This window comes from Haliotis asinina, chromosome 4, assembly GCF_037392515.1.
Source record: "Haliotis asinina isolate JCU_RB_2024 chromosome 4, JCU_Hal_asi_v2, whole genome shotgun sequence".
NCBI classification, from domain to species: domain Eukaryota; kingdom Metazoa; phylum Mollusca; class Gastropoda; order Lepetellida; family Haliotidae; genus Haliotis; species Haliotis asinina.
The window spans coordinates 68,596,816-68,739,011 of record NC_090283.1 but is presented as its reverse complement, the minus strand read 5'-3'; the positions used below and the strand labels follow the sequence as shown (position 1 = coordinate 68,739,011).

The 142,196-nt window shown below is 39.5% G+C and overlaps 6 protein-coding genes and 1 long non-coding RNA gene across 11 annotated transcripts in view; all 7 read left to right on the top strand.

The window, feature by feature from the left end:
- LOC137282100 (uncharacterized) overlaps window positions 1–1,219 on the top strand; it is a 10,956-nt gene extending 9,737 nt beyond the window's left edge. The window contains exon 4 of the mRNA XM_067813832.1: window positions 1,104–1,219. Within this exon, the coding sequence (XP_067669933.1) occupies window positions 1,104–1,219 (116 nt within the window). The remainder of the gene's footprint in view (window positions 1–1,103) is intronic.
- A 14,815-nt stretch (window positions 1,220–16,034) lies between these two features.
- LOC137282674 (sulfotransferase 1C2-like) lies at window positions 16,035–31,809 on the top strand. The gene is made up of 6 exons (XM_067814461.1): window positions 16,035–16,197; window positions 17,922–18,078; window positions 18,947–19,128; window positions 19,642–19,745; window positions 28,407–28,587; window positions 31,712–31,809. The coding sequence occupies exons 1-6, from the start codon at window positions 16,035–16,037 to the stop codon at window positions 31,807–31,809; spliced, it is 885 nt and encodes a 294-aa protein (XP_067670562.1).
- Window positions 31,810–51,100: 19,291 nt separating this feature from the next.
- Window positions 51,101–85,213, top strand: LOC137282673 (uncharacterized). 5 transcript variants are annotated; one of them, XR_010956831.1, is made up of 13 exons: window positions 51,101–51,213; window positions 52,610–53,725; window positions 62,309–62,494; window positions 63,721–63,837; window positions 64,484–64,567; window positions 64,812–64,931; window positions 65,983–66,158; window positions 66,790–66,862; window positions 67,073–67,278; window positions 68,368–68,495; window positions 68,914–69,116; window positions 70,221–70,359; window positions 70,847–73,515. XR_010956831.1 is itself a non-coding variant. In XM_067814459.1 (13 exons), exons 2-13 carry the CDS (start codon window positions 52,675–52,677, stop codon window positions 70,858–70,860), a joined length of 2,424 nt encoding a protein of 807 aa, XP_067670560.1. In that variant the 5' UTR covers window positions 51,101–51,213; window positions 52,610–52,674; the 3' UTR covers window positions 70,861–73,515. The 5 variants fall into 5 exon arrangements, 2 of the variants coding, with proteins under 2 accessions (XP_067670560.1, XP_067670559.1); XR_010956832.1 differs by having other exon boundaries at window positions 70,221–70,430; XM_067814459.1 differs by having other exon boundaries at window positions 68,987–69,116.
- A 2,327-nt stretch (window positions 85,214–87,540) lies between these two features.
- On the top strand, window positions 87,541–96,741 carry LOC137281121 (ran-specific GTPase-activating protein-like). Its single transcript, XM_067812250.1, has 7 exons — window positions 87,541–87,574; window positions 87,892–88,059; window positions 88,359–88,475; window positions 88,571–88,746; window positions 89,211–89,283; window positions 95,823–95,971; window positions 96,610–96,741. The coding sequence occupies exons 1-7, from the start codon at window positions 87,541–87,543 to the stop codon at window positions 96,739–96,741; spliced, it is 849 nt and encodes a 282-aa protein (XP_067668351.1).
- A 960-nt stretch (window positions 96,742–97,701) lies between these two features.
- LOC137282672 (uncharacterized) lies at window positions 97,702–102,595 on the top strand. The gene is made up of 3 exons (XR_010956830.1): window positions 97,702–97,814; window positions 100,835–100,928; window positions 102,389–102,595. It is a non-coding gene; the product is annotated as an uncharacterized lncRNA (long non-coding RNA).
- Window positions 102,596–108,923: 6,328 nt separating this feature from the next.
- On the top strand, window positions 108,924–113,952 carry LOC137282671 (E3 ubiquitin-protein ligase TRIM45-like). Its single transcript, XM_067814457.1, has 4 exons — window positions 108,924–109,242; window positions 110,579–111,694; window positions 112,454–112,498; window positions 112,746–113,952. The coding sequence occupies exons 2-4, from the start codon at window positions 110,644–110,646 to the stop codon at window positions 113,396–113,398; spliced, it is 1,749 nt and encodes a 582-aa protein (XP_067670558.1). The 5' UTR covers window positions 108,924–109,242; window positions 110,579–110,643; the 3' UTR covers window positions 113,399–113,952.
- A 6,623-nt stretch (window positions 113,953–120,575) lies between these two features.
- On the top strand, window positions 120,576–141,848 carry LOC137281815 (uncharacterized). The gene is made up of 8 exons (XM_067813436.1): window positions 120,576–121,501; window positions 129,653–130,027; window positions 131,707–131,871; window positions 132,719–133,144; window positions 135,406–135,438; window positions 136,120–136,527; window positions 139,045–139,869; window positions 140,849–141,848. The coding sequence occupies exons 1-8, from the start codon at window positions 120,995–120,997 to the stop codon at window positions 141,761–141,763; spliced, it is 3,654 nt and encodes a 1,217-aa protein (XP_067669537.1). The 5' UTR covers window positions 120,576–120,994; the 3' UTR covers window positions 141,764–141,848.
- The last annotated feature ends 348 nt before the right edge of the window (window positions 141,849–142,196 follow it).

Here is a 142,196-nt window from a genome sequence, read left to right as displayed (position 1 = left end):
TGGTTGTATTACTGGTATTACTCTTTAAAGCCACAGGTAAGGTTGTTTGTAGGTTTAACGTCACACGTAGCAGTATTCCAGCAATATGGCGGCAGTCTGTAAATAATAAATAAACTGTATATGCCTTTATATTTCCATAGAAAGGGCCTATAAGGAGAAGGTGTGAGACGGACTCTACACTCAAAGAGAAATGGTCTTTAAACGCTGGTATCAGTTCCACAAAGGGTGCCGATGTGAAAAGGTATTCCAGACGCAGGTACAGCTGTTTATTCATCACTGTTACTTATTCACTATGAATGACACTGTCATCCACACACCCCATACGTAACATATTACTTCGCATACATTTGTGGGTTACCTAATCCGTTGAATTTTGATCCGTCGAATCATGCTTGAGTGGTTATGTGTTAATCGTTTGAAGTTTAGACCACATTAACCCACTGGGAGAGTCTAAATTAAGTAATTAAGGGTTTGGCTTGTACTGGATAAGACTACATGTTAACGGGTTCTCAGGTGAGGAATCGGATGTTGCAAAGAAGTCTCATCTGTTTGTTTGATTAATTATGAAACTGTGAGTAAAGGTTGTAGTACAACGTGAAATTAATCTTGATGGGGATGAATGGACAAGAACAGATTCCGGTGAAGATTTTCTGATTGCTGACATCGAAAACTAGGGACATAAAACTCTTATGTTCTCCACCGCTGCCAACCTGGAGCTCCTCAGTGATGGATAAGTCATCTACGACAACGGCACAATCTACTCGGCTTCATATCTCTTCTACCAGCTATATACTCTCCATGCAGATTTTCAAGGGTGCATGCATCCCTTAGTGTATTGCATTCTTCCTGACACGACCAAGGTCATGTAAGTCACCATGTTCCGCTTCAGCTTCAGTTATAGCTATAACTTGTAACCCATTGTCATCCAGATCGACTTTGAACATGCAGTTGGCTAACGCAGCAATTGAAGTTTTCCCTTCAGTCCAGATCGGTGGATGCTTCTTCATTTTGTCCAGACCTTGGCAAAGACGATCCAGTCACTAGGACTCACTTTGACCTGCACAGAAGATTCTGAGTTCAGGCTCTAGCTCTTATCCCTCTAGGTGAAGAAGATGCAGAAGATACGTGGCTGCTAGCCCTGGTTGTGAACAGGTTATGGGCTATATCACGACATAGTGGATTGAAGGCTCATGGCGAATATCCAGACCTGCAACCGTAACACCAACGACACTCACAGAAGTAACAACAATCGTCAAGCATGGCATCACAAGCTGAACCACCAGGCATCATCCCATCCGAATATTTACACTTTCATCACCATGATGCAAAGTGAACAGTCAGCACTGAAGTGAAGATGGCACAGCTTTAGGGCCATCTACAAGATTCGAAACGCCGCCGACGCTATGTTTAAGGTGACCAGCGCGTCCGCCCGGGCGAAGGAACGACTACAGAGGGGCGACATCAGATTACGAGAGAGAGAGAGAGAGAGAGAGAGAGAGAGAGGGAGAGAGAGAGAGAGAGAGAGAGAGAGAGAGAGAGAGGAGGATGGTTCATCTTACATGACAATGAGCCACATGTATGCTTGCTGGTCGTATGCGTGGTGCGTATGTGGGGTGTGTGCCCGTGGTTCATCTTACTTGACTTATTTGACTTCAGTCATATATGCTGGCTGGTCGTATGCGTGGTGCGTATGTGGGGTGTGTGCCCGTGGTTCATCTTACTTGACTTATTTGACTTCAGTCATATATGCTGGTTGGTCGTATGCGGCGTGCGTACTTAGTTGGTGTATGTGCGTGCGTGCTTGTAACAGGTGCTGAAGGTCCGTTGAAATGGGTTTGAACGCGATGCCTAAGGTGATTCTTCTTACTTATTTTCAGTTTGCGTGTGTGTCGGACGTGTCGCGTGTGTGAATGGGTGCGTGCGTGTGCGCGCGCGTGCTTGTACCAGTTCACACATATGTTGGGCTCCTTTCACGAAGCAACCTTTACTGAGGTTAACGTTAACTCCCATTCTTTAACATTGCACTGAGGTTACCTTGGTGACTTACGATCACCATAGTGCTTTGTGAAAGAAGGCCCTGGTCGTTTAGAGCGCACCGGCTGACATATTTCAGTGGCACCTAGTACTCCAACCCTTGTTTTTTGTCCCTTAAATTACTAATCGAACGGACAAGCTTTCGACGTGGCTATCTTGATACCTTTTTTCACATGTTTCATGTGTTTGGAATCCCGTACTGTTGCAGCCGAACCTAGCGCGATTCACCAAAAATGACATTTTATTGACTTTGAGAACACATTGCACATTGTCGAACAAGATTTGAAAATCTGAACTACTGGCGTCTTGCCACAACAAAAGGGAGGTAACCCTGTCGGGTTGCTAACTGTGGAAAGGGTCTGTAAAGTGACTACAGCTTTATCCTTTTGTTCTCATTCCGTAGCTTTACTTCACATTGTTGCTGTCATAAGGTTAATTGTTAACACAGTCAGCGTAGCCACAAATCAAAGCCCTATGAAATTATCACATGCAAATCGCAATGTTTTGACGTACTAAGGAAGGTACACACCTCCTTATATTTCACGTCAGTTAAGAAACAAAAGATTTACAGATGCTAGCTTCTTTAGTGTGAATAACACGACATTGATGATGTTCATTCACCCGATGAAGGGGCAAGCATAAGCTCCGAAACGTCATGTTATTCACAACAAAGAAGTTGATAAATCTTGCTTTTCTTATGCATTCCACTCCTAAAGGCCCTTCAAAGATTTCACGTCATTAAGATTAGTCACTAAGATCAAATAGGTTATTACACTAGGGAAGATTCGTTATGTACAATATTTGTTCCTAATTCAGAATATTAACCATCCCAATCAATATCACCTATTTTTGGTAAACATGTATAATGCTTTAAAGTCTTCATGCTGTATCAATAATTGTGAAAACTGATAAATACCCTTTATCCCTGCTTGACCCACAGAGCATCTTGACAATGGTTTGTAACTCTTCTGTTGTCTGCGTGTTTGAGAATGCAATTGTCTTTGGCGCTGTCTTTGGTCACATGCATCTGATGAAATTTGTCAATAACAAGACATCTAATATTTGCAGGTCCAAGACTAGGCCCGGACACAGACAAGTACCAGGTCGCTGTACCTTATTAGGACGAAGTTATACAGTGCAGAGGACATCACGGTGACTGAAGCAAAACGTGATCTCATTTACGAGTTCCTGATGTGGGGGGCATATTATTTAAATGAGAGACGTAAAAGCATAGAACAACTAACAACTGCTGCAGTTACAGGTGCAAACCCGTTCTGATTAGAACACGTAACACATGTGCTCACATCTTAGGCAAAATGCCTCTGTTCACCCAGCAGAAAATGGGTACCCGGTTCGATACGTCTTATTACTAACAACCACTTTACGGTTCACTTACAGCTTGGATTTTGCAGTGTAATTAATGTCCGTCATGTTGTATGCGCATGGGCCATGTCCCAACCATGTCCAATTCAGCTCTATTTAAGTGGACTTATTATTATTACCTTGTAATAATGTTAATTAGATATTTCATGACCATTTTTTCCCAACATCCAATTGACTTAATTTTTATTTTGCTTTATTTTAGCTTTATTTTTTGTGTAGAGGTACTCTGGCACTATTTTCGTTTTCTCATATCATACAAGTGCGTTACCATACACAACAACCAAACATCATGTTTTCAAAATCGGATGACTTTGATTAGAACGCTCATTAGTAATCAGCTCCTGTAAACCATCCCACTGTGTCTCTTTATTGTGAGTTGTCAATTTCATCTAAATTCACAGCGACATTCGGGACGGTGGTGTAGCCTAGTGGTTAAGGCGTTCGCTCGTGACGCCGAGGACCCTGGTTCGATTCCCCTCATGGGTACTATATGTCAAGCCGATTTCTGGTGTCCTCCGCCTTGATATATTGTTGGACCGTTGCTAAAGCGGTTTACAACCATACTCACTCACTTAGTCACTCACTAACCCACTGGGACACACCATGTCAAAAGTCTAATATTCCTCAATCGGATCAACAATTTCATTTCCCCTTACATTTACTATCTATAAAAACAGATATATTTAAGAAAACCAAGATTACATGTTTCAACAGTGGTATATAAAGATACATTGTACGGGGTAACATGTTCATTCATATTTGCAAGGTATTTTTCAACATTCATTATGTCCTTAACTGTAGTTACGACTGAGTTAAAGCAAAGCCTTTGGGTGGGGGTGGGGGTGGGGGTGGGGGGTTAATACTGTTAGTGTGAATCAGAATCAAGTGATTTTGTAAAACAAAGTATCTGGGTAGTCAAAATAAGACAACTTCATTTGATGCATCTGTTAGTGCATCTCCGTTCATAAATTATTCTACCTGCTTCCAAAAACTGTTAACATGTGTACATTCATCACGAACAAGATCGGTATCTTCATCTTTTTTGTCTGTTGATTTCATTTTTGAGAGTTCTTCTCTTGTATATATTTTTCTTGGTACAAATGTGTATTGGAAATCACAAAATATGCTGTCTTTGGTACAGATCCTTGTTTACGTAAATATATGTTTCCTGTTCGTGACAGTATTAAACTCATTGTTCACGTTTAGTCAAGAACGAGGTGGATCGACGTTCTTGCGAAAGTTGTATTATATTCTGCATCCTTTCCATGCAGAAAGCAAGTCCATTAACGGCTTGGGTAATAGACTTTACGTTAAAGCTTAGGTTATAGAGTAGTCTGTTGTTATTTTGGTTATTTTTCATTTCCCCTCTCCATTTTGCAGGATTATTATTGATTATTATCATTGAAAGTGAACGAAAACGTGTCTTTAAAGTTGTAGACCTTTTTAATATCAAATGAAAGAAAGCCCTTTATTACCACATGCAACCTTTATAGCTGTGATTCATTCTTTACATCAGCATTTTATTAAAATAGCTCAGTTTTTGTTATGATTGTTAAACCACGGGGGTTCATCGAGAACATCCTAGATATCATATGGGGTTTTATGACTGTGAAAGAGACGTATCATTCCAGAAAGAAGTGTCAGTTGGAATTTTCTTCTCGATCTTATTATCTGCTGAGAATTAATTTGAGAACGGAAAGTTCAGGAGTCTTTTCTCTTTTTCAGATATTGCCTGAGAAATTATAGTTTTGTTTTAGTGTTTGGATAAAATTGTTAATGAGCACCAACCTTAATCCTCCATCCTCATAGCCTCTTATTAAAGCAGGTGTCTTGATTTTATTCTACTTACCGTCCTAGATAACGATAATTTTGCCTATTAAGGCCAGGTTCTTCTTCACAAGTTTGCCAGTAGTTAATGTATAGTTTCTAGTCTTTTCCTAGTATTTATGAGCAAGAGAGTGTTCAACTGTGAATGTAAAGTAATTTCCATTACTTCGAAGTCAGAGGTTATCCAATTTAATTGTCTACCTTCTCATAATGTTACATTAGAGTCTGCCTTGTACCCTGGCCATATTGCTTTGGTCTTCTCAATATTCAAAAGTCAAGAAATTTTGTGAAAAGTGTCCACTCAAGCACTTTTCAATTCAAGCTATTCTCAGATCAATGGAGGAAGATTTTGTGTCGTCAGCGTGTTGATCTAATTTATGTTCTCTATGATTGATTTCTATTTCTTTTTTGTGGATATTATCCATTTTGGAAAACAAAACGAGGACAGGTGACCATTTTGATTTACGCGTGAGTTAGCGTTGTAAGTCAGGATTCTGATCCATCTTATAATCTTTGGCCCCAAACCGAAACTTTGAAACTTAGACACTATATACTTTCTTTTGAAACAATATCAAACGCTTTTTCAAAATTAAAATTAACAGGCCCGGTCTTTCCTCATTTTCCAGTCCGTATATCATGTCATACAGGTTTCTAATATTATCAATAATACAACGTCCGGGTGTGAATCCTGTTTGAGTTTCATCAGTGAGATCCTGTACTGTTTTGATTTTTTAATAATCTGTTTGTGATACATGTACTTAAGATATCGTAGACAGTGTTTCAAAGCGAAGGGGGCGCACAGTTATAATTACTTTCTATCTTTATTAGCTTTTGGTAAGCGAGTATAAGCACCTGTGTTTACAATATGCGAGAGCTCTTTTCTTCAAAAGCTTCTGCAATAAACCTGCGAAGCCTTTCCCCTGTATCTTTCGAACAGAAATTAAAGAAAAAACTCTACTGGAAATCCAGTTCAATTCCTGTCCATCAGTTATTATTTTTTCATGCTTTTTATGAATGTTACGGTTTTTTAGGTCTATGAAATAGATCTTCTTTCAATTCCGGAGTATGTATTGTTTTGTCTGTAATATGTTTTCAGCTATCTCGTGGTCAGTTTCAGTTTGTTCTGGATGTAGTGTCTCCGGAAACGTTTTAGCCCATTTCACATAGTTGCCATCGGTTATTTAGTCCATTGTATTATGTATTTTCGTTCAAACAAATTGCAGATTAGCAAAATTATGCATATTCATAAACCACTTACTACACTTAATGTGAATATCAATGTTTCCAAATTTCAAAATGGCTGCCAAATTCAGTAATGCGCCACCTTTTTTTCACTTCTAACTGCTATTGTGCATCTATTTTCACTATATATTTGAAATGTTTATGCTGTTAACGGTTACTTGTGTACACCCAAGTATCAAGGCTACTATTACTGTGTATACATGATTGGGAAATGTGTTATTATATTCAACATTTGAACATTATATATTTCATATCAACTATTTATGATATATATCTATACACTGAACTCACAGATACTTGTATATACTTGTATATTGTAATACTTATTTATCTCTGTATTAAACAAGAATATTATGAATGTTATGATAACCAATTAAATTACTAACTTGATCAGTGGTGCAATCGTCGCAACGGGTTGAAGATCAGAACATGAATGTCCACAGTGTCACAGTATTGATAGGTTAATGTCTATCCTCAGATGTTGTAGACAGTGTCAGCACCAAATACACAACACTGTTTACAGCTAGTCATCAATGTCATCATGATTTCCATTTCAGACATGTCATCATATCTCCAATCGAAAAGTTGTCATTAATCATGTAATTATATATCCACAATGTCCCCAAATAAGAGATCATTCAGAAACACTCATCATAATACATATTTACAGCAGTTCATCAAAGTTATCATCAGGAATTGTTTCCTCAACTTGAGACTCTTCATTCTCACACTGATTACTGCATTGACAAAGTTCAGTACATGGTAAGTCCTTTGATTTGCATGTGCACTGCTGAGTTGAACAGTCTTGCACTGGCATCGAACCATCTCGAGAATAGCCTGTGGAGCTGGAAGAACATCCGTGGTGACTGGTATGAGCTGAGCATCCTTATCCCTGTAATACCCATATCTCACTGGGTCCAAGAAGACTTGTTTGGCAACATGAGCTTGAGCCCATACCCATGCCTGCATCTGAACTCTGTGAATGTGCTGTCTCAAGGCATCAGTTGTTGGAGGGAGCCTATCACTTTCAACCATGTGTTTGCAAAAGAGATACCACCTGAGTTCAGGAATTTCATTCAGGGTGATTGATTTTGGACAATACACAGCACATAAAAATCTAGCTAATGTTGAAAATGTTTCTTCAGCAAGATCTTCCCTACAAGATAGCTGCTGTAAAGCTTCAAAGGTGTCTCTGGTGGCTGTTACAAATGTCTTGAACCAAGCTGTCTTCCCAACGCGAGAAAATCTACCTGTATTATCAGCTCCAGAAAAAGCATGGAAGGCTGGTAGAGCCTTGGCTTTTTCAGCCCCAAGTGATTTCCATATAGGCTCTGTTTGTACTTCACCCGATGCCATGCAGACACATGTCTTTACTGGCAGGTGATCATAATTTGCTATAATTAGCACGAGGACGTCAGTATCAAGAGAGAAGAAAACAAGTTCAGAGTCACATGGGTTTCGCTGAGATGAACAGATGGCTTGGTAGATCATGAGTGTGTCAGCCTCTTCATGGTTGTTTGACTCAAAGTTGATGCTGCGGTTACTTCTTGTGTTACCCGATGCTGCAGTGATGAAGACCTTTGATGAATCCTTGTTGTACTCAATGGTCTTTGTTGCAAGGTACTCTGCAAGATCATCCTTAGTTTGGTCATGAGATAAGAATCGTTTGAATGTGATGTGCTTGATTCTTGTTCCATCAGTTATTTGGACTGGACTGGATCCTTGCCATGACGTCTTTTTTCTCTTGTTGCCCAAGTGAATCAGGTCTGTAGGTATCAAACACAAGAATACCTTCATCAAATTTTCTTGTATGGCTCATCAGTCGGTTATTGAAGCACCAGCTTAAATCCCCTACCGTCATATCAACCCAAATGTTTTAATTATTCTAAATTAATCATCTTGCAAACATCTTTACAAAAACCTCATAATTCATGACCAGATATGAGGCAATTATAGTCAAATAATTACATTATCATTTGCAAGTCAAAATCTTACAGGGAAAGAATAGTAGAAATCTTTAACCAAAAATCACAATTAATAACAAAAATAAAAACTTCATATACTGTAATCACTAAAGGATACAAATACAACACCTAAGTGTATAAACTATCTTGCAAAATTTAGATATTTTATAATTTGTTCACCACAGGACCCGATATTAAACATTGTTCTTGTTTGTTGTAATGAAATTATCATCTGGTAACTGCATCATAACATAATAGGGGCCCTTTTAGGGAGGATGTCTTAAAGGCAATGTTGTGGTGATCCAAACCATGTTTACTTGTTTAAATAAACATCTTCTATATTGTCAGAAATGTGGACTTAGTAATATACTTGATATATAACACCGAAAGAATAGCTTTAAGCACATATACCGTGCAAAACAAGTATAGATTACCCCCAAAAGGGCCCCCTATGTTGCATACCAGCACAAAGACCAAACACTTGCTTATCACTTATTTAAGCAAATATGTAACACTCTATCTGTATGATAGCATGCCAGATACTATGAACATGTCAATCAATGAATAACTAAATGGCTCAGAAAATATTAAATACATCTAAGAAGTCAAACAATGCTAAGGAGGCAAGTGGTCTCATGTGATAGATTTAAATGATGTCACATTTTGTTAAGTATTTTCAATCAAAATATATAGATATGTTAGCACTTGAAATGATATTTATACTCACCTTGAAGTCATGCTTGACATCCACTGGGTACCATCCTTAAGACACAAAATTGCCTACAAATTCGTCATGTTTTGCAAGTCATCTCTGCCATTTTGACTTCATAGGACAGGATCACAAAGGGAGAAAACTCATATGGCAGTAATCTCCTATAACTAATTATGCTTCCACTACTGGGAAGGGACTTTGTGGTGCCAATTATAAAGAAGATTTATTCACTTTAAGAGAAAGTGAAACATTTGAAACATTGTTTTTTGTAGAATGTAAACCCAAAAGAGTGTAAAAACACACAGAGAAACAAATCTCCAAATTTTTTGAACGAAAAATTAAAAGTGAACATTATGCAATGGACTAATTATGCAGTTATTATACTATTCATCACTTCATTGATTAGTTTATTTGCATAATCTCTGTTCTCCAAAATAATTTAAAAATGTTTTCCTTCATACCATCTAAGTCGTATTGTTTTACAAGGTTTTGCTTCTTTCAATTTTTAAAATTCTTTTAAGTTTTGAGAGGTTTGGTAATCTTTTCTGACGTCATCCTCAATTTCAGTTGTTTTGTTTCCTGGGTTCTGCAGTTTGTTACATCTATCTTTTTTATTATGATGAAAATGATACACAGTGGCCTCGTTTTGTATAAGAACTGAGACTTTTAACTTAAGATCCAAGTCATTAATGTCCTCAGCTGTTTTCATCAATTCGGTCACTCAGGTTTTTACTTTGTCATATCTGATGGCTGGGTGCTTTGTATAAAGGAATGATATTAAACTTCCAAGTCAAACTGAAGAGATTTTCTGACGCTAAGAAAGCAATCAAGAGAAGCCAGTTGCCTACGGTTCTTCCTCCACCGTTTATGTGTTCTTGTATTGCCATTCATTCGCCGCCAAGCGTCAGTTAGTTTATATTTTTTTTCTGAGACATACTTCCGTACTTTGGGGTTATTGATTTTCTTATAGTTTTCCACCGGTCCAGGTTAGGATCAAATGTGAGGTTAATGAGTAGTTTTCAATGTTATCTATGTCAGCAAACAAGCTTTCATAAAAGTTTACGTACAGGACCATACATATTAGCAATTGTTGTCCTTACGTATAACGTTTCCATGTTCATCAACTTTATCAAGGTGAGTTTCTATTTCTACTCCAAGAAAAAAGCAACTCTGCGCACATTTGATAAATGATAATATTTTTGTTTGCCCCATTCATTCCTCATGGAATTTACATCATTCTTAGATATATGGAGGTCTTGGAGATATATTATTGAGAAACGTATTTTTTCTGTACAGTCTCATCACTTCCTCACGTTTCATTTTGCCATCTAGGCATCTGCAGTTACCATATACTACATCAGTTCTGGATTCCATTTTGCAGCTTTGAGAGACTTTGTATTGTAGTTTAACATTTTACGATAAATATTTTTTTTCCAAGTACTCTGGGTTGTTTTTGTATAGTTGTAAAAAGGTGTTACAAAAAACAAAAAAAAAACAAAACAAAAAAACAAACAAAAAAAAACCAAACAAAAAACAAAAACAAACAAAAAACAAAAACAAAACAAAACAAAACAAAAAAAACAACAAAACAACAAAACAAAACAAAACAAAAAAAACTGGAAAATGTGCTGGGCGATGTCCTCCATGTTGAGATTATACTCGTACGCCTACATTCAATTTTCAAAGACATTTTACAGCAGTCTATCAACCCATGTGCAACAGCCTTACATAAAAAATACACATTGCTTAATTCATGATACATTACAAACTGAATCATGAATCAAGAAAAGTGATAACACTTCGTAACTACACCATTTGTTTGAGGATGTAAATACTGCACAGTATGAGACACCCTGACACACTGTTTGTATCATACAATATTACAAACTAGATCATGGACCAAGAAATAATTATACTTCCTCACGGCACCATTCGTTTGATGACGTACATACAAAGGAGTGTAAATGCTGAGAAGCGTGACTAAATATTCGTAGTAAATGTGTGGTAGAAAGTTAAGTATGAAAAAAGTAGTTCCACATTCCAGTGGGATCATGAGGGTCATGGTCGGATAACTGACCAATGAATTTCGTTTTGAGGTTTAGTTCACGTGTGCAGTATACGCGTTTTACGTACTGGGTTATGTTTCACTGTAAGGATAATAAATAGCGTTATACATTATAGCCTAAAAGTGTTAGAAATATACCGACTGGGCAAGTCTTACATAGTTAGACATAGTTTTCGTGATTTACAAGAAAGTAGAAAGTTGGAATGTGTACCGATTGCACAAAAACGCTTCCATGGAGTTATTAAGTGTTGAGTGCTTAGATACGAATCCACAATACAAACACAAGTACGTGTTGTATATTATATTGTTCATGTCACATTATTTCCAGTTTGACTCCCGGCCTACGTTAGTCACATTTCCTAGTTTCAGAGCCATTCTGGAATCTTCGACTACTGTTTCCAATAATGATCTGTACTCACAAGAAAAGAGAAAAAGATCAAAGCATCGACTGCGCAGCAAAATGTTTCTCTACCAGTTGCACACCGAATCTGTCCGTCTGAAGTCTCCTATGCTTCCTGGCCTGGCCGTCGTAAGTCTTCCACGGGTGGTCAGATGATTTTCTTGTATTTGGTGTTATTTCCGCCAATTTCTCTACAATTCCTGTTGGAAGTTGTTCGTTTGTTCGGCGTTCGTATTTTTGTTTCGAATACGTTCAGATTGATATCTTCACTGAGGGCAGTGGATGTATACGACGCTTCTAACACTCTCTGTCGGTCGTCTTGCATCAAACATTTTCTTTGGTTAATTTGTTCTTTTGGTAGTCGACTAATTGCCACGAATGTCATAGTGTGGGTGTTTTCAATGCCCACCTTATCCAACACTCTGCTCGCGGCCCTCTCTACATTTTCATCCTCGTCAGTTCCATAAGTCTACGATTTTCGCATGTAGACTTTTTGCAAAACCACAAAACCAATCGTTTTACGAGCTTGTCGACATAACACTTGGTTTCTTTACTAACTTTGTCAGTCTGTCAGTTAGCCTCAATGCCGGTTGAGTTATAGTTCACTGTTTCCAATAATTCGCAAAACTTTTCCTGAACAGTTTCAATTTCGACCTTTAGCTGCGTCGTTATTTCTTGAGAGTTGACTTTTTGGTGAAATTATTTCATTTCGTGGAACGCGATTCAGTTTCATCACCATATGGTTTTACAGTCGTCCAGTACCTTTTCAAAAACCCATGCAGTTTATTTGTTTACATGAGCAACTACCATCGGCGCGTACACTTATTGTTTTTGTATCATTCTTTCCTGTTTTGGTTTTTTTAAATAGGTTTATTTATTATTCCATACACGCATACAAATATACACACATTAAAATAAATACATTAACATCTGGACAAATAGGTGTAAGAACTTACATGGCCAAAAAAACCCCACTCCAATCTGATTTTTTACAGCCACTTACTTCAAAGTCCTCGTAGGTTGTCATAGCAAGTAGATCGCTTGTAAGTTAACAACGCTCAATTAGTGTACCAGCTGAGGAGTTATTTCATTTGACTCAATTGGTGCAGTTACTATCAAACAGTAACACTCACGGGTAGAGCAGGTGAGGATTGATTACTACAGAATGCTATATGTTGCGAACATTCGTTGGAGTTATCAAGTACGTTCCATGGCCTCGGACCACAGTTTTACTTGGAGTTAAGCGATATTTGGAGTTATGCATGTTGGAGGTAGACGGAGTTAAATAATGATACATAAAGAAGAGATGAGTTGGGACCAGGCTGTTACTTGGAGTTAAGCGATATTTCTAGTTATATCATGTTGGCGTTAAACTGAGTTAAATAATGATACATAAAGAAGAGGGGAGGTGAGACCAGGCTGTTACTTGGAGTTAAGCGATATTTGGAGTTATGCATTCTGGCGTTAAACTGACTTAAATAATGATAAATAAAGAAGAGATGAATTGGGACCAGGCTGTTACTTGGAGTTAAGCGATATTTGGATTTATGCATGTTGGTGTTAAACGGCGTTAAATAATGATAAATAAAGAAGAGGTGAGTTGAGAGCAGGATGTTACTTGGAGCGAGTTACTTTAAGCGAGTTGGAGTTAACGAGGTTTCGCTGTATGTATGACTTATGTGACTTATGGGCGTCATACATACAAGGAATCAAACCGGGGTCGCCGGTGTAACGAGCGAGCGTTTTAACCACTAGGCTACCCTGCTGTTTATTGAGCATAGTGATAGCTATACCCAAGACACGTCTAGCAGTTGATGCTACTGTTTCCGAGGGACCCCGGGTAGCTCCTTTAGTAAGACAGGTGTGAAAGGTATGTAATCGATATTTATGATGTTTTATACATATGGAATTTTATATATATTTGGTATGGATATTCAACTGTCACCTGTCTGTCTGACGACATCAACATTTCCTTATGTTCATCGTTCTCATCACTATGGAATCCTAGGAAGGACTGTCGCGTTGTCACCCACACAAGAGTGTCAAAATTAATAAAAGTGCGACAATGCAACATCGCGAAATTTTGACCATTAGTCACTATATCGCAGACTCACGCTTTGGAATGCAAAATATTACTCAAAGCGCCAAAACGCGATAATGTCCTTTCTTGAATTCCATACATTACATGAAGCTAAATAGCTCTTTAAACACCCAAGTAAACCTGAGCATGCTACAAGACCAAAGTAATTCGTGCACTATGACCGTGGCATGTCAAAACATTGATTACAGAACAGTCTCGTTTCCTGTTTACTTGGTTCTGTCCTATTGCGCAGCTTAATGCGATAACCAGTCCAGTATTTTTAGACTATGTCATTTAACTGGATGCATAAATATTAATCAGTGTGATTTGATACGTCTACGCAGTTGTATATTGCAACACTAAGCTCCTTCTAATCCTAGTAAATACGTCGTACAGCGAACTCTGATAAACAGAAACCAGGGAATCGTGGAAATATCAAAACGAGGCTCTGCCGCTAGAAAAGTTTAGCGGTCTCTGACGGAACTGATATTACATCAACATCATTGTTCGTTACAGAACTACGCTCAATAAGCGCAAAACAACACATAACTGGTTTAACCAGGGCGCCAGATGCATTGTAAATCGTTTTACGACCTCATCAGACAGGGGCAATCTGTGATTCCATAGTTAAGGTATGCTGCCTCAACCTCGACATGAAGTAGAGAATGACGGTACAATTAAAGTTTAAAATTGAAATTCATTTGTAAATACCATTTTCTTATGAAACAAGAAATTGGAATTCAGTTTAACCAGAGTTGTTTGTGGTGTCAATTTACACTTTCACACGAGAAAATTCGGATCATCTGAAAAGTAGGTCATTGTCTGAATAGGTTAATGAGACTTATGTTTCGGTATGAATTTGGGTTAAATATCCAGGGGCCGGTTTGGGTTAAACATCCGCTGGTCGGTTCGACTTGGGGCCGGTTCGGGTGTATTCGTGACCGTGTCTAACTAGGAAAGAAAGTTTGCATTAGATCAGTGACGTAAAGTGACCTGATATGTCCTGCACTATGCTCCCTTTATCTGAAGAAGGCACTGTTAAACAATGAAGCAACGTACGATTGGATTTGTTCAATTATTTCAATTTATCAATAAAGTATCTATCCATTTCAATAATATCGGAAATACTGTTACATCAGACGTTATTCGAAACTTCGTTGTTAAATTCATCAACATCACTAAATGTGGAGTGTATGTCCCCAGTCACCAGTCCTCAGTCCTCAGTCGAACAACATTATTGTCACTGCGTGTCCCCTACATGCAAATCATTTATGTAAATTTAGTAGCGGGCACTGTTTCAGCAAAGGTTGGAGTCTGAGTTAAAGTTGCCCTAAGGTTGTTTTGTGCAACGGGCGTATCTGAACAACGGAACATTGGTCACGACTGATCAACATTCGTATTACAATGACTTGTATGTACGTGTGAGGACTGTTCAACATTCGTGTTACTGTGACACATGTACGTGTGTGTGAAAGGTTGTACAAACTGCAGGGGAATGGTTGACTTAATAATTTGCATCTCACGACGAAATATTTATTCGGGTACATATATGTAATACTGGCATCACAAATGACACTGCATGTCATAATGGATGTTCACCTTAAAGGAGTGTACCAATTTCCTGGTGACTATTGTTCCTATTATCCCCTCAATGCTGAGTAGAGTTTAGTCTTACCACTGGTGACCAGTGACCTTTGTCTTCAGACGACCAGACTAAACTCGCCGAGTTCAAATAAACATGTCATCCATGCGCAGATATGTGCGTTCGTGCCTCGTCATCATAACTGAACTCCACTTTCAACCTCAAACACAGAGCCTGGCAACTCGAACGAGAACTTCATCTACAAGGCTACGCAATTGATCCCATTTCGTGAAAACAATCTGTTCCATGTCATTTCTTTATTGTTCCATAATTTGAAAGGGTACATACATGCATCTACCGAACCAACGTGAATCTGACGATATGGTATTCAAATCGTGCTGTTATAAAAACCAGAAGATGCAAACTATCACATACAATGTAATTAAGTACGCTTTTACGCCGCTTTTAGCACTTTTTCAACAATATCACGGCGGGGGACACCAGAAAAGGCCTTCACTTATTGTACCAGTGTCTGGAATCGAAACCGGGTTTTCGGCGTGACGAGCGAACGTTTTAACCACTAAACTACTCCACCGCCCGTATCTAAAGGCAAGCAGAGATCTTGCTTATTCATGCACACGTACCTAGTCATTTGACCCGGGCCCCACACAAGGAACAGTTTAGAGTTGCAATCGTTCAGTCCAGTATTTTTTACAGCGCAGGTTACACGTTTTAAATAAACATCATGCCTAGTCGAGCTTTGCAAGGAATGGAATATGGTTTCAGACTGCAGCTGGAAATGTTCGAAGATCTCGTGATACCATCTGGAATTGTTCATCATCTGGCTGACATGAAGAGTCGGACTGTGCGAGACGATGACATATTTCTGTGCACATACCCTAAATCCGGTAAGCTAGTTTAGATTAGAATCGATGATTTTCAAACTAGAAATTCTAGCAAACTAGAAATGGTTGTCTCGAAGTATGAAAGAACATAAATTTGTCAAACTAAATTAGGAAAATATTTTACATATTGAAGCTATTCCAGTAAGCTCTGATTGGATAATTGACACTAACGATTAAAGAAAAGTATTCTATTTATATACAAGGGATGCCGTGAGAAGAATAAAGCCCAAAGTGATGCAGTTGAGAATAGGTATAGGGAGTAAGTGCGTTTAGTTTTACGACGCAATATTCCAGCAATGTCACAGCGGGGGATAACAGAAACTGGCTTCACGTGTGGGAGATCGAACCCAGGTCTTCGGCGTGACGAGCGAAAGAATGAACCACTTGGCTACCCCACCGCACAGAATGGGTATAGGTAACAATGTAGGTATATTATTATAGATTCAACTATTCCTAACTTGCCACTGTATTTTGGAACCCATACCTGAAGCCTGTGTCACCTGCGTACATGTTAGGACGTTAGCCCGGTTGAATCCTCAAAGCTAGTAGAAGTAGGGCTGAGCTCCAGTCTTTGGCAGTGGTATTCAAATAAGGCTTGAGTTTACTCTCCCAAAACTCTCAATCTACAACGACCCAGACGTTTTTAGTAGCGAGTGAGTGGGTATGGTTTTACGCCGCTTTTGGCAATATCACTGCGGGGAACAAAAGAAATGGGCATCACACATTGTACCCGTGTGGGGGATCGAACCCGGGTCGTCAGCGTGACGAGCAAACGCTTTAACCACTTGGCTCCCCCCCCCACCCCACCCCAAAAACATTTCTAAATCTGACCACACGTGGGTTTATCTCTTACAGTCCGTCTTAAACAAAATGACCATTTGTGAATCAACAGTAAATAATTTTCACATAAAAAAATATAACTAAAATTTGCATTATAACTGGCGTTACGTCATTTCCCGCAAAATTAAAAACTCTGCCTTTCTTGGACATGTTCCCTCTCTGCACATGGAGATCGAAGAGTTTGGCGATACCCTTATCCTCATTCTGAAACATTTATTGTGTTTGGGAAGCTTAGTAGTTGAAGCGTTCGCTCGCCACAGCAAAGTTCCGGGTTCGATACTAAAAATGGGTACAATGAGAGAACGGTTCCCCACATGGGCACAGTGTGTGAAAAGATTCCCTGCACCCCCCGTCGTGAATATTGCCAAAAGCGGCGTAAAACTACACGCACTCACTTACATTTCTTCAACCAGACCAAGTACACCTGTCGACAAACCGCACTATAACTAGACACATTTTGTTCGTTATTTTAAATAAGGCAGCTATACGTTTATCCTAGTTTCACTTTGCTCTTGTTATTTCAATTATTGTCTTGTTATTTCAATAATTATCTTGTTATTTCAATTATTGTCTTGTTATTTCAATTAATCTCGCGAAGCTTTTGAAAGAATCCACAGAGCATATACAGAGAAATACTCAAAGTAACGATCAATAATCGAACCAGTGAAGAAATTCTCCAAGAAACGAGACTTTCGGCTGAACAATAGTTTGTTGTACCTGTATGAAGATAACACGGCGTGGAAATAGCTTTGCACAGAATAAATGAGAATAAATGGATAAGGCAAGGTACAAGCATGGATGATATAAATCGTGGTAAATTTGATATATTTTTTAAAGATTCAAATGATTTTTATATCTTTTAATTCGACTCGATTTGAATTTCAAAGGCACACATTGGACGTGGGAGATCCTTAGTATGGTCGTGGCTGGGCGACCAGAATATGCCAGACACTGGCAGAACTCTGCACATCTTGATTCCAGGACGGAGGTGGAACTGGACTCTCTTCCTTCTCCTCGGATACTATTTACTCATCTTCCCCCACGGCAAGTATCTTGTGGGGTAACTTTACGGGGCGGTGGGGCAGCTTAGCTTCGTTCTCCACGTGGATACACTGTGAGGAGCTTATTTCTGGTGTTCCCCTCCGTGATATTGGTGGGGTATTGCCAAAATAGACTCATTCACGAGCAGTTTGTGTGTAATGAGTCGGCAGAAAACGATCATCGCTTAATTGTGTAGTTTTAGTCCAGCTATTTAGGTAACAGACTCTGTTTTTGTAAAGTATGTGAGTGGAAGGTGATAGCATTAGAGCAGGACATGGCTTCCCTTTTCTCAAACATCGGGTGTCCTCACTGCTTCAAGTGAACAGCATTACCTCGGGAAGCGGTCTGTGAGGCCCTAGAAGGTTAATAGTCTTATGATTTATACCACCGGGTACCCATTGTCTCCTGGGTGAACAGAGTTTTGAACAAACTCAGTTGTCTAGATGCTTCAATGTGCACAGGGTAGAAGTCCTGGAAACTCTCATGATTCAAGCTGGTAAACACTATCATCCGCCCAAGGACTCTCCGTGACTAACGTTATTAAACTTCATCTGGTTTGTGACCTGCGCTCTATGCACAAGGCTACTCACTGTTATTTGCTTTCTACGTCTAGGGGAATCTGATTCCGTTGATGCTTGATTTTTCTCTGTTGTTGAGGTTGAATTAATTATACATGTTCAAGCATCGATATAACCAACAATTGGCCAGTGTGATCCAATTAACCAGACGCCACCCTATCCAGACAATTTCCGAGTGTAACTAAAATGTCCACATAAACGGGTTTCGGCTCAATGTGTAAGAATATTCATAAGAAAAGAATAGAATTCAAGTGTAAGTGTATAGTTTCCATTTCGTTTGTTGCAATACACAGACTGCTGCCACGAGAACTATGGAACCGGAAGTGTCATGTTATCAATGTTCAGAGAAATCCAAAGGATGCTGTGGTGTCCTACTTTGTCCAACACACCAATCAGAATTGGGTGGACAAGTCACGTGATGCAGCCTTCACAGGAACATGGGCTAACTACGTAGATGCCCATATTAAAGGAAATGGTAAGACACCGTACTTGAGTGAGTGAGTGAGAGCGTTAGATGACAGGGTGAAAGAGTGCTTGGTTTAGTCAAGGTGTGGGGATAGGTGAGTCAGTGTTTGTGTGAGTGACGGCACCGGGTTCGAGACATCAAAGACCTACATCACAGACTCTCCCTCTGCTAAAACGTTATACATCGTGAATTAACTGGAATAACGTTAAACTCGGCCTTAGACCATACCGACACATTCTACACTACTTTTTATCATTACATGAAACTGACAATGTGTAAGAACATATATTTGGCATTACACAATGAGGCCATTGTAGTTCTTATAGTCATTTACTATAACATATATCGTTGGCTATGTGGAACTGTTATCACACGTGCTGATGTTGATTATGCCTATGTTACAATCGCTGAACAAGTGACATATAATTAATAGTCAAGTGAGATTTACGGAGCGGAGCTATTTCCATTATTATCCCAGTCCGTGATATGCGGGTCATTATATGTGTGTATATCATCTTTCAGTACCATATGACTCGGTGCTGAACCACAGTCTGTGCTGGAACAGATTTCCACAAGACCATCCAGATATACCTTTTCTTCAGGTTCATTTTGAAGATCTAAAGAAAGTAAGTACCTGCAAATAAATGGCATGTATATCCACACGACGGATAATGTACACACAGATAATTCGATTCTAATTTTCACAAGTGGACTTTGGGTAGAAGGTTTTTTATGCTGACTGGAGGGAATAAAATACGATGAATTCAACGTTAATCTTTCGTAGAAAGTTAAAAAAATATCATTCATACTCATAGGTTTTTCCCAATGAATTTCTTTTATGAGATCCGACTTTACTTCCTCCGAATATCTTCTAACTTGAAAACGGGACTGATGCCCTGACTGGCTGTCAATTTTGATACATTTCCTACCGACCTTTCTTCTAATTGATGTCACGGCAGTTGTCCGGTTTTGGTATTCCCCATTTTCATTGTTACCCTGTGGTCTGCTAGTGATGCACACATACCGAACAGGCAGTGAATAATTATAACCAGGACATTTAGAGTTGAAAATTTTATAAAACATTGATAAATATATGAGGAAAAATTGAAGTCAAGTTAGGCAGGGTCAATGTACTGGGAAAGTGCATTGACCAAGTAATCAGATTTTATGGCTTGGGGGACATGGCAATTTCTCTGAAGTAACATAAACTAGGACTTTATAATTCTACATGATTAGGCGGATGGACATTCGGATACTAATGGTCAGTTTGTCAATAAAAGGGACACGCAGATGATTGGAAATAATTTGTTTAAGAATCTTCTGGTGCCTACCAGTCGGAAATATTATTTGATATTCTGTCAGATATGTCAGTGTTTGGTTGATGGATGGCTAAAAGTTGATTAACGAAGATATTTTATACTGGAAGAATTTGATGGTACTGATAAAGTCTCGGAAAGGGACTAATGAAAGTAACTAATTATTAAGATTGGGTATGAGTCATTTTTGTATGACGTAGGACATTATTTCGGGGGGAGGAACCTAAATTGTCACGACTTCTATTTTGTTAGTTGTCCGGTGAGTGGTGCGCGATTCTGGGCCCCACCGTTGACTTGAGAGGTTCTCTCCGTATATTGAGAGAATGGCTCAGATGAACTTATAGTATCAGAAGTTGTGCAAGAGACCAACAAGTTCTTCCGGGACATTGTAACTAATGTTGTGTTTAGACCAGAGTCTAGGAAATATTTGAGGACCTTTGTTTGTGAAAAACTATACACAAAAATAAAAGGACTTGAACGCCAAACTGGACTTTTCCTTGAGTATACCGTCTGACTACATCATCCCCAGACAAAGAGTGGAGGAAATACAGATTGCCTAGGGAGAAGGGTATAACACCCCGACACCCTCAGGTAACAGATGGTGGAGATGCTTCAAGTTCTCTGTACCATGCTCAGGTTTTTTTCCTGTTGTGTGAAATGTTATGATTTTGTTGGACTAACAACTCCAAGATGAAAGGTATGTGAACTGTTTCTCCTGCTATGGGTATGTGCTATGTGGATCTGGAAGAAACTGTTGCCATTCATGGGAGGTTATGTACTGAAAAGGGTGAATTTCACCTTCATCAGTGTGAACATATCTCCACATGCCTGATAGTGAACAGTAACTCTATGGGCATCGGGACTTATTGATTTCCTGGACAGTGTGGTCACTACCAGAACAGTGTTATTGATTTCCTGCTGTTGGACAGTTTCAGCGGGACATACCCCACCCAAGCAGACTACTTGTGTGATTAGTAACTTTCTTCTGTGTTAACTGAATGTTTAGTATGTGTTCTGTGAAACTCTGAATCTGACTTTTATCTAACTTTGTGACTATTGTTTGTACCTATTATGTATATTTCATGTCATCTGATGATAAGGGTACAGTAGTTGAGTGTTCTACTCCCATTAACCATACTGATGCCTCAATTGATCTGCCAGCATTCTCACCAAGTTTCACTGCTTTAACTGGTCATGTTGATAGCTCATGTTAGGTTGTAGATCTAAATCTTTGGCCCTTAGTCACATCAATCTAGAGACATTTTATCTAAGTGAATCAGGGAAGACCAGTGCTTGGTTGAAACATAATGAAACGTTTATATCTCTGAACAATTATTCAGATGAGGGCAAGAAGGGAACTTTCAATTTGCAGGAAGATGGTAAAGCATTCAAATCGTTCAAGGCAAAAGACTTTGACAATGATTCATGGGAGTAAGTAAAAGCTGCTTTTCTTGCTAGGTACATGCAGAATTTTGTGAAAATGTATGATAGCTCAGATAGATTGTACAGTAGGAATCAGAAGGACTCTGAGAACTTTGAGGATTTCATAAAAGATCTAGAACATGAGGCCAGAAGTCTTAATCGGCTTGACGATAACTTTGTCCAGGATGCTGTGATCGGGAACTCCAAGCATCAGATAAAGCAGTTTATCTTGACAAGGCCTCACAGGTAAACTTGTGGAGCTTACTGAGGACCTTGAGGGAGAGATACTGTTCTTGACTTTGAGGGAGAACTCAAGGGATCAGAGGAACAATTCATATGGACAGCATAGTGCTACTCCTTGCCGAGTAGCATTGCTGAGTGACATTCAGGATTTCAGCCTCAAGAGCCTAGTGGAACACAGAACTTTTATTGCTCTCAGGGACAGAAACCAACGGCTCTGTATCAGATGTTTCAGTCCATAGACAGAACTTGGTGCCGTGGTACATGTGGAGGGTACACAGATGCCAAATCCTAAGAGGATATTCAGAGGTTGCGGTAGGACACATTTTAGTATGTCTGAGTGCATTGCTGAATTATTACGGTTATTATATTAAGTTATTGATATGGTAGGAAATTAAGACTACATTAGGTGATTCTCAGTCAAACTTCCACCAAAGTCACAGTGTGATACTAAATGCTGACAAATTAGCACAAATTAACAAATAATGGTGTTTACAGCAGTAGGCACAAATCTACAACTGAAGATAATCCAGAGCCAGATCCCAGTAAGATTAAGATGGTGATTTGAGTGATGATGTTTTCACATGTAGTGGTTAAGATTCAGGGTAATACAATGTGCTATGTGACTCAGGTGCTAGTTTGAGCTGCATGAAATAAGATGTTTTCTTATCCAAAAAGAGTGAGAACACATTTCCTATTACAAAACAAGTTGCCAGGACATTGGTTGGAGCAGATAAAAATCAGTTAGATGTAGTAGGTATATCTTAAGAATTGGTCAGGAATTTCATGGCCACTCAACATTAACTACAGGTATTGTTAAGTTTACATTTTTTTTCGAAGAAACAAAATTGCCATTGACATAAGTCGCAATAGACTGACTCAGAAACTTATACTTATGGATTTGGAATGGCAGAGTTCATTGCTTGTTCTTTTAGCAAATAGTGTGTCCAGTACAGACACACTATTACATGTTTATGTGGATGACCTGAATATAGAATTAAGGGTTTGTGAACCAACTGAGTCCATTACAGAATCTTTACATGTGTATGGTACTAGATGTATTACTTCACCTGAACATCAAGTTGAATCATTCAGATTGATGAATGCTACCAGTCATTAAGTCATTAAAATACTCACTTAGGCAGTTATATAGGTAAAAGAGAAAGTTGTCTTGGATAATATGTACAGTGAGACCAGTACAGCAAACACACTCTACAAGTCGACGCAGGTAACAGTTCTTTACCTACTAGTCATTGTGTAAGAAACTATGTGATATGTCCCAACATGGTTTTGGCTATGCACCCAGGTGCACTAGGTACTTGCCTCCATGTCGGATACACAAAGTGGCCTGTCTTTACAGGTTGGTTCACCAGGTGACGACTCATCCTTCTGAGTAGCCAGTTGGTGATGCAGGTGGCAATGTCATATTGTTTAATAATGAACACATAAACACCATACATGTCAGTGATGACATATGCATGTCAACAGGTATGACTACAGGTAAGAGTTATCTTACTTGAATCTCAATTTGACAATATAATAGTTAAGGCAGGTGAATAACACTTTTCGTAGCTGACGCTGACATGACTGACAAACTATAGAGTGAGTCTCAGGTTTTGTAGATGTGAGAAGGGGTTAAGGGAAACTCTATCAAACTCACAGGGACTGTGGTATGAAACCAGTCATGCAGTGGATCAAAGCAGACAAATCAAAGCAGTAGACAATGTATGTTGTATCACAGGGGTAAAATGCACAAGGTCAGGTATCTAGATGTCTTAAAAAGTGAAATGATCCTATGGAATTTCTTCCAGCAGAAATAGTGGAGGATTTCCACATCAGAAAGACAATGAAGGGAAAAACAAAACGGAAGCACAAGTCCAAATGATAGAATTCCTGATCAACATGTTCCTAAACTCCGTGTATGAGATAGTTATGTTTATTTTTTTGAAGTCCCAATATTATTATGACACGTGTCAGCTTATATGGGTACCCAAAGTTATGAGAAGTGATATGGAAAAGTCGCGGAAGGACGTGCCCGCGCACACGAGTATTGATGTATATGAAGCAGAGGGACATGCCTGCATTTATGAGAATTGATGTATATGAAGCAGAGGGACATGCCTGCATATATGAGAATTGATGTATATGAAGCAGAGGGACATTCCTGCATTTATGAGAATTGATGAATACGAAGCAGAGGGACATGCCTGCATTCGTGGTATATATAAAAGCTCAAAAGAGTCTAGAGATGACTGACACTCTCTAGTGTGGGGTAGATGAACATCTACCTCAGGTTTCTGAACGATGAGGACAGTCGAAAGACTAACGATGAATTCATTCGGGACGAAGGACGGAGTGTCGATCTGTCTCGTAGCCTGGGTGAAGACCTATAAATCGGTCGTGGAGTGAAAGCGGAGGCCAATTACATCGATGGGTGACAATTTTTTTCTAGCCTGGTCAGAGGCAGTTGTATATGAGAGGTACAGGACGTACAGAGGATTCAGCTGAATATAAGTAGAATAAAGTGGTTGGTAGACCAAGACAAAGGACTAACATAGGAAAGATTACTTATGACCGGGACTAAGTGAGAGAGTGAACAAATAAGCTTGATATAAGAAATTTCAGGAGGCCTCTATTATGAAATGTTTGACAGACTCACGAGTACCACATGTTATTTTCTCATGAACTAAGACTGTGTGAACGGTGTAACGGTTCTTCGATTAATTGAATGTTCCAAACATTACTCATGGGATGGTAATATGTTGTATAGGACATTGGTGACGACCAATTGGGATTGTTGAATATTCCCTTATTTGTAAGAGACATTTGCATATTAATGAGGAGTGGAACAAAGTATTTGAAACAGGAGCTTACTCAGATGTTTGTGTTCTACAGGACCCTTCGGCTTCACGTTTAAAGTGATGATGATACTACTGACGATGTGGAACTCAATACCACTGACAACTTGTGTACCGGATACCTATCGATTTCACTGGGGTACTATCTTTAGTCAAAGGGGAGTGAGTTATCTTTATGCACCAAACTCCACAGTATCTTACATTGGTAACAGAATTTCATGAAACTATAAACTTCCAAAGGATAAGAATACTTAAACACTACACAATTTCGAAGGTATATTTCATCAGTCAGGACAGTACTGTTTATGTCACAATGATGCTCACTGCAACATCCAGTGACAAGACCACTTAACCATATCAAGTAAAGTCATTCCTGTGAGTATTTTCTTTTAGTCTTTGAGAGTTGTAAAATTAGTGAAAGACAAAATAATAATTTACCTACACTCAACTGGTCATCTCTCTACGGATAACTAGACTCTGATAGGGGACATGCTATGGCTATTATGAACTTCATATCTTTTATACAGACACTTAATTGGACACATTCTTTCATTCATGTTCGTTTCACTGATACAAGGACATGAACCGTACCCAGTACTAATTGAGTCAGGTAGACTTTCAGCTCCATCACCTTGTGTAACAGTAAAGAAAGAATACATAAAGTTAAATTCTTGTTAAGTTTCTTTAAAACAGGAGAACATTGTAATGATTTCAGCACATGTGACTTAGAAAAGAAACTCACTCATGATAACATAAGTGAACTCAGACATACTAGTGTCCTCATGTATTAATTATTCCATATTGTATTTAAATGTTGCATGCTTTGTGAATTTATAATTAGAATGTGTAAAGTAATGTTGTAAAACTATTGCAGTCTGTGTGAAAAGAAAAATGAGAAAATGTTCAAGAGTCCAAACAAGAATTTTTACCTGCTATTCGATTTATACTGCCCTTACAACACATCTGCATTAGCTATGTTCATTGGGTTAATGTTTCAAGGTTATTAATTATTAAATGAATGTTTCGCTTCTCAGATAGGTACAACCAAAGACAGATCCTATCTGAGACATTTACTTGTATTTTGGCATTTTGAGTTTTCGGGTCCTCAGATATATAGGTACTCTGTTAATATTGTATAATTTATGTATATCTCAATCTTTGCTATTGCTATGGATATGATGTTTATATGTGTATGATGAAACTTTAGCCATTTATCAGTCGCATGGGACATGCTCTCCAACAGGAGGGGCATGTATAACCAGGACATTTAGAGTTGAAAATTTTATAAAACATTGATAAATATATGAGGAAAAATTGAAGTCAAGTTAGGCAGGGTCAATGTACTGGGAAAGTGCATTGACCAAGTAATCAGATTTTATGGCTTGGGGGAAATGGCAATTTCTCTGAAGTAACATAAACTAGGACTTTATAATTCTACATGATTAGGCGGATGGACATTCGGATACTAATGGTCAGTTTGTCAATAAAAGGGACACGCAGATGATTGGAAATAATTTGTTTAAGAATCTTCTGGTGCCTACCAGTCGGAAATATTATTTGATATTCTGTCAGATATGTCAGTGTTTGGTTGATGGATGGCTAAAAGTTGATTAACGAAGATATTTTATACTGGAAGAATTTGATGGTACTGATAAAGTCTCGGAAAGGGACTAATGAAAGTAACTAATTATTAAGATTGGGTATGAGTCATTTTTGTATGACGTAGGACATTATTTCGGGGGGAGGAACCTAAATTGTCACGACTTCTATTTTGTTAGTTGTCCGGTGAGTGGTGCGCGATTCTGGGCCCCACCGTTGACTTGAGAGGTTCTCTCCGTATATTGAGAGAATGGCTCAGATGAACTTATAGTATCAGAAGTTGTGCAAGAGACCAACAAGTTCTTCCGGGACATTGTAACTAATGTTGTGTTTAGACCAGAGTCTAGGAAATATTTGAGGACCTTTGTTTGTGAAAAACTATACACAAAAATAAAAGGACTTGAACGCCAAACTGGACTTTTCCTTGAGTATACCGTCTGACTACATCATCCCCAGACAAAGAGTGGAGGAAATACAGATTGCCTAGGGAGAAGGGTATAACACCCCGACACCCTCAGGTAACATAATAATATTTCGAAAGAACCCATTATGTACCACACGGTAGTAGTGGCGAATAGCGAGTCTTACGTGAACCTGTCCAATATTAATTTTTTTGCTGAAAAATGCAGCTAACTCGCCTCGTAATTTAGTAGAAGTGAAAATCCATAACCACTGTGATTGGTTTTAGAGTGAAAACTTCAATGTTTGTAAAAAGAATATTCTCCTACGCTGCAGCATCCATGTTTTTTATAAATGAATTATACTGGACAAAGATAGGGTCTTTGAATGTCATTTAGAAGTGAAAATACATAAGAATGAAGATTTTTATGGATATCAACTTCTTTATGAGAGAACACAACGTTTCGGAGTTAATGCTTACTCCTTCATCAGGTGATTGAGAAAGGGATACAGAGGTGTATTTATATGTACAGGTAAAACAATAACAAAGTAACAAGTGGAATGAGTTAACGAAAGCTAGTATAAACAAGCACTGATAGGAAGCCGATAGTTAAGATAACAATGATGGAAGCCAATGGTGATACATTACGCATGATAGGATGATGTACATAACACGGATCTCGATGGCCTCTTGCAGTTTCCTTTGGCGCCAGTTGTTGTTGTTGGTAGATAGTATCCTAGTGTCCTCCCATCGAATTGAGTGAATCTACCAACAACAACAACTGGCGCCAAAGGAAACTGCAAGAGGCCATCGAGATCCGGAGACAGAAACCAGCCATCAACCGCGACCAAGGAGTGTACCTACCAAGTGCCTGGGACTTATTGAAAAATTAATCTCATCTACCTGTGTACATTCTATCTATGTAATTCATGTATAGCCTATCTACCCAGTACATACTTGTGTTTGTACATCACCAACCCTCATGTAACATGCTCACCCCCTATCGTGTGTTATGTACATCATCCTATCATGCGTAATGTATCACCATTGGCTTCCATCATTGTTATCTTAACTATCGGCTTCCTATCAGTGCTTGTTTATACTAGCTTTCGTTAACTCATTCCACTTGTTACTTTGTTATTGTTTTACCTGTACATATAAATACACCTCTGTATCCCTTTCTCAATCACCTGATGAAGGAGTAAGCATTAACTCCGAAACGTTGTGTTCTCTCATAAAGAAGTTGATATCCATAAAAATCTTCATTCTTATGGACAAAGATAGTTAGGGATATATTTGTAAATTTTGAAGTTATGAATAATGATGTATTTATTCATTGACATACTGATAGAATATCAGTCATAACAATACCAGCATCCCTAACTTATTTTGTCCAGTATATAATAATTATTATTATTTGAAATCATCACTGATTTGTGCAAGTATTTACAGGATGACGTGAAGGAGGTGAAACGCTTAGCTGAATTCATCAATCGTCCTCTTCCACACAAGGTTTACGAACAAATAGCCGAAGCCTGCAGTTTTTCAAAGCTGAAGCACGCTCACGAACACACGAAGGACCAGACGTTTCACAACAAGTGGCGGGAAGGTTCTAGCGGCTATTTCAGGAAAGGTACAGTATCTGGATCTTCTCGTCTGCCCGGATCCAGCAGAAACTTACGATTGTCGCAAGCAACATCGCTTGTTACCTGACGCCACGCAGCCATATTCATGCTGTACATAACAGCTATTTGTTAAACACTGAGTCTTAACCAGACAGGGACGCTGGGGTAGCTTGGTGGTTTAAGCGTTCGCTCGCTACGCCAAAGATTCGGGTTCGATTTCCCACCAGAGCATAATGTCTGAAGGGCACTTCTGGTGTCCTCCGCAGTGATGTAAATGTAATATTGCATAAAGGTTTGGAAAACTATACTCACTCACTTATCTAGACATCCCAGGGACGGAGAGGCTGGACCCAACAGTCCTTCTCTTGTGGGGCGCCTTAACTGTTTTGATTGAAACTGTTTACATCCGCTGAGGTTATGTTGCTTTACCATCTTTGAAAACATAGGAAATATTCCTTAGAAGATGTTCGTCAGTTTGTTCTGTAGAAGTCTGGAGCATGCCATGAACCCCAAATGATTTAATATCAATTATCTCACAGTTTAGCGGTTTTTGACTTAAGGTGTAAAGGTGCAATAGTTCGACGAACCACTCACAATAAATAACAAAATATTAAATAACAAAAACATTATGACTTATAACTTATTATCCCTGTCCATCCACCCGCCCGTAAACTCCATTACTGCCTGCAGGGGCCGTGTATTGATCATAAAATCATGCTCCGTTGCTGGTACCATTATTGGATTACATAGTGAGTACAAAAGTGTTTAACGGCCATGTGCAACCAAAAAATCAAACATAATTTAAACTCAATTATCACTTATTCATGACGTACAATCGCAAATCAAAAGTGCAATATTTGTACTTGGGTCTACCACACTCAAAACGAAAGACCCGGGATGCCGAACCAAGTCAGAACCGTTTGGTGTGCACTCAAGAGTAGTGAAATCTTTTCACTGGCCACTGGTTCATTTGCCGATACGCTGAGCCGGCTGTCTGTTTATGGCGTATATGCCCGATAGGTGTTAATTTCAAATTGCATGAGGTCAAAGATTGTAGTTCTGCATTGCATATTGTCCTTAGCAGACAGGCAGGCAGACATAAAGGTGTCAATAAACCAGACATTGAGTTATTTCCGTGACACAGGCTGGGTAACTGAGTAGATTATCTACTTGTTTGTGTACACACCATTAGACTACTGCTCACGACCTCATACTCCGAGCATGTATACCGTTTCAAATTCCGCGAACCTATTCACTGCGCATGCACTATACAGATAAACAAAAAACTTATTTTTTATCCAATATATCGGTTCTCAGTAAGTGTATTGCAATAAATATAATTGAAGAGCATAAAGCGATGATATCGTGCACCTGTGATCCGGGTTAGAAGATTGGCCTTCATTAACCCATGCTTATCTTTTGAGGTCACGAACGAGATTGGTTGGTCAGGCTCGCTGACTTGGTAGAAACACATCATCGATTACCCAGTTGTGCAGATAGACGCTCATGGTATTGATGTCGATCACTGGATTGTTTGTTCCAGGCTCGATTATTTACAGACCATATGGCTGGAGTATTGCTGAGTGTGGGGTAAAACTAAACTCACTCACTCACTCACTCCTACTATCGACATAGTTCCCTCTGCAACATGTGTCATATTTGGTATATTTGGGATTAATGTGTAATCATTACTTCCTTCTGCAACATATGTCATATTTGGTATATTTAGGATTAATGTGTAATCATTACTTCCTTCTGCAACATATGTCATATTTGGTATATTTAGGATTAATGTGTAATCATTACTTCCCTCTGCAACATATGTCATATTTGGTATATTTAGGATTAATGTGTAATCATTACTTCCCTCTGCAACATATGTCATATTTGGTATATTTCGGATTAATGTGTAATAATTACTTCCTTCTGCAACATATGTCATATTTGGTATATTTAGGATTAATGTGTAATCATTACTTCCTTCTGCAACATATGTCATATTTGGTATATTTGGGATTAATGTGTAATCATTACTTTCTTTTGCAACATATGTCATATTTGGTATATTTAGGATTAATGTGTAATCATTACTTCCCCCTGCAACATATGTCATATTTGGTATATTTGGGATTAATGTGTAATCATTACTTCCTTCTGCAACATATGTCATATTTGGTATATTTAGGATTAATGTGTAATCATTACTTCCCTCTGCAACATATGTCATATTTGGTATATTTAGGATTAATGTGTAATCATTACTTCCCTCTGCAACATATGTCATATTTGGTATATTTAGGATTAATGTGTAATCATTACTTCCCTCTGCAACATATGTCATATTTGGTATATTTGGGATTAATGTGTAATCATTACTTCCTTCTGCAACATATGTCATATTTGGTATATTTGGGATTAATGTGTAATCATTACTTCCTTCTGCAACATATGTCATATTTGGTATTTTTGGGATTAATGTGTAATCATTACTTCCTTCTGCAACATATGTGATATTTGGTATATTTAGGATTAATGTGTAATCATTACTTCCTTCTGCAACATATGTCATATTTGGGATATTTAGGATTAATGTGTAATCATTACTTCCTTCTGCAACATATGTCATATTTGGGATATTTAGGCTTAATGTGTAATCATTACTTCCCTCTGCAACATATGTCATATTTGGTATATTTGGGATTAATGTGTAATCATTACTTCCCTCTGCAACATATGTCATATTTGGTATATTTAGGATTAATGTGTAATCATTACTTCCTTCTGCAACATATGTCATATTTGGGATATTTAGGATTAATGTGTAATCATTACTTCCTTCTGCAACATATGTCATATTTGGTATATTTGGGATTAATGTGTAATCATTACTTCCCTCTGCAACATATGTCATATTTGGTATATTTGGGATTAATGTGTAATCATTACTTCCTTCTGCAACATATGTCATATTTGGTATATTTGGGATTAATGTGTAATCATTACTTCCCTCTGCAACATATGTCATATTTGGTATATTTGGGATTAATGTGTAATCATTACTTCCTTCTGCAACATATGTCATATTTGGTATATTTGGGATTAATGTGTAATCATTACTTCCTTCTGCTTCAGGTGAAGCTGGGGACTGGAAGAACTGGTTCACTGTTGAGCAGAGTGAGAGGTTTGACAGGGTGTATCAAGAAACATTTAACCGCCCATTTCCGTATTAGAACACCTGAATAGAACACACAGCCAACACTGGTTGTCAGGGAAGATGTATCATTGTTTCTTGACACTGTTATAGTGGTCCTGTTATCCGCAATCAGATAGTAAGTCTTGAGTCAGTGTTGTATATCATAGAGATCTAAACTTAGTTCGTTATAAAAATAGTTCCCTATTCTCTTTCCAACTGAAATATCGTCTGAAAGGGTCGGGATCAACAAAACAGTACGATATATACGTCAGTTAGTTATAGTCGTTAACTGTGTGTACCGAGTGATATCAATATTCGGTCTGATATCAATATCTGGTCTGATATCAAAATCTAGACTGATCTCAATATCCAGACTGATATCAAAATCCAGGTTGATCTCAATATACAGAGTGATATCAATGTCTGGACTCATATCAATATCCAGACTGATATCAATATCTGATCTGATATCAATATCCGTACTGATATCAATATCTAAGTTGATCTCAGTATCCTTTGTGCTATCAATATTGGGTTGATGTCAGTGATTCATGTCACGTGACATTTCCAGACCTCAAGATACGCTGATGTGCCATCACCCCAATGAAGAAGCCTGACCATCCATCGGTGGTCATTACGTCAGATGGAAAGCAGTTGCTTCCCTGGCAGCGAAAAATAAGTCTCTAAGTAAAACAGTTGGCTCTTGCCTCCCTGATGCGAGTAAGAATGAGTAGGGTTTTACGCCGCTTTTAGCAATATTCCAGCAATATCACGACGGGGGACACCAGAAAAGGGTTTCACACATTGTACCCATGTGGGAATCGAACCCGTGTCTCGGCGTAACGAGCGAACGCTTTAACCACTCGGCTACCCCACCGCCCCGATACAAGGAAAAGAGTGAATGAGTGAGTGAGCGGTGTTTTTATCATTCTCGTCAGACCCCTCGAATATTATTCAGTGTATTCATTTGCTTATTTTGAGACGCCAAGGAAAGTGGACGAGACGTCACATTCAGAACAAAACATCAGAGAATTCAGCAATATCACGGCGGGGACACCAGGCATGGGTTATACACAATGTGTCAACGAGGGTAATCAATGTCACAAAGTTAACGCATCTCACAAAACCTGAATACAACAGCTCCCGCCTTCTTCGTGGCAAACCACCTGAAATTAAACCTTCAGCTTAAGCCACAAATTGAGTAAAAAATATGCAGCAAGGAGCCGGGGATGCCAAAACAGCCTACGTCCAGAATACAGCAAAATGTACTTTATGTACAAGTCAGCGAGCCTGACCACCCGACTTGGTTGACACATGCCATCGGTTCCGAATTGCGCAATCTGATGGTCATGCTGTTGTTCACTAGATTGTCTGGTCCAGAATTTACAGACCGATGCCGTGTAGCTGGAATATTGCTGAGTGCGGTGTGCGTAAAACTCAACTCAGCCACTCACGCCACGGGAGACAATTTTGTAACCTTCCTTTCTTGGCGACGCATTCTTACTGTAGCTAATCATCGGAGCCGCCCTAACAGTCGAGCTCGAACATGCCAGTGTCAACAAAGACAGCGGTTGCTGCGGCCGAAACTTATGCAACAATATATGCAACAACTCCTACTACTTCTTTAAAACAACCTCTGCATGGTCTGTGTTGCCACGTTTTATCGGTTAGATAATTTTGAGAGAGAGAGTTAGTTGTGATTGGTTCGCTCAACTTTCCAGAGAAGACACCTGAATGCATAAAAAGCCAGCCAAGGGAGGTAATATTTATTGCACAGAGACGCATCCAGGGCATAGTGGAGACTTATCGAGTTCATCAACACCGTACTTAAATAACAGTTTAAGGAAAATGACCGATTGACGACAATGAACTCGTCGACCTTTCTGTTTGCAAACAAACGTCTGACCTCGGACACTCCTTCAGCAGCATCTTTGATGTCTTTGAACTGAAAAGCAAATGGTTTGGCGAAGAATTTCTGGAGCCTAACTCAAACGAAGAAACTTCGAAGCTGGAAAATTCTAAAGGTAGCGATAATTCGTTTCACGTTTCTAAAATTGAAAAGTCAGTAGGGGTCAACTCGAACTCTAGGCCTATGTCTATTCATATAAATAGGAAAGAAAAAAATGGACTGACAATATTCCTCAATTTATCTCATGTATTGTACGAAACGTTTCCTTGCATATTAATAATCACTCATTACGAAATGTAACGGCGGTTTAATTCATTCATAAGTAAATATTTCACGCACATCTAGCATTTTACTGTTTTAGACATACAAACTTAACCTGCTACCAAGCGTTTCAAAACAGTGACTGACAATGATCTGGAACATATTGTCTGATTCGAGGAGCAAAACCACCCTTCAAACAACTGCGTGGGGAGTAGAAATCGTGGAGCCTACGAGCAAAGACAATCATTTGAAATCAACAAAATTATTAAGATTTGGCCTAACATATCCTACAATAAACGCGGGTGATGTAAATCATATTAACATGTTAAATATATAGTTGTTAATTACTTTTTAACAATGATAGTCCGAACTTCCGACGGGAATTATTATGCCAAGTCATCGTATGTGGGAATCCGAGCAGCGTTCTGGTGTTCTGGTGAATGGGAATGACTTTGACAAACACGTATCTGGCTTTGGTAATAAGCACTCTTTTGTTTTGTTTTGATATTCATACAGCTGATGAGTTGCTAGAATGATGAAACATCTTGTGAGGAAATCAAGCTGGCAATTCAAGATTTGAAAAGTTCCTGGCGCTGACTTTTGTAAAATAAAATAGTGAACGCTGACATATTTCCTGACGCTTGGAATCTTGGTATGATTACACCTTTTTATAACAGTTACTCATCAGTTTAAGACGAAGAACACCGTAGTATGATTGATCTAATTTCCAACCGTCAAGGGTCAAGGCCGTATCTCCCAGTTCAAACACCGAATTCAAGTACAGTGTCACAGTCGCCCTATCATAATCCACTGCCTTGCACTTCACAGTCCATGACAAGTGTCAGTGCCTCATCAACTTTGGAAATTGTTCATTCTCTCTTTTCTGGGACTATACATGGAGGTGTATTTAACATTGTAAACCAAAAGTTACTGTGTTCTGTAATCTGATTGGTTGAAAAACACGATTAAATGGTATTAGATTCCCGGAAACTGAAAGACTATTCACCGCGTATTGACACGTAAACAATTGTTTTGTGTGTCATCAACAGTGGTGATGTCATTCAAATCATATTGTGACGTAAAGTTAGAATGACGTCACAAATGAGCAACTCCAGATGCAACCATGAGAACCAGCTGAAACGGCCAGCTGATGACACTTCACTGCTGTGTCCGTATTCGATGTAAACGAGTGCAGACGCTAAAACCCCTTTGGTTTACTTTTGTGTTTACAATGTCGATAAACATCATGTGTTGGCCAATTTCCGGGTGTTATTGAGTATTTGAAGCTGACGCCGTCGGTTCCAAATGCATTCCCGTGCTTCAAATACTGAATAACACCCGGAAATTGGCCAACACATGATGTTTATCTCCTAATTAACTCTAACTGTGTGAGGCTGAACAACTGGTCTGTAAACATATGTGACGTTAACCAGACCACGCCGTCAGTTGGAAACTCAGCTGCGTCAGTTCCAAATTCTCAATAAAGTTGACACACCAACAATCATTAGGTACATTCAAGTCACTCATTGAGAATGTGTTTCTTCTTCGTCTTGACACTGTTCTTTAAGACATTGTCCTTGACATTAATAGGTGCTCATAAGACTCACTTCTTCACATTCACTACCCTTGTTCTATTGCATATTCGGCACGCCTGGCAGGCTAACCAGAAGCTCAAAAAAAACAACTCAAACGTTGTCAATTATATTTACGACTGGAATATATTTCTCTGTTGTTTTCTCAAGGTTGACGAATAACTGTTAATGAAATACGCACTTGCTTCATATGCGCGTAGGTACCTGGCTGTGAGTGGTGCCGTGGCCTCGGCCTGATTTCGTTGATATTTTCTCCCGTCGCTATTACAGGTGATGCAGCCTTCCATACAAGTCACTTCGTTCCGTGTTTAAGTGATACAGCTTCAGCTTCAGACTCTTGTTTAAAGGTCGCACGGTATATTTACTTATGAAGGGGCTGACATTTGTTGCAGGGAATCATAGTCTGGTTGTTAGGAAAGTGACGTATTGTCTATGCCATACAATGACGAAATCTAGTCACCCACTGGAATGTAACATTACATCCCACTAACACCTCGTTGCCAGGGGCAATCATTCATGAAAGTGTCCTGTTAATTATCGATATCAGGACACTTTCTTGAAAAGTGTCCTGATATCAGATACAAGGACACTTTTGAAAATCTTCAATAAGCTATATCGTGACGTCATCAAGATGTTGAAACGATTGTTTTATTTTCACATTGCCATATATATCTGTACAAACTGAATTGAAAACATCTTGAATCAGTCTCTAACAAACAGAAAAGTCAGGACGGTTTATTCGTTTATTCAGTGCTATTTAGACTACGATTTCAAAGGATGTCCCGTCTGGTTTTTCACATTTGATAAAAACACTTTTAGAATCTGTCTTCTGGTTGCCGTGGTCGGCATCGGCATCGTCGACAGGGACACCAGCTTGTTTTCCTTCTGGCTTCTTAGTGGAGGTGGTTGGAGTTTGTCAGATATTTCCTTGCTGATTTCCTCAGAGGTGCGCTTGTAAACCCCCACAGCATTGCTTCTGTGTCCTCTTCTCGCCATGATGAGCTGCTCGTCCAACTTGGCGTTGAAAAGGGTGTCGCTATAGTGACCTGACGAAAGAAATTACCATTTGGCTCTATAAAACATACATGTTTTATTGGCACACCAAAAACACTTTCAGTTTGCGGAGTTCGCTGAATGGTTTCATGTTTGTATACTACGAGAAAAAACGATTAATGACCATCCCAGTTTTCAATATCAAAAACTTTAAATTCATATTATGATCTACTTAACACTTCAGACCTGGATTTGGGGGATGTGTCTTAACTTTTTTTCTCGAATACAAGAGTTTAATGAACTAAATAGTCATGAATCTAATGAATTATACCTTTCCGGAATGGCTAGTAAATCTTCCATGTAGACCTGCCTCCTCGCACATGGTCTTGAACATTTTCTGCAATGTGTGTATCCCAACTTTCTGTTGTGAATAACGCAGTTTTCCGTCCTTAGCTGCCAGAAGGTACATTCGGCCGGTATTGCTGCTAAGTAGGTCTTGAGCAGTCCCACAAAACATTATGGGTTGTCAGGTTGGGCGTATTGCTTGATATCCCTGAAACAAGCACTTGATATATTTACTCCTGGCGACTAAAATCGTTTAATGGGGGTTTAGAAGTTTGGGGGTAATATTAAAAAAGTGGGGGGGGGGGGGGGGGGGGGGGGGGCGGTGATAAAAAATAAAACGCCTTATTGTCCTCCTACTTTGTGTCCGTGTTTCTTCCCCCGACATCGCTCCGCCCGTCTCTTCTCGTCACCGGCAACTTCCTGTGAATTATCATACTAATTTCATACGTCTAATGTTAGTTGTGTAAGCATTCAAGTGAACAACATAACTAACTAAACTAACTTCATTAAGAATCTAACTAAGTCTGAAAGAACCTACGTCGCTTCTGGGAAACGAACCCGGGTCGTCTGGTCGAGAGTCCTCCGTCTTACCACAGTGCTACTGAGATTGGTGACCGACAGAGCGGAACTTATTGTATTTAGACGCTAGTTTGTAGGCTTCCGCGTGGGTTGTATTGTATTAATTGACAAGATATTTCAGAGGTTATTTTCAGGCTATACGCAATAAACAAAATAAATTGATTTATGACTCATGCACCCGAGTCCTGCCACATTATGTAATTAAGCGGGTGTGATACTTGTACATATGACATGTTTTTATGTCTATGGGTTGCAAAGAAACTACATCGGTTTTTCTCGGATGACTGGATCTCACGGAAACTGGTGCAAATGCTTGTCAGTTTCCAGTCCTGCTTTGTACTTGGACCAATGACAGTTTCCAGTAGTTCACCATCTCTGCTGAGATGATTTGTGATTGGATCGAACGCAAATTCAGAGATGGATTTACAAAACCCAACTCTACATACATTCTTTATGGATAACAACATAGTGTATATGATTTTGTTTGACAACGGTATATCAATCCATACTGAGACGACGCATCAAATACAATACAAAAAATTGTTATCCATAGAGAATCTTACTTTCTTGTGACTCGCCATACTTCTAAAATGCCCATCAAACACATCATCTTTCTGAACACACTATGGGCCCCACACTATGAGCCCTCGGCGTATCAGCAAATGAGGCAGACAATCACTAGCCGTCGTTACACTTGCGTGCACATCCACCAGCTATGACTGGATTTGGTCTCCCACCGGCTTCGTTTCGAGGTACGCAAGTCCAAGTACAACATATTGCACTTCTGAATCGCGATTGTACGCTTGTAATTTTATTTATTTGTTTTCCTACAAACAGCAGAACTGATATAATGGAACATTTCACCTTCGAATCCACCTTGTGCTTGTAAAAAACACAGAATGCCCCTCGTTCGACTTTGTGCATTGCCATTTTACTCACATAGCATAGGAACCATATTTGAGATGTGGCGAGTCACACTGCTTCCATTTCCCTCGCTATAGTTAGTACTCTGCTGCATCTTTATTGGATTAAAAAAACATTTTGAAGTTGTTTCTGCTGAGTTTCTGCTGGTTTGACATCTTGCAGTGTCATCATCGCGATAATGCGCCAGGAGTGGGTTGTTTAGGTGGTGAAAGTCGCAATGTGCTGAATTTGGTTTATGACGTGAGAACAAGGAATTTAGCATATCATAACATTGAAATAAAGTTGATGTTTGCTTGATAGTGCTCCATGGTCAATACTGCAATGATGAAGGAAGTGGTATTCTATAATGCGGAATACTCCCGTCTTTCATGCGAATTAAATTATTCCAAAACAAATGGACAGTGTCAAGCTTACACTAGATGTTTATTTACCTTCTGGAAGGAATTATCAGATTACAACAAGAAAGAGGAAGATTAAATTTCATATAAAAACATACCATTTACAAATTTACAGAAAATATGTTATACATTATTATCAAATATACAATCAAAAACAATGGGGTAGCATTGTAGTTGTGCATTCTTTAATACTTGTTCATATTTTGCTTTCTTATGGCTGGGGAGGTCTGTCTGTCGCATCCCTTCGACTCGATTTCTGAAGAAAACAATCAAAATGATTATACACTAAGTGAATGGTAAACCAATGTGAAAATAGAATCAATACTTATTCTCATAATCTCATAGCAAGCACTATTGATACTTGTGTATTTAGTGCATTAGAACACAGGTGTTGTATGGTACAATCTTTTTTCTCCTTTGAAAGATCGCACGCGCGGTACGGATTAATACTGTGGGGTGATCTCCCAGCCTTGAACAAAGCCTCAACACATAACAAGGCCTAATCCCTTGTTCATTGATGACCAAGTCATGTTAGTAAAGGCCTAATGCCTTGTACATTGATATCATCTCAGTTAAGATTCATCAATTAACATGCCTTCTTCCTTGTTAATTGATGGTAAGCCAAGTTACGTAGTGCATCTTCTTAAAACAGTTTCATCTAATTCTTGATTCCCGAAAGCTAGTTAAATTGGTTTTCATGTTTACTTACTGTAGTGTTTCTGGAATATTTTCTCATGACATCATTGTGTTTGTTTTGGTTGTTTTTCTTTCTTGAGACGGTTTCCTTTTTTGTCTGCAAACAACTTGTCATAGCCACTGCAACAAACAAAACACAATACCCTGACAGAAACTTTATGTTTCAATAAAACTGACATATAATATACAGTGATTACAGAATTATAACAGGAAGTCGTCACCAAACACATGCACCCGATTCAAACGGTTGAGCAAAATCGCCCATGAACATCACATTTTGTTGCATAATTTTACTGTACAACAAAAGTCAGGTTTGGAGCTCAAGAAATGAGCATTCTTATTTATATAACAGTGGGTTGTGCTCATTTATTGTTGTGCACTGATGCATATAGGACAGAGCATTAAGCAGAACTGCAATACCTTGAAACTCAGTTTGCGGAATAATAGGGAGAGCTGCCTTAGCAAAATCCCATGATGTCCTTATTCTTTCCTGTTTCCAACCTGAAAAAATACCATTCTAAATTTATTGTCAGCACAATGAAGATAAATTCATGTCGAGGTTATTGCAGAAACACCTGAAGTTTTACTCGTTGAATGGTTTAATGCATTGAAACTCTTGCAGTTACTGTATTTAAATCATATTAAGTATATTCTTACGTCTGTTGTGGATTTAGGGTCACTCCTCTTACAGACTCAGCAGTCCGTAGAGCCTGCCTCACAGTTGTCTGTGAAAGTAGATTCATGGGAAAAATACAACTAGCATTTTGAAAAACCTAACAAAATGACTAGCAGGTATTACAACTAAAGTCTTAAATAAAGTCAAATTACTGCTAATACAGTATAAGAATATGGCTGCGATATTGCCGATGTGACGATAAATATTAACTCACTCACTCGTATAAGAATACCTTGTCTGAATACGTTGCAAACATTTACAAAGAAATAAACAATCAATATAGTTTTTAGAATATATTCGTGTTGAATTTGATTTTGAAATGCCTTAGCGATTTTGAGTAGGATGTGTTTTGTGAGTAAATGGGTTTATATCTATTAAAGTCACTATTCCATCCATATAATGACGTGTGATATGGGAAGCCAAAATACGTACATGCATGAATACTGGGATTAATCTGTATAGCTCTGTCATTCTTGTTTTTGATGGAACCTATCTCTTAAAAACATAAAACACAACGTTTTACGTCTGTAGTGAGTGAGTGAGTTAATATTTAACGTCACATCGGCAATATCTCAGCCATATCGTGACGAGAACGTTAAATACTGAAATGAAATATATGGATACTATAAAAACCTGTCAACGACGGACAGTAAAACAACTAGAATATCACAATTGGGATTAAAACTAGTGTGGAAAGTTAAAACTAATATCACTATTCGGACAAATCAACATAAAATCAGGCTATAGATTGCCAACAACTGAAGGTAGATCACCATACTAGGGGCCATGGGGAATTACAGTGCCTTTGCTACCTGCATGGACCCTAGTCGGATTTACGTCATACCCTCAGCTGTTAACAATTTAGACATATCTAGCCAAAAATTTAAAATACACATATACTACGATTAAGAACAGTGGAAAGTTTAAATTTACTGTGAATGCTTTTAGAATTACGTACCCTCTCAGGACAATGATTTTACAATACTTCAACCCCCTTTGAGGGTACAGCCACCAGCAATTCAAGTTACTAATCCAAACTTCCAATAATTAAAATACATCTATTTACACAACAAGTTTTCAAAATTCAACCAAAAAATCAATTTCTTTTAAAAAACAAATAATTAAATGAGACCTAATTCTGGTAAAAAGATCCGTGATTGTTTTAACTGTATAATACTTATCCCTTGTGATAGAGAATTCAACACAGTCAAGCAGAATATGCTTGACCGTGACTCTCTCATCACAAGGGATACAAAAGGGAGGATCCTCACCTTTCAATAGGTATGCATGTGTATATCGTGTGTGGCCAATACGACATCGTCTTAAAATAACCTCTTCAAATCTGGACTGACAGCCCAAGTAGGTGTAACCAATATACGGTTTTATTTCGTGTAATTTATTTATACCTACTTGGGTGTCCCACTTTTTCTGCATCAGATTATGGATGTAAGACCTAATGATTGCTTTATAATCAGTGTATAGAATAAGAAGTGGTGTCACAGAATTGTTGAGTGCTGCTTTAGCAGCAAGGTCAGCCAGTGTGTTCCCAGAAATGCCAACGTGGCTGGGTAACCAACAAAAGACGATGTCGTATTGGCCAGTAGCAAGATCATTATATAATTCAATAATTTCTATTAAAAGTGGATGTTTACATGATAAATGTTTAATCGCCTGAAGACACGAAAGAGAGTCTGAATAGATTATACAGTATGGTTCAAAATTATTGAGAATAGCTAAAGCATTTCATATTATTAAACGAGAACAAATCAGATAAAATTGAATGTATTGTGAACGTGAACTGACCTTTTCATGTTGTGTAGGTAACAATTTAATATTTTATCAAGTCTCCTTGAGCTTCACGGCACAGTCTAAGACGGGTAGGCATACTTCCTATCAGAGAGGTTAGTGTCTCGTGAGTTATGCTGTCCCAGTATCGGACCACTTCTCTCTTCATGTCTACAATTTTTGTCAACCCCTTTTGATTCACACATTCCTTCATCATCCCCCAAATGTTCTCAATGGGATTTAAGTCAGGACTATATGCAGGAAATGGTAATGCAGTCACATTTTTCTCCTGAAACCACTGCTTGGCATGTTTTGCGGTGTGTTTAGGATCATTATCTTGCTGCAAAATCCAGTCATTTCCATAAAACACATATGCACTTGGAAGGAGAAAATGATCTAATATGTTAGTGTAGCGTTGACTTGTCAGATTTCCCTCAAACACACACAGCGGGGTCGTTCCTAATAAGGATATCCCTCCCCATACATGAAACTTTGGGCTGTATTTAGGTCGTCGATACAACGGTGCTGACGCAGACTTTGTCCATATTTTCACATTATTGGGATATACCGATATTGAGCTTTCATCAGTAAAAATCACATTTTCCCAGTCAAAGTTTTCATGTGCCAAACACCACTCAACACGCCTGTCTTTATGTTCTTGTTTCATGAGAGGAGAAGGAATTCCAGTCTTTTTCTCCCATCCAAGATCAATCAAATTTCTTCTAACTGTAGATTTTGATACAACTGTTGATCCCCTTTCTATCATTCCATACCTGATGTTGGAGATGCTTGCCCTTTGCTTTTTAGACGCTAAAATTCCCAGCCGGACGCGATCTGAGAAGTCCAATTTTCTGGGTCTCCCTGCTCCTTTCTGGTGCCCAAAATCCTTTCCCTCTTTAAAATTCTTCCTAATCCTATACACAGTAGAAAGAGGAGTTCCTGTTCTCTTTGCCAATGTATTTACATCATCAATTCCTTGATTACACAACTCAAAAATCAACCTTCTTTTATCTTCAGCAGACATTGTTGACAGTGCTGAGGAAAATGACGTCTGCTACAAATTCAGGGGAGGTAACTCTAATTGTACTATACTCAGTAGGCCAAGATGAGTTACCTCCCTTATACCATTACTTAGTTTTAAGTATCAGTGAATCAGTTGAGGTGTTAGGATAGCTCAAAGTAAGAAGAAAAATTCTCAATAATTATGAACCAGACTATATATTGTTTATGTTTAGGGTGTCTTTGAATATATTTAAGAGCTGTTAATATGGCGTTAGCTTCAGCTGTGAAAATAGAACTATTATCTGGTAATCTAAAAGATACTGTTCTGGATCCAATGACAGTGGCACAAGCTACTGCGCCACCATCATTGAACCCATCTGTAAATAAGGATTTATAATTGCTATATTTATGTTTTAATTGATTATATTCTTGCTTATATTGTAATTCATAAGTTTCTGATTTGTTAAATGTGGTCAATGTCAGGTCTACTTGGGGCCTAACCAACTGCCAAGGAGGAGAAGAAAGAAGACGGGAGGGAGCTACGTTTTCCAACTGAATGCCGACAGCAGAAAGAAAGGGTTTAATTCTGTGTCCTAGAGGCGGGACAAGAGAAGACTTTTTGTTGTATAAATCCTCATGAAGGGGATTGAAAACACAGTTATATGCAGGGTTAGATTCATTAGAGTATAATTTAGTAATGTACTGTAAAGCTAACTTTATACGGCGCTGCTCAAGAGATGGTTCATCAGCCTCAACATAAAGACTGTCAATAGGTGAAGTTCTAAACGATCCAAGACAAAGTCTTAGACCTTGATGATGGACAGAATCAAGAAGTTTAAGATTGCTTTTGCAGGCTCCACCATAGACGATTGAGCCATAATCGAGTTTGTAACGAACGAGTGATCGATACAGATGGAGAAGGGTAGCTTGATCCCCTCCCTATTTTGAATTTGAAACCACTTTCAACAAGTCAAGTGCTTTCAGGCATTTAGTTTTAAGTGATTTAATATGCGGTAAAAAAGTTAAATGTGAATCAAAGATAATACTCAGGAACTTGGCTTCCTTCACAACTTTAATGGGCGTCCCATCTAGAGACAGTTCAGGGTCTTTATGTGGTTTGTATTTACGACAAAAATGTATGCAGTTAGTTTTTGATTTAGAAAATTTAAAGCCGTTTTCAAGACACCATTTATTTATCTTGTTTAAACACAACTGCAATTGCCGCTCAATGGTATGCATATTCTTACCACGACAAGAAATATTAAAATCATCCACAAATAACGATCCATCAATTGAATCATTTAAAACTTTAGATAAACTGTTGATCTTGATGCTAAAAAGGGTAACTGACAAAATACTGCCTTGTGGAACACCCTGATCCTGATTGTCATGATCAGACAGGGTAGAACCCACACGGACCTGGAATTGTCTGTTATTTAAAAATTTGGTTATAAATTCAGGCAAACGACCTCGTAACCCGAAGTCATGTAAATCTCTCACAGTTTCCAAGTGGTGTCATATGCCTTCTCAAGATAAAAAAAAGACAGACACAGCATGTTGTTTATTAATTAGTGCGTTTTTAACAAATGATTCCAGTCGCACTAAGTGATCGACAGTACTTCTGTTTTTACTGAAACCACACTGTATATCTGTGATAAGATTATTTGTTTCCAAGTACCAAACAAGTCGATTATTTATCATGCGTTCCATGGTCTTGCAAACACAGCTAGTTAGTGAAATAGGCCGATAATTCGACGGATCCGTATGATCACGTCCAGGTTTAGGTATTGGTACTACTATGGCGTCACGCCATGACGGAGGAAAGTTACCCGATGTCCAAATATCATAAAAAATATTGAAAAGAGCTTCTAGGCAGGATTCCGGTAAGTGCTTCAGGAGTTGATAATGTATGTTATCAGCTCCAGAAGGAGCATCAAGAGCAGTATGGAGTTCATGAATAGAAAACGCTTCATTATAATCTTCCCCATTATCAGAATTGAAATTAATAGTTTTCTTTTCTTGTTGTTTTTGATATTGCTGGAATTTCGGTACATAATTTGAAGATGAAGAGTGTTTAGCAAGGGTTTCACCTAGTTTATTAGCAATATCTGATTTATCAGTAAGCAGTTGATCTCCATGTTTAAGATGATGGACAGTAGATTTAGTACCTTTACCTTTGATTTTCTGGACCATGTTCCATACCTTGGATATGGGTGTCCGAGAATTTATTTTAGATACATAATTTTGCCAAGATTGGCGTTTGTTCTGTTTAAAAGTACGCCGCGCTTTAGCATTTAAATTTTTAAATTTATTTAAATTATGCACCATAGGATGGCGACGGAAATAATGTTCTGCTTTTTTCCTTGCCTTCCTAGCTTGTTTGCACTCATCGTTGAACCATGGTTTTCTTATGTGTGGAACTACAGAGGAATTTGGTATACACTCATCAGCTATGGAATTCAGTTCATCAGAGAAGCATTTAATAGCATCGGGAACGTCAATAAAACGTTTAGGTTTAAGTTTTTCAGCACACAGTGTTTCATGTAAAGCCCAGTTAGCCTTTTTAAAATTTCGTCTTGATGATGGAGGAACATCGGATGGAGTTACAGCTTTTAACATAGTAGGAAAATGGTCACTTCCACAAGGGTCCTCATGGACTGACCATTCGAATTCATTTAGTAGTTCTGAAGTTGTCAATGACAAGTCAAGAGCAGAATAGGTCCCTGTCCCAGGATGTAAATATGTGTTGGAACCATCATTATAAAAACATCAATCATTGTCAGAACAAAAGTCCTCCAACAATTTCCCTTTAGTGTTTGTAGTTACACTACCCCAGAGTGGGTTGTGCCCATTATAATACAGGGCTTCGGGAGCTGATCATATAGAGCTTGAAGATCAGTTCTGGCAAACGTCGAAGACGGAGAAACATAAAGAGAGCATAGCGTAAACGTAATTCTCACTGCAACAGCCTGCATATTAGTATTAAGTGAAACAGGGCTTTGAATAACGTTTTGTTTGACTAGAATGGATGATCCGCCAGTGGCCCGATCACCGGGAGGTTCAAAACAATGATATGCATTAAACTGACGAAAATTAAATGTATCTGTTTGTTTTAAATATGTCTCTTGGAGACATATCGCTGAAGGTATAAAATCGTGGACTAATAGCTGTAATTCATGTAAATTAGTCCTTAACCCTCTGCAGTTCCACTGTACAATATTACTGGAATAAACTATATTTTGGGGGGGATTTATTGGGGATCTACCCCGCACTCTTTTGGAGGGCGACAAGCTATATGCCCTAGAATGGACGTTTTCAGAAACGTCCATGTCTTCAAGAGACCCGTATTTATTGAACAATTGAATTTTGTTCTGTGACCCTTTTGGAGCTCTGCCACTTTGTTGTTTTGAAGCATCAGGCTTTGGCTTCGATTTATTTTTCACAGTTTGTTGACTATCAGCTGTGGATTGAGACTTTGAGTGTGACTGAGATGATGATTTGTGATCAGAAGAAGACTTTGAGGTACTAGGAAGTGATTCCTCAGTCTGAGATGATATAGCTGGGTACAAAAGCTGTGGAGAATCGCAATTTACCGAAGTCAACGTGGTTTGGCAGCCTGTGGTTGATGTAGTGTTAGATTTAGATCCCGATGATGTTTTTGCTACTGTAGCATAAGTTTGTGGAAGATCAGATCTCTTTACCAGTTTTTTGGCCTCGGAAAAAGAGATATTTTGAGTAAATTTGATTTTATTGATTTCCATTTGCTCTTTGCAAATAGGACATTGCTTAGAAAATGAAGAATGGTCGCCTGAGCAATTGGTGCATTTTTAAAAATCACTGTCACAATCTTCTGTTGTGTGTGTCTTCTCACCACAGTGAGCACACACAACAGACAATGTGCAAGTATTCACGCCATGTCCATATTTCTGGCATTTAAAACACCTGAGCGGGTTGGGGATGTAGGCATCAACTGGTATGTTACAATAGCCTGCCTTCACTGATTTAGGAGCATTTGGACATGAAAAAGTAAACAGATAGGTATTAGTTTGGAATGTTTCATTGTTTTTTCGGGTTGAAAAGCGCTTCACATACAGCACACCTTGATCTTTCATTTCTGATCCTATGTCAATTTCGGACATATCAGCAAACAATCGATCACGATCTCTGTTGATACCTTTACTAGTATTCAAGGTCTTGTGAGCAGAGACCGTGACCGGAATTCATGTTCATCAGGTTCGTTGCTTGTTGCTTTTTCCCGCATTCGACTAGCAGGGAACCCGAACGCAAGCATCTAATGTTTTTCACCTCTCCAGCAACACCTTGAATACCCTTGGATACAGCAAAGGGGTTCAACTTTAACGGTGTCTGGTCAGGAGTCTCAATAACAACGAAACGCGGCCAATATTCAATCGATGCAGACGGTCTATGGTCAGTATCAACAGGGTCAATGTCAAGTGGACGTTTTGTTTTTTTGGTTGGGGTTTCATACGCCATACTTAGTGTAATATGGTTCATCATCCGAGCTCCCCACCCACCACGGAGTATCACAAGGACAATGCTAAAGCAAGCGGGCCTCCAGCTTGCAGCACCAAGGATACCCGGATGATATACTCCAGTAGAAGAATTACAAAGAATTAATCCACCAGATTGGCCCATGAGCCACCACCTTCTGGGCATAAGACTCTAGGCAAAATTCAGAACTTCAAATACATTCCAAAACCAGAAAAGTAGATGAATAATTCAACCAAGACCGAAATTAAAAGTCCAAATAAAATTTGTGCAATGACATATATATATATAATCCATGCACAGGGCTTGGCATGACCAGCCGATTGGTTGAATCGGGCCAATTCAACCACCCGCCTAGGTGAAGTAAGGGCCAAAGTGGTGTGTTGGGCAAATGGAAAGCAGTTAAAAGCCCAAATGCCCTCAACCACCAGGTTCCCGTCCTCCACCGACACGGGACGCAACCCACGGCCAACAGGTTACCCAATTTAGTCGCCTCTTACGACAAGCAATGGGGTGCTGTGGACACATTCTGTCCCGGGTCCACACGGGAGAAGAGCACTTAGCATTACCCAGCACCCACCACGAGGAGGTGGCTCTTCATGGGTGCCTTTTACGTCTGTAAGCATACATCCAAAATCAGTCTTATACTAATTATACATTATAATTGAAATTAATTCTTGTTAACGCATGTCACGAGCTGGTAGTATTCCTATTGTATGCTTTGGTACAAGAAATAGAATGAACAGTGCACGTGTGCGCCACCATCCTTGGACCCGTCTGTAAATGTAGATTTATAGGTACCATAATTACTTTTTAATTGATTATATGCATGTTTATATTGTAATTCATTAGTTTCTGATTTTTGTACATTTACTTAATGTAAGGGCAACTTGTGGCCTAACCAGTTGCCAAGGAGAAGAAAACAAGCCAGAAGGAGCTATATTTGTTAGCTCAATGCCAGCTGCTGAAAGAAAAGGTTTCACTCTTAGTCCAAGAGGCGGAACAAGAGAAGGCTTCTTATTGTATAAATACCCATACGGGGGATTGAAGACAAAATTATATGCAGGGTTGGACTTATTCTATCAATCGGCTGGTCACGCCATGCCCTGAGCATGGATAATTATACTTCAGTGTTCATATTGATATTTCATGTGGTTACTAAGGAAACCGTGAAACTGTTACTATATCACACGTTTGCCTAGAGTCCTATGCCAGAAGGCGGCGGCTCATGGGCCAATGTGGCATTAATGACCTCCGGGTTCTGTTTGTCATCAGGTAATTGTCTAAGGCCGGACCAGCCTGACCTTTTACTCTGTTTGACTATTATAGCTACCTGCGTCCTTCTTGCTGGAGTATAGCATCCTTGTAGCCCTGGTTTTGTAGTTGGCTTCCACTGCAAATCCGTCCATGTTGACACTCCATGAAGGGTGGGGAGCAGGGGTGTCGAATACATTTTTCATTATGGCTACCCAATTACCTACTGGTTCCAGATCAAAAACTAAAAGAAGGCACATTGATAGTGATGCTGCAACATCTTCTGATGAGGAATCCATAAATAGTATTGATTCATGGCCACGATTTCTTGTTGTCGAGGGAAGTGATGGTACACCCCTCAAAGTCAATCCTTTCGTTATTTCAAAATCTATTGTTTTTACCCTTACAAAGATTCCACCTTCTGTTAAAGCATGGTATTTCAACATCGGTGTGGATGTGTACATACCAAATCCACTCCGTTGTTTCAAATACCAACAATTTGGCTCATGGTGCAAGATCTTTCAAAAACACCCAGGTATGCTTCCGGTGTAATAAAAACCATGATCGCACAGACTGCACTGATAACATCAAGTGCGCAAATTGTAAGGGTGAGCACATGAGCTCGTCAAAGGCATGTCCTTCTTTCGTGAGACAGACAAAAATTTTGAAAGTCAAACACACAAATGACATTTCCTTTGCTGATGCAAGGAAACTGGTTGATAATGAATTATCTGCTTCATCTACTACTCTCACCTATTCTGCTGCAGTCTCCACATCCCCACTCAATGTTGATTCTGGTTGCCAAACTACTATAAACTGGACCTCGGATGACCAAGTTATTTTATATCAAGTCAATGCTGAACATACCACAAACTACTCTTACAACAAATCCTTTACCACTACCTAATATGACGTCTGAGCACAACAATCATCATGAACCTGAAAAGAAAACAATGTCAAAAAAAAAAAAAAAAGAACAGAAACAACAAAGACGAAAGGAAGTCAGGGCCCTTAAACAAATTGAGGTGCCTTTACCATTAAAAGTGCCTGTAGAGGTTCAAAACACCTATGAATCGCTAGCTATGGAGACAAGCCCTTCTCAGCTTAAAGGGACTTCGTCTTGTGCACGCTCTCCTATTGAGCCCCCATGAGTTTCTCTCATAATGTTATCCAGTGGAATTGTAGAGGCCTTAGAAACAATTTTAATGATCTTCAACTATTATCACGAGGTTTTAAACCATCAGCTTTTAGTTTACAAGAGACATACCTGAAAAGTACAGACAGATTTGACTTGCGTCAGTATAACTCATTTCATTCGTTTTCACCTCCAGGTGATAAAGCCTCTGGTGGTGCTTCTATTTTGGTGAGGCAGGGTGTTATTCATAACCCTGTTCCCATTAAAAGCAATATTCAGGCTGTTGCTGTACGGATTTCTTTACAGATAACTTTCACGCTTTGTTCCTTGTACATTTCACCATCTTCAGGATCTATATGACCAACTTCCCAACCCCTGTCACGGGTGATCTTAACGGACATAACCCTTTATGGGACATATCCTGCATGACTGTGTTGAATTCTCCATCATGAGGGATAAACATTTCAATGTAAAAACAATTAAGGACCTTTTTAACACCGTAAGTTCTCATTTAATGCTTGGATTTTTAAAAGAAATTGATTTCATCATTGAATTTTGAGTATTATGTTCTGTAGATAGCTGCATTTTAATTTATGGTAGTTTAGATTAGAAACTTGAATTGTTAGTGGCTGTACCCCCAAAGGTGGTTGAAGTACTGTAAAATTATTGTCCTCCTGAGAGGGAACGTAAGTCCCAAAACATTTCCTGTACGTTTAGACTTCCACTGTTTTTAATCGTAGCATATGTTTATTTTTAATTTTTCCCTAGATGGGACTAAATTGCTAACGGTTGAGGGGATGATGTAAATCCAACTAGGGTCAATGCAGGTAGCAAAGGTACTGTAAGTCCCCATGGCCCTAGTATGGTGACCTACCTTCAGGTGTTGGCAATCTATATCCTGATTTTATGTTGTATTGTCCGAATAGTGATATTAGTTTTAACTTTCCACGCTAGTTTAATTTAAATTGTGATATCCTAGTTGTTTTACTGTCCTTCGCCGACAGATTTTATAATATACATATAGTCCTTATCTTTTGCAAATGTTCTCGTCACAATATGGCTGAGATATTGCCGATGTGACGTTAAATATTAACTCACTCATTCACTCACTGGGGGATCACAAGGAGATGTTAGCGTTGGTAACCCAAATAAGACCTTTATTCACTGTACGCAACAGGCGTTGTCTAGTTGATACACTTGACATTGTTTTTTAATAGATAGATACAGACTGATACCCCATTATCTGGCAAACTATTAACTTTGAAATTCGACTTTGAACAGATTACGTGTGTGTAACACGCCAGCAAGATAACACAGATGGTGTCCAGAAACGCGCGGAAAATCGAGTTGAAACAGAGTAACAGAAAATGTGATCAGGACCAAGTAAGTAATAATCTATACTTACATAATGCAGACAAACAGACGAAGTCAAAGCCGTGAAGTATTGGGACAGGGAATGGGACTGAATTGTTTCTGAAATCTTCCTCCTTTCATCAAACAAGGCACGTGATTTTCGTATTCACCACAAACATCGATGTCATAAAGAAACAATCACCTGTCAATCAAACTTTGTGTCCATTTTTGTACGGCTTCTCCAACCCGAGTCTGCCGACCTCACCTGCGTGTAATAGTTGTGTTGAATTTAGATATCGGTTCTGTTTGTGAATGTGCCTGTTTATGAGGGTATGTACTCACAGTGACAAGTGTATCAGGTATAAAGTCCGTCAAGACCATTTGCAGCCAGGCTGTTACAGGTCATGGTGACCAAAGCGTTAATGAGGGTCTCTACGTGTGGACCAACAATACATAAACCTGAGTATGCTTCTTATATGTATTATATATACAGTGTACACACGTGAATGCCATGGGGTAAGCGTGGCCGTTATATTGTATACGCTTAGACCAATCATGTGCGGTGTGAAATTCAGCGTTACGTAAATTAATTGCAAATTATTTTCATTGAAATTATATTGGAATATTCTGTTTTAATTTCCACAAAAGAAGTGGAACGTTTTCACGTGATTACGAGTTTCTGGCCATGGAAGCAAACGAGACTGACTTGAATTTTATTAGTGTTTTATTAGTTATAAGATTTATTAGTTTAAATTGAAAGCATAGCCATAAATTAACATTTCGATGGAACATATACTTGCTGCGTCGTGCTGAAAAGACCACCCTATGATTCTCTCTCACCTACTGTCTCGAAGTGTGGATATGTCCACTGATCATATAATCGATAATCTTATCGATTGAACTACTAAATCCAAGCAGTAACTATTTTCATATCCAACCCATCTGTATGAAACTATTGTTACATGTTGCCAAAATGTTTGATACATATTTCACTCTTTGATCGATGGTTATTGACTGGAAGCCCACATGATACAAATATTTTCCTTCCAGGCGCGTAGCAAGCAACTGGTTTTTGTGTAAGCCCGATAGGTTGGAAAGCTTTATAGTTGAGAGCTTGCCCATCCGTTTTAGCGACAATTCATTGTAAGCTTTTGTCGTTTTTATAATGGTAGCTACACCACTGCCATGAATTTGACGATGAAGAGAGCCGACAGGCTGATAAACTATACATTTAGGCGGTCCAAGTGTTTGGTTTACAGAGGGTTCACACTGAAACCTCAGCATCCACAACTGCCACATGTACCTGTGTGGAATTGGGAGGGGGAATACTCTTGGGTTTATACGTTATAAGAGATTACATTAAATGTTTAATTGTCTTTTGTCACCGTGCAGGAAATACTTTATTCGCATCTTTTTTTGTTCAAAGGCACGAGCCCGCAACGTGAACAACAGCTGACACAACCTTCTCCAACACAATAACTATTCACTTCAATGGCTGCTAAAGAAATCATTCCCGGTTGTGCTGTGTGTCAAAGGCCACACGTCTATGGCACCGAGGGCCCCTTTCTTCTCCCTTGTTTGCATTCTGTGTGTGAAAACTGTCTTAAATCTGAAATTGACGAGACATTTCTCTGTAGTTCCTGTCAGGAAACGTTCCCTAAAGCCTCCTTCCCAACAGATGCTGTAACCAGAAAGAAGACCCTTCTCTTCACGATTGCACACGATAGCAATGAACTGTCGTGTACCAACAGAGAAGATGGCAACCGAGCGATGTCATGGTGTCAAGAGTGTGAAGCATTTCTCTGCGAACATTGTCACTTCGCACACGGGGACATGAAAGCCACACGGAAACACAAGGTTATAGTCTTGCAAGATTTGACAAATTGTCCACAAACTTTAAAATGTATGTCTTACTGTGACCAGCATGCACAACACCCTGTCACCTTCTATGATTCCAGCTGTAATGTTCCTCTTTGTGCCATGTGTGTCTTGTCGGAACACACCAGCTGCAAGACAGAGAACCTAAACTCAGCCTGGGAAACACGACAAAGTTTCCTTGAAGAGAAAGGAGTTGCCTTGAGAGCAAAGTTGGGCAGGTTGCAGGAGTGCCGAGCACTCCAGGAGGACATTTGTCAAAGACTGAAGCCACAACAAGAAGCTGTTGAAGACGTCATCAGATGTACCTTCCAGAAATTGCATCTGATGTTGGACCAGAGGGAAATAGAGTTAAAGGCCGAAATCGAGGAATCCACCAAATTCCTCATACACAGAAGTGATCACCAACTAGTTACTCTCGACAGCGATGTTAACAAACTGACAATGAACCTTGAATTTATTCAAACGTCGACACTTTTCCCGAATCCCGTTGAACATTTTGCGATGAAGGACGTAATTGACAAACAAATTAGGGTTGCTTCCGAATCTGAAATTCCTCGAATCAACAGTCAGGAGTATGCCATGACTTTGTCCACTGATGGCCTCCATGGGTTGCATCAACAAATTTCGTCACTCGGAGCATTATTGAACAGTCATATGAGATCAGGTAAACGTCCATGCTTTATGTCAATATATATTGTGCGTATTCAACCCTTTGAAAGAACTTGAAATCATGTGTGTTTGTTGTTTAAAGCCGCACTCTGTAATATCCCAGCTGTGTGATTGTGGTCTGTAAATAATCAAGTCCGGCTGGATCAGACAATACAGTGATCAACAGCATAAATATCAAAAGCATAAATATCCATGAAAGCAATCTTGAAGGAGTTTGGCTAGTCTGACCACCCGATCCCATTTGTCTCCTCTTTCAACAACAATGGCTTGCTTAGGACCAGTTTAACCCAGGTTTCTTGAAACAAAATAGATTGTGCCTGAGCAGTATACTGTGCACCTGTAATAGTGTTACGTTCAATTTCCAGTATAGATACGTGGATAATACGATGTGAAGATGATTCTATGACTGTAGGTTGAAGTGCCACAGCTTCATGTAACATTGTTAAGCACCTGTACCGTTAAACGTACCATTTCCTCCTAAATGTGCGGTGGCGGGTGGTCCCGTGCCTATTGCCCAGGTTTCAATTATTTAAAGTTAAGCCACGGAGAGTTCTTGGATGGGTGATCGTGTGTGATCATGTGGGACTCCTTTGAGTTTCTAGGACTTAGTCCTGCCCAATAATGAAACACATGTGATACATGAGGTCTCACCTTAGGCAAGTGTGTTTGTTCAAAATAACCCATGTTCAGCTAGGAGAAAATGGATACTTTGAGAAATAAATAAATAAATAAATAACAAAGAGTTTGGCTATCGAGGGTATTTTCTGTGCTTTGAGCAACCGCAGCGTTTGGAAGATAGTGTTTAAGAAGTGCACTTAATATCATGTTTTCACAAATTAAGATGAAAATGGAGCAGAGAAAGTACGAGCAATCCAGCACGAGCACAGACAGACTGGTAAAACTCATCATAAACTCCCTTGCCCTCACTACTCGCAGGGGGCGCTGTTACACATTTTCCATGATGCCCTTGACATGTTTAAGGTCGTAGATACAGGCATGGCGAAGACGGTAGTAGGAACAGGTAGCCAAGCCATTATGTCGTGTAACGTATGCTGTTTGTGCCAAGGAAGGGTGTCCACTGAAAAATGTTGGGCAGTCTCTGTAACTTCACTGCAAAATCCACATTTCCTATTGATATTTTCTTATAAAATCATATTTTGGTGATTGCAAGTGGGAAGTGGCTTGTCCTCAGCATCAAAAGCCCTCAGTTTCACATTTAAGACCAGCCATCTTCATCCAGGTGAAGGAGTTGGCTGGATTGCTATTCTGTACACACTGCATGAACAAATGATGCAATGGTTTCCTCACAAATGACCGACTGTGTTTGCTCCCATCACTTTACCGTCCAGCAGCACCTCGCCGTCAACACAATCAACGTCAAATTTCAGATTCTGTCCAACAACCTTAGCACGCATAAAATAGTGGAATTCCTTGTTTTCAACATGGGTCTTTACACGCATGCTAGAGGATCATAATAAAATAAATATGGGTATAAGCACTCATTAGCATTCCATCATGAAGACTTCCCATATTAATCAAACCCCGACCTCCAGAACTGATTGGCATAAATCGACGATTAAGAGAGGAGGGATGCAAGACTATGTGTGTCTCGTTTTGTCCAATCAACTATTCCAAAGGAATAGCAAAGGGCTGGCGCAGAAAAAAACGTGTTAATAGATTTGACCTACTTTCAAGCTCTGAACTCCAGATTTCCTTTACGCGAGCATTATCCTTGACCTGAAAAACAGTGACAATTGGATCAGCACCAACTTTGGGGCTACCGATCAACAACTTGACACCCAGAAATTGGAGGGAGTCAAGACCACCTACATTCACCAGATCTGAAGTCATATTCACAAAATGAAGGGGAGCAGAAGTGCCACCTACACCTTGAAGCAGAACATCTGAGTTCGCTGATGACTCATCAAAAAAAGGAAAAATATCCTTCAAAATGAGCGATTGAAGAGCTCCAGTATCTCTCAAGATAATAACGGTCTGTGGGGACAGAATTATCTCCCAAAAGCGACATAAAACCCTTAGGAACAAAGGGCGAAAACTCCGAACTACAGAATCTAGGGGGACTTACTCTCACAAATTAAACGGCACCCTTCGCGAGCCACCTCCTCGTGGTGGGTGCTGGGTACCGCTAAGAGCTCGCCGACACCCACGTAGTGGACCCGGGGGGATATTTGGTCCACCAACCCGTTTGCCGTGGGTTGCGGCCCTGTGTCGGCGGAGGAAGGGATCCTGGTGGTTAAGGGCAATAGGAGCTTGACGCCGTGTTCCTATTGCCTAACACACTACTTTGGCCCTGACCTCGCCTAGACGGGTGGTAAAACTGGCCCGGTTCTATCAATCGGCTGGTCACGCCAAGCCCTGTGCATAGTAAATGATTTTTGCACACTCAACTACTTATTGGGTCTTGGCCATTTCGATTTTGCATTTCCAAACTATTAATGTATATAATGCCTAGAGTCCTATGCCAGAAGGCAGTGACTTATGGGCCAATCTGGCAATGTTGACCTCCAAGTTCAATATGTGTCCAATCATTTGTCACGGGCAGAATCACCCTGGCGACTTATTTGGTATACAAATGTTGCTATTTGTGTCATAGTTGCCGGAGTATAGCATCCCTGTATCCCTGGTGTCGGCATCTTGGAGATCCGATGCTATCTGACATCGTCCTTGTTGACACTCCATGGTGGGTGGGGAGTAGGGATGCTGAATTTTTTTCCTTCAATGATGGATCCCCAATCATCTGGTTCATGGCGAAATTAAAAAAAGAGACGAACTGAAAATATTGATTGAGGCAACAGACAATCTTCCTATTAAATTAAACCCCTTAAACCCATTTCTAAGGCTGTTTCGGGTATTTGTGGAGAGGTTCGCAATGTCACCCGTCTTCGTAGTGGTTCACTTCTGGTGGAATGCGCACAGAGACAGCAATCTCTACATCTTTTATCTATCAAAACATTTGCCAATATTGAGGTTGCTGTGTCCGTGCACAGAACATTAAATTCCTGGCGGGGTATTGTTCGGGACAGGGCTCGCTGCCTGTCTGACATGTCAGAACAAGACATAGTAACTGAACTTCGTGATCAGGGAGTCACAGCTGTAAAACGGTTCAGTCAAGAAAGAAGGAATCAGTGTCAATACCAATACATATATCTTGACGTTTGCTCGTGCATCCTTACCACCTTCAACCAAAGCAGGGTATTTCAATATTGGAGTGGACGTGTGTGTCCCCAGCCCGCTTTGCTGCTTAAATGTCAGAAGTTCGGTCATGGGGCTAGTTCTTGTCGTGGTTCGGCTGTATGTCATCGTTGTGGTGAACAACATGATAATACAGACTGCAACATTAATGAGTTCAAATGAGCAAACTGTTCTGGACCTCATGCTGCTACATCAAAATCTTGTCCTGTTTGGCAAAAGAAGTCCAAAATAATGAAACTTAAATGTGAAAGGAATATTTCATACTTTGACGCAAAAAACTGTTGACAGCTGAAACCACACCTCCATTAAATACTCTGCTGCTGTAAGTTGTCAGACAGACTTGACATGGGTTAAGTCTGCAAAACCCATTACCTTATCCTCAGTTGCAAAACCGTCTTCCCCAGTAACTCAATCTACATCTGGATCACAGACTGAGAGACAACCTGAGCCCAAATCACAATCGTCTGACAAACCGACAGTCAAAAACAGAAAGGAAAAAAATTAAATAGAAAATCCCCATCATCCCTTCATCTTCAGAAGTTCCTATAGAAAACTCTTTTTGGCCTCTGGATATGGATATCACTCTGTCCTCACAGGACAGGAGGAGGAATTTACCCTTCACACATTCGCGCGGAAGATCACCAATTGAGCCACCTTGAACCAGTCCAATCTATTGCAATGGAATTGTAGAGGACTAAAAACTAATTTCAACGAGGTACAATTGCTGATACAGGAGTTTCAGCCATCTACCCTATGTCTCCAAGAGACATTTCTTAAAAATACAGATACCTTGAATTTGAGACAGTATAGCGCTTATCATTCGTTTTCTCCTCCGACAGATCGAGCTACTGGAGGCGCTTCTATTCTCGTTCATCAGAGCGTAATACATAGCCCTGTAACTCTAAAAACAAACCTTCAAGCAGTTGCTGTTCGCCTGACTTTACACATTGCTTTGACATTGTGCAGTTTGTATATCCCTCCATCTTCCAATATTTGTCAATCAATTCTTCAAAGTCTATATGATCAGCTCCCAAAACCATGTATCATTATGGGGGACCTCAACGGACACAATCCACTATGGGGAAGTGACCATACTACTAATAATAGCAAAATCCTTGAGGAATTCATTTCCGATAATAATTTGTGTATTTTCAATGTAGACTCAGCTACTTATTTACATCCAGCTACAGGAAAATACCCTTCCCTGGATTTATCCCTAGCTGATTCCAACTTATACAATGAATTTGAATGGCTGGTCCATGATGACCTATGTGGGAGTGATCACTTCCCCACCATGCTGAAAACCATCAACCCTGGTGATGATCCACCTGTATCAAGACGGAACTTTGCTAGGGTTGATTGGTCATTATATCAGACACTGTGTGCTTAACATTTGAAGCATGGTCTTTTTAAGAACAGTGAAGATCCCACACAGTATTTTTCAGATATACTTAATGCCATTGCTGACAAAACAATTCTTAAGTCCTCTGCAATTCCACATATTCGTAAACCATGGTTTACTGACGAGTGTAAACAGGCCAGAAAATGTAGGAAGACAGCCGAAAAATATTTTCGCAAACATCCTACAGTTCATAATCTAGACAAAGTCAAAATTACTATGGCCAAGGCTAGACGTGCTTTTAAACAAGTTAAACGTCAGTCTTGGCGAAATTATGTTTCCAAAATAAATTCACGCACACCGATGTCAAAGGTGTGGAATATGGTCCAAAGAATAAAGGGCAAAGGTTCCAGATCTACTGTGCATCATCTGAAGGACGGGGATACCATATTAACTAATAAAACTGACATAGAAAATAAACTTGGCGCAACTTTAGCCAAACATTCATCTTCATCAAATTATGTCCCTGAGTTCCAGAAACAACAGGAAAAGAAAAGAATCAATTTTAACTCAGACAATGGTGAAGACTATAACGAATTATTTTCGTTGCATGAGCTCCATATCGCCCTTGAGCAGGCTCATGATACAGCTACAGGAACCGATAATATTCACTATCAGCTCCTAAAGCATTTGCCCGAATCATGTTTAGAAATCCTTTTAGGAATTTTCGATCAAATATGGACGTCGGGGAATTTCCCAACTTCATGGCGTAATGCCATTGTTGTCCCTATTCCAAAGCCTGGCCGGGATCATACTGATCCTTCTAATTACAGACCAATATCTCTAACGAGTTGTGTCTGTAAAACCATGGAACGTATGGTGATTAATAGATTAACTTGGTATCTTGAAACCAATAACATTATAACAAATATTCAATGTGGTTTCAGGAAAAATCGTAGTACAATTGATCACTTGGTACGTTTAGAATCCTTTGCTAAAAATGCTATAGTTAATAAACAACATGCTGTATCAATTTTCTTTGATCTTGAGAAAGCTTATGATACGATCTGGAAGCATGGTATTTTACATGATTTACATGATTTTGGTTTTGAGAGGCCGTTTGCCTCTTTTTATATCACGGTTTTTACAAGACCGGCAATTTCAAGTCCGAGTGGGTTCTACCCTGTCTGATCATTATAATCAGGACCAGGATGTTCCACAAGGGAGTAGTTTGTTTCTTTATTTAGCATTAAAATCAACAGTTTATTCAAAGTTTTAAATGATTCGATTGACGGATCACTTTTTGTGGATGATTTTAATATTTCCTGCCGTGGTAACAATATGCGTACTATTGAGAGGCAACTGCAGTTATGCTTAAATAAGATTAATAAATGGTGCCTTGAGAACGGTTTCAAATTTTCTAAATCGAAAACTAATTGTATACACTTCTGTAGACGATATAAACCACATAAAGACCCTGAACTGTTCCTAATTGGCACTGCTATTAAAGTTGTTAAAGAGGCCAAGTTCTTGGGATTTATTTTTGACTCACATTTAACGTTTCTTCACCATATCAAATCCCTTAAGACTAAATACCTGAAGGCACTTGACTTGTTGAAAGTCTTTTCTAATTGTAAGTGGGGAGGAGACCAAGCTACCCTCCTACAACTTTATCGATCATTGATTACGGCTCGTGTAAAAGCAACCTTAAACTACTTGTCTTGGATCTTTCCGAACTTCACCCGTTGACAGTCTTTACGTTGAGGCTGATGAACCATCTCTTACACAACGTCGTATAAAATTATCCTTACAGTGCATTACTAAATTATGCTGTAATGAATCTAACCCTGCATATAACTGTGTGTTTTATGAGGATTTGTACGACAAGAAATCTTCTCTTGTTCCACCTCTCGGGCACAGCATTAAACCCTTTCTTTCTTCAGCCGGCACTGAGTTGGAAAACATAGCTCCCTCCCGTTTTCTTTCTTCTCCTCCTTGGCAGTTGGTTAGACCACAAGTCGACCTAACATTAACTTCTTTTAAAAAATCCGAAACTAATGAATTACAATATAAACAAGAATATAATCAATTAAAAAGTAAATATAGCAATTACAAACCCTTATTTACAGATGGTTCCAAGGACGGTGATGCAGTAGCTTGTGCCACTGTTATTGGATCCAGAACAATATCCAGAACAGAATTCTAGATAACAGTTCTATTTTTATTGCAGAAGCAAACGCCATATTAACGGCTCTCAAATATATTCAAAGACACCCTAAACAAAAACAATATATAATCTATTCAGACTCTCTTTCTTGCCTTCAGGCGATTAAAAATATTTCTTGTAAACATCCACTTTTAATTGAAATCATTGAATTGTATAATGATCTTGCCACTGGCCAATACGACATCGTCTTTTGTTGGTTACCCAGCCACGTTGGCATTTCTGGGAACACACTGGCTGACCTTGCTTCTAAAGCAGCACTCAACAAATCTGTGACACGACTTCTTATTCCATACACTGATGATAAAGCAATCATTAGGTCTTACATCCATGATCTGATGCAGAAGAGGTGGGACACCCAAGTAGGTATCAACAAATTACATGAAATAAAGCCGTATATTGGTTACACCTACTTGGGCTGTCAGTCCAGATTTGAAGAGGTCATCATGAGACGATGTCATATTGGCCACACACGATATAGAGATGAATATGTGCTTAAAGGTGAGGATCGTTCGTTTTGTATCCCTTGTAATGAAAGAATCACAGTCAAGCATGTCTTGCATTGAATATTCCATCACAAGGGATAAGTATTTTAAATCAAGAACTATGAAGGATCTTTTCATTAATGTTAGTGCTCATTTAATCATTGCGTTTTAAAAAGAATTAGACCTGTTACATGACTTGTAAATAGATAAATATTTTATGATTGGAAGTTGAATTAGCAACTGAGATTGTTAGTGGCTGCATCCTCGAAGGGGGTTGAAGTACCGTAAAAGTTTTGTCCTCCCGAGATGGTACGTAAGTCCCAAAACAGTTGAAGTCATATTTAATCTTCCACTTTTTTAGTCGTAGAATATGTGTCATTTAAATTGTGGCTAATTTTGCATACAGTCGCCATCAGCCGAGGGGATGGTGTAAATCCAGCTAGGGACCATGCAGGTAGCGAAGGCACTGTAAGTCCATAATCAGAGACATGGTAAAATATATACCCGTGGAAAATAGACTGGCCCACAATGCCGGCCATAAAATATAGTTGAAAGCCCACCATGTAACTAGCGAGTAGCAAACCTCCGAACAGACGCTTCTTGTCTTTCCCAATTAACTTGTGGGCATTATTAAATGACCCTTTTCAGCCTGTCATGATCTGAATAAGAATGCTGGGTATTCATAGAAATTTTATCGGTAGAAATGTTGTGTCAGATGCTTCCCACCAGTATTAAAACAAATCATTTGAGCTTTGGCCAACCCTTGTTTACTGAATAGAATTTGAAGATCATATTGTAATTGTATTTTTAATGCTGGATTTGTATGTGTAGCAAAGCAAATTTATAATTATTCATGCAGTAAGGTTTTTGCTTCTTTCACCATTGTCACGGAACAATTTGCCAGCTGCATACTGAAAATCTAATGAACTGGACACATTATATTATATATTTATGTATATATTATGTATTTATGTTCACATTGTTGAAACCAGGCCTGTAGGTGTTAAGTTGACTCTCACTACAAAATCTATGTTGATTCAAAGAAATTACTCTTCCATCAACTGATTAATTTTTGGTAAGATGTTCCCCTCTGTTCTTTGTTGTCAGTGTGTAGTGTTGTTGGTGTGGGGTTTGCCGTGAGACACATAATTAATGATTGCTCATTTTCTATGTTGGTTATTGCAACATTCAGAAATAATAAAACTAATTTTATCTCCACATAGACTCCAGCATACCTTTGTTGGGATGGGAGATGTTTTCAAGCGACGAATGATTCCAGTTTTATTTCCCTGGCTGATTATTGGTCCTGTCTCTCAGACACTTCAGATGTGCAGTATCTGTATATTGAGGAGGCTACAGAGGAACAGAAGGCCAGAGCCAGAAAGTACCTGCTGCCAGAGTCATTCTACCTCTACGAAAACAAACCCCCCTGTCCAGGCTGTATTGGCTGTGAGGACTATGACCCCAGTAAAGTCAGCGTGTCTAGCAAAGTCAAAGCAAAATGTGAGTTATCTTCGTGAAGTTTGGTCTAACAGGATAAAAATGTAGTTCTTTGACAAGAATATGAAGCCAGTGTAATGGGAGCTTTTACCGTTCTTGAAACTATACATATGTGATTATATTTCTTGATCCTTTGTTTAAAATTTCTGAAGTTTATTTAGTATTAGTGTAACACTACAACAAAATCTGAGGAGACAAGTCCAGCACCTACAACAGCTTCAGTTAAAGTGTCAAGCAGTGCCAGCAGTAAGTGGATATTGCAAGATAGTATTTATCATCGCCGTCAGGCAATCAGTACGACAACCAATTTATTTCCTCAACAATTACGTGCAAACTGTGAGCAAACAAAACTCTCAGTGTTGAATGTTTGTAACACAGATGTCTGTATAAAATATGGATTTTACGTTTATGTGTTTGTATGTCTGCGTGTGTATCTCTCATTCAGAGCATGAAACAGGACTGAAAATGACCTCAAAGAAATACAGTTCTAGCACAAATATCCACTTTAAGTGTACATGTATAAGTAAAGATGAAATTCTACTACATGAATAAGGAAGTCATCATAATGGTCATGTCTAATACATTTTGAATCAGTTCTGAAATCTGAAACATTCTTATTTTTAATAAGATACGATCAAAAACACTCATAAAAACCATTGTCATTATCCATAATTTTCTCTCTGTTGAATTTGCAAAATCTTTGTAGATCATGTGTATGAAAATTTCTCTTTCATTCTGCTGCAAACTTCCCAAGAACTTTCTGTAAATATAGACAACTTGGCCTCTGAAAATAAGAGAAAATCCTCCTGCATTTGTGTTTTCATATGATTTTATATGATTCTTGGGTAACTGGCAATGTTTCAGAATGATCAAGACTGATGACATAAGAAAAGGGATATGTGTGATCTCTTTTTTATTGAATTATCTCATTAATTATCTGCAGTCTACGTAAACTTTGATATTGGTTGCAGAATTCAAACTCTTGTGTGTATTTGTGTTCATTATCTGTAAGGAAGAGAGTGTTTATGGATGTCGACTTTTTATGATATGGAACATGTCCTTACTCCTTCCTCGTGTGTGTCACTTCTAAATGCCATTCAAAGACCTTCATGATCTTTGTTCAAACATATTTGACTTAGTCATATATGCTCCCTTTGGCATCCATTGGGTTACGTAACAAATTCACCAGACCATATTGATGTTGGCATTAATGGCATATTTATCATCAGGTATTGCAGGCAGCGTTGGTGCCAGTGAAGGGTTCTCTATGTTCGGTCAGGCTTCAGGGATATCCTTCTCTACTCTAGCTGCACAGGGGGATGCAGTTGGAGTTGCTTTCAAGAAAGGCAAGTAGATAGTTACCTGGATGTGTCTTAGACCTACTTGCAACTATTGAACTATCTGTCCAGACAGACACTGTACTGATGTACTTTCAGTAAATGTTATCCCCAAATGTAATTCCCAGCAGGTAGTCTGCATTAATTCTGAAGGAGACAATGGTTGTGGCTATACGATCAAACACTGGTCTGTTTTTCTTCAGCCCAGATCCCATTGTTGACATTTTTTTCAGAAGCTGTATACGTTACGCAATGGACATTTACACATTGACGTAATAGGTCACAACTGGAAATGAATTCTGAAATTGTGTGTTAAAATTTTCATGCGAATTTTCCCCCTTGCTCCATACTTGGTACACACTGTGTGGGACTAGTTAAAAAAAATTACTCGAGTTACATGAATGAAACTTGGGAAGTATGTTTTAGAGATATTAATGGAGATTAAACTAAAACGATATTGTGGTCACATTTTCTGATGACATAAAGCAACCTTGGTGCCTATCCCTTCTTAATGCCTAATTATTGTCATAGTTATTCTCTGATGTATTAAGCAAAAGTCTGATGTGCCCCAGGATGCAGGATAATGAGAATGATATTTTCGTGTGGTATTTTTGGCCAAATGTTCTGAAGGTCATTTTATGTTTATCTCTATCAGATATCAAAATGCCATTATGGTGGTCAGTGGACATTGACTGTAAACCCATCATTGAACTTCCACAACTTGTTGAAATCAAAACAGGTGAGCTCAAGGGCATAGTGTGATTTTTGTTGGAAATAAATGTGAATGTTGATTTGCTTTTGTCCTAGTTTGTCTGTAACACGCAATATTTGGGATTCCATTTTCTGAGTAAAGTACAGATTCTGGTACTTTTGTTGGTAGTCCCATCCAGAATTCGAACCCAAGAATGTATTGCCGATATCAGTCATCTAACCCACTTCATAGTTTGTCTGCATGGCTAATTTGGATTTAAATGTCTTCACAGGTGAAGAAGGCTGGGAGGTGGTGTACTGCCAGAGGTCGAAGTTGTTCCGATTTGTTCGGGAATCCAACCAGTGGAAGGAGAGAGGTGTGGGAGACATGAAAATCCTCAAACAAGGAGATGGTGAGTCTGGCATCTCATGTACTGGCACGCCTTGTCTGCTCTAGACTTGACCAGATATATGCAGCCATCATACAATGTACAGTATCAACTGGCAGTCCATGGATGTGGGTCTGGAGATGTTTAGGCAATGATTTTCATAAGCACTATTAAGGCAGTATTCGACGTTCAGTCCACTGTTCCATTGAAATAAGTCTGAGAACCATAATGTAATATTCATCAACTGTACAGCTGTGGACGGCTTGAAATTCTGTTCAATGTATACTTAGCATCAAAGTTTTAGACTCACTAGTGTAAATATATTCATTTACTTTAGGAAATTGTTCTAACCATATGTTTATAACCAACTATTCCACGCTGATTAAAGTACTGTTGATAAAACATTATAAAATGTTCACTTACCCCGAAGGGAGAGGAGAACAATTTACAAAAGTAACTTTATTTTTTTTCTTGTGTCGTCTCCAAAATCTAGCGATGATGACGAAGTGATTTGCCTCAGATTCCAAGAAATAAATTGTGAATAAACGTTCAAATGTGGTCCCAATAAATACTAAAAAAGGGAATTACACTGCGAAGACTGGAAAAACAGCAAGATGGAAGATTCGAATCGTTTGATTCACACAGGTTGACTGAAGTGCACGATCCGATTTCCATGCTTCAAGTTAACATTGAGGTGTTCCGTAAGATAAATGTGTTGTTCACCGGTCCCTCGAGGACCATGGGTTCAGGTAAACTCGATGTCTGCTTATGTTTGAACATACATCGAGCTTACCTCAACCCAGAGTGCCCTTGTGACCAGTGAACAACTTATCATGTATTTCAAAACAAATTCGTAACGTTGAAAAGATTATTGTCAAAAGTTCAATAAATGATAAGTATCAGTGAAAATGCCCATACGTACATATAATTAATTAAGTGAGTGCATTCAAGTGAATCTAAACGTTTGATGGAAAGTTTATCATTTTGTCATTTTTCACTGGGTCAAGAAGGTATTCAGATAAATACAACGTTCCTCATTTATGCATGTTTTTCATTCTGTTCTACACCACTGCAGACAAATATCGAATGCTGATGAGGCGAGATCAAGTACATAAAGTGGCCTGTAATCATCTGATAGCTCCTGATATGGTCCTGTCTCCCATGGCAACGTCAGAGAGGGCCTGGTGCTGGACTGCTCAAGACTATGCTGAGAACCAGGCAAAGGTTGAACTGTTTGCCCTCAGGTTCAAGGTCAGTCACACGATACTTTTGGAAAATTTCAGGTATAGGTGAATTCTGCTTACGTTATGTAAGAATTTACGTTTTACAGGAGCTGGGGGTTTCGTGTATCTTCTGGGTTCTCACTCCTCTCCTTCAAAATAATTATTGCTAGACACATTAGCTTCAACTGTTTAATTGGCTCAGTTCCTTGTTAACAGGAAATATTCATATTCATTCATATTCACTTATTCATATAGGTAAGTGAGTGAGTTTAGTTTTACGCCGCACACAACAATATTCTACTTATATGACGGCGGTCAGTATATAATTGAGTCTGGACCAGACATTCCAATGGCCAACAGCGTGAGCATCGATTTGCGCAATTGGGAACCGATGACATATAAACCAAGTCAGCGAGCCTGACCACATGATCCCGTTAGTTGCCTCTTACGACAAGCATAGTCGCCTTTTGTGGCAAACATGGTTGATGATGGCCGTTTCTACCGTTGAAGACATGAGAAAGTGTCCTCTTTGAAGGAAATCATAGTGGGCGCCCTCCGATATGTTAGGAAGGCTGTACGTATGAATATTTATTGCTCATTCATCATTAAAACTGGATGTATTGTGTACATCATCACTTCGTTTGATTAAAATGTTGCAGACGGAAGAGCAGGCCAAACAGTTCAAGAAGAAGTTTGAAGAAGCTCTGGAGTTGGTCAGACAAATAAAAGCTGGTATGTGTCAGGCTTCCTCTTTCCCCAGTTAACCAAAGCAATTGTATCTGAACCTGAGCGATTGCAAGTATCATCATTCAGAATGGTGTCTTTCTTATTCAGACAGCCAATAATAGCATATAAGTTGTCTGATTTCAGTAGATTCATTCGTGAAATTATACCTCTCAGTTGATCTATCTGTTGAAAGAGATACTGATGTTGTATTTCCAGCAGCCCCAGCTAAGAATGCCAACAACTCGGCAGCTGAGCCCAAAAGGCACTACGTGTCTGTGACAGAGGAAGAGGAGGAGGAGGAGGAGGAGGACGACGATGACGACGACGACGACGACGAGGAGGAGGAGGAAGAAGAAGAAGAAGAGAACATTGTGTTTGAAAAGAGAGTTGCATTGACATATTTTGAGAATGATGAGTGGGAGGTGAGACACTGATGATATGATGTGTATTACACAATATGGACATGAAGTAAGAAAGGAAGCTCTATAAAAGCCATGTGTTGATAATTTGGCAAAACTTTACACTTTTTTAGTCCAACAGTTACAAGTATTTTGCAGGCAATAAAAGTTGCGACAGATAATGTAATGTAGTTTGGAGAAAATGTGTATATGAACCTTACTATAAAGCAAGCTTTCACTGCCCCGCTTCTATAGTCTGTTTGCAGTGAAATCTTACCTGTTCGTGAGAGAACATAACGTATTCAGAAATGAGGCTGTGAGTTAGGGTTTGTTATGGCGGCTGATACACAGGAAATACAGTACTGATATGCTGTCATGATGATGTGCTAATCTACGTTAATTTCACGCAGATTCACAGTAACAAATTACGATGGGTTCTCGTTGTCAGCCAGCTGTTTTTCACTCTCATTTTCAAAGGGCACATGGCGGTCCAAGTGAGATAACACTTTCTAAAATGATCATAGCGTACCACCACAAACAAACAAGTCTCTTCAAGACCTAGAAAAATCCTTCACAAAATATCCAACAGTACCGATGAATTTCCCTTTTAAGAAAAAAGAACCAAATATAGTGAAATTAAGATGCCAAATCCTCACATATTTACGTTGGCAACTGAACATTTAAGTCTTCAGATGAAAGGTGTTTAACAAACGATCATGGATTCAAATAGTTATTACTGGTTTGTATTATAAGGGGTTAAGCGCAGCAGCTGAAACACTGAAACAAAAATGCACGTGCGGTTCGTGATGAGCGTTAACTTACCCAACTTGTTCTCTGTATTTCATTTAATGTGCATACTCCTTGTAATACAAACAAGTTGAGAGATTTGAAACTGTGGTCGTTTGTTCAACAACTTTTATCCTAAGTTGTATAAAATTCTGAGATTTAAATGTTCATGTGAAGTATACCTTGGAATTTGATTGAGAATGATCTTCTTTCTAGAACCTTGGAATTTGATTGAGAATGATCTTCTTTCTAGAACCTTGGAATTTGATTGAGAATGATCTTCTTTCTAGAACCTTGGAATTTGATTGAGAATGATCTTCTTTCTAGAACCTTGGAATGGGCAGCCTGAAAATCCTGTACAATGAAGATCTGAATGGAGGCCATATTGACATGGACACTGATGACAGAGTCAAAATCTGTAACCATATCATTTGCCGGGAACACTCAATAACATTGTAAGTCAGTTGACATTACTTCATCTGAAAAAGATATCCTTGTATGCATGTGAATGCTACAGTTTGATATAGATACCTTACTCACACATTGAAGAGTGACACGCAGCCAGCTCCGACATACTAATATTTGGAGATGTAATGAAATGGAATATGACGTAAGTCATTTGTGTATTTAAGTTTTGAACTAACATTGTTTCTTTTTGTATGTTTTCATAAACAAACATCAGTCTCTGTAAGTGATTCGCACTGTAGTCTGTATATGGTATTTATGAAATTCCTTTCTGCTCAGAAACTAATGGCAAGTTCTTAATATTAACATACGCTTATGACAGTTAGTTCCGAAATATTTTGAGTGTATAGATACATCTCTGCATTAATTACCCTGAATCATTGTCGCTGTTTGATGTCATCCCTCTAGGAGTGTCAGGCCATGCATACTGCAAGTTTAATGTCGTACAAATGCATCCCTCCGTGATTGTTCATGCATCCAGAGAGAAGCCGAAGAGAGCATGTATGTGGAGTGCCCTAGACTTCTCCACAAACGAGCCAGTCAGGAGGAACTTCAAGGCATATTTCTGCTCAGTAGCTACTGCAGAGGAGTTTGCTGAATATTTTTTAGCTGTAAGACATTCCTGTTTATGTTTATATCTAAACCAGTCTTAATCTTTGCCCTTTCTATAGTAGTCAAGCTCCCTTACGTCATCGTCCATTTGTCAAACAGCTGTTATGCATATTCGTAATTAACATCATCTCACCTTAGAAGATCCGGGTTAGAATTGGTCTTCAGTAATCCGGTCAGGCTTGTTGATTTGGTTAACACATGCCATCGTAACCCAAATCGATACTCGTTCTGTTAATCACTTGATTGTTTGGTCCAGATTCGATTATTTACTGCCGCAATATAAGCTTTACATTTTGACTTTCATGTGACTGACCCATTCTCTTATTTACCAAGTCAGAAATTAATGTTAGTTTCTACTCATCAGTTATTATGCAAGGAAAGCATGTATATGATATCGATGTGGACCAGTTAATCAGATCTCAGAATTTTTAAACTGTAAATACCGGTGTGCCTGTGGCACTAATTTTCTTCAGTGTCCATGATGACAAGGTTTCTTTGACTGTAATATTGAAAAGTATGAATAGCTTCACTGGTGAGATTATCAATGTTGTAACGGTTAAAAACTTGCGTTGACAAAAGGTATAAGAAATCACGTATAACCCAGGAAAATATAAGTCTAAAATGTACAATAATATGTACTGACCAAAGAGCACGATGCAATGATTCGCAATAGAGGTTTCTAGTACAATGCAGCTGAGTCAAATCTGAAGTAATGGGTCACACATATAATATCAACTCACCAAAGTCTTGGCTTTCAGTGAGAAACAGTTATGCTAAATGTTCCACGGCGAACAGAAGAGTGCCTAAAGGGATGCAACTCTCAAGCGCTACCTTGAAAGACTTGGCGCTACTATTACCGTGATACGAACTGTGACCCATATTAAGTATCACTGAAAACTCTAAGCATTGTGACCCAATAATAATTATCATTTAATCAATAATACAACGCATTACAGAAACCACTCTCTCTGTATTCATGATAAAATCGCAGACACCTTTGCTTATGTTATGGATGTCTGTGGTTGTATTGAATGTGTTTCAATTGAACTGGGTATCGTTGTTGTGGACAACTGACAAAATATATTTGTTTTGGGTGATTCTAGTGTGTGCGCTTGGCCCGAGATTCTGAGTTGTGTGAGCACATTTCACCTGAAACGGATACCCCTGTTATATATGAGACGAGGATGCAGCCAGGTTTTAGTGAATGCAGCGAATCAGCAGTCTCATCACAAACAGGGGAAGGTGTGTCAGCCAATGATGCTATCTCAGTTCACCTGAACTGTCTGCTCTCTTAAGTTCGTTCTTAGAGGAAGGTAATTAAATGTGTTTGGAACGTTCTATGAAAATTCTTCCTATTCCATCAAGTACTGAAAGATAAGCGCCGGAAGGTTTCTGACATGCATGTAGTGATATATATGTAACTATGGGTGCTTTGTTTCCTTCTCTGAGTGACACTTAAGAAAGCCTTGCTTTTGGTATTGTTTCCTGAATGTCAGCTCTTGATACCATGTACCGGTATGCTAACAATACAATCCATGATAGCCATAAGATAAAACTTTAGAGTTTTAATGCAATTTATATTTCTGTTGCAAATATTGATATTGATATCAATATGTATTACTGGTATTTTATCAAAATATATTTTTTTCTGTTTGATATAACATTGAATATATATTGAAAACAGTGTTTACTCAGATTTGTTAACTAATCAATATTTTAATGTTTTCAGGTCAGAAAGGATGAAGAAAAAAAGGAAATAGGCAGATTAGAAAATATGTTTGCGAAACGGTATTCATAATTCTGGACTTTAGATGAACGTTGAAAGTTGATATGGGGAATGTTTTTTACTTGAACACACACGTAGCTTTCCCCTTACTGTACATGAAAAATCATTTACATCATTTTGTGTTATTACATCAGTGCCTCAAATTTAAATAATTACTTTAGAAAGATGCCGAATTGTATATAGATTTGTTTGCTGTCTTTTCAAATGTTCCCTCTTTGTCCTTAAAAGATACATGGTGCTTATTCAAGTATGGTAGATCTAGCTGCTCTTCTAATACATAGAAGTGATTGTTGGAAATTTCTGTAAGTATCAGGTCACCATCCTTATTCACATTAGTACTGCTTTGGAAGACATTTCATTTGAATGAACACCCCTTTTGTAACTGTTTACTGAATCATGTGTAATTGTTCTAAAAAACTAAGCAGAAAGATACATGCCTGTCTTTGTAAAATCATGTGCAGCCTCTACATCAACCTCAAATAAGATTATAGTAGCTAACCTGAAGCAATTCCAAAAACTCGAAGAAAGCGGTAGATTGTTGTTAAGATTGCCCTTTGTGTCCTTTTAAAGTTGACTGCTTCAGTGGCTCAGCTGACAGAAGCACCTGCCGCGAAAGAGGACGTTGAAAGATTATTGCCTTATCTGGCACCGGACATTAGGGGGCTAAATCAAGGATTCATTGTGTAGATAGTGTCCGAGATATCTCCGTCAGCTAACACTTTCAAACTTGTTCTTAGACACCTGCATACTCAGAACACATACATGTCAGACATGTAGACTAAATCACTTCAATAAGTTTCTTTAAAACTTCATTTATTCAAACGATCTATTTGCATCAGTATGTGTCCAAAATGCACCGAAATCCTATCCCCTTTGTCTATGTAATGTATTCAGCAAACATTCGGTGTATCCCCATATACCCCCTCCAGGCAGGACCCTCAGTTCTCAAACGCTATCAATACATGTTAATTAACACCTCCCTATGATGGGAATCTTACGTATGTACATGCGCATGAGCCAGTGACCTTGCTCAATGTGGCGTAATGGCCCTGTGTATATAAACCTGACTGATATGGTCAGTCGGAGAGACCAGCCAGCGAGACCAGCCAAGGGAACCAAGCATGGAAACCACTATCGACAGAAAGTGGACGGATTGTGCGGCTAGTCGGGGTGTCGGCCAAAGCCATCGCCCCACATACGACTAAGTCGACGATTAGGAATCGCCGTCGGACTTCTGAATGTGTGTAAGTGACAGAGCGGGTCTCCACATCGGGATCACTGGCCACTGAGTCACAATGTGCGTTCTGTCACATGTTTCCCACTGTATTTACCATTCGACCATCATTCGACAAAACAATAATAAAACATAGCTGCTGCTGTCTTCATCTCTCCGGTGTACTCTAGTCTTCCCATCTTCTTCTCTTGTCCACCATCCTAAACTGCCACCCGACAGCAACCACAACTGACGCTCTTTGGCAATACAATGGACTCTGTATTGACTGACACATTTAATGACACGTTTCATAGGGCAGTGACTAGAAACTTAAATGTTGAACCTATTTGTTTTGATTAACACTATAGCTGTTTCCAAATCGCACATTTTATTGCTCTTCACAAATAGCACAGGTAATAAACTTTCTGAATATATTATGCTTGTATGTACGTACGTTAGTGTGAGAGTGTGTGGGTTTGCCCTCACATCGCCTACACCCTTATCAAAACAAGTTTACACACCAGTGAACATTATGCAAATGCTGTCTTATCCATAAAGTTACGGACTCAACCATTTGGGGTGCACCATGAGAGAAATGATAAAATGACAATGCAAGCTGCTTTAACAATGTCAACCTTTATCCATGAGCACATCAGCATGTTTATTCCGGTTATTCAACATTATTCACTGACAACTATTGAAGTAATTTAATAGCACATCAGTCACAATATTCAACAAACAACCTTGGACATAGCACAAAATGCTTTGAAATGTCACTTTCACATCATGGTTCTAGTTCATGATCAGACGTTAATATTTCAGCTTCAGTATGTGACCAGTTGCATCAAGAAATTGCATCATTGATTTCACTCCGGTGGAGAACTGTGTCTTCAACCTCTCAGTCCTCTGATCGCGCTCACGATCGATGCGGGCACGTGGTTTGGTCGCTCCTCCATCCAAGTCCTATATGTCGTCTAGTGCGTCTGTCTGCTGTCTCGATTTTCTTGAGCTCCTTGATGAATTGGTATATGTTTGGATGTGAGCGGGGTATACGCTTCTTCAGTCCACTGTGGAATCCCTCAAGGTGGATGTTTGAACGTGGATCCGTGTTCTCATGCTGGTTCCATGAATTTGGCGTCATCTTCAACCCAAGTGCTGGTAATGTAGTCGTTGAAGGAAGAGGTATTCGGGACATCCGGTGCCTGCTCCAGGTGCTGGTAATGTAGTCGTTGAAGGAAGAGATATTCGGGACATCCCGTGCCTGCTCCAGGTGCTGGTAATGTAGTCGTCGAAGGAAGAGATATTCGGGAAATCCGATGCCTGCTCCAGGTGCAGTCTGTTGCTGGGTTGTCGAGTGTGTCTAAAGTTTATGAAAGCACTTGTACGAAATTAAAATATATTTTACATTTCGGTTTCAACATTTAGGACTAAATCAATTATTAATAGGATCTAATATACATTTTGTTCACTAATTTGCATCATTGCACAGAGTGTATTAGTATATATAATTTTTCGAAGCGGTAAGACTGAATGACACGTTAGTCATTTTCGCGCCGGTTCGATCAATGTGTTCTATTTATTAGGATCATTTCGAGGAATCAGGTTTTAGGTTTAGGGTTAGTGTTAGAATGAGGGACCTAATCCAATATAGCAGGTAGATGCCCAATGTAAAGCATCTGCACCATTTGTCGTTTATCTTTTCGCGTTTTTAGGGGCGATGGGATAGCGTAGTGGTTAAGGCGTTCGCTCGTCACGCCAAAGACCCGGGTTCGATTCCCCACATGGGTACTTTCTGGTGTCCACAGGAATATTGCTAAAAGCGACGTAAAACACAACTCACTCACTCACTGTTCGCGTTTTTAATATTTTCTTTCACACAAAACCGTCGAAAGTGCACGATCTATGAAAAGGTTGAATGTTGAAAATACAGACTAACATATATATTGACTGGAACTTACACTTACACCTCGTTGCCCTCCCCAGACAATCTCATGTCTCGCTCATACCTGAGTACAATCCACGTTATCGTTACTGTGTTCCGTACAAAAGCACGTCATTCATTGAATACGAGGTCTGACGCCTTACGTCATCAGTCGTTTTCTGCTTGCGCCATATTTTGTACATTACGGAATGGAACGAGTGTAACAAATAGCATCGGGGACATTCGGATTCAGTCTCGAGACACCTAGTCAACCCATAACCTTCGTGATTGTGTGTGACCTAGTCGACTCCTTCCCTTCATTTCCGTAACGTCATAGAATGAGTGAGTTTAGTTTTACGCCGTATTGAGCAATAGTCCAGCTATATGGCTCGGTGTGTAAACAATCAAGTCTGGACCAGACAATCCAGTGATCAACAGCATGAACGGCGATCTGCAGAACTGGGAACCGCTGACATGTCAGCAAGTCAGCAAGCCTGACCACCCGATCTCGTTAGTCACCTCTTACGACAAGCATAGTCGCCTTTTATGGTAAGCATGGGCTGCTGATGTTTCCATCAAGTTGCCAAAGATGTAGTTACTGCCTTATGGATGAGCAACCAGCCAATCCAACTTCACCAAATTAACAATTGTTTACTGTATATGTATGTATGTATGTATGTATGTATGTATGTATGTATGTATGTATGTATGTATGTATGTATGTATGTATGTATGTATGTATGTATGTATGTATGTATGTATGTATGTATGTATGTACTCTCTCTCTCTATATATATATGTGTGTGTGTGTGTGTATATATATATACACACACACACACACACATACATACACACATACACACATATCTATATATATGCATATATGTATATATATTAAATAATTAACAAACAGAACAGGAACTGACTGGGCAGCACATTTCAACATGTGGAGGCCATAACAAAGGACTGCATACGGAAGGCAATAAGGATGTACCATGCAGGGGATTGGGGATTGTGTGGCTATGATTATACAAGGTCATATATATGGTCTCCCTAATGCAGGTAATATACATACATATACATATATATATGTGGTTGAGTTGGATATGGAAAAAGATGTTATGTTTTATGAGATGTTTCATATATATATATTACAAACTCTCATATAGCTCATAAAATATAACATCTTTTTCCATATCCAACTCAACCACATATATATATGTATATGTATATATATTACCTATATATTATATATATATATAACGAGTATGTGTAGCCGGGCGCGGACGTCAGAGAAGGCGTCGGCGCACCGGCTTGTGAGACCGTTGGGAGCTTGTTTATACAGTGATATTGTTATATTTTATGAGCTTCTCTGACGTCCTCGCCCGGCTACACATACTCAGCATATAAACAAACCACACAACCCTTCTCCCTTACACTGGTTCCCTCTCCCGCAACCAATGTAAATAACCAAGTTTTAACTTATCAGATCATACACCAAACCCTCATTTTAACATTTGTTTTATCATATATCACCCCGTTATATACCAAAATATATTTCAGTTCCGATTTCAAGGTTTTAATCCAGTTTTCACCACTTTTTTTATCTTCGCCAATCTCAATCACCCCAGGCCTTTGCCTTACCGACTGATGTCACGAAACGGTACTTTTCATGTACATAAAGTGCGACGCCTTGGTGACGAAATATCTGCATTAACTCCTGCATTACCACTCATCGATGACAAAAACTGTTCTGAATATCTGCACTACCCGTAAGTACACTAAATCTAATTGTACAGCACTGAGATAAATAGCTTAAGATCACTAAGGCTATCACTGCCAAATTATATTTTTACAAAATATCAAGTAAAAGAAAGATAACGTTAGCTCCAACCTTGTCACTTCACGGCGCCTGTTTTTCTGGTGACAAAACATACTGCAGTGGGCTGTCGTACATCGTGCTATAGAGTCACCGACGACACAATCCACGAATCAAGGTGACGTCACATTTTGTGGGCACATGTCTGGGTGATGATTCCAAATGGCTTCGGAAAACAAACGTTACATTCACGAGTGGAAATATTTTCAATATGCTAAATCAATGAATGAAATAATCGGTGCCTATACACAATGAAATCACAGATGTACTATATGTTTTTCGCCGCACTTCTCGTATATCCAGGAAACAAGGTTACGTGAGTGTAATAGATACCCTTGTTTAGGCATGATAGAGATATTTTCTTTCTCTATCAAAGAGGTCATACAAATAAAGATTTCTTTGCAAACGTTAATCCAATCACCAGCAGCATCAGGGACCTCGAATGGTGTTTTCCTGAGAGCCTGGAGGTGCTTAATTACCATTACTTCAAATCAAACAACATACCCAACAGTGACTAGTATGAGTGGCTCCATTATTGTAGAGGTAAAACATCATTCCCATGCAATAAAGTGTTGTATAATCAAACTAGTACACAAGTATTGTATAATACTTATCAAAATGTAGAGCTTTTGTTAATCTTGTAGAAAGGTGAGGGTGAGACTCGCCCACTAATCGACATTCAGTGTTATGGTGGAAACGAGGGCAGTATAAACATATGAGCAAATCGGGCAACAAAAACATGTTCATTAATTGACATTCATTGTTATGGTGGAAATGTTGAGGGTCTGCTGAAAGAGCGCAGTGTAAACATATGAGCATTTTTTAAAAAAAAAAACCCAAACAAAACAAAACGTTCAGTAATTGACATTCAATGTTATGGTATGTTGAGGAAGTGGCAAGATGACCACCAACAGCAAGGGATGTTTCTGGGTAATAAGTGAAGGCCAGGAGGCCATCTCGTGTGAAAACTGTGAAGGTAAGACTCTGTGGAACTAAAGTGTCCAAGAGGACATATGAGGAAATGGGCAGGATAGGTTCCCCTACACCCTCATCCACCATGTGCAAAGATACACCCAGGGAAAGCAGTCGCATTGAACCAACCCGCTGATGGATCATTTCGTGGACGTGTTGAAAGCAGGAGGACAGGGATAGTCGGCTCTAAAGTAATTCGTAGAGGTATGGATTTTTCTGCAAAATATTAAGACAACATATTTTTACTGTGCAAGCGCATACCTTTCTCAACTCATCAAGACCAGTGGTAGGGGGAACAGTGTTGATCTCCGTGCAACCTGGAACTCTTTTTGTTTCACTCTGAACGCGATGTCAGTTATCGACTGAGTCAGTTGGACTGAGTACAATGTGGCACACAACACAGTATGAGACTCAGGTTACAAATTTTAGGTGTCTCCGCCGGGATTCGATCCCGGACCTTTGGCGTGAGAGGTCAGCATACTAACCACTACACCATTGCTAAAGGGTAAGACATATCCTGCCTTACTGATGGAACCCGTCACATACGCCAGTTGTAAAAGTCAGTGAAGCACTTAGGAGTTCACGTGGGCATGTTACTGTTGGTAACCTACACAGGAATTTCCTGTTACACTGCAATAAATAGACCTATTCAAGCCTTAAGCAACAGGCCTTGAATAATTTATACACTTCATATTGGTTTTGTTTACATATATATAGATCAATAGATACCTTGTCACTGACGAGCCCTATGCTTTGGAAATCGACTTTAAACAGATCACAAGTGGTCTCACAGGTTTGTACCACATGGATAACACAGGCAGTGTTTGTGACCGGAAATGAACGGAAAATCGAGTTAAAACAGAGTTGCAGAAAACCTGATCAGGACCAAGTAAGTAATAATCTATACTTACATAATGCAGACAATCAAACTTGCTCAAAGCCGTGAAGTAATGGGACAGAAAATTCTTCCATTCGAAATCCGATAATATATTGCTTCTAAAATCTTCCATTTTTCATAATTTTTCGCATTCACCCAAAAGTCGATCTCCGTTCTTGTACGACTTCTGGAACCCGTGTACAAAGCCATTGACCTCACCTGTTTACATTAAGATATCGGTTCAGTTTTTGAATGTACCTGTTTATGAGGGTATGCAAATGTAGACAGTGATAAGTGTATCAGGTATAACGTCCGCTTAGGCCAACTGCAGCCAGGCTGTTCCAGGTCACGATGATCACACCGTCAATGAGGGTCTTGATGTGTTGGCCAACTCACTGTTTGATGAATGTTGAAAACAAAGTCAACATAGTTTAATGTATGGCTGTAAAGCGGAGTACACTTCTTATATATGTTATATAAACAGGGTATGCCATGGGGTAGTAATGTTCATTATGTGTTATCTTACCTGATTCATAAATGTCGCTTTCTGATTGGCCAGGCGCTCGTTTATTACTTTCAATGTATCCTACTTACAGCGAGCTATTGGGTTTTGTGTGCGACCGATGGGTTAGAAAGTTTTATATTTAAACAGTGTTGAGAGTTCGCCCCACCGTTTTTACAACAATCCTTTGTAAGCCTGGCCTTTTTCATAATGGTAGCTGCAACCCTGCCTTCTATATGAATTTGACGATGAAGAGAGCCGACCAGCTAAAAATTATACATTTAGGTGGTTCGAGTGTTTGGTTTAAGGAGGGTACACACTGAATGAACAGCATCCACAACTGTCACATGTACCTGTGTGGAGGTGGAAGGGGGAATACTCTTGGGTTTTTGTGTAACAGATAATAGTGAAACTTACAGATTTTCAACCAGGTTCTTTCCACTAGACGTTCATATAATTGTCTTTTGTCATGAAAGAAATGCATTATTTGAATCTTTTTATTCTAAGCCACCAGTCCATAAAGGGAACAACAGCTGACACAGCATTCACCAACACCATAACTATTCACTTCAATGGCTGCTAAACAGATCATTCCCGGTTGTGCAGTATGTCAAAAGCCACATATTTATGACACTGAGGGCCCCTTTCTGCTCCCTTGTTTGCATTCAGTCTGTGAAAACTGTCTTAAATATGAAAATGACAAGACACTTCTCTGCAGTTCCTGTCAGGAAACGTTCCCCAAAGCCTCCTTCCCAAGAGATGCTGTAACCAGAAAGAATTCTTTTCACGATTGCACACAATAGCAATGAACTGTTGTGCACCAACAGAGAAGATGGCAGCCAAGCGATGTCGTGGTGTCAAGAGTGTGAAGCATTTCTCTGCAAACATTGTCACGTGGCACACGGGGACATGAAAGCCATACGGAAACACAAGGTTATAGTCTTAAAAGATTTGACAAACTGTCCACAAACTTTAAAATGTATGTCTTACTGTGGCCAGCATGCACAACACCCTCTATGATTCCAGCTGTAATGTTCCTCTTTGTGCCATGTGTATCCTGGCCGAACACACACGCTGCAAGACAGAGGACCTAAACTCAGCCTGGGAAACACGCCGAACCTTCCTTGAAGACAAAGGAATTGTCTTGAGAGCGAAGTTGGGCAGGTTGCAGGAGTGCCGAACACTTCAGGAGGACATTGGTCAAAGATTGAAGCCACAACAAGAAGCTGTTGAAGACGTCATCAGATGCACCTTCCAGACCGAGATGGAGGAATCCACCAAGTTCCTCACGGAGAGAAGTGATCACCAACTAGTTACTCTTCATAACGAAGTCGACAAACTGAAAATGAAACTTGAATATATTCAAAAGTCGACACTTTTTCCAAATCCTGTTGAACATTTTGCAATGAAGGAAGTAATTGACAAACAAATTATAGATGCTTACGAATCCGAACTTTCTCGATTCAACAGTCAGGAATATTCCATCACTTTGTCCAGAGACGGCGGCCTCCATGAGTTGCAGCTACAAATATTTTCTTTCGGAGCATTGATGGCCAGTCATATCAGATCAGGTAAACCCCTGTGCTTCATGCCATTATATATTGTGCATATTTAACCCTTTTAATGAACTTGAAATAATGTGTGTTTGTTTGTTGTTGAATGCCACTCTCTACAATATCCCAGCTGTACGATGACGGTTTGTAAATAATCGAGTCTGGACCAGACAATCCAGTGATCAACAGCATAAGTATCCATGACAGAATCGTGAAAGAGTTCATCTAGTCTGACCACCCGATCCCATTTGTCGCCTCTTAGCACAACCATGGCTTGCTGAAGACCAATTTAACTCAGGTCTCTTGAAATAAGATAAATTGTGTCTGAGCAGTATAAAGTGTACATGTGTAATAGTGTAAGGTTCAGTTGTCAGTATAGTGTTACGGTTAAAAATTTGCCCTTACAAAAGGTATAAGAAATCACCTCAGAACCAGCAAATATATAACAAAATATAACACAGACAAGTCTAAAATATACAATATTTTGTTTTGAACAGAGAGCAAGATACCATAGTTCACAATAGAGGTTTCATGTACAATGCAACGGAGTCAAATCTAAAGTAATGGGTTACAAATACAATATCAGCTTACCAAAGTCTTGGTTTGAAAGTGAGAAACAGTAATACTGAATGTAACACGGTGAGTGGTCAGGCAGCGGTTAAGTAGGTCAAGCGATGACAAAGCGACAGGCAGTTTGATGTACTCCATTTAATCCGTGTGTGTCGTCAACACGATCAGCCTTTATATACACAGTCACTGAGTCTTGAATATTCCACCACATGTGCTACCACAGAATTTTCGCCACTCACGAAAGTAAATAGATCACATACTCAAGCGAAGGTAACTCTAAAGCACTACCTTAAAGCCTACTGCCAAAGTACTAATAGCACTGAACATTTATGATACAAAATGTGACCCATAATAACAACCAGTCAAAACTCTAAACATTGTGACCCAATATTAGATATAACTTAATCAGTGATACAATTTACAGAAAATGCACTCTCGTAACAATAGATACGTGTATAATACGTTGAGAAGAAACGTTATTCTAAGACTGTAGGTTGAAATACCAGAGCTTCATGTAACATTATTAAGCACCTGGTAAAGAATACCATTTTCCACATACATGTGTGTTCCTGTGCCTGGCGCTCAGTTTGCAATCAGTTGAAGTTTAGCCACGGACAGTTACTGGATGGTTGATCATGTGTGAGAGCATTCCTCCTCTGAGTTTCTAGGACTTCAGTCCTGCCCCACAATGAAACACGTGTGATATATCTGATCTCACCCTAGGGAAGTGTGTTTGTTCATAATTACTTCTGTTCACCCAGCACAAAATGTGAAATAAGCTGTGAGATTATTAACAAGCACATTGGGTTATCAGGGGTATTAATAATCAGATTATTTGTGCTTTGAGCAACCACAAAGGATGAAAAATAACAGATGCACTTATTATCATTTTTTACAGATTAAGATGAACATAGAGCAGAGAGGGTTCGGGCGATCCTGGCACAGACAGACTGGTAAAGCTCATCAACTCAGAGCCATTGCCCTCACTACTCGCAGTCGAGGCATCTAATGGGACTTCTCCCAGGAAGCACTGCCTAGTCAAACCCACTGAGGACTTTCCATAGAACATGAAGGCTCCCCAACACTGCAGCCTCCTGCATTTTGCCGAGTGTCAGAAGGGCTGTGAGCACCAACTAGAGAACCTGATCAGGAACAGAACATCTGGAACAGTGAGGAGCCTGACGACTTGGATGCAAGAGAGACATTTCGAAAGCGAGGTCTGCATATCTAGCATGCTTTTCCTGAATCTTGTCAGTCACGTTGCTGTCAAACGGGACAGAAAATTCAATGATATAGAGAAATTCATTAGAAATTCATTCTTCAAAAGTGACTAGGTTAGCTTTGTTGGCTGAAAATCTTCTTGGGCTGTGTATGGGCCTATTCCACAAAAGTTTAAAGCTGTCATTTTCCTTGAACATATTCAGGGTCGTACCATGCATGGACCTCGGGGTCAAAGCCACAAGGTTGTACCTAGAGGAATGGCGTAGAAACAGCTAGCCATGCCATCAAGTCGCGTAAGGTATGCTGTTTGTGCCATCGAAGCGTATCCACTGACCAAGTGTTGAACAGTCTCCGTAAATTCAGTGCAAAATCCACATTTCATGTAGATATTTTATTTTCTTTTAAAATTGCCAGTGAGAAGTGACTGGTCCTGAGCAGCAAAAACGATGCCCTCAGTTTCACATTTACGACCAGCCAACTTCATCCAGGTGAAGGAATTGGTTGGATTGTTATTCCGTACATACTGCATGTACACATGATGTAATGTGTTTTTCCTGCAGGCTCGCCCGTATCTCCGCGGCGTCCAGACGATCGGCGCCTCACAACCTTCTCTGCCCTCCTTCTCCCTCCGCCTCAGATGAGTTAGTTATGCACGAGAAGGCAGAGGAGTTTGACTCTGTCAGAACTTGAGTCAGACCCCATCAGGATTATGCCAGAGGTGAGCGCTACTCGCTCCCGTTCCTTCTCTCCACCTCGACCCCTCCTCAGGAAAAAAAAGAATAGGAGGAAGGAAGGAGAGGCAAATCTTTCTTCAGGATCTGACTCCCGGGTTCTATTCCCCCGTGTTTGTCAGGCCCAAATGCAACTCTGGGAAATGGTAGCTGATTCACGACTTGAAGGAGTTCAACTCATCCTACCTCATGTGGTCGCTAGAGCCCTCAGACTATATGGTGTCCGTCGACCTCCAGGATGCATACCTGCACATCCCCATTCACTTGGCGGACCACAGGTACTTCCCTTTCTTCCTGGGTGGCAGGCACTTTCAATGGAATGTCCTCCCCTTCGGGATTTCTTCCGCTGTTCACTCATGTGACCCAACCCATCGTCCAGTTCCTCCACGAACTCCAGGTACAATTTCTCATGTACCTGGACAATGGGTTCGCTCACAACCATTCACCCTCCGTTTGGGTCAGACCAGATGGCAGGTACCTGGTCGGCAGACCAGAAGGACGGCACATCAATGTGCTGGAGTTGGACGCTGTCCAGCTTGCCATCCTCCACTGGGCTGTTCCCCTCAGGCACCAGATCTTACTCGTCCATTTGGACAGTTTGGTGCTGGACGATCAACAGTCAAGGCTCAACCAGAGTTACACCACTCCTTGACCTGACCCTCTGCCTGTTCAAACTGGTAGACATGCCCCACCTGCGCACCCGCACAGATCACATCCCAGGGGCCAAGAACTTGCTGCCGGACGCTCTCTCCTTCCTATCTGGTCCACCTCAGCTACGTCAGAGGACTCAAGGCCTCGTCCATTAATACCAATCTGGTGGCCATCATAACCGTTGAGGAAGGAAGAGGTCGCTGGTATTGGACTTTTCGGTACCGAGGGAACTGATCAAGTCTTTCCGACAGACGGAGGGTCGGTGAAAGCTGAAGGCGCCTTAGTGTGATCTGGTGGTGGTCCTTGACCACCTTTCTATGAGTCTCCGTAAGAGGCTCCCTTTGTCCGCCTCACAGTCAAAACCTTTAGCGTCCATGGCCTCAGCATTCAGAATATCAGGGCTTCACGCTCTTCATGCAGACCTGCTGAGATTCGAGGCCATGTCCCTGGGCCTAGCCCCAGACTTCGTCTGCAAGAACCAACAGGCGTACGACCTGGGACGTACCTTCCACATCCCTTTCTTAGGGACGTTGCTAGACCCTGCGGAGGAGGGAGGCGAGTATACACCGACCACCCCCGCTCCCTCAGACAGGGCCAGCGGATGCCCTTCCTCCTCCACTCCAAGAGGAGCAAGAGGGAGATTGATAGGAGAGCTCTTGGGATCTACCTTCTGTCTGTTATCATAGAGGTCTACAAGGGTCAGGACAGGCCACTTCCTGCTTGGACTAACCCACATGAGATCAGGGCCGTCTCAGCCACCATGCCTTATCACCGCAACATCATGGCGGGCTGCTTCTGGAAGTCTGGCTTCGTGTTTGCCAACCACTATTTAAGAACCCTCCCCAACGAGAATCTGGCGGGCATTTCCAGACTAGGGCCCCAGGTCTTTGACCAGCAAAGAACCGGGGCTCCTCACCCTTTGAGTCAGTGCGGTGCTGCTCCTCCTTAGGAGACCTACATTTCCCTGCCTCTAAACAGGTTCCAAGCTGGGGACCTGAGCTCCCCACCTTTTTTGTATCAAGTTAAACAAATCTGTTGTTTCCCTCCACTCCTTGAGTTGAGCTGTCTTTTATCGTGTTGGGTTCCCCCCTTGCAGTCCACACCCCCGCCCTAGTGGAGGTGGCTGGGCAACGGTGCGTGTACTACCCGCCCTCTAGTGCGGTGTCGGATGCTTCCACAAGGTCGCTTCCCTCAGTGTTTCTTTGGTTCATCCTTATGTAGAGACGCAGGGGCGAGGTCTCGCGTCCATGCTATCAGCCCTCCTCCCCTGTGCCATTCTGGGCAATGTTGGCTTTCTACCAGGTAAGTATGAAGAATGACATTTAATAAAAAATGTTGCATTTATGTAGCCGTTCACATTGTGGAAACCAGGCCAAAGAAATTACTCTTCCATAAAACAGTTTAATTATCTGTCCAGATGTTTCCTTCTGTTGTTTGTCGTCAGTGTGTAATTTTGTTGGTGGAAGCTTGCTGCGAGACAAATAATAACGTATTGTTCTTGTACTATTTTGTTTATTGCAACATTCAGAAATAATGAACTTGCAACTTATCTTTACCTCGACTTAGACTCCCGGGTAGCTTTGATGGGGTGGAGGTATTTTGTTTTTTGTTGCTTGTTTTGTTGTCAAAGATTATTTTAAAGACTACAGTCACTACCTTTGCCATCCATAAATTATATTTTCACTTATGACCTTGCAGTTCTGAAACACATGTCTTTCACTAATGTATTTGAAAATGTGCACTTTGGTAGTGATGAATGAATTCAGGTTTATTTCCCTGGCTGACTGTTGGTTCTGTCTCTCAGACACTTCAGATGTGCAGTTTCTCTATATTGAAGAGGCTACAGAGGAACAGAAGGCCGAAGCCAGAAAGTACCTGCTGCCAGAGTCTTTTTACCTCTACGAAAACAAACCCCCCTGTCGAGGCTGTATTGGCTGTGAGGACTATGATCCCAGTAAAGTTAACATGTCTAGCAAAGTCAAAGCAAAATGTGAGTTATCTTCATGAAGTTTAGTCTAATGTAGTTCCTTGACAAGCTTTATATAAAGCCATTGTAATGGGAGCTTTTACCGTTTTTGAAACTGAACATATGTGATTATATTTCTTAGTCCTTGGTTTACAATTTTTGAAATTAAGTTAGTATTTATTTGTCATTTACAGCAAACTCTGAGGAGACAAGTCCAGCACCTACAACAGCTTTAGTTAAAGTGTCAAGCAGTGTCAGCAGTAAGTGGATATTGCAAGATAGTATTTATCGTCGCCGTCAGGCAATCAGTACTGCAACAAATTTATTTATTCAACAGTTATGTGCAAACTGTGAGCAAACAAAACTCTCAATGTTCAGTGTTTGTAGAACATATTTCTGTAGCTAATGGGTTTGTATGTTTATGTGTATCTTACATTCAGTGCCTGAAACAGGACAAAAAATGATCTCAAAGAAACAGTTTTAGCTCAAATATCCACTTCAAGTGTGTATGTATATGTAAGCCACCAATTATAAATAAAGATGAAATTCTGCTACATGAATAAGGAAGTCATATCATAATGGTTGTGTCTAATACATTTTGAATCAGTTCTGGAATCTGAAACATTCTGACAGTCGGCGTATCCTTTTTTTAATAAGAAATGATCAAAACATTCATAAAAACCAAATGCATAATTTTCTGTGTGTTGAATTTGCCAAATCTCTGTAGATCATCGATATGTAAATCTCTCTTTCATGCTGCTGCAAACGTCCCAAGCATTTTCTGAAAGTATGGACAACTTGACCTTTGAAAATAGGAGACAATCCCCCTGCACTTGTGTTTGCATATCATTCTATATGATTCTTGGGTTACTGGCAATGTTTCAGAATGATCAAGAGTGATGACATTTGATATTCCGTGCAGAATTTCAAACTCCTGTGTGCATTTGTGTTCATGATCTATAAGGAAGTGAGTTTTTATGGATGGAAACTTTTTATGATATGGAAGGTGTCGTAGTACATCCTAACTCATTCATCCCTAAACACACTTCCTCGTGTGTGTCACTTCTAAATGCCATGCAAAGAACGTCAAGATCTTTGTTCAAGTATATTTGCCTTAAAGTCATATATGGCCCCTTTGGCATCCAGGGGGTTAAGTAACAAATTGACCTGACTAGTTACCTAGATATGTCTTAAACCTATTTGCAACTATTGAACAATCTGTGATTACACGATGCCATTTAGAAAGTGGTCAAATGCAACATATGTCATATTTTGGATTTCACTTTCTTGGTAAAGTACAAATTCTAGTACTTTTTTTCGGTTGAGTCCCATCCGGGATTCGAACCCGCACCCTCAGAGTCAGGCACCTAATCGCCAGCACACAAAGTCAGCCGCTTCGTGGAAGTCGCGGTGGCTGAGCGGGCTAGGCGGCTGACTTTGTGTGCTGGCGATTAGGTGCCTGACTCTGAGGGTGCGGGTTCGAATCCCGGATGGGACTCAACCGAAAAAAGTACTAGAATTTGTACTTTACCAAGAAAGTGAAATCCCAAATATGACATATGTTGTATTGAACAATCTGGCCATTTGATTCATACAGTGTACTGATGTACTTAGAGCAAATATTATCCCCAAATGTAATTCCAGCAGGTAGTCTGTATTAATTCTGAAGGAAACATCTCCAATTGGAATTAACATATTTGTAATTTATGTTCATACAGTTACTTTTTATGATATTAGACAGGAAGAAACTTTATTGTTTCACATTATTGAAAGTAAAGTTGTTGAGGCAGGTACATAAGGATATAGGAGGGTTATATGGGATCAGAATCGGTCTGTTTACAGTCAACTTCTTATTGATTACAAATCCTGTCGAAACTGTTTAAGTTAGAGCAAGAATGTTTGACAAACAAACGTAACTGGTCACAATCTTAAAAGAGTTTTCATGTTGGTGTCTTTGATTTCCCCCGTTTCATACTTTTCAACTTGGTGCACACTGTGTGAAATGGAAACGAGTTAATAAAAATAAAGAAATTACAGATGTTACTTGAATTAAACTTGGCAAGCATATTTTAGGGCTTTCTCTTCCCACAGAGGTTACTCACGTCATATCTTCCCACATACCTCTGTTCTGATACAGCTTTACTTTCCAGTTCTCATAAAATTCTGTGACAGCAAAGAATCACAATTTGATTTGTCTCCCATCTTTCTATCACATCAGAACATTTTACATTGACTTAGTTTTACATTGACTTAGATCCAATGTGGTTGCTGCCATACAGTTAGTCAATCGAACTACGAAGGACAGATTTGGTAATTCAAGTTAAACTGAAAATCGGAAACTCGCAACAGAGAGTGAAGGAATCGATAGACTAAATGTATTTGATGATGTGACAAACAAATCATTTAATGGCTAACTCATCCCATGACTGAGCTCTGTCCAAAAGAAACATTTCTCGCGCAGGGAAAGATGAGCTAGTTTTGAGCAGAAATTACCGAGACTGTGTGAAAGGTCACTTTTGAAACATCGCTGATTGTGCAACCGAATTTGTTTGCAACCGATCATGATTTCTGAAATCACACAATGCCAGTGGGAAGATATGACTTGAATAACCTCTGTGGGAAAAGAATGATTTTAGAGATACCTATCAAGACTAAGTTAAAATATACTGGTGTACATATATTACAGCCCTCCTGTGAATATCGTTTAATGTTTCAGTTGTTTTGGGGGTTTTTTGGGTTTTTTTCTGATGGGATAGAGCAAACAATCTTTTCTTAAGCCTCATAGCACCTTAAATTATGAATAGTTCTTTACTGCTTTATAAACAAACTTTGAATGTGCCCAAGGGTAAAGGATAGTGCTTATGATGTTAATATGACATTGTTTATATTTGGCAAAATCCTTGGACTGATGTAAAGTGTTTGTCTCTATCAGATGAAAACAGACCATTCCAATGGCCAGGAGCAGGTCAGCAGATCTTTGGATCATCTCCAGCTGGCAACAGGACCAATGACGGTGATGATGATGATGAGGTTGTACAGAGTGATGACATTGACTTTAAACCTATCATTGAACTTCCAGAACTAGTTGAAGTCAGAACAGGTGAGGTCTTGGTGGAAATGTAAGTTATTTTCATAGAATGTTTGTTTTTAGTGGGAAATATAATGTGAATGATAATTCATTTTTGTCCTAGTTTGTCTGTGGCATATGTTAACTTTGGGATTACATTTTCTGAATAACGTACAGATTCTAGAACTTCAGTTATACTGAGTCGAACACCTACTCTGAGTCAGGCGCCTAACTGTCGGCACACAAAATCAGCCATCTTACCCACTCAGCCACCAGGGCTTCCACTTCTTAGTTTGTCTTTGTGTCTGATTTGGGTTTTAATGTCCTCACAGGTGAAGAAGGCTGGGAGGTAGTGTACTGCCAGAGGTCGAAGTTGTTCCGATTTGTTCGGGAGTCCAACCAGTGGAAGGAAAGAGCTGTTGGAGACATGAAGATAATCAAACAAGATGGTGAGTCTTGCATCACATTTACTAGCATGCCTTGCCAAATAAATACCATGTTCCTCATTTATGCATGTTTTTCATTCAGGTGTAAACCATTGCAGACAAATATCGAATGCTGATGAGGCGAGATCAAGTACGTAAAGTGGCCTGTAATCATCTGATAGATCCTAATATGGTCCTGTCTCCCATGGCAACATCAGAGACGACCTGGTGCTGGACTGCTCAAGACTATGCTGAGAACGAGGCAAAGATTGAACAGTTTGCCCTCAGGTTCAAGGTCAGTCAACAGAAATAACAGATATGTCAGGGGACTAGCTGTGTTCCGATGCATCTGCGTAGAGCCTCTTTGGTGACTGCTTAATTTTACTTCTGTTATGAAAGGATATCTGTTTAAAGGGTTTGTGATATCATTTATCCTCATGATTTCTCTCTCTCACACACCCTTGAAGGTCAGGGTTAGAATTGATCTTCAGTAACCCATGCGTATCATAAGAGACGACTAACACAAGTAGTTTGCTGGACATTTGGCATCAATTGCTTAGCCTAGTCTATTAACAGGAAATTTTTATGCATGGTTTGAAGACATGAGAGAAAAAATATCCTCTCATAGAGGGCTCCCGGCAGAATATACAATCATGGGTTAGTAAAGGAAGGTTCTACATGTAAATATTTGCCGTACATTCGTTGTTAAAATTAGATGCATCGTATTTCATCACCTCATGTGTGAGTCACGTGTTGCAGACGGAAGAGCTGGCCAAACAGTTCAAGAAGAAGTTTGATGAAGTTCAGGAGTTGGTCAGACAAACAGAAGCTGGTATGTGTCACACTTCAGTCTGTCTGGGTTCAAATGAAAATGGGCACCCGTGGCGAGCCACCTCCTTGTGGTGGGTGTTGGGTGACGCTAAGAGCTCGCCGACACCCCCGTAGTGGACCCGGGGGGATATTTGGTCCACCAACCCGTTTGCCGTGGGTTGCGGCCCTGTGTCGGCGGAGAAAGGGATCCTAGAGGTTGAGGGCAATAGGGGCCTGTAACCGTGTTCCTGTTGCTCAATACACCACTTTGGCCCTAACTTCGCCTAGACGGGTGGTTGAATGGGCCCGGTTGAACCAATCGGCTGGTCATGCCGAGCCCTGAGCACTAAATTTCATTGCTCGATCATTGTTTGGCTTGGTATTAATATCAACACAATATTTAGATATACATATATACATATGCTTTGATACATGTGGGTTTTTTTTAAATTGAGAAAATTTGCCTAGATGCCAGTGTCAGAAGGCGGTGGCTCATGGGCCAATCTGGTAGAATTATTAATTATTAATTTTTCTGCTGGAGTATATCATCCGGGTATCCTTGGTGCTGCAAGTAGGAAACCCACTTGCAATTAGCATTGTCCTTGTGATACTCCGTGGTGGGTGGGGAGCCCGGTTGGTGAATCAAAATAATATTACCGTGGACTACCAAACCCCTATAAAAAGCCCCAAACGTCAGCTGGCCAATGATAATGAACAGAGGTCATCCAACTCAACATACAATTGGCCACGTTTCCTGGTTCTCAATACTGTAGACAAGACACCACTGAAACTAATCCCTTTTGTAATCTCTAAGGGCATATATGGCATTGCAGGTGAGGTGAAGAATATAAAACGTTTGCGTTCGGGAACTTTTCTGAACAGCAGCAAAGGTATCATTAGAGACAGGGATCGTTTGTTGGCCGAAATGTCAGAACTGGACATCGTTTCTGAAATGAAGGATCAGGGAGTCACATATGTCAAGCGATTCACCACCTGCAAAAATAATGATGTCATTCCATCAAATACGTACCTCTTTTCCTTCTCTTCACCAAATCCTCCTAAGTGTGTCAAGGTTGGTTACTGCACTATGTCAGTTGATGTTTACATTCCAAATCCTTTGCGATGTTTCAGATGCCAAAAATATGGTCATGGTGTCAACACGTGCACAAAGCCAATAACATGTGCTCACTGTAGAGAGACTTCACACGTAACTGAAGATTGTGAAAGTACGTTAAAAAAATGCACAAACTGTTCCGGTAATCATTCATCCTTTTCCAAAGACTGTACAGTATGGAAAAAACAAATGGAAATCAACAAAGTTAAATTTACTCAAAATATTAGCTTCGCTGATGCTAAAAAGATTATTGAATCAACAGTACCCAATGTTTCATATCCATCAGTCATTAGGACACCGTCTGAAAGTTTGTCAAGAGTAAATTCGGCAGTCACTAGTTTTTCCATTGAGTGTCAAACCGATTTGACTTGGGTAACAGCTGACACCCCTCACCTTCTTATACCTGAAGAACAGTCTACTCAGACTGCGGAACCATGTATAAACAGTCAGATCCAAGTTCAGGATGAGTCACAGTCATTGCCTCAGTCCACTCAGAAGGCTCGTCCAGAAACAAGTTCAAAGAAAACAGTTAAAAATATAGTCAAGACTAGGGCAGAAACAGTGAAAGAAGGTGTCAGAGCTTCAAAGGGTTCGGAGAACCATCTTCAATTATTTAACAAATATGGTTCATTGGAGGACATGGATGTGTCAGAAAACATCCATCCCAGGGCACATAGCTTGTCGCCCTAAAAAAAAGCAAGGGGTAGCTCCCCTATCCATCCACCTAAAAGATAGGTCATTTAACTAATATCGTACAGTGGAATTGTAGAGGTCTAAGAACTTATTTCAATGAACTACAGCTTTTAGTCCAGGATCTCACACCATTCGCATTCTGTTTGAATGAAACACATCTGAAACAGACAGATAATTTTAACTTACGCCAGTTTAACGCCTATCATTCTCTTTCCCCTCCGGGTGATAGGGCCACTGGAGGTTCTACTATTCTTATACGGCAACATGTTATTCATAGCCCTGTTATACTAAACACTAATCTCCAGGCTGTTGCAGTGCGACTAACTCTGGGTGTAGCATTTACACTATGTTCTCTGTATATTCCGCCTTCTTCAACACTTCAACATACTGACCTTCAATCACTCTATGACCAACTCCCAAAACCATGTGTTATTATGGGTGACCTAAACGGTCACAACCCACTCTGGGGCAGTACTAACACTAACACTAAAGGCAAAATAATTGAAGATTTCATTTCAAATAATGACCTGTGCATATTTAATGATGATTCAAGCACCTATCTGCATCCTGCAACTGGTACTTATTCTTCTCTGGATTTATCTCTTGACGATTCTAACCTCCTCAATGAATTTGGTCAGTTGGTCAAATTGGTCAGTTCATAATGACCTTTGTGGAAGTGACCACTTCCCAACTTCCTCTCAGAAATTACTCCATCCGATTCTCGAACGTTTACAAGATGGAACTTTTCGAAGGCTAACTGGTCTTTATATCAAACTATGTGTTAATCAAAACTGCGACCTGAATGTTTCAGTGATATAACTGATCCAATTCAAACTTTTTCTGACATTCTAAATAAAATAGCTGATGAGTGTATACCAAAGTCCTCTACGACTCCACATGTACGAAAACCGTGGTTCAATGCAGATTGTAGACAGGCCAGAAAAGCGAGGAAAAAGGCAGAACATTATTTTCGCCATCATCCAACTGTCCATAACCTAGACAAATTCAAAATACTGAATGCAAAGGCGCGTCGTACCTTTAAACAAAACAAACGACAATCGTGGAGAAATAATGCCTCCAAACTTAATTCACGCATGCCAGTGTCCAAAGTATGGAACATGGTTCAAAGAATTAAAGGAAAAGGTTCAAAATCTGCCGTACGCCATCTCAAAGATGGTGATAATTTAATTACTGACAAATGTCAAATTGCAAATAAAATTGGCGAAACTCTTGCCCAAAATTCTTCATCATCAAATTATGTCCCTGAGTTTCAGAGATATCAGAAACAACAGGAGAAGACAAGCATTCATTTTGAATCGGATAACGGTGAAGACTATAATGAAATGTTTTCATTACATGAGCTATATACTGCTCTTGAACAAGCTCATGACACAGCAGCGGGTGATGACAATATCCACTATCAGCTGCTGAAACATTTGCCTGAACCATGTCTGGTCACACTTTTAGATATCTTTGACAAAACATGGACATCTGGAAACACTTTCCTCCTTCTTGGCGTAATGCCATTGTAATCCCTATACCCAAAGCTGGTAAGGATCATACTGATCCTTCCAATTATAGACCGATCTCTTTAACCAGCTGTGTCTGCAAAACCATGGAACGAATGGTAAATAACAGATTAATTTGGTATCTGGAAACCAATAACCTCATTACAAATATTCAGTGTGGTTTTCGGAAGACTAGAAGTACCATTGGTCATTTGGTACGTTTAGAATCCTTTGTCAAAAATGCTATAGTAAATAAACAACATGCTGTATCGATATTCTTTGATCTCGAGAAAGCGTATGATACCACCTGGAAGCATGGCATTTTCAAGGATTTGCATGATTTGGGGTTGAGAGGTCGTTTACCTCATTTTATATCACAGTTTTTAAAAGACAGACAGTTTCAAGTCCGAGTGGGTTCAACCCTGTCTGACCATTATAATCAGGATCAGGGCGTTCCACAAGGCAGTATATTGTCTGTCACATTATTTAGTATTAAGATAAACAGTTTATCCAAGGTTTTAAACGATTCCATTGATGGATCACTTTTTGTGGATGATTTTAATATTTAAAAAAAAATGCGTAAAAATATGCGTACTATTGAAAGACAATTGCAGTTGTGTTTAAACAAAATAAATAAATGGTGTCTTGAAAACGGCTTTAAATTTTCTCAGTCTAAAACTAATTGTATACACTTTTGTAGAAAATATAAGCCACATAAGGACCCTGAACTATATTTAAATGGCACTCCCATCAAAGTTGTAAAGGAGGCCAAGTTCTTGGGACTTATTTTCGATTCTCATTTAACCTTCTTACCGCACATTAAATCCTTTAAAGCTAAATGCCTGAAGGCACTTGATTTGTTGAAAGCTGTTTCCAACTCAAAGTGGGGAGGGGATCAAACTACCCTCTTGCACTTACATCGATCACTCGTCCGTTCAAAACTTGATTATGGCTCCATCGTATATGGACCTTCTTGATTCCATCCACCACCAAGGTCTAAGACTTTGTGTTGGGTTCTTTAAAACCTCCCCTGTTGATAGTCTCTACGTTGAGGCCGATGAACCATCTCTTACACAACGTCGTATAAAACTGTCTTTACAATACATTACTAAAATTATATTCTAATGAATCTAACCCTGCCCATAACTGTGTTTTCAATCCGCTTTATGAGGATTTGTATAACAAAAAGTCTTCTCTTGTCCCGCCTCTAGGGCACAGAATTAAACCCCTTCTTTCTTCTGCCGGCATTGAGCTGGAAAGTGTATCGCCTTCCCGTCTTCTTTCTTCTCCTCCTTGGCAACTGGTAAGACCACAAGTCGACCTAACATTAACTTCATTTAAAAAATCAGAAACGAATGATTTACAATATAAACAAGAATATAATCAATTAAAAAACTAAATATAGCAATCATAAACCCTTATTTACAGATGGTTCCAAGGACGGTGGTGCAGTAGCTTGTGCCACTGTCATTGGATCGAGAACAATATCTTCTAGATTACCAGATAAGAGTTCTATTTTTACAGCTGAAGCTAACGCCATATTAACAGCTCTTAAATATATTCAAAGACACCCTAAACGTAAACAATATATAATTTATTCAGACTCTCTTTCTTGTCTTCAGGCTATTAAAAATATTTCTTGTAAACATCCACTTTTAATAGAAATTATTGAATGGTATAATGGTCTTCCTACTGGCCAATACGACATCGTCTTCTGTTGGTTACCCAGCCATGTTGGTGTCTCTGGTAACACTTTGCTGACCTTGCTGCTAAGGCAGCGCTAAACAAATCTGTGACCCCATTTCATATTCCCTATACTGATTATAAAGCTGCCATTAGATTTTACATCCGTGATCTGATGCAGAAGAAGTGGGACACCCAAGTAGGTATTAATAAATTACATGAGATAAAACCGTATGTTGGTTACACCTACTTGGGTTGTCGGTCCAGATTTGAAGAGGTCATTATACGACGATGTCGTATTGGCCACACCAGCTATACGCATGAAGATCTTTTGAAAGGTGAGGATTCTCCGTTTTGCATCCCTTGTGATGAAATAATCACGGTCAAGCATGTCTTTCTTGCTTGACTGTGTTGAATATTCCATCACAAGGGACAATTATTTCAAATCAAGAACTATGAAGGACCTTTTTAGTAACGTAAGTTCTCATTTAATTATTGCATTTTTAAAAGAATTGAATTTATTGACTGACATGTAAATAAATAAGTATTTTATGATTGGCAGATGAATTAGTAACTGAGATTGTTAGTGGCTGTATCCTCGAGGGGGGTTGAAGTACGGTAAAATTATTGTCCTCCTGAGAGGGTACGTAAGTCCCAAAACATTTAAAGTCAAATTTTGTCTTCCATCTTTTTAACCGTAGTATTTCTGTTATTTCAATTTGTGGCTAATCTTGCATCCAATCACCCGCAGCTGAAGGGATGGTGTAAATCCAGCTAGGGACCATGCAGGTAGCAGAAGCACTGTAAGTCCCCATGGCCTCTAGTATGGTGACCTACCTTCAGTTGTTGGTGATCTATAGCCTGTTTTTACATTGTACTCTCCGAATAATGATATTGGTTTTAACTTTTCAAGCTAGTTTTAATTCTTATTGTGATACTCTAGCTGTTTTACTGTCCTTCGTTGACAGGTTTTTACCATATGCATAAATTCCTTTTTTCAAGAATGTTCTCGTCACGATATGGCTGCAATATTGCCGATGTGACGTTAAATATTAACTCACTCACTCACTCAAATGAAAATGATAGATGATTAACTAACTAGAAATAGGGGTGCACCGACAGTAGGGGCTGTGTTGTCTGCGCTGCTCCACCATACGTGTGTCACCCCTCGCTGTGAAGAGTGAAAATGAAACAATTTTACATCATAGTTTGTTAACTATTTTCATGATTGATCATAAAAGTCAGATTTCAGATCCTGCTGGGTACGGAGGTTTAAGGACCATCTACCTTATTTATGTTTTGTGCACTTATCCCTATTTTGAGTTATTTAATCATTCATTGTTATCATTTACACCCAAACTGACTGTGCCTGTTTCCCCAGTGAACCAAAGTAGATAAGTCTAAACCCATTAATAACATCATACAGAATAGTGTTTCTCTTAGCCAGACAACTGATAATAGCTTATATGTCATTTAATTTTAGTAGATTCTTAGATAGGTTAAAATTTTTGCTCCTCTCAGCTCATTTATCTCCTGAAAGAGATACTGATGTTGTATTTCCAGCACACCCAGCTAAGAATGCCAACAACTCGGCAGCTGAGCCCAAAACACAGGGCGTGTCTGTGACAGGAGAAAAGGATGAAGACGATGACGACGATGATGATGATGATGATGATTCTGAGGAAGAGTGCATCGGGATTATGTCTGGGATAGTGTTGCATTTGAGAAAGTGTTGTTGACTAAGCACACTATTATGCCAATGGACAGATGTTAATGAGAACCATGTCATCTTGAACCTGGGGTGTCACTTAGACATGTCAGTACATTCAGGATAATACCTCAGGATTTACAGTAACAGTCCAGAGTCTTGTGTATCTTTTGGGAGGGGGGATTATGTCCGGGATATTGTTGCATTTGTGACAAGTGTTGTTGACAGATGTTAATGAGAACATTATCAAGGACACTAATGCTAGGTCCATTAAATGTGACAGAAACCAGTGATTTTGTGCTCTGGTTGCTTTTTGTTTCTAGGTTTATCAGCACCATACCACAGCTTTAGGTTTTCACCTTTCAGTGAAATTCCAAAAGCACATCAATTCTGACTTTTGATCCACATTGATCGGAATTGGTGTCCTTAGACTGAAAATACTGTTTAATTAACCAACTAAATGTACCCTGCTCCTAAATGACGGAAAACCAAGTTCTATAGATAGTCAAATTCTTTATTGCAATCCGTGTGATTTTTCCGCGTAGGTACTAACACCATGATCAAGCACACATCCATAAATTCACTGATACATGGATGAATACCTTGTACTTGGAGTTTGATTGAGAACGATCTTCTTTCTAGAAACTTGGAATGGGCAAACTGAAGATCCTCTACAATGAGGATTTGAATGGAAACCAGATTGACATGGACACGGATGACAAAGTCAAAATCTGCAACCATGTCATTTGCCGGGAACACTCAGTAAGACTGTAAGTGAGATGAATTTACTTCACCTTAAAAAAATATTACTTGCCATGAAAACATCTGTATGCATGCGTGAGAATGTGTTTGTGCATGCCCTTGACAGGACTTACTAATGTTTGAAATTAAGTGAAAAATGCCATGTCAAGGCAAAGAGCCCTTCTCATCGTTTGCTCGTTCCAGTGATACATAGGATGCTGCAGATGGAGGAGGTTATATTTAATACTGAAATTTCATTTCCCATGACTTGAAAGTAATGTTACCAAATGCCGCAGTTGAATGATGTCTTGTTGATATTATTTGTCTAATTACATTTTGGACTCTTTTGAATGTTTTCATAAAAGAACATCAGTCTCTATTCACCCCTGCATCCCAGGTTTACATGATCCACATTTCGGGAAACTCAGTTTATGTGTATCGATTGTGAAATGCCTGTCTGAAAAAATAAGGGCAAATTCTTTGATTAACATAAGCTTATGACAATCAGGTTAACAAGGCCTTTTGCAGTGTGTTAATACACACCTGTACCACAGATGCCTACCCATATGATTTTATCATATTCGTGACGAAAAGGTAACACAAAATATTCGATTTCGATTGCAGTGAAAATTTCACTAATTTTTCAAAAGTTACATACAATAAAACTACCAATTAGCATACGTGCCTTTAACTATAGATTTGAACCACATTTTATTCAATATCAAGCAATATTTGCATACTCACTACAGATTCAGGTGAGTATAAACAAGTTCTTACAATATCTACATAATATGAAGATAATTTGGAAAAGTTAATGCTAATTTTGGCCCAAACAAATACTAATTTTTGTATCCGTTTTTGGCGAAAATACTAACTGGGCTAAATTACGGTTGGCATCTCTGCTGTACTAGTGGCCGTGGATTGTTGTCGCTTGTCACTGATATTGCAAACTTGATGTCATCCCTCTGTGATTGTTCATGCATTCAGAGAGAGCATGTATGTGGAGTGCCCAAGACTTCTCCACAGACGAGCCAGTCAGAAGGAACTTCAAGGCATCTTTCAGCTCAGTAGCTGCTGCAGAAGAGTTTGCTAAATCTTTTATGGAGGTAAGACATGATTGATTGGGGGCTGGCTGGAGGAGGGGTGGGATTAAAATTCACTCTGTCCATCCATGCAGATTTATCTCTTCCAGAAGTTTAAAACCGGTGTGGGTGTGCTTTTATCGGAGAACTGAACAACTGTTCAGTATTTCCTTATCAACTTGACACAAAGATGTGTCTGGTGGTGAACTGGTAATTTTTGCTAGTTTTGCATTTCTGAATAAAATGTATATTGTGTTTCCATGGCAAAACGTTTGACTTCAAAATTGCTGAACCTGAACAGAACTTTAAAAACTTTCAGTACTCTCCTTCCATTTTGCAATATAGTCACTGACTTGGTTGACACATATCATTGTAATCCAGTTGTGTAGACTGATACTCATGCTGTTGACCATTGGATTATTTGTTCCAGATTCTATTATCTGCATACTGCTGCCATATAGCTGTAATATTGCTGAGTGTGGTATAAAAATACACTCCCTTATTCACCCACTCACTCAACAAAACATTTGACAGAGTTAGTACTAACTGACATATAAAGAGTAATTTGCCATTGTGGGCAATATTGCTCTCTTTGTCTTCTTCTTCTTGTCATACATCTGTCATGCATCATCCACACCTGTAAATGTCCGGGTTAGAATATTGGCCTTCAGCAATCCATGCTTGCTAGCTATAAGAAGAGGGTCACTAACTGGATCAGGTGGTCAAGCTCACTGACTGGGTTCACACGTCATCGTATCCCACTTGCATAGAGAAATGCTCGTGCTGTTGATCACTGAATTGTCTGGTCCAGAATCTCGATAATTTACAGACTTATGTTATATGGCTGTAATATTGCCGATTGCTGTGGTAAACAAGAAATCAACCATTTTACACATCACTTAACATTTTGACTTTCATTTGACTGACACATTCTCAGAAAAGGCTTTTATTTGGTCAGTCAGTTCCTCTAAAATTGACAGACTAAGGAAGTCAAACTCTGGAACGTGTATCCTTTGTGTATAATATACACTGGCCCAAAAAAAGAAACGCATAGGTGAAAATCCAATGTTATGAGAGATGATTTATTAACTTAAATTGCACAAGAAGTAATGGAACTTGAGCAATGATAATTCACACGGGTATTAACAAATGTGTGTCAAGACATATACAATCATTCACAGTGGTATTAAGCGTCTCTATTTTCCATGGCATAGTGAGAAAGTCAGTATCTGGTGTGACCACCACGGGCATCAATCACTGCTCTGCATCGCCTGGGCATTGACTGTATAAGACGTCGTATCCGCCTTTGTGGGATTCTTCTCCACTCATCTCGCAACGCATTCCCCAACTGTAGACGTGTCTGTGGCTGCGGCTGTCGACGTCGTAACCGTTTACCCAATTGGTCCCATAAATGTTCAATTGGGTTCAAATCCGGCGATTTTGAGGGCCATGGAAGAACTGTAATGTTGTTGTTGGCAAGGAAATCCGTGGTAATGCGTGCTGTGTGCGGTCTTGCATTGTCGTGCTGGAAAATTTCCCTTCTAGCGTCAATTGTAGGAACAACATGACGGTTCAGAATTTCATCCCGGTAGCGTACAGCATTGAGATTCCCTTGCGCATGCACCAACTGTGTCCTGCCGTTCATAGATATGCCTCCCCACATCATTACACCTCCACCACCGTGTCTGTTGACCTCACGAACGCACTGTCGAGCATATCTCTCATTTCGACGTCTGTAAACACGCATCCTTCCATCATGTCTGTACAGCAGAAAACGTGACTCATCGCTGAACCAGATCCTCCTCCAATTCAAGAGGTTCCATGCCCGAACGTTCCTGCACCACTGAAGACGTGCACGACGGTGATGGGGATGCAGAACAGGTCCTGCATGAGGTCGCATAGGTCGAATTCCATGCTCTCTTAGGCGATTCCTGATGGTTTGTGGAGAGACTCTACGCAGCCCAGGAACGTGATCAGCGGTATATGTAGCAGTGACGGCCCGATTACGCAGATGAAGCACCCGGATGTAGCGGTCTTGTGCTGGAGTTGTCACCCTTGGTCTCCCACTCCTTGGACGGTCTCTGGTCGAGTTGTGTTGCGTGTATCGTTGCCAGAGACGGGAAATCGTGCTCTGCCTCACATTCAGACGTCTGGCAACTGATGACTGACTTTCCCCAGCTTCCAGACGTCCAATGGCTCTAATTCTGTTTTCTTCATTTAACCTTGGCATTTTTCGCGTCGCATAGAAAGAAATTCGAAGAATGAATCGCAACAGGACCTGTCCCCTTTTATAGCCATCATAATCAAGATTGAGATCCTGCATTTGCACGTGCATAATGCTTTCAGATTTTCCCACGTGCAGATTATACAAAGCGTTTTCAAGGTGCTGTGGTGTGGCGAATAATCACCAGAGGTTGTGTTTGTTTGTCTGTTTTGGTTGTATTGACTATAAAAACACTTAATATTTACATTAATTGTCATTCCATTCCATATTTTCCGAAAAAATCTACTTTAAAAATGAGATTTCAGCTATGCGTTTCTTTTTTGGGTCAGTGTATTATTGTTTTTTAAAGTCATTACTGTTAGTTTCTGTTTATCACGTATTATGCAGTAAAATATTAAATATTGCTTCTGTCCATTTAGTATCTCTTTTTTAATGCTTTCAGGTATTAAATTATTCAAGATAAAATTGCAATGTGCATATATTTAACAGGCAAATTTGACCCAAAATCATTGTTTATATGACATATATTGTTTACCATTGGCGTTATTTCTTGTTATTGCGACATGTATATATTACTGACATTGGACATTCATCATGACTTGTTTACTCTTCCTTCCACTGTGTCTCGGTGCGGTATTCATATAAGCTTATGTCTGTGTACCAATCTGGTTCTTTTTCAGAGGAAATATATATGTTTAAACCATATCACGTTAACTATGGATTTTAATGCAGATAAAGTTAATGCATGGTTGTATTTCAAGTGAAGTGGGTGTCGGTGTTGTGAACAACTGACAAAGTTTGTTGTTTTTGATGATTTTAGGGTGTGAGCTTGGCCCGAGATTCTGAGTTGTCTGAGCAGATTTCCAATGAAATGGATACCCCTGTTATATTTTTTCATGGCGATGCTACAGGAGGTGAGTTTAAATTAAAACTATTATAAGCTGTTGGTCAAAATGTGTGCAATAACATGTGCGATCTAACCATGTTGCTTCAAAAGTCTTTTATTAGTTTATCAAGATGAGTACTAAGACATGTTGGTCAATTTTGTAAGAGTGAACATGAACCAACATTTCCTCAAGGACGTACACTCACTGATTTACATAGTCATATGTGTCATAACAATGTATGGTATGGATTTACAGTCTCTTTACAACACAGTGAATCTGGGCTACTGTGCAAAAAAATTAACAGGAATCGGAGTGTTTTCCTACCAAATGCCTGGTGCATAGAAAATAAGCTTCCAATTCACTGTACCATGGTTGCTGCTTGTCACTTTACACGCATTGATGTCTGACTTCCAATCACTGTTTTCATGCCAGTCTCTAATATCTCTGTACCAATCTGTTGCATAAACATACCACAAAATCCTTAATCTCTTTGAATACTGCACATTGCGTAATCTCCTTGATCTTTGTTACATCTTAATTCCATCTCACTGACCTCCTGTACGTACTGTATATTTTGCTTGTAAATCTTGCTCGTCATTCACCTGATGACGGGGAAGAATTACCCCAGAAACGTTGTGTTGTAAATAGTAAAGAAGTTGTTAATCCACGCCATACATTGTTATGTTACCATCCAGCTACAAAATGCCCATCAAGCATCTGATACTCAGACGTGTGTTTATTGACCTCTAGCTGTGTTTGAAGGAAGAATCATGGGTTTGAACTCCAGAAACAGATGTTCACTGAGCAAGCACCTTTGACTCAGGAGCTGTCTAACTTGAACAGGCATTGCATGTCTTGCATTTCTCACCTTGAACTAAAACTGCTTAGCTTGAACTTACTCTGCATGTCTTGAACGTCCACTGGGGGTTGTGTTTTGTCAGTGTAGTGCTGAGCTAGATCCTAACATACATTGGTGAGTGGGTGGAGAGATTGACGTGGATATCAAGGTAATATCTTTGCCACAGATACTAAAATAAACGTAACAAATCATATCCATGGATGAATGTTTGATCAGTGTCAAACATGAAGACACTTGAAGACTGTAAATTCTGCATTCTTTTCAACCTCTCTGTCTGTGGCTGTCATGATTGAATAACACTGTTATAACTGAGCTTCTGTAGTGGCTAGTAGCCATTCCTATATATTACCTTTCACCTGTAATCAGGGGGTATGGGAACCCATGTAAAGAAGCATACTTCTGTCTCCTTAAGATGCTGCTTCAACCCTTACTCTCATGCTTGCTTTGTGTGATGTCATATCCCTGCTTCTTGTGTTTCAGTGGGACGGAAGTTCATGCTCCAGTTGTTCAATATGTTTGTGTACCTCGCATTAGCTGTCACTAGCCCTAGTACTGTTTCTGGACTTTAATTAAATTGGTTCTCCTAATTTGAATTCATACTTATCCCCTATTCCTGCGCAACGACCAGGTCAATCCCGAATCCTTGTTTGTCAATCCGAAGCAAGCTCTGCAACCTCAGTGGGTGGCAGTAGCCAATGTGAGACGAGGATGCAGCCAGGTTATAATGAGGGCAGCCAATCAACAGCCTCGTCACAAACAGGGGAGGGTGTGTCAGCCAGTGATGCTACCTTAGTTGTTTCATGTTCTCCTGAGCTGTCTGCTCTCTTAAGTTCATTCTTAGGAGAAGGTAATTAAATGTGTTTGAAAGGGACATTCTATGAAATGTCTTTCTATTCCATCAAGTGCTGAACGATAAGCGTTGGAAGGTTTGTGGCATGTATGCAGTGATATATATGTAACTATAGGTATTTTGTTTCCTTCTTTGAGTGACACTTAAGAAATCCTTGCTTTTGGTATTGTTTCCTGAATGTCAGCTCTTGATACCATGTACCGGTATGCTAACAATACAATCTATGATAGCCATAAGATAAAAAATAAGAGTTTTAATTGTTTTTTTTCTGTTGCAAATAAATATTTTATCAAAAGATATTTTTGTCTGTTGCATATAATACTGAATATCTATTTAAACACAGTATTTACTCTGATACCATCCACGATAGCCATAAGATAAGAATTTACAGTTTTAATGCAATTGATTTTTCTGTTGCAAATAAATATTTTATTAAAAGATTTTTTTCTCTTTTGGATGTATTACTGGATCTACAGTATTTACTCAGATTTGTTAAGTAATAATTGTTTTAATGTTTTCAGATCAGTAAAGATGAAGAAAAAGAAGAAAAAGGCAGATTGAAATATATGTTTGCTAAACAGATTCCTAATTCTGGACTACAGATGAAAGTTGGTGTGGGGAAGGTTTTGAACTTGAACGTGCTTTGCCCTTACTGCACATGATAAAGGTTATTTACATCTTTCGGTGTTAACACATCAGAGTCTCAAATTTGAAAGATTACATTGGAAAGATGCATGATGTAACATAGATTCGTTTGTCATCTATTCATAGATCTAGAGGTTCGTTCATTGTCCTTAAAAGATACATAGTGCTAATTCAATAATGGTAGATCTAATTAATTTTCTGACACATAGAAGTAGTTATTAGAAATGTCTGTAAGTATCCGGTTACCATCCTTATTAACATCAGTACTGCTTTGGGAGACATTTCACATGAATAAACATCCCTTTTGTAACTGTTTACTGAATCGTGTTTACTTGTTCTAGCAAACCTAGCAGACAGTTATAAAGTGAGATGCAGCCTCTTGAGCGCCATTTCCTCAAGGTCTCAGAAATACTGAATAAAGCATAAATCTCAGAAATTGTGAGGACAGTCATTCATATTCAGTCTAACATGATCATCTGTGGTGAAAGAGAAAACATGCCTACCCCAACCTCACACAAGACAACAGTACCAAGCCTGAAGCAATTCAAAAGAGTCGAAGATTACGTTACATTGTTAAGGAAACTGCATGCCTTGTGTGTGCCCTTGTACAGTTGACTGCTTCAGTGGCTCAGCTGACAGGAAATTATTGGTAGTTTAGATTTGTAAATAGAATTGTTAGTGGCTGTACCCTCAAATGGGGCTGAAGTATTGTAAAATTATTGTCCACCTGAGAGGGTACGTAAGTCCATAAACATTCACAGTAAATTTCAACTTTCCACTGTTCTAAATCGTAGCATATGTGTATTTTTAATTTTTTGCTAGATATGTAAATATTAACTCACTCACTCACTCACTCAGCTGACAGGAGCACCTGCCGCGAAAGAGGACGATTGCTGGTCGTACCAGAAGACGTTGAAAGATTATTACCTTGTCTAGCACCGGACATTAGTGGGCTAAATCAAGGAATCATTTGTGTAGTTAGTATCCGAGAAATCTGCGTCAGCAAACACTTTCAAACTATATTTTACACACATGCATACTCAGAACACATACATGTCACACATGCATGCATTTAAATGATTATTATACAATGAACTCTGTACCAGATATTCCAGTGACAACCACCCATGCATTATTGACTGGCCCATGACATTCAGCTAGAATATTGCTGAAAGCAACAATTATAATTTAATCAGCACAGCTTTTAACGAGCTCAATGGATAAGAATACTTTGTCTTGAACTCTCGACCCACTTGCTTGGTAGACACTCTACCAACTGAGCTATAGAGCCGATGGAATAGACCAAACTGCAATAGTCTACACTCCATTTATGTTCACCTATTTATAGAACGTTTGTTTGGAGACTTGCGACATGACATGCGATTAAATAATATCCATTCTTACATACGCTCCGACATCAATGTCATTTTGCCAGAGACAATGACAGCAAATGTTAAATGTGAAAAGGAAATTGAACTTTGTACGGGGAAATATTGAACACAGGTGTTGGCCATGTGAAATAGAAATAGAGGGAGTCGAACCCTGGACCTTCTGCTTACTGGGTAGACGATGTGTTTTCATTAAATACTGTTTCACTTGATTGGATTATTACAGGCGTAGACAGAACTCACACCACCAACTCAGAAATAAAAGATATATCACAGATTTAGAGTGGCAGTGACTGATAGTTCTATTCTAACGACAGGAAATACGTTTATGAATATCTAACAATATACATTTAACTATTATATATGAGTATACAGTATATCGCAAGATGTCATAAACTACATAATGTTCTAATCTAAGGGAGGTTTGAGAAACAATCTCATTTCCGTCTACCGATATACGAATGTGTTACTCATGACATAGGTGTAAATGGAGATTTGTCATTTCTGTCCTTTCGAATATTTAAGCAACATCTTTTATGCCAATCATTTCTACACTTTCTGTCAGCTTAAATGCCTGTATGCTCAAAAGCACACGGGAAGACTAAAATGGTCAATATATTCACCACCATGACCACGAATACAAATTAGAGTAACTGCAGCCACAGATTCCTGTAGGAGCTAAAGGCATATAGCGGTGTAAATTACATGAAGGAATCACTGAAAGTCGATGATGGGTCACGAAAACTCTGAAATAATGGTACTACTAGACACCACCAATTTCGTCATATTCCAGATGATGGGGTAGCCCAGTGGTTAACGATTTCGCTCGTTATGCTGAAACCGTGGGTTCGATTCCACACATGGGTTCATTTTTTGGAGCCCTTTCCTTGTTGGCCGTGACGGATATTGCTGGAATATTGCTGAGACGGCGTAAAACTATACTCACTCACAGAAGAATTCGACGATCATGCACTATAGAGTAGTTTCTGCCTCATTACGATTGTTTCAATGATATCCGAAAGAACGGAAACTTGAGTTAGTCTGTGATGAATGAAGTGAGGTAGCCTAATGGTTAAAATGTTCGCGCGTCATGTCGCAACCCTCGGTTCAATCCCCTACATGGGCACATTTTGTGGAGAGCATTTCTGGTTACCCCATCATGATATTGCTGGAATATGGCGAAAAACAGTGTAAAACTAAACTCACTGACTGTGTCTTGCCCAAAGTTGAAGGAACACGCCATCATAGCACTGAGTACTATACGACCAGCTCGCAAAACCCCCAAAATATGCAAAAAAAAACCCTTAAAAAAATCAAAACCCAAACACATTCTTTATGTTGCTTTTGACATTGCTGATATAATGGTGATCAACATTTGATTATACTATGTGTGTGCCTTAAACACGTTTCATAGGGCAGTGACTAGAAACTTGAATGTTGAGCCTGTCTGTTTTGATTAACACTATAGCTGTATCCAAGCTTTTTCTTCTCACTGGACATCGTATTCGTCTTCACAACTAGAACATGTAACACACTTTCGGAATATATTATACGTGACTGTACGTGCGTATGTGTGAGTGTGTGTGTGTGGTGACAGATCGTACAAAATAGATCGTATTTGACACTCTCTAATTAAATGTCCAGGGCATAACAACATATATGGAAGCGTATTAGTGTCTCATAGAAACAAATAGTATCTCCTAATTGGGACTAAATAGCACATCGACGGAAATATGAGCACAGGACCAAAGAGCATGGCCTATCTTTCGAATACAGCACCACAAAATTTACAAATTACATTGTTCAATTTCTGGGATTCACGGGATTTTTTTTTTTCTCGAAGCGGTAAGAATGCAGTACACATGATACGTTGGCCATTTTCGCGCCGGTTCGATTAGTGTGTTCTATTTATTAGGATTATTCCGAAGGGTCAGGGTTTAGGTTTAGGGATAGTGTTAGAATTAGGGACCTAATCCAATATAGCAGGTAGATGTCCAATGTAGTGCATGTACACCGTTTGTTGTGTATCCTTTACCGTTTTTTACATTTTTTTCACGCAAAATCGTCGAAAGTGCACGATCTATGAAAAGGTTGAATGCTAAAAATACGGGCTAATGGAAATTGGCTGGAACTTACACTTACACCTTCCCGTTCCCAGAATATCTCATGTCTCCCTCATATTTTAGTGCGATCCGCATTATCCTTACAGTGTTCCTTACAAAAGCATGTTATCCATACCATGTTATCTGACGCCTCATGTCATCAGTCGTTTTCGGCTCGAGCCATATCTTGTACATTAAGGACTGGGACGAGTGTAACAAATAGCATCGGGGACATTCGGATTCAAATCACGTGACACCAAGTCCACCTAGTTCACCCATAACCTTCGTAACTGTCCCTGATCTGGTCGACTCTTTCCGTTCGTTTCCGTTACGTCTTAGAGTGAGTGAGTTTAGTTTTGCGCCGTACTCATCTATATGGTTCGGTCTGTAAATAATCGAGTCTGGAACAGACAACCCAGTGATCAACAGCACGAGCATCGATCTGCAAAATTGGGAACCGTTGACATATGTCAACCAGGTGAGCGAGCCTGACCACCCGATCCCATTAGTCTCCTCTCACGACAAGCATACTCGCCCTTTATGGCAAGCATGGGTTGTTGAAGGCCTATTCTACCCCGGGACCTTCACGGGTAACCGTAACGTCTCAGGCATGACTAGATGAATTTGCACAGTGTGTAACACCTGACGTGTGAATAAATGCCATTTAGAAAGTGGTAAAATGTAACATATGTTATATTTGGAATTACACTTTCTCAGCGGGGACGTAGCTCAGTCGGGCTAACAATCCGACGTTCGCAGATTCTCATAAACTGGTTGCTTGTCTTAATGACACGTGACCTACGACAGCGACTGTCCGCATGTGAAGTTGTAGTGGTGTGTCCAATGGTGCTCCAACAAAAGACGCCACGAACCTGTGATGTATTTTGCTTGCTGCTAATTTTTACTAACTTGACCAAAATAGTTAATATTAATAGGCTATAAAAACATGTTCAGTAATTGACATTCAATGTTATGGTATGTTGAGGAAGTGACAAGATGACCACCAACTGCAGGGAATGTTTCTGCGTAATAACTGAAGGCTAAGAGGCCATCTCGTGTGATAAATGTGAAGGCTGACCACACAGACTGCGGAACTAAAGTGTCCAAGAAGACATATGAGGAAATAGGCATGACAGGTTCCCCTACACCATTATGCACCATCTGTAAAGATACACCCAGAGAAAGAAACCCGCTGATGGATCATTTGGTAGAAATGTGTTGCAAGCATGAGGACGGAGGTAGTCAGGACGTGGAACAGCCACAAAGTAACTGACAGAAGTACAGATTTTTCTGCAAGATATTAAGACTACTTTTCACTGTATAAATCGGCAAGTGCATACCCCTCTAAAGTCATCAAGACCAGTGATAGGGGCAACAGAGTAGATCTCCATGCAGCCTAGGACTCTTTTTGTTTCATTCTGTTCGATGTCAGTTATTTACCGAATCAGATTAATTGTGTAATCATAGCCTTCACCCGTAGGGGTCGTGCCAATACACACTTATCAGGGGGTTACACAAAGCCCGCAGTCTACACTACCAGTTGTCCGCCTTTCATATTTTGGAAGTCGCGGTGGTGAGCGGGCTCGGCGGCTGACTTTATGTGCTGGCGATTAGGTGCCTGACTCTAAGGGTGCGGGTTCGAATCCCGGATGGGACTCAATAAAAAAAAGTACTAGAATTTGTAGTTTACTAAGAAAGTGTAATCCCACATATGACGTATGTTAGATTAATTTAGGGTTCCATGGTGGTAAAATAATAAGCATAGATCAGTTCAAGGTAAAGTACCTGATTACACCAGGTTTTGAAAAGCAATGCTAGCGTTTGCGCCTAGAATTTAACGCGCTGCTGTTCTCCGGCGTGACATTATTACCCCTGTACCTTCAAAGCCGCTACCAAGCACTAATCGTCACCATATAGATCCGTACACCCGCTTCTCGTGTACCCATTTAAACAGCTAGGTGGCCAGAGTGCAGTGTGGCACACAACACAGTATGAGACCCAGGTCACAATTTTCTGGTGTCTCCACCGGAATTCGAACCCGGACCTTTGACGTGAGAGGCCAGCAATATAACCTCACCATCACTGTGGTCCACTTTATTTGCTAAAGGGTAAGACATATCCTGCCTTACCGATGGAACCCGTTACATACGCTTGTTGTAAAAGTCAGTGAAGCGCTGGGAGATCACGTGGGCATGTTAGCCTTGGTAACCCATATGTGCATTTCCTGTAGCATACCTATAAATAGACGTATTCCAACCTCACGCAACAGGAGTTGAATAGTTTAGACACTTCATATGGTTCGTATGGTTTTTGTTAACATAGATATAGATCGATAGATACCTCGTCCCTGGCGAGCCATTTGCATTGGAAATCGACTTGTGGTCTCACAAGTGGTCTCACAGGTGTGTTAACATGGATAACACAGGCGGTGTTTGTGTCGGGAAATGAACGGAAAATCGCGTTAAAACAGAGTTACAGAAAACCTGATCAGGACCAAGTAAGTAATAATCTATACTTACATAATGCAGACAATCAAACTTGCTCAAAGCCGTGAAGTAATGGGACAGAAAATTCTTCCATTCGAAATCCGATAATATAGTGCTTCTAAAATCTTCCATTTTTCATCAAGCAACACACGTAATTTTCGCATTCAACCAAAAGTCGATGTCATAAAGAAACGCCCACCTGTCAATCACACTTTAGTCTATAAAGAGACCAACACGATCTCCGTTCTTGTACGACTTCTGGAACCCGTGTACAAAGCCATTGACCTCACCTGTTTGTGTTACATTAAGTTTGTGAATGTACCTGTTTACGAGGGTATGTAAATGTAGACAGTGATAAGTGTATCAGGTATAACGTCCGCTAGGACCAGCTGCAGCCGGGCTGTTCCAGGTCACGATGACCACACCGTCAATGAGGGTCTCGATGTATGGGCCAACTCACTGCGTGATGAATGTTGAAAGTTTAATGTATGGCTGCAAAACGGAGTACACTTCTTATAAGTTATATAAATAGGGTATGCCATGGGGTAGTAATGTTCATTAAGTGTTGTCTTATCTGACTCATAAATGTCGCTTCTGACTGACTGAGGGCTCATTTATTATTTTCAATGTATCCTGCTTACAAGCGAGGTGTCCTGATGACACAGCTCCTATCATGTACTGTGGATATGTCGACTGATCATATACTTGATAATATTACCGACTGATCATGAACTTCGAAATCTGTTAAATGCGGTGTCTCGATCTGCTAATATATTTATGAGGCATGCGGGCTATTTTGGTATTGAACCCATCTTAATTAAAGTCTTGCACATGTTGCCAAAATGTTTTGATATATATGACGCTGTTTGATAGATGATTGTTACCCGGAGGCTCGCATGATACAAAAATGTTTTCCCTCCAGGCGCAAGCAAGCCCTTGTTTTTTGTGTGCGTCCGATAGGTTGGAAAGCTTTATATTTAAACAGTGTTGAGAGCTTGCCCAACCTTTTTAGCAACATTTCTTTGTAAACCTGGCCATTTTTTTATAATGGTAGCTACACCCCTGCCTTCTGTATGAATTTGAGGATGAAGAGAGCCGACCAGCTAATAAGGTATATATTTAGGTGGTTCGAGTGTTTGGTTTAACGAGGGTTCACACTAAATCCTCAGCATCCACAACTATCACATATACCTGTGTAGAGGTAGAAGGGGGAATACTCTTGGGTTTGTATGACAGAGATAATAATGAAGCTTAGATATTTTTAACCTGGTTCTGTCCACTAGATGTTCATATAATGGTCTTTGTCACTATGAAAGAAATGCATTATTTGCATCTTTTTGTTCTAAGGCACCAGTCCACAAAGGGAACAACAGCTGACACAGCATTCTCCAACACCATAACTATTCACTTCAATGGCTGCTAAAGAAATCATTCCTGGTTGTGCAGTATGTCCAAAGCCACACTTCTATGACACCGAGGGCCCCTTTCTGCTCCCTTGTTTGCATTCTGTCTGTGAAAACTGTCTTAAATATGAAAATGACAAGACACTTTTCTGTAGTTCCTGTCAGGAAACGTTCCCCAAAGCCTCCTTCCCAATAGATGCCGTAACCAGAAAGAAGACCCTTCTCTTCACGCTTGCGCACAATAGCAATGAACTGTTGTGTACCAACAAAGACGATGGCAACCAAGCGATGTCGTGGTGTCAAGAGTGTGAAGCATTTCTCTGCGAACATTGTCACGTGGCACACGGGGACATGAAAGCCACACGGAAACACAAGGTGATACTCGTACAGGATTTGACAAATTGTCCACAAACTTTAAAATGTATGTCTTACTGTGGCCAGCATGCACAACACCCTGTCACCCTCTATGATTCCACCTGTAATGTTCCTCTTTGTGCCATGTGTGTCCTGGCAGAGCACACGAGCTGCAAGACAGAAGACCTGGACACAGCTTGGGAAACACGACAAAGTTTCCTTGAAGACAAAGAAGTTGCCTTGAGAGCAAAGTTGGGCAGGTTGCAGGAGTGCCGAACACTTCAGGAGGACATTGGTCAAAGATTGAAGCCACAACAAGAAGCTGTTGAAGAAGTCATCAGATGCACCTTCCAGAAATTGCATCTGATGTTGGACCAGAGGGAAATAGAGTTAAAGACCGAGATCGAGGAATCCACCAAGTTCCTCACGGAGAGAAGTGATCACCAACTAGTTACTCTTCAGAGCGAAGTTGACAAACTGACCGTGAACCTTGAATTTATTCAAATGTCGACACTTTTACTAAATCCTGTTGAACATTTTGCAATGAAAGACGTAATGGATAAACGAATTACGGTTGCGTCTGAATCTGAAATTCCTCGAATCAGCACTCAGGAGTATGCCATCGCTTTGTCCACAGACGGCCTCCATGGGTTCCAGCAACAAATTTCGTCACTCGGAGCATTGATGGCCAGTCGTATCAGATCAGGTAAACCTGTATGCTTTATGTCAGTATGTATAGTGCGTATTCAACCCTTTGAAAGAACTTCACTTGAAATAATGTGTGAGTTTGTTGTTTAACGTCACACTTAGTAATAATCAAGCTGTATGACATAGGTCTGTAAATAATCTGGTCAGGACGAGACAATACAGTGATCACCAGAATGAGTGTAGCATGTGGGCTGCCTAAGGCCAAAACCAGCCTTCTTCTCTTGAAGTAGAATATGTGGTTCCCGTCATAAGTTTAGACCTATAACAATCTCTCACTACATGTTATAAACCAACTACAAACTTTATGCAGATGAACTGCAGATGGATCATGCATCAAATTGCTGAAAGGCATTTGCGAATATTGTGAATGTGAACAGCTGCGTTTTGATGTAAAGTTTTGCTAAGAATACGCTAATTTTCACTGAGTTTCATCATTTATTTAACTCGTGACAATAATCCTTTCAACGTTACATGCAGTTCAAGAGTAATCAGTACCTTTAAACAATATGAAATATTTTGCAAAATCTAGATTAGGACAGACTGAACTAAGTGACTAAATTTACACTAGTGAGTCTAAACTTTTGATGGGTAGTATACATGCTGTTTGGGCAGTAGAAAAAGACTGGTAAAGAAGACCACCTTCCAGCTAAATGGGATAGTGGTTAAATTAGACAGACTATTCTAGTACATTTCCGTGGTGAAAGATTCTTTAAAGAAGAAGTATAAAAATATGTAACATTAATTCCTTGTTTTTCAGATGTTGTTGTAACAGACAGCAGGGGCACAAGCCACATTGTGCAAAGTAAGTTACATACTCTACTGGATGTTATACTTTAGGTCAACGAACCGTAATTTACATATTTATACATTGGTTCCTGCTTTACATGTATTACTGAATGTTATGCAAAGAGTCTGGTGACCGTACAGAGGCTTAATGCAGAGAACATGTTGTTTGCACGGAATACGTCATTAGTTATTTGAGTATGACATTTACCCCCTACTTATAATAAAACGAGCCCAACCATGTGTATATTTTTCGTTCATTCCAGTTCCCTCTCTGAGACTGGACAAAACCAGCCTCAACACTGACCAAGTCCGTATCAGAGATGATGAGTTCTTGACACATGGTAAACAGTTACAACGTGGACGAAGCCCCGGCAGTTTCCGGAAGTATTCAGGGACTGTGTCGAGTCATCCTCTCACCCTACAACACCTCCAGTACTGGGAGGTGAAGGTGTTCCTAGAGCTCCTCCAGAACCCGGGCATGCTGCTGTTGTTTGAGACAGGCGTGTGTGTCCATGCCACGATTGACGATGGGGTGACAGTCTGCAGCAACGTGCACTCGTTCGTGATGTTTGCAGCATTGTGTGATGTTCATGGGGGCATATGTGTCCAATCCCGGAAACACGGCAGAAACACAAGGTGTTTGCAACACGTGGTACAGAACACTGTCGGTGCCAGCAGTGAACTTTGCTACGGGTTCTTGTTCAACCCAATGGAAGGGTCTGTACGGATTGTTGATGTAAGGTCTGAGTGTGTGGAGATTGAACATATGGAGGACATGGAAACAAATGTAGAATACTGGCCGGTGTTTGGGGTTTTCAATGGACACCTGGCCAAAGTTCATATGAGCGTGGTTTCTGGAAGGAGTGTTAAGTTTGGAGAGGTCAAGAAACGCTGGATACAAGACATTTTCGGGTAAAACATTTTCGGAAACTCTTGATTTATTACCAAGCAGTGATATCCATTCAATCACGATTTTACTCGTGAAGTTCTGAGCTAGAATCGATATCAAGATCGCTACTCATGATGATGATCATAGGATTGTCTGGTCCAGACTCGATTATTTACAAACAGTCGCTATACAGTTGGAATATTGCTATAAGCGGCATTAAAACAACTTCACTCACTCAAGATATATGGGTGCCACCACTGATTTTCAGTGGTCTGTTCATGTAACTTACACGCTGACTGTAATATAATCCATATATATATATATGTGTGTGTGTGTGTGTGTGTGTGTGTGTGTGTGTGTGTGTGTGTGTGTGTGTGTGTGTGTGTGTGTGTGTGTGTGTGTGTGTGTGTGTGTGTGTGTGTGTAAAGGCAGTCAGCGAGTACATACAGTCTGCATAACAGTTTTCCCGTTCTCGTTCTCGTTCTCGTACTTGTATCAAATCTCCACGCGATACTGTGTAGTACATGGCCAGCTTGCGGCTACAAAATAAAATAAAAATGAAAAATAAAAAAAAATCCTCATGGATGTTGTTGTTGTGTGTCTGTGTGTGTGTCTGTGTGTACCCCAAAGTGACCCCGGGTACCTCAAATGCAGACTGACAGGAAGCGTAGCTTATTGAAAGCTTATCTCAACTGGTCACATTACAGTCAAATAGCGTCTTGTTAGAACGAGCTTGTGACGGATATCGTGCTGATTTGCTCTAAGCATAACAAGGGAAACAACTCAACAAAATACAGCGTATTGGACATTCCATAATAAGAACATTGCTTCTACTACGGTGAGAGAATTACTGCGTATGGAGTGTTTGAGATGTGATACCGGCGTAGTGATGATATTGAATAATCCTTGATTTTGATTGGTTAAAAAGCAATATCCATAATAAACTCTCTTCTAAGTCAGTTTAATACAAAAACCTGCGTTTGAAAACATCGACAGTATAAGTATCGATCCGTCAAAAGTGACTGCCGACAACCAGTCAGAACATGATGATACCATATTTCCTCTGTTGTATGCCAAGAATCTAGCACAAGCCGGAACTACAACTCTTGTCCTAATTAACAGTTGCCCTGAGAAAACTCTTTGATAAAGATTTTTGGCGCCGGTTTTGAGTTGGCCTTAAACCTGGTCCGTTCCATGAGTGAAATCGATACTTGACGAACCGCTCAGGGGCATATGTGGTGGATCCATGGATGGATGGGAAAGGTAGCTTCCTCGTAAATAAGTGAATATTATTGTTTTCAAAACGATTTCGTGTTTAACACCCATTTCCATCTCTGCCAACCATCTTTCGGATTTGATGGGAAAGGAAAACTCAGAAACAAATGGGATGTATTTATAACATGCCATGCTGACATATATCCCGGGTATAACACGTGTCGGGATAACGGTAGACTTGCAGCACAGACACTTGGTCACAACAGCTCATCAATTAATTTCAGAACACAAGCGCTCGCACAATTAGACAACTCCGCTGAGGAGGTAGTTCAGGTTTATTGCTGTAGTTTGTATTGTATAATACAAGTCTGAAACAATATATATTTTAATATATAATTCTCCATCAAAAATACCCATTTTATCACATTCATATAATTGCACATTGTTCACATATTTAACAACTGAACATATAAAAATATCTCAAAACAAGTGGCAATCATTTCAATAGTTACACTTTTTTGTTAGTTTATTCCCTTTATATAAAACCAAGTGTAACTACCCTGAAATGTTCCAAAGTCACAATCCTCCATCCATGACTTTCCATCCACCTTCCTGGTTTGGAGAGAGACAACAAGTGAACAAACTTCACACTGAATGGGAGATAAGGTTAACCTTAGTAAAGATTGCTTCTTGAAAGGGGTCCCAGGACTGTAGGCTTCCGGGGCCGCAATCTCAGAGCTTGCCCTGTGTCAGTAAGGGTCCTCGCCTATACCTCCCTAGCATGCCCTATCATAGAATATGCTTCGACAGTCTGGAGAACTATACCAACATAATACAGTGAGGGCAAAGGCAGGCAGCAAGATTTTTGTCCACTAACTACATTAACCCCGACCAAGGCCTAGCCTGTCATACAGACCCTGAAACAAATATGTCCAAGAACGCCCATGCAAGTCTAGAAAATGTGGCAAGTCTAGATTTCCTCAGTTGAAAATGAAGAAAAGTCTCAGCGCTCCTTTTCATTATTTTTCAGATTTTTAATTGTGAGCTTATTTTCCTGTAAAATATGTTCATTTCAGAGACTAGTTATTAGTCTAGTTTATTGCCACGATACAGCAGTATCTTGGATGGGAACCGCTTCACACCAGGAGAGCCAGGGCCAGACCGCTTTCTTCTATAAGATTATCATCAACATAATTATTGACCTTCACGGTCATGTCCAAGGAATCGAGGCGCGTACTAGAGGATCATCCGAAACAATATAGCACAATCAAGGGGGAAATCAGAAGTGTTCATACAAAGCTTCCTTCCCAGGACAGTCATCACGTGGGATGAGAACCCACCATCCTTCACATTATCCACATCTATATCTGTGTTCCGGGACTCGCTCATGGCTGAACACCTCTCCACCATGCGATTACATAAACTCCTTTTTTCAATCTTATATCAAAAGCACAAAAATATGTGTCAAGAGAGTACTCTTTTTACGAAAGAGAAAAAGCACAAAAACACTGGCTGTTTGGTACCACCCCGGCGACCTGCGCAGCGCTCAAAACGTTGGAACAAGTATTCCGCTCACGGACCGGGTTTGTAACTACGAGCTACGACAGAATGGTCATGTCAAAATTTCTCAGCAATCAGCTGAATCAAAGGCGTCAAGTTTGCAAGTATACTTGTGATTCTATGATACGTACCTCGCTAGAAGATTAAACGTGCCGACAGTACTTTGGCGTACACAGTTTGTACATTACGTCACACTGTATTGTCGTCACACTGTACTGACGTCACGACGCCATTCTAGTCTGCCCCTCTTGCAAACGTACCCTTATAACCGACGTTACAATTCACATCATAACTGATACAGTCTCATACAGACTGATACAGTCTCATACTCATATTGACAACATTGGTGTAAACATTACGTTTAACATTATCGACGAAAGAAAATGTCTCACTTTGACTGGCACGTATACCAGGCATAATTATGTACCTAGACGCACTGTCCCTTCCGGAAATGTCACGTGACTGGTCGGCTTAGTTTTACTGATCTAAACTTATATTGTAAGTAGAAATGTTCCGTTCCTATTGCTACATGTGGTTCACAATAATCACACATGTATTGAATTAAACATGAGCTGTTTGTAACATGTCTTTTTATCATTTAGTTCATTCACTTCGTGTATCTTAACGCAGAGAGGCAGATACATTATTAGGACAGCACGTCAGTTAGACCTGAACGAATATTGTTAATTCTGGTCACAAACGTACATCGGGGTGTTCTTTTAACATTTGGTTTGTACATTACATCAGTCGTCGCTAAGTGTTAAATTTGGCACCTCAGAAAAGAACTATAGTTCGTTATAACAATGACAGTATTTAATAATACATTTATGACGCGCCTTTTCCAGCCTAGATATCCTTCTCAAAGCGCACAGTTACATCGCTATTACCACGGATAACCTAAACTGTGTTTGGCGTTAGGCGGTTATTGTCTCCGGGTACCCGTTTTCTGCCTTCGCTTTGTTACAAAATACACTTACAGGGGCATGGCAAACTCTATTTCCTAAATAAGGCAATTATATACAGATTTACTTTATGGGGAGACAGATTTGTTCAACAAATCATCGCAAAACTGTTTCAGCTAATGGTCTCATCGATATGGGGGCGGAGAGGTCCGCTCATGGCACTAAAGAACCGGGTTCGATTCCCTACATGGGTGAAGCCTACTTCTGATGTTCCCCCGCCCTGGTATAGCTCGAATATTACTTAAAGAGGAGTGAAACCATGCTCACTGACTCACTCTTACCGATTTGATAGACAGACATGGATGTCGAAACACGAACATGTGATAATGTATGCGAACACCAGGGTGTAAAGTTTATTTAGTGATAACAATCTTTGAGAAACATGGCAAATATACCTCAAAGAAGTCGAAAAGGTGAGTAATGATTTTAGCAATATTCCAGCAATAACATGGGATTCGCTCAGTGTAACCACGGGTTGAATCGAACCCTGGTCCCCGATAGCGAACGCTTTAACCACTTGGCTACCCCATGTCGACAGTGACAAACCAGTGTATCTGTGTTTATTTCAATGAATGGGACACCGGCCCATAATACAGGTACATAGAACATGATGTATATGCGAGACGATGAAGCGCCGTAAGATACCACATTGCATCAATTCAGTTAAGAAGTTGTGAAAGTTTCCTAGCTGCTAGTAATACATATTTAGCTACATTATTAATAACAGAAGCATATTAAGATGACAACAGTTGTACAAATTCATGGAGAGATGGACATAAAAGTTACAATCTGAGCAGAAGTGGCATTCAGACTCGATAGTGGGCACAATACAAAAAGGGCAAAATCTTTCGCTGGGCCGATCGTTCGTCCTTCTTCAGTTAGCAATTGAAGATTATAGAGCATCGGAGCTTACAGACTGCAATGCGGTAAACCGGCACAGTACTTAACAGTAAATAATCCTCACATGTAATTTCACTTTTGACGGATTTATATAACTGAAGTTCGGAATAACTGGATATGCCTTAAAAGGAACACGGTTTGTCGATCACAACACACTTTTCCTTAAAACTGGAAATTAAACAGTTAATACAACCTACATCTTGATTAACCCATACATAGCCGAATCCGTAACTAAAAAAGTTTCCATCACTTCTTTCCAGCTTACTAACATTATCTTCTTGTGACAACAACCTTACCCAATATTTAATAATGTGACAAAAAACCAGTGGTTGATGTACTTAGTAAGAATAGTAACACTCAGTCAACCGATTCCTCAAGCCTCGTTCATTCAGTTGGCTCTTCCGACTGTCACATGTTGCCTGGGACATATTGCAATACATATTCCACACAGTCTGTCCAAAACTAGTACAGGTAAACGATATGGCTTGCCAGCGCATGAATATTTCTTGGTCTGTGACGGATCCCCACGGATCCGATTCCAAGTGAATAAGGATCTACGTCGCTTTTAGCAATATTCCAGCAATATTACGGCCGGGGAACCAGAAATGAGCTTCATACATCGTACTCATTAAGGGAATTGCACTCGTCAGCGTGACGACCATTGGGCTACCTTACTGCCTCTCAAAAGAGACCGCCCGAACAGGTGCCGATTTAAGGTTACAATAAATAAGAATGCAATTAGTCAGCAAAAACCTAGGACTAATTAATTACAGATAATCAACTAGCTGTACAATATTATTTAATGGTAGACAGCTCGTGTGCTATTTGCACGCTATCGAATCGAACCCGGGCCTTCAGCGTGACGACCGAACGCTTTAATCTTTATGCTACCTAACAGCCCCTTCAAAAGAGACCACCCGAACAGGGCTGCGTTCCTTAAAGGGACCGTAGCTCTGCGACAATCATAATTCTATATTAAAGTAAGGGAGTCATGATCACCTTAAGGCTACAAACGCTCTGATCAACGGGACCCACATACTTTAAGGTTACAATAAGCAACCATGTAATTAATCAGCAAGAACCTATGACTAATTAGTTAGCAATAACAAACTGTATCCCCAAATGTACGATATCATCTAATGGTAGACAGAATCGATATCAGAAGGAACGACTTCAGCAAATGTTCTATAAATACGGTACGCCAGCGCCATGTAATATGGGTCTTATGACGTAATAGGAATGGTTTATGACGTCATGAACGATGGGTGACACTCTCCTACCCATAGTTCAATGCGGCGAGCAAACATAGTACCTCTGCCACAGGCCAGGAAGATGTGACTAAACAGTTCATTTATTATTATGTACATGTTTCCTGACTGTTTTATTTGCGATGAGTCTACACATCTAATTAAACATCGTTGTGAAAATGGTTCAGTTTCACTGAGAAATTGTCCTAAAACGCGAAACACTATTTCGATTTGCGAAGCGATCCTTTGTTTACATGGGTTGTAGGCTCCTCGTGCTTTCATTGAAGCCTAATGGAGAGCAGACAATGCAACCGGTGTGAAATGCATGCATAAATATGTATTGTCATAAACCTTAACGACGCAGTTGTAGAATAATATTTACGTAACAGTGTAAAATAATATGAAAACCCTGCCGAATCACTTGCTTCATGCCAGTCTCAGCTTATTTATAAATATGCGCATTTGTTTACAAACAAGGGAGAAGTCCGGTCACGCGATATGCAAATTAACCTGTGGCAGTGATCTTATGCTAAGTCATAGCTGCACCGGAGTGTGTCTGCCAGCTGGTTCCCGGCTCCCTTTTGCGCGCGCCACCTTACGACAAATCTGTGTTGCGATATGAGAGCCGGGGTACGTGCAGCTTATGACATGTTTCAGCTATGCGGGTACTCAAATGACGCCGTATTTACCCCACACTGAAACAATGAATTTGTCTTTTACATTCGAAATACTAATAACGCTATTAATATTTTGGGTCAGCGTGCGTAATATTACATCAAATCATGTCCTCACAGTTCACAATACTGCCCCGTGCATAATTACTGCATCAATCGGGGGAAAAGACTATAATGACAGCCAGAACGTATTTGCCCAAAATTCACACATACGATGAACCAAAAATATAAGGAGCTGTTGATTGTCGTAATTACATTTGAAACTAAACCGGCGAGCACCTTACTAAAGGTAAGCGTGGCACGTTGCAATCAGATTGCAGGTTTAGTCCCATCTCCGCTATGTGCAGCGCCTTCCACACGATTACATGCGGAGCCCACCACGACGTCAGTGTTGGAACAACAGCAGTCCTGGCTACAGAGCTCAAACGTCTGCAGTGTTGTCGCGTAGCAGGCAACATATTCAATAATGCACATTGCCAGTGCGTATAGTCCAACTTGCGACAAAGCAGAATCTTTCGTAATTCTAAGCAGCGTAACTAAGCAACTCCGCGAATGACCCCTAAAACCCATAATTCATGCATGCGAAGGCTTCGTTCACCGACAGGTCAATGTGTTTGCGCATGCGTAGATACGCATCGTACGCGCAGTAGGTCATACGCTATGGGTTCTAATCATGACAGGCGGGAGACGGCATAAAGGGGTGAGCTCTGCGCGGTTTCAACGTACAGTGGTTTGTTTACATCTCAGGAGGTAGAATGTGAGGAACGAAGGCGGCCACAGTACTGTCCTGAAGTGTGGGATCTGTGACAAACGGAATCAACGAAGGGGATTTACGATATGTTGATTGCGACTTCGCCATTTTCCCGATGTATCACACACGCCGAAACCACGACCCGGCCAACTCAATAACCTACATAATGCCAGACGGTCTGTGATTGGCACACAGTGATAGTCCTGCGTCGAAGGGAGGTAACTCGCTGTTGATGTGAATTCAATGTTTTCATTCGTACGTTCAGCTATTGTCACCGTTGGCACGCAAGTTCACTAAAATCTTACTGACTGAAAATGGTGTCACTTTTAAAAGCGTCGTTCACGAAAAGGAAGAGTAATTTCACATACTCTGAGACAGACACACTTTTAGAAGAAATCGAAAAGAATAAAGATGTGTTGCTTTCTCCATCGTGCGCAGCGAAGCATAAACGTGCTTTGTGGGATGACATCACGTCAAAAATAAATCGTATTGGGGAAGGGGATGAACGGACGATGGAAGAGGTGAGAAAAAAATGGGGTGATATGCAGTGTTTAGCTAAACGGAAATTTGCAAGAGGCACGCAGGAATTAAATGAATTTGAAATGCGAGTGATAGCCATGAAATCCGAGGGTGGCGGTAGATGGCTACAGAATGAAAGAACATATCAGGAAGAGCCGGATGAATTCGAGTTTGATACCTTGACAGAAAACATTCAGATTAAACAGGAAAAAACAGACGAAGAACTTGATAACCCCCCTGTTTACTTTGATGGGAAGGGTTATGAGGGGACTCGTGATGACCCCACAGACGACTACCCCGAGGTAAGTTGTTTTACTCATTAGATCTGTATATTTAAAAAAAAATAAAGTTGTAATCTTAGGAGTCATTTTTAATTGTGAATCATGGTGATTTTGTTTTTGAAGCATGTACAATGTGCATGGCATCCCCCACTCTTAGTGTCTGTGCAAATTGCATTCTAAATTCATTTTTTTAACTTTTAAATTAAATAGAAAAATGTACCATTTATCATTTTCATGAATTTTTATGTTTCCAAAGGCTGGTTGCTAAAACCACAAATTTTGATTTAAAAGTTTTATTATTGTGAATTCAGAACTCCTCCTGAATTCTTTGCATCTTCCATAGGTTTTTCATGAGACATGTTGCCTTGTGTATGGGCTGACATAAAACGCTGGCATACATTCATTTGACAGTTATTTATCCCATAAATAAAGTTATTTTGTTAAAAATGTATACGTGTTCAAAATACAATTTACAAATCCACATGGAGCCCAGAAAGTTATATCCGAGGCCATCTAATCTTGGATTTTACCTGAGTCATATTAAGAAAACAGATGAAAACATATATACTGAAAGGCAAAAGAAACGCTGCTGTAGACTGTGTTACGTAGTGTAGACGTCCAATGGCTTGTTGTCGTTGATCTCTCATTAGCCTAGCCATAGGGACTGTGTTCGGAAAGCTAGTGCATGATCTCAGTTTCAGTGATGTGTTTATGCAAACTCTTCCCTTTCCTCAATCAAAACATTTCAAACCTCAATCTCAGACAATACTTTATTGGACAAAACAGGCTATACAATCACGATTCTTGTTCTCCTCAAACTTTACTTCCAGTGTGTATTTTGAATAAAAGGGTTAAAATACGCCACTGACACTTAAATGTCATTTCCAATATTATGTATCTTTTGCCTTTCAGTATATATGCTCATCAGTAATGTATGCCTTATCCTCAGTATTTCAGTCTGTGAGGACTATTGTATTAGGTCTATCGGGTGTGTAAACTGATACAGTAACAAGAGACCCGAAATATCTGAATTTAAGGCTTCAGCAAGCAATTTCTTTTTATAATTATATGAATGATTCATCAACAATTTTGAACAATAGATTCTTAAGTAAATCTAATATATTGTTTGAAATTGTAGATAATTGAAAAAAATGAATCATTTCATCTGCCACATGTAAAATAATTATTATTGATGCATATATGAACTGTTACACTATTGTATGAATTCATTGTTTTCTTGAGTGCACCGTCTCGATATGGCTGAAATATTGCCGATGTGACGTTAAATATTAACTCACTCACTCACTTCTTGAGTGCATTTGTTGCAAATATAAGATTGTGCTCTTAAGCCCTTGTTATTGGTCCTACTTAGAGCTGGTGATTGTTATAGAAATGAAGTGTGATAATCACACTCACAAACTAGTAGAGGCAGTTGGGTAGCCTAGTTTTTAAAGTGTTGGCTTGTCATGCTGAAGACTGGGTTTGATTCCCCACATGCGTACAATGTGTGAAGTCCATTTCCAGTGTTCCTTGCCATGATATTGCTGGAATATTGCTGAAAGTTCTGTAGAACCATGCTCACTCTCTCACCAGTAGGCCTGTATTATACTGTTGATGGATTGTAATTGTTGAGTGTGCAATAGTAATTAATGGGTGGTAGAAACGATGCATCGATAGCATGTATGACTGTTGATAGTTTAGTTATTGATTTATGTTGATAAATGTGCAACGCAAAATACAGGATGTTTAGGTGCTGACTTGCAGCTTCATTGAGTTGATGATGTAACTGTTTACTTGATCTGTGTTTCAAGTGTCTTCTCAGTTATCAAAAGAGACTGAAACTAGTTCTTACATGGTTTTATTTCATATTAACTATACATTAATTTGGGAAAAACTTCAAATGAGACAATTCAAGAAAAAACCCAATAAACTACTGCAATAGTATTGTAGTAGTTTGTGGCATTAGACTATCATTGCAATAGTATGTTACTGTAGACTGTCGCAATAGTTGTGTCCCCCTCAATGGTCACTAATACTAACCAGTGTTTGGCATTAGTGCTTCACTCTGAGAATGCTCCTTGGGTGTATGTAGTATATCTGGTAAAGGAAATATGTTGCCGTATTCATATCTGTTACAGTGCTGTGTGTTTGCCCAAATTGTGTTTTTGAAATTAGTCTTTCAAGTGCCTGTGTTGTGTGTCAATAAAGATAATATACTCTACATAAATTGTCCTATTTGTATTTTATTAGGCTAGAGAGGTGACAAAACTATGATTTTTGCCTTTTGTTTGCAACAGTGTTAAAGTCGGCCATTTTTTTAGAGAAAAATGATATCCAGTAGTTTGTTCAAGGCGATACATCATTAGGAATGTGCTTTAAAATTTGGTTGAGATAACTAAGAAGTAACTGTTGATATTTTTTAGAAAGTATACCCAGTGTTTGCTGGACTATTTATTGAGAAGTGATAAACTGCAAAGAAAGATAACTCTACTTTATTATCATTGTAAACTTTAGTAGCTACATTTTGAGCAGATATGAATATTTTGAAATGAAATCCAAGTTTATTTGCAGTATGAAACTGTAAGACAAAATTATCTAATAGCCATAGACAAGTAAGATACTATTATGATTATTTGATTGCCCAAAGTGAAAACTGACTTGTCCCGAGAGTCGGGCGATGGGATTTTTGAACCCCAGTAATTGTCACAGGTCACATGATGATGATGATAATGGTGATGATGATATGGGCCATACACATGAGCCCAGTGTATCATTGCCTTACTGTGTGTTTACCCAACCTCTTACGCAGTTTGTAACTTATCATGTTTATGGATGGTTAATGAGTTTTAGATTAATACGATCTCTGTGCACATTTTCAGACTGTGGTTGAACAGCTGTACATAGGCATTGAAAATATCATTTCACAGCCACTTGAGTAGATAATCATTATAGTGGATCAGTAATGTGTTGCTTATTCAGTGAATTGAACCACATTGCTTCATGAATTCCATTCATCGTTTGTGATGACTAGAATCGAATGGTGATCAGTAGCTTTTTCTAAATCCGTCTATTTAAATAAAAGATGTAAATTCAATGCATCCAAGTCAGGCAGAATGATAGTTATCAGTCTTGTATGTTATCATCATCATTATTAAATTTTGACAGTCATGTTGTTGCTGGTTGTTGTTGTGATGATTCACTGCTGTCAACATTATCAAACTAGAGAAATGATATATATTATCCCGAGTATAGTATGGGGCATAATCTACTGACTTGTTAATCAACTTGATGTATGTGCAAAGAAATATTCATATTTGTTACCACGTGACTGGATAGTGGATAAGAAGTAGCGTTATTCCAATTGATTGAAATAATCAAAGGTTGGTCACTGTGACCAAACGAGCAAGCAATCATTCACATTTTCTCATAATTGAACACACATGATTTTGTAACTGCTGTTTTAGTCTTCGAAACACGTAATGATGGAACATTATTAATTCTTAGAAAACTCACGTCACTAACTGAAATGTCATGACAGAATAATTCTTGAAGGCTATTGATGTTATGTTCATGATATATTCGTCGTTACTTGAAAGTAGCAAGTTGCATCATCATGTTATACATATCTGCAGTACAACCTGGATAGCAAAGTCTGAAAAATGGCGCTAACCAATTTTCTGCCGTTACCACGGGTGCAGAATTTGATCACAGTGAGAGTGGAGTTTCGTGAAACTTTTGTGAAATTTTGCGATATGTCACAGAGTCTTTGTGATTTTAGCATGAGCAAGGGATGGGTAATTTACGGTAAATGGCCTGTACGCCTACAAAATCAGTATTACAAGAGAGTTGTAATTTTACTTCTGAAATCAAGGTTAGAATATGTCTTCAGCAGGAAAGGATTGCCATCAGAGGCGACTTACGAGACTGGATGGGATTGTTTGATGTGTAACACTGCACTCAGAACTATTTCACCTACAGAGTCATTCACAAAGTATACAGACAAAATGGCGCCATCTTTACGCTAGATCCACAAATGGGTAGTTCAAAATCATGAGATATTTTACCTAGGAATGAAGTAATGAACAGAAAACTTACCTAATATTGAGTGAGGTGTCCCATCAGGCTGAGAACATTCATAACCTGCCTTGGAATAAGTTGTACAAGGATTGCATGTATTTGGCCATAATAGAGATCCAAATGTCTTAAATTTTATGTCTCCACATGAATGGATACAATCTGCTCTTCCGTGCAGTTTTCGTTTTTAGACATAGCTACATATTCTCCATGATACTGATGACTGGACTTGTTCTGAACAGAGCATATTATTTGTGTGATATTTTGCCATTTATTTTTGTGTTGATATCGCCCGCCATACCAAAAATTTATCATCTTACCCCTTCAGGAAAATTCTGAGCGACAACTGGCCACAAAATATTTTCTCGGGTGTCTTGATACTTTGTGGCAATGATCAGTCCCTCCTGGATTCCGTGAATCTGCGGTTGCAGAAAAATCGCAGAACTTACCTTTCCATGCAGGAAAACATCTGGTCCGCGGAAAAGGCATTTTTGTGCAGAATCCGTGCAGAATTTGCTTATTTTAAAAACTGAGTGAAAACTGACTTGTCAGCCAAAACGAAAAATAGAGTTAATGTCAAGAGCATGATTAGTTACACATAAAACGTTCAGACATATTTATTGTGACAACATTTTCAAAATAATCTTGATTAAAGATACATTAGTAAAGCAAGATTTGGGCATCTTTCAAATAATGTTAATATTAGATGAATTTGACACTGCAATTACTTTCTCAAAATCGATCACTGAGAAAAATGTAATTATTTCAGATTTCATTTAAATGTTGAAATTTTTATTTGCATGAAACCGGAAATTGTTCATCTGCATCAGAATTGAGAATGAGAGGAGAGAAGTAACTTTCAGCGAGTGTTTAATTCTCAAACACGGGAAAAGGTTTGGATGCTTTGTCATCAAAGTTACTCAACATGTGATGTGTACTGTCAACTTAACTTTATATCTGTGGTTGAGAATTAACCTATGAAGGTATGATGTTTTTGTTGTTTTTTCTTAATGTTTTAACCGCAGAATGTTTTGCAGAATATTGAAAAATGGGGTGCAGAATTTCCTTAAATTTGCTGTAGAATTCGTAAAAATTTGCCGCAGAATCCAGGAGGGACTGAATGATAGTGTCATCCATAGCTGACAGGGTCCCATCCCCAAATCTGACTAGCGGGGATGGTGATTTCGTTGCGACACAATACCAGGTCTCCATCCTTTATCTCGATTTTTCAAGAAGTAAACACACTCACCATGTCCAGTCAATATCATACTCTCATCAGGAAAGATAACTTTCTTCCAGTAATTATCAACTGTCAGTTGTCTTTTTACTTCACATTATGCAAGCCGTTTTTTTTCTGTTCATCTCCCTCACAAAAACACTCTTCTTTGCACCGCATCTAATATAAGGTTTTGTACAAATGAAATTTATTTGCCACTGGATTGGGTATGTTTTCACTGAATTTTCGGGTATTATCTGGTTAATTGTCATGTCTTTCATTTCACTCACGTGACTATGCTTGGCGTAAGAGGCGACTAACGGGATCGGGTGGTCAGGCTCGCTGACTTGGTTGACATGTCATCGGTTCCCAACTGGGCAGTTCGATGCTCATGTTGTTGATCAGTGGATTGTCTGGTCCAAACTTGATTATGTACAGACCCCTGCCTTATAGCTAGAATATTGCTGAGTGCAGCGTGAAACTCAACTCACTTGCTTCACTCACTTTACCAATTTCCTGTAAACCCATCAAATAACCATACAAGACTGACCATTTCTCGTCTTGTTTTCTTTCAAATTTCTCACCGACAAATGTTTGATAAAAGACCAGATGATTGACTGACGAACATCAAGTAAGTTACTTTTGTATGTAAAAGGTTGCCTGTCCAACGTAATTGTTTCACTATCTTTATTATGTGTGGGTCGGTTCCTTACTCTTTTGACCCATCTTCAGATCATGCTCACACAACATAATGGAAACAAGGCAGATAATGTGAATTCAGAGTTGCCAAGCGATTTTGCAATAAAATGATGTTGCCATAGTGTGCGAATACTTTTGCAGGACTCTGTATGTGGGGGCCGTCTGAAAAGAATGAAGTCTGTACCAACAATCTAGTGATCATCAGCATGAACACTGATCTACACAATATTGTAATATGATGACGTGTCAACTAAGTCAGTGAGCCCAATCGTGTTCGTCACCTCTTATGAGGCAAAACATGGGTTACTTGGTCCAACATTAACTTGGATCTCATGGATTTCAATCTGTGCTGAGATGACCTCTGGATGACATAGAAATGACAATGACAGATCCCACTTTGCATATTGCCAGACACTTCATCACACTTGCAGTCCAATGTTCTCATGTTGATTGAATTAGTTAGAGCAAGCAAGCCAGGGATTTATCCAGTCTTTCAACTTTTAATTCAAGCCATGTTAGTGTGGCAGGCAAATAGGGGAACATACTTTTCAAAATTGGATTTGTTTAGTGTTTTTGTTTCAGCAAATATTGAGAATATTGGGAATTTTACAGCCACTAGATGCAGACTCTGCCAGATGAGTCCCGGAGTGTTGTAGATCTCCTCTTTCATGTCTGTCTATGTGACATTTTACTAAGTCCGTATACAGTCTGTGTAAACAGCCTTAGATACATCATCCCAATCTGTGACTGTAACATGTAGTGGCATAGGCAGTCCTGCATACATATGTAACGTGTTCAGCCATCTACAATCTACAGTCAGGCATTATTAGATGTATACTCAATGAAAAAAGTCACAGACCACCCCAATTTTCAATACTTTAGTGTCTAATAGTTCATATTATGATCCACATAATGTTTAAATATTGATTATTGGGATGTCCTTAACTTTTTGTTGTTGCGTACTATCCCTGTCAATCATTTTATCAAGTGTAATAAAAGTAATGACATGACATAGTGAGTACTTTTATGTGTGGCAGACCATTCTTCAGCATGTATAGCTAATAAACAGTAAAACGTTTGTGAAACATGGAATAATAATGATAGTAAGGAGTGAGTAAGTGAGTGAGTTTAGTTTTACACCATACTCAACAATGGTCCAGCTATATGGTGGCAGTCTGTAAATAATCGATTCTGGGCCAGACAGTCCAGTGATCAACATCATGAACATCGATCTGTGCAATGGGGACAGATGACATGTGTCAACCAAGTCAGCAAGCCTTACCACCCAATCCTGTTAGTCATCTCTTATGACAAGCATGAGTTGCTGAAGGCCTATTCTACCCAGGATCTTGACGGGACTGATATTAAGAAAATAATGGCAATTAATAGGCAAAGTGTCGCCAGAACTTGATAGGATGTTACAAAAGTCCTGATGGAATCTGCTATTAGCAAAACCAACAAAAACATGCCAGATGTAATATTGCGCAAATTGGTTCTTGCAATCTCAAATTACACACCATTGGATTTCATGAACATAACAGTTCCATGACCAGCCAGCAGGGAAAGAAATGTTTCAAAATTTCTCACTAGACCACAGGACCAGTGAGTAGTCCTGTCTGAACTTCATTAGTTCAAAATAAGATTCGTAAATATACTTTTTAACAATCAACTCACAATTCACTGGCCTCCAGGACCACATCATTTAGTGGGGCAGATGAATTTTTACTAGCCAGGTACCTCAGGAACAGTCTAAATTTCACACACTGGTCAATCATGAAAATAAGGATGAAAGGGAAGGAGAACTTACATTCTGTGTATATTCATCTGTTAATGTATTCTCTGTTACATGTACATGCGATAATGTTGTGTGAGTACGAATGAGTGAGTTTAGTTTTACCCTGCACTAGGCAATATTGCAACTATATGGTGACAGTCTGTAAATAATTGAATCTGAATCAGAAAATCAAGTGATCAATGATCAGCAACATGACCATTGATCTGCGCAGTTGGGAACCAATGACATTTGAACCAAGTCAGAGAGCCTGACCCCCCAGTCCTGTTAGTTGCCTCATACGACAGACACGGTTTACTAAAAATCAATATTCTATCCAACACCTTCATGGGTACACATCTAAGAAATCGTTTGCTCAGATCTGGTCATATCTTTGTCCTTTCATTTTCAGACCCCGATACCATTTGACATGACATCTCGCAAAAGGAAAAGCAACTTCAGCATTCTTGAGAGGAACACTCTTCTGGAGGAAGTGAAAAGGTGGCGCAAAATCATTCTGGCTAAGTACAATGACACTGTGACGCATGAGAAGAAGAGACTTGCTTGGGATGAAGTCACAAAGAAAGTGAACGAGAAGGGAAGAGGAAGTTATCGCACAGTAGAGGAAGTGAGGAAGAAGTGGAATGACATGCAGAGTCTGGCTCGGCGGAAGAAGAGAAGGAAGATGGAGACGCTGCTACTTGAGTCGGCCTCCAACTCTGACAGTATGCATGGCCGAGATACTCCCCAGGGAGTGGAGGACATGGAACTAGATCCGCTGGAGGAGGTATGGTCTAGTTACTAAGGCTGGTACTGTTTCAAGTTTTTGTTTCAACCAGTTTTTTCAAACAAATTATCTACAGTTCAAATTTGCAACTTTAATCTTCTTTGCAGACATCTACACTCCTCTTGGGTTCAAATGCGAATGATAAATGATGAAATAGCTCGAAATAGCAATAAATACCCAATACATCAAAAAGACACATGGTCCTGATTCCTCTGTACCCAAAAGGTACATGATTACATGATTTATGATTGATCATGAAAAAGTTGTTTCAGAAACACTATCATGTCATACAGTTCCATTTTCATGCTTCACATCCCGGAGGGAGGCATGACGAACGGGTGCATATTTATAGATTGAAAAATGTTTACACAATCCAAGGAGGGAGAATGTACAAAGATGACAATGTAACTAAGAAGCCAATGAGATCGGATTAATGCACAAGGAAACCAAACTATTGTACTGACAAAACCAAGAGCAGGGCAGGGGTGTGTTGATGTACACAGCATATTGGAAGCCAAGGAGGTTTAATGTCCAAAGATAATAATGTAAGGATGAAGCCAAGAGATTAACAGTGTAGTAATGAAAGACAAAGCTGATGATCACAGGACAGTAGAGTATACACTGTGAAGGTAACTGCCATGGTCTTGGGTCATGGCTGGCTTCTTTCTCTGGATCTCGATGTTTTCTTGAAGTTTCCTCTTTTTCCAGTGGTTCATGTCAGATCTTTTTTCAGGTTTTGTGTTCTTTTATCCTGTTGGCTATGGGTCATTACGTCTCTTTTACATATTTGTCTCTCCTATGTATTTGTCTGTCTCTCCTATGTATTTTTCTGTCTCTCCTATGCATTTGTCTGTCCTATGTATTTTTCTGTGTCTCCTATGTATTTGTCTCTCCTGCGTAATTTGTCTCTCCTATGTATTTGTCTGTCTGTCCTATGTATTTGTCTCTCCTATGTATTTGTCTGTCTCTCCTATGTATGTCTGTCTCTCCTATGTATTTGTCCTATGTGTTTGTCTCTCTGAGGTGTCTGTCTCTCCTATGGATTTGTCTCTCCGAGGTATTTGTCTGTTCTGTGTATGTCTCTCTCCTATGTATATGTCTCTCCTGTGTATTTTTTCTCTCCTGTATATTTTTCTCTCCTATGTATTTGTCTCCGCAGTTGCATGCTATCTCCTTGGGAAAAGAAGGAAAATCCTACATCATCAATTCCAGTGCCTTTGTCAACAGAGCTAAAGACGCTAACTAATGTTCAGTCACACATGGGCAGTGGGGTAGCCTAGTGGTGAAGGTTTTCACTCATCACGCTTAAGACCCAGGTTTAATTTGCCACATGAGCACTATGTGTGAAACGCTTTTGCTGATGTCTTGGAATTTGACATTGGATATTGCTGGAATATTGCTAAAACTGGCGTAAAACTAAACTCCCCAGTTTTACACACCACAGTTTGACACAACCAATGATTAGACTTACCCCTGTTGGACACAAAAAATGTTTAGACACATCCCATTTTGACACAATCAATGTTTAGATACACCCCAATTTGACACAACAAACAATTGGACACACCTCAGTTTGACACAACCAAAAATTAGAAACACCTCAGTTTGACACAACCAATGTTTAGGCATGCCCCATTTTGACAAAGTTATGTTATTAAACATGCTGAATACTTCTTCAGACAAACGTCAGCTTTGAAGGAACTGAAGACGGCAACAGTAACGACCATGACATCATGGAGCGTGTCCTGGCTTCCAGCATGAACGATGAAGAACAGCGGGATGAGATTGATCTCATCGAAGAAGAGGACGAAGCTGATGATGACAATGACAGCAACTGCAGCGAGGTCGGAATTAATGATTCCTTGTATTGGAATTAAAGGTTCCTTGTATTGGAATTAGTGGTTCCTTGGTTCCTTGTATTGGAATTAGTGGTTCCTTGTATTGGAATTAGTGGTGTTCTGACTAATTGAAGTAATCAAAGATTGGTCACAATGACCAAGCTACTAAGCAATTAATCCCATTTTCTCATAATCAAACACAAACAATTTTAGAACTGTTATTATAGTCATTGAACCAACATGTCTTCAGAGTTGTAAGGGCCTGAAAACACTTATTGTAATGTGAAATATTAAGTCTAATGAAGTCCTGTTATATAGCATATCAACAAATCGTGATGATACTTGAAGGGTCCAAATATAACCCTGTATATGTGGATATTGCGCTAGTATTTACAATCTTTTATATTTGTAATATACTACACTATGCTGAAGTAATGTAGGATTTCATACCATTAAGGGCACTGTGTAACCAGGGCCTGGGTTATGGTGAATGAGTTTGGTTTTACGCCACTTTTAGCAATATTCCAGCAATAATATGTGAGGGAACACCAGAAATGGGCTTAACACATTGTGCTGGGGAATCGAACCCTGGCCCAGACGAGCAAACGCTTTACCTGTTAGGCTACCAACCAACCAAGCCCTGGTCAGTAGAAGTGCTTTTTTGATTTGATGTTCCTTTAGTGGTAGTTAGCACAAAGTAAGATGTTTATGAGATAGTGGTCCAAGGATCCAGTTCATGAAAAGCTTGCTATAAAAACTAACCTTGTTCCTATTCAGGCACATTTCCTTACATGATACTTGGTAGCTTAGTAATTGAATGCTCCCAATTTAACTACAGCCATCTGTTTCTCAGTGGACACCTGCGAGTCGGAGGAAGCAAGTTTCAGCCAAGACACGAAAAGTAAACTTCAGTACAGTGGAAACTAGTGCTCTGCTGGACGAAATCTACAAAAGGAGGAGGATCATCTTTTCCCCGAACTTGGACCGGAGGACAGCTGAGAAGAAACGGAGAGAGTGGGCAAAGGTTGCTGAAAGAGTCCAAAAAGTTTGCGTTAACAAGGAACTTCGAACTTTAAACGAGGTTCGCAAGAAATGGAGTGACTTGTTCACAAGAGCAAGTAAGTTCCGAGTGAAAATAGAGGCCGGTGAGAATGATGACCCAGCATGTGAATCGGAAATTGATAAAGTGAACCGTCGAGTTCTGATGATCGTCAAGCAGAAGGATGAGGAGCAGCGCAGAGCAGATGAAGACTTCGAGGAGTCCATGTTTGGAGGGAAGGTAGGAGGAGGCAGGAGGGAGTTCAACATGGCGTGAAATGTTGCAGTTGTCTGTGCATGTGTGTGTGTGTGTGTGTGTGAGTTAGTGTTTGGAATTGGAACTCCGCTATCGGAGGATTGTGGTGAATGATTATTGGTTATAACAAAAATATATACATTTTTATTGTTTTTCGATTAATGTTCATTTAAATATTCTGTTTTTTTGTACAACAACTACTATCAACTACTATCGGTATGTCTCATTACATTCACAAGAGATGTAAATTTACCAGAGCTACAGATAAGATGCGGATTTGCGTAAAAGACACTATAGAAAAGTTGAAACATGCAAAAAAAATAAATGCCAGCATATGACAAAACTAGATATTTATGTTTTCGCTATGTCAAAATGACATTGTCTATTTATCCAGTTCATCAAGATTATGTTGCTTAGCATATCAGTTCAAGCTAGTCAAACTTATAGTTCACCAATTTTTTAATATTCACGATTGAAAAAGTCTTGAATAATTCTAACCGCTATTAAAATGTGCAGCATAAATAGAATACCAAATGTGGTTTATCATCCCTTCACTGATTGTCCCATCTGTACATAGCTACCAATCAAATGGCTGTTTTCTTTCTGGAAACAAATGGATAATGGTGAACAAGTGAGATCGAAGGTTCCCACATGCTCAAAGGAAAATATCTAATTTTTACCTCTTTACAAACAAAAAACATCTTTATCATAGGACTGCTAGGTGCATTAATAGGCAAGTGCTGTGTTTCACAATCAGAATCAATTGTGGGAGATATTTTAAATGAACTTGCATCATGAGCTATATGCATGATGGAAGAGAAACAACACAAACAGAACAAGGTTTGGAGAAAAATAACTGATAAAGTTAAGACATTGTTGTTATATCATGTAAATCTTGGTATCTGGTTAAGGCACATGTTATTTCTTACAGCACATGTGGATAATGCTGCATTATCTATACTTTGGCATTGTTTTGTGGATGTTGTCTTCTTTTATTGAATAAAACAATGTTGCACCGGTTGTACTCATCTGAAATAAATACCCAACCATGAAAAAGATGGTGGGTGTCTGTAGTTTCAGATAATTGGAAATACTTTTATTATTTCAAAAGTATGGTTATCATATCTTCTCATATCAAAGCTTATCTGGAGCTCTTGGGTACATTATTGTTTACTGTGGGAATGAATGCCAAACTATTAATTCAATGCACATAGCTGTAGGCTATTGAGCTCATGTTTGTTTGTGAATATTTGTCAAATTAAAAATAATTTGTTTACTGCATTCAAGTATGTTATGCTAAAAACAACACAATTCTGATTAATTGAAAATATTTTTTTTATAATCAATAAGTATTTTTAATTCTTCATTGGTTTGATTTTCAATTAATTTCGATCATCAGATCAAACACTAGTGAGTATGTGTACACGTGTGTATGTGTATGTATATGAGTATGTGTACACATGTGTGTCTGCATGTACAGTTGTATGTGTGTGCATGTGTATGTGTGACTACATTTCGTGGGTACAGTCACTTGGACAGTGGTATTGTGCGGTGGTCAGTCACAGGAGGTTGATTGTTGTCTTCATTGTTTGCATTTGTGGACACTCTATATACATCAGGCACCAGATTGTCTGGTCCAGACTTGATTATTTACTGACTGCCGTTTTCAGCAACAAACAGACTCATGTGTAAGTTTTAGACTAATATAACGTACGATATATGAGAAATGTCTTGTCCATTTTGTAGGAATGAAGAATTATAATTGTTTGATCACAGCAGTTACGTTAATATTTGACAAATATGTTATCTAGTCACCTTTCAACAAATATAGAAGTTGATATTTTAAGTATGCTTTCGTAAATCTGTTTTGGACATCAACATGGTGAGTTGAGGGCTTTCTAGGAAGTTGCATAAAGGGAGTGCTGGAGCTCTTACTTTTAGTTGCTTTAAGGGGTGATGGGGTAGTTTCATGGTTAAAGTCTTCCCTAGTCATGCTGGAGACCACCGGTTGGGTATAACATGTGCAGCCCATGTCTAGTGATTGTAATTTTGCTGGAATATTGCCTAATATGGCATAACAAACCATCCTAGTATCTACACTAAGTACATCTCTAGAACACAACATGTTGTGTTTTTTTTTAAATTCAAGCAGAGATTGCAGAGTATCTGTTAGATTTTGTTTTGTTTAGCAGTCAAGTTAGATGGAGTAATTTGAATCTTACATCATTTGTATTTTATAATTCCAGCCTAAGCAAGAAGGGATGGCTGCAAAAAAGCATGTAAGTATTCACTAGAAGATATCTGTAGAAAAAGTAATCTAGTTCCCAGTTTTTCACCTGCAGGCATTCTGTTGTAGTAGTTACCATGGTTACTTTACACTGCTGTATTATTATTTTGTAGGTTCTGTTAAATGTCTCCTAGACCAGACCAATTTTATTTCTTGTTTTACCAATACACCTGTCGTAATTTTTCATGAATAAGAAGAAAAAAATAAATCGATTTTCCCCACTTAAAAAATATAATCCTAATGTTTGTATTGGCCTAAAAGGTAAACTTACAAGTAAATTTTTAAAAATTGTTTTCTGCCCTGTATTCTCTTCTTACATTGCCAAAAGTAAACTACTTTAAATATTTAGAAGGAATATTACTTGATTGGTGATTTTGTTTTTATTCTTTTGGTTTTCTGAGGAAAAAAATCTGTAAACAAGAAATGAAAATTAGTCTGGCCTTAGTGTATTTTAGTAAATTTGTTTGGTTGCTTTAGGTTTTATTTGAATGTTCCTGTGTCTTTTTGAGTTATCTGAAATATGTATTAGGTTTAACTCTCCCTATCAACAGAGTTGCCTCCCTTGGATTGTTGCAAGGCCCATGACCCAGTTTGCATCTTTTGTAAAATAGGTATAATTCAAAAGATCAAAAGTGTCTCAGATAAATGTCAGTAGCACTATGACAATTTGCAGGATGCCCCTTTGGAAAATCGACATTCAGATGATGACGCTTATGATGAAGAAAAGCACAAGGGCGCACCCACCAATTCTCCCAGTGGGGACACAGACCCAGAAGGCGACAATCTTGACAGTGGCATCATTATTGTACAAGTTGAAGATGGCCACCACATTGGTGTAAAGAAAGTTGTTGATGTCATCAACTTAAAGAAGGAACCTCAAGCAGCACCAACAACTGTCGACTCGCCACTTGTCATAGAAAACGTGGCCAGTATAGATGAGCGGGTGTTTTCAAGCATGGACAGTCATGATCTGTCATCTCCACCTGGTGATGGTCCCAGAGACAAAGAGCACAAAGACAGGCAGGGAAATGTGGACTCCGGGAACAATGTTGACTTTGACAGTAATAGTCAGGATTACCAGGTTGGTGGAATCATTAGCGCACCCTTGAAATTAGTGGCGCCCTCTATGTCTCCCAGGGCAGTCCGTTTTGTTAACATGTGAGGAGAATAAGTACTCAATAAGATTAGTTGGTAATGTGACTGTGAACCTCCTTGTATGATCCCCAGGGAGCTGAGAATACAAACTGAGTGCACAGTGATCCATTGAGCAGGGTACTAAGATTTACCTGTTCAGGCATACATTGCATATTTCATGATCCGTTTTACAAGCAAGTATAAACAGACATGTAATTGTGTGAAGGTGGTGTATTTAATTTTTTTGGTTTTGTCCAGTTATGTTTTTAAGTCAATCTTTGCATGTCATGATATTATTGTGAGAATATTTCATGATTTTTCTTCAATTTAATATCCTGTAGTTTTATTAAGGCTGTATATGTTACACATTGTTAAAGACAACAAACATGTACAAAGAGAATCTCACCCATGTGTCTACTAATATCAAATACGTATTGTTGATAAAGAAACAAATATCCGAGGCTTGTGGAAGATATTTTTACCTTTATCAACAAGTGTTGATATCACTGATATCAGTAGACATGCGGGTGAGATTCTATTTTTCAACCAAAATCATTCTTCCCTAGTTTTCAATGAAAAATGTACATCTCTGAACACAGCACTGGCATTAGATTTGCAGTGCAACAATGACATAGCAATTTGACGTCATAGCATTGTCAGGGTTATCTGTTGTACAAAATCTACTGTTGAAGAGATATCTCTTAGAAGATATCATCTGATCTCACACAAGCAATATCTCCTGTGGAACACAGTTTTGGATGATAAATGTACTTTAACACTGACTTGAACATCAGACTTCTTAACTGCTGAAGATCCTTCCGCCATGAACAACAGCTGTAGTGACTGTGTATCATCACATCTTTGATGGGCAGTTTAGAAGTTGAGGTGATGAAGAATAATGACAATGGTCAATTGATATACAACTTCTTCAGGCATCATTTTGACTCTTGCTTGAAAATGATAGAATCTATGTTGAAACATCGCCTTTCACAGAATAAATGAAGTTGTGTATCCATAAAAATTGTCATCATTCTCCAGCCGTGTATCTTCATTCACCACTTCAGGAGATAAATGGCAAGACAGCTGCATATACTGACCTATGGCCAAAACTGTACAAGCAGGAGCAAAGTCAAGGGCTTGTGGTTAAACTGAATGCTCATAGAGCAGAGCTAGCTATAAGGGGTTTCAGAATATTGTTCAAGTGCCGTCCATACCCCTTTACAAGTTCTCCCAACACATTTGAGACTGTCTTGATCCTATTGGAGATGGTAGTGCAGCCTAGTGGTTAAAGTGTTGGCTCATCACACCGAAGACCCAGGCTCAATTCCCCACATGGGTACAATGTGTGAAGCCCATTTGCTGGTCACCTACCCGTGATATAGCTGGAATATTGCAAAAATAAGTGTAAAACTCAATTCACTCGCTCGCTTGATCCTACTGTCTACATTTGTACAAATTGCATCATTAAAATTAATTTTTTGAAAATGTTTGTAAAATTTTTCCTCGTCTTGACTCATGATGGAAGCATTGTTGGAATGAGTCAGGATAAGTATAAAATATCAATTTTGCTCAAAAAATTTCATTTTCATAATAGATTGTGTAGTTTTGATTATTTCTGTATCTCACACAAAAAGTCCCACCCATCCATTCCCACTGTGCTATACTGTAGCCTGGTTTACAGTGGTCCGATATCATTGGATAGCAGGCTGAATAATCAGTACAACAGTGACTCTATGGTGCCAGCAGACATGTGTTTGAGCAAGGTTCAGACCTGCCTACCTGGTCTATATTGGCATGCTTTGTACAATTTTTTATCATTAACATTACTACATGCCCAAATAGCAGATTGTACACCAATTGTGTTATATTTGTCCAGAATAGTTTCATTCCACACTGTAGTTCAGTTTTAGTTCACCTTTTAGTATTAACCATCATTGGCAAGGTCCTTGTCTGTTCTTCAAATATTGTTTGTCAACACGCATACCCGAGCCCTACCAATATGTTAAGATTGCTTACGAATGACAACAGCATGGCTGACCAAACCATTAACAGACCCTAGGACTCAAAAATCCCAAAGTTACCTTTCGATCAAAAGTTTATTTTGAGAAATACCCTTCCATCCCAGGAATAACCAGGTGCGTTACAGTAAAGGAGTGAAGTATGCGTATTGCACATATTGCTGTGCTGACATTAAAATTGCGCATTCGGGATACATGCTGGGAGGGGCCAGATTGTATTCCTTATGAGGTTGCACACTTTTACACCTCAAAATTCACTGTATAGCCATGATGAGTACTTTGGAGGCAAGTTGGGTAGGCAGGTCTGGAGGTGTATTCTTAATCTGGAAACAGGTCAGACATTTTTTGTAAGAAGATAGAGAAAATTCACAAATTTAACAATTTATTGTAACATTTACATTGACATGTATTTTTGATGTTAATAACTAATCTCAATTTCTTGACAGACACAGGAGGCCCCTGAACAGTTCATATTCCGAAGAAGGAAGGGGAAGTTCTCCTGTCAAGAGACGTCAGTTTTGTTGGACGAGGTGAAGAAAAACAAGTCCCTGCTTTTGTCCAAACTGACGGCTGCAGCTGTAAATGACAAGAAGAGATGTAGGTGGAAGGAAATTACGGCCAGAGTGAACAGTGTGCGTGCTGGTGTCCAACGTAGTGTTGACGAAGTCAAAAAGAAGTGGTACGATCTTCAGTCTACAGCCAAGAAAAAACGAGCTTTGCAAGAGAGCTTGCTGGAGCATCTGAAGGTCAACCAGATGACTGAAAATGGGGACGAGTTTGACACTGGTGAAATTGACTGTGAGAAATCGCAGTCACCAAATTTTTTCAAATCACATTCAAAATTATTGTCCATTCTTGGCACAAACAGAGGTCAGACTGAGGCTGAGAAATCTGACATGGCGACCCAGGCGGACATTGATGACATCGTTGGTGTCGAGGAGCCATCTGATCCAAAACTCACTAATGAGGATGCCTCTAATTCCAACGATGGTGACAGGCCTCAAGTTTTTTCAATTTCAACTGATAAGATCAGGGAAAACATTAAGTCCGCTCCTAATATCCTGACAAGAAATGATTGGCGGGTGTTAGAGATTACGGACGGGGATGCATGTGAGATAGCAAATTATGCTGCTATTGACCATAATTATGAAGTGAGACTCGACAAACCATCAAAGAGTATTGAGAAGGACAGTGTCTGTGTCCCTGAGGAACAAGGAAATGGGTGGAAAATTGAGTCTGTGGTGTCACAAGCTGACTCAGGCAGTCCCAAGGTAAATATGCCACTTAAGGGTAAAGACACATTGATGATCCACATTAGAATTTGGTCTTCAGTAACCCATGCTTGTCCATATATAGAAGCAACTTAAAGGATTGGATGGTCAGGCTTGCTCACTAGATTGGATCATGGCATCATATTCTAGTTGGTAGATTGATTCTCATGATGTTAAACGCTGGATTGTTTGGCATAAGCTGAATTATTAACAGGGACTGCTTAGCTGGGATATTTGCTGAGAGCAGTGTTAAGTATGAAACAAAAGTTAAGTCATGTGACTATAACCTTCTGGTGCCTAACAGGCTGCTTGGGTTATCTGGGGTAATAATATGTTTGTTTTGACTGTTAGCGCTATGAGCATTCACCTCGTGAGTAGAGTTTGGCACAATATAAATACACATATTATTATTGTTATAAAACACATACTACCCTAGTGAAGGTCCCGGGGTAGAATAGGCCTTCAGCAACCCATGCTTGCCATAGAAAGCGACTCAGCTTGTCGTTAGAGGCGACTAACGGGATCGGGCAGTCAGGTTTGCTGACTTGGTTGACACATGTCATCAGCTCCCAATTGCGCAGATCGATGCTCATGTTGTTGACCACTGGATTGTCTGGTCCAGACTCGATTATTTACAGACCGCCGCCATATAGCTGGAATATTGCTGAGTGCGGCGTAAAACTCAACTCACTCACTCACTATAAAACACATACATTTCTGCTCGTAGATGCAGCATTTCAGAATTATTAAATAATCTTTTTATGATCAGTTTATAACCTCACTGACAGTACCTCTGTATCTGGAAACAGTACAAATGTTTCATGGTAATATCATGAGAGCTTTGTGGTTCTGAAGCGAGTGGAACCTGATTCTGTGTGCTGTAAAAAGGTTTTGATTGTATGCCAGCGTCAAGTGCTGTCCATTTGCTGAATTGAGCCATGCAGTATCTGACGTTTTATCTCCTCGTCTGCTGTTTCAGAAATCAAACCTTCCTAAAGAAGACAGTGTAGATACAGCTTCGACAATTAGCCACATCACGGCGGACATTGGCCACCAGCGACTGAGAGTGGAACGAAAGAGACTTGCTGTGGAGCGACGGAGATTGTGTGTGGAACAGGAAAAACTTAGACTGCTTAGAAGGCTGGTCAAGCTGGAGGAGACACGTCTCAGGAAACATGGACGAAAACAGACTAGCCAGAAAACAAGGAGGAAGAGGAAAAGGACAGATCATGGGAGTGATCATGAAGACGAGGAGAGAGCTAAACATTGTAGGGATGGTGAGGCTGGTAAGGATAGAACAGAACAAGGCAGGGATTGGACAGAACATGATGAGGGTGGAATGGAGCTACAGGATAGTAATGATCTGACAGGATGTAGAGGTGAGAAGGGCAGTGGAAGTATAACAGATCTGGAAGGACAAGCTGGTGAGGACAGTGAGGGACAGGAGGAGGACCGGGGTAGTGGATATGAGGATGTTTCTGGTGGAATGGACCATCTGCAACAGAAGGAAGAAGACGAAGATGTTGGTGAGGGTTTGCATGATGGGGAAGAACACAACGAGCAGCAGGAGAGTGTTAGTGAAGGAATGGACCCCGTTGAAGAGAAGGACCAGTCAGACAATGACAGTGGGGAGGGAAGTGTTCGAGGCAGCAGATCAGGTAGCATCAGCAGTAGTGTTGGGGGTAGTATGGAGGGCAGGAGTGTGGAATCTGAAGGTCAAGGGGGCTCTGAGGAAGATGATGATCAGCAAAGTGAGGAGGAGAAGGACATGGTTGTGGACAAGGAGGACGAGGAAATGTCCTCTGCCGAGGAGGAGAAGGAAGAAGGAGAGTGCGAGGAAAGCGAAGAAGACAATGGAGAAAGACTGTCTATAAAATATCTCCAGTGTGACTGAGAACATGGTGTATACTTCATTTGCATTTACAGCGCATTACTGTTTAGCTTTTGGTAATGCTGTGATTGAAATGAGGATTTCATGAAGACTCTTTGGGGAATTGTATGAGATGGATGAGCCAGTCATTTGTAAATAATCATGGATTTCGTTCATGTTGATGAAATGTTTTCACTTTACCTGTGTCAGGTAGTTTTATGTCATTGATTATTTATGATGATCAATAGCGTTAATATTGTTTTGAATTGTTTGTAACATGGTGAAATCAAAAAGTAGCTTTGTGATTTGTCTGCTGTCTACCCTTGAATCCTGCTCCCTGAATACTGTGAATATTTTGAGCTTTATTGCCGAAGTGTAATGGTATGTGCTGGTCCTCTTACAACCAGTCTAAGTATACTTAGACTCAGTACTTTTCGTTACACTCCACGACTAAGTC

Bases quoted from the DNA above. Each gene is read 5' to 3' on its own strand.
- LOC137282673 (XM_067814458.1), top strand. From the start codon at position 52,675: ATGGCTGCTAAAGAAATCATTCCCGGTTGTGCTGTGTGTCAAAGGCCA. The intron at 53,726-62,308 runs GTAAACGTCCAT...CCTGTCTCTCAG, and splicing joins GAACAGTCATATGAGATCAG to ACACTTCAGATGTGCAGTAT. The intron at 66,863-67,072 runs GTATGTGTCAGG...TTGTATTTCCAG, and splicing joins GGTCAGACAAATAAAAGCTG to CAGCCCCAGCTAAGAATGCC.
- LOC137281815 (XM_067813436.1), top strand. From the start codon at position 120,995: ATGGTGTCACTTTTAAAAGCGTCGTTCACGAAAAGGAAGAGTAATTTC. The intron at 121,502-129,652 runs GTAAGTTGTTTT...TTTCATTTTCAG, and splicing joins CCACAGACGACTACCCCGAG to ACCCCGATACCATTTGACAT. The intron at 139,870-140,848 runs GTAAATATGCCA...CTGCTGTTTCAG, and splicing joins CTGACTCAGGCAGTCCCAAG to AAATCAAACCTTCCTAAAGA.
- LOC137281121 (XM_067812250.1), top strand. From the start codon at position 87,541: ATGCCAGTGGGAAGATATGACTTGAATAACCTCT. The intron at 88,747-89,210 runs GTCAGTCAACAG...CACGTGTTGCAG, and splicing joins AGTTTGCCCTCAGGTTCAAG to ACGGAAGAGCTGGCCAAACA. The intron at 95,972-96,609 runs GTGTTGCATTTG...TCTTCTTTCTAG, and splicing joins TCGGGATTATGTCTGGGATA to AAACTTGGAATGGGCAAACT.
- LOC137282674 (XM_067814461.1), top strand. From the start codon at position 16,035: ATGCCTAGTCGAGCTTTGCAAGGAATGGAATATGGTTTCAGACTGCAG. The intron at 18,079-18,946 runs GCAAGTATCTTG...TGCAATACACAG, and splicing joins TTTACTCATCTTCCCCCACG to ACTGCTGCCACGAGAACTAT. The intron at 19,746-28,406 runs GTAAGTACCTGC...AAGTATTTACAG, and splicing joins ATTTTGAAGATCTAAAGAAA to GATGACGTGAAGGAGGTGAA.
- LOC137282671 (XM_067814457.1), top strand. From the start codon at position 110,644: ATGGCTGCTAAAGAAATCATTCCTGGTTGTGCAGTATGTCCAAAGCCA. The intron at 111,695-112,453 runs GTAAACCTGTAT...CTTGTTTTTCAG, and splicing joins GGCCAGTCGTATCAGATCAG to ATGTTGTTGTAACAGACAGC. The intron at 112,499-112,745 runs GTAAGTTACATA...CGTTCATTCCAG, and splicing joins CACAAGCCACATTGTGCAAA to TTCCCTCTCTGAGACTGGAC.